Source organism: Salvelinus namaycush, chromosome 32 (assembly GCF_016432855.1).
Source record: "Salvelinus namaycush isolate Seneca chromosome 32, SaNama_1.0, whole genome shotgun sequence".
Classification (NCBI taxonomy): Eukaryota; Metazoa; Chordata; class Actinopteri; order Salmoniformes; family Salmonidae; genus Salvelinus; species Salvelinus namaycush.
In genome coordinates this window covers 1,880,102-2,024,280 of record NC_052338.1, presented here as the reverse complement: position 1 = coordinate 2,024,280, position 144,179 = coordinate 1,880,102, and the positions used below count along the sequence as shown (strand labels likewise).

General features: G+C 42.7%; 3 protein-coding genes and 2 long non-coding RNA genes across 6 annotated transcripts; 3 read left to right on the top strand and 2 right to left on the bottom strand.

Moving 5' to 3' along the window:
• Positions 1-52,846: 52,846 nt before the first annotated feature.
• LOC120026860 lies at positions 52,847-58,641 on the bottom strand. The gene is made up of 4 exons (XR_005473242.1): positions 58,558-58,641; positions 53,689-53,885; positions 53,523-53,592; positions 52,847-53,027 (listed from the first exon to the last, which is right to left on the bottom strand). It is a non-coding gene; the product is annotated as an uncharacterized LOC120026860 (long non-coding RNA).
• Positions 58,642-66,802: 8,161 nt separating this feature from the next.
• Positions 66,803-88,339, bottom strand: LOC120027138 (cyclin-dependent kinases regulatory subunit 1). The gene is made up of 4 exons (XM_038971991.1): positions 88,163-88,339; positions 86,149-86,216; positions 85,863-85,990; positions 66,803-67,639 (listed from the first exon to the last, which is right to left on the bottom strand). Exons 2-4 carry the CDS (start codon positions 86,205-86,207, stop codon positions 67,596-67,598), a joined length of 231 nt encoding a protein of 76 aa, XP_038827919.1. The 5' UTR covers positions 86,208-86,216; positions 88,163-88,339; the 3' UTR covers positions 66,803-67,595.
• A 14,268-nt stretch (positions 88,340-102,607) lies between these two features.
• LOC120026766 (pre-B-cell leukemia transcription factor-interacting protein 1-like) lies at positions 102,608-135,644 on the top strand. Of its 2 annotated transcripts, none has more exons than XM_038971485.1 (10): positions 102,608-102,730; positions 105,165-105,273; positions 121,146-121,227; positions 121,380-121,453; positions 121,641-122,250; positions 122,978-123,187; positions 130,757-130,794; positions 131,735-131,827; positions 133,141-133,321; positions 134,514-135,644. In XM_038971485.1, exons 2-10 carry the CDS (start codon positions 105,202-105,204, stop codon positions 135,626-135,628), a joined length of 2,475 nt encoding a protein of 824 aa, XP_038827413.1. In that variant the 5' UTR covers positions 102,608-102,730; positions 105,165-105,201; the 3' UTR covers positions 135,629-135,644. The 2 variants fall into 2 exon arrangements, with proteins under 2 accessions (XP_038827413.1, XP_038827412.1); XM_038971484.1 differs by having other exon boundaries at positions 121,380-121,462.
• On the top strand, positions 110,585-115,356 carry LOC120026767. Its single transcript, XR_005473230.1, has 4 exons — positions 110,585-111,726; positions 111,934-112,056; positions 112,240-112,302; positions 112,530-115,356. It is a non-coding gene; the product is annotated as an uncharacterized LOC120026767 (long non-coding RNA).
• A 5,238-nt stretch (positions 135,645-140,882) lies between the features above and the next one.
• LOC120026920 (protein S100-A11-like) lies at positions 140,883-141,695 on the top strand. Its single transcript, XM_038971671.1, has 2 exons — positions 140,883-141,011; positions 141,567-141,695. Exons 1-2 carry the CDS (start codon positions 140,883-140,885, stop codon positions 141,693-141,695), a joined length of 258 nt encoding a protein of 85 aa, XP_038827599.1.
• Positions 141,696-144,179: the final 2,484 nt, after the last annotated feature.

Here is a 144,179-nt window from a genome sequence, read left to right as displayed (position 1 = left end):
CGCATTAACATCTGCTAACCAATAAAATTTGATTTGATTTGATATCAAAGTCTGCACTGAAATCTAACAGTACAGCTCCCACAATCTTCTTATTATCAATTTCTTTCAACCAATCATCAGTCATTTGTGTCAGTGCAGTACATGTTGAGTGCCCTTCTCTATAAGCATGCTGAAAGTCTGTTGTTAATTTGTTTACAGAGAAATAGCATTGTATTTGGTCAAACACAATTTCAAAGGCCACTTTACCACTCTTGGGTAGCGGAATTACTTTGGCTTCCCTCCAGGCCTGAGGACAAAGACTTTCCTCTAGGCTCAGATCACAAATATGACAGAAAGGAGTGGCTATAGAGTCATCTACCATCCTCAGTAGCTTTCCATCTAAGTTGTCAATGCCAGGTTTGTCATTATTGATCGTTAACAATAATTTTTCCACCTCTCCCACACTAACTTTACAAAATTCAAACTTGCACTGCTTTTTTTTCATTATTTGTTTTTTTATGCATGAATATAATTGCTCACTGTTTGTCGTGGGCATTTCCTGCCTAAGTTTGCCCACTATGCCAATGAAATAATCATTAAAATAATTGGCAACATCAAATGGTTTTGTGATGAATAAGCCATCTGATTCTACGAAAGATGGGGTTGAATTTGTCTTTCTGCCCATAATCACATACCCACATAATTCTTTATATCATTGATCTTGGCTTCATAATACAGTTTCTTCTTTTTGTTGATTTTAGTCACATAATTTCTCAATTTGCATTAAGTCAGCCAGTCAGATGTGCAGCCAGACTTATTAGCCACTCCTTTTGCCCAATCTCTTTCAACCATACAGTTTTTCAATTCTCTCATCAATCCATGGAGCCTTAACAGTTATAACAGTCAGTTTCTTAACAGGTGCATGTTCATCAATAATTGGAAGAAGCAATTTCATAAATTCATCAAGTGCAGCATCTGGATGCTCCTCATTAATCACACCAGACCAACAAATATTTTTAACATCATCCACATAAGAGTCACAGCTAAATCTTTTGGATGATCTCTTATACACTATTTTAGGCCCAGCTGTTGGAACGTTGGCTTTCCTGGATATAGCCACTGTATTGTGATCACTACATCCAATGGGTACGGACACAGCTTTAGAACAAAGTTCTACAGCATTAGTAAAAATGTGATCGATACATAAGGATGATCTTGTTCCTGTAGGGTTTGTAAACACTCTCGTAGGTTGATTAATAACCTGAACCAGATTAACTACCTAGCTAGTAATTTGGCTAAAATAAGCTAATGAACAGATTTCCAGTCCCAAAGAGAGAACTATGACAACACAAAAACTAAATTACAACAAAATATCAAATGTTATATCACTTGAGAATAATGAAGCAAGTCCTAGTCTAATTTCTATGCTTCTCTCAGATACAGAGACCTGTGAAAGCTGCTAAACCCTGTCTGTGGATGAAGGTCGCAAAGAAAGTCTTTGTATGTCGCTAATGGGTATATCGCTAATGGGTTATACAGTTTATTCGGAAAGTATTCAGACCCCTTGACTTTTTCCACATTTTGTTACGTTACAGCCTTATTCTAAAATTGATTGATTGATTCAGGTTCCTCATCAGTCTACACACAATACCCCACAATGGCAAAGCAAAAACAGGTTTTTAGAATTTTTTAAAAAATGTATAAAATAAAAAAACAGAAATATAATTTATATAAGTATTCAGACCCTTTACTAAATTCTTTGTTGAAACACCATTGGCAGCAATTACAGGCTTGAGTCTTAGGTATGACACTACAAGCTTGGCACCACTGTATTTGGGGAGTTAGTCCCATTCTTCTCTGCAGATCCTCTGAAGCTCTGTCAGGTTGGCTGGGAGTGTCGCTGCACAGCTATTTTCAGGTCTCTCCAGAGATGTTCGATTGGGTTCAAGTCTAGGCTCTGGCTGGGCCATTAAAGGACATTCAGAGACTTGTCCCGAAGCCACTGCTGCGTTGTCTTGGCTGTGTGCTTATGGTCTTGGACCTGTTGGAAGGTGAACCTTTGCCCCAATATGAGGTCCTGTTCTCTCTGGAGCAGGTTTTCTTCAAGAATCTCTCTGTACTTTACTCCTTTCTTCTTTCCCTCGATCCTGACTGATCTCCCAGTCCCTGCCACTGAAAAACTTCCCCACAGCATGATGCTGTCACCACCATGCTTCACAGTAGGGATGGTGCCAGGCTTCTCCAGATGTGATGCTTGGCATTCAGGCAAAATATTTAGGTGTCATCAGACCAGAGAATCTTGTTTCTCATGGTCTAAGAGTGCTTTAGGTAACTTTTGGCAAACTCCAAGCGGGCTGTCATGTGCCTTTTACTAAGGAGTGGCTTCCGTCTGACCACTGTACCGTAAAGGCCTGATTGGTGGAGTGCTGCAGAGATGGTTGTCCTTCTAGAATGTTCTCCCATCTCCACAGAGGAACTCTGGAGCTCTGTCAGAGTGACCATCGGGTTCTTGCTCACATCCCTGACCAAGGCCGTTCTCCCTTGATTTCTCAGTTTGGCCGGGAGGCCAGCTCTAGGAAGAGTCTTGGTGGTTCCAAACTTCTTCCATTTAAGAATGATGGAGGCCACTGTGTTCCGGGGGACCTTCAATGCTGCATAAATGTTTTGGTACCCTTCCCCAGATCTGTGCCTTGACACAATGCTGTCTCGGAGCTCTACGGACAATTCCTTCGACCTCATGGCTTGGTTTTTGCTCTGACATGCACTGTCAACTGTGGGACCTTATATAGACAGGTTTGTGCCTTTCCAAATCAAGTCCAATCAATTGAATTTATCACAGGTGGACTCCAATCAACCCAAGAAGACTCGGGCTGTAATCGCTGCCAAAGGTCTTTCAACAAAGTACTGAGTAAAGGGTCTGAATACTTATGTAAATAAGGCATTTATGTTTTTTATTTGTAATAAATTAGCGAAAATATTTTTTACAACTGTTTTTGCTTTCTTATTATGGGGTATTGTGTGTAGATTGATGGCGATTTTTTTCATTTAATCCTTTTTAGAATAAGGCTGTAACATAACAAAATGTGGAAAAATTCAAGGGGTCTGAATACTTTCCAAATGCACTGTATATGCTACTGGTTTACTGTTGGAATTGGTTGTAGGACTACAAAAATAATGTTAAAAGTAACAATGCATAGACCTAGAACATGCATAACAAACCTTCCTCATAGAGATCTAGCTAATGGGTGTGCAGGTTTCTGTTCCAGCCCTGACATTCTGCTTATTATTTGTATTAGACACTATTCATTTAACTATTCAATCATTCAATTTTTTGGAGTAAAATTTAATGTCTAAACCCACTAACCATTTACATAGGCATTCTTTGTATTATATGAAATAAAGTCTTGATTCTTTGATTGAGTATAGTGTATTTTTTGGTCATTGAACATTCCCTGTTTGTCTGTTTTATTTGGTTGTCACTCACTCTCATTTTGTCTGATGATATTGCACAGTTTTTGAGCTGCAGTTGACATCCTTGATCATTGGTGTTGGTGTAACAATCCCTGTATGGCTGACTTAGGATGCAACCCCTGGCACAAGCACTTCAAACCACAAAGTAGCATGCATTATCATTCCAAAACCATGATCTTGGTTGGGCTAGGTACTTTAGGTCTCAGGGCGGGTGACATCCCCACACGATGGCTACAAGGGCTTTCTCACTTTGTCTTTCCTTGATTACTTGCATCCTATCTCCTCACCTGTATTGTATTGCAACTGTATTGTAGGAGAAGATACAAGGTCCTTCCCCTCTGACCTTCTTTTCCAATTGGTTTTTAGAAGGAGACGAGGAGAGTAATTGAGAAAGAGATAAGCACTCACCTGTCAACTAGCTCACACGTGCCACACACTCACTGACCTCCTCCACATGAACCTCAACACACTCACCCCTCTGTTACACTCACTGACCATCTTCCTTCTCCTCATCAGTCTCAGCAGCCAGCAGAGCAGACTGTGTGGACTGAGTCAATCTAGCAGAATTAATTTTGTGGTTATTTAAATCTGCTACATTGACTCAGATCACAGTTGGTGGCTGAGTTATACTGTCAGTGGCATGGAAGGAGGTGAAAGGGGTGTGACTGTAGCTGAGGTGAGCTGCAGATGAGTTCTAGTAGCCACTGTGATGTGATGTCATGCCCCCTGAGACTTAAAGTGGTGTTTCCTCCTGTCTATCATGAATGTATCTATATTTTAATACTGTAAGCATCTTGGTTGCTGGAGGAGATCCTGCAATTTTGCACCTTTTGCTTCATTTTGCTACACTCACTGTCCTCCTTCTCCAGTGGTGGCATGCTAGCTACAAGTGTAATTTGATTAGGGTTTGCGTCCTGGCCCGGCCAGCCATACAGGTATGGAACTCATACATTGCATTGCTACTTTGCAGCCCAGGGTATTTTTCTCTTGCCTCCACTATCCGTGCTCTACCCTTTTGGTTACTGTGGATGTGAGATTATTTATGGCATGCATGCCCATTGCAGACATGATGGGATTAGTCTTGGCCTCGTGGGTATGTCCAATACACTTGTACATGTGGCTTGTCATTTCTGTGCTGAAACAGGATTCGCAAATCCTCACACATAGTTTACATTTTGCTGAGATGTTTTCTCCATTTGAAATGATACTATTAGAAACAGGAAAAGCACTCACACATCTGAGAACTTGTGTGTGTTAATCATTTGCTAATAACTTGAAAGAGAAGAAAACGCTGGTTTGATACTGGCAAGATCAGTGTGTTGGTTTTCTTTTTCATTTGACAATTAATGAGGCTAACCATGTTGAAGGATACAAGATTTGACTTCTACAGCTACTGGACATGCCATCATGAAATAGATTAGTGCAAGCCCTACCCTTGTAATGAAGGTAGGCCTTAAGGATGACATGCTCAGGAGAGAGAAATTAGCAAATATCTGTCACGCCCTGGCCATAGCGAGGTTTTTATTCTCCATTTTGGTTAGGCCAGGGTGTGACTAGGGTGGGCATTCTAGTTTTTTTATTTCTATGTTTTCTATTTCTTTGTTTTTGGCCGAGTGTGGTTCCCAATCAAAGGCAGCTGTCTATCGTTGTCTCTGATTGGGAATCATACTTAGGCAGTCCTTTTTCTCTCCTTCAGTGTGGGATCTTGTCTTTGTTTTGAGTGCATGTAGTTTGCACGACGAAGCTGGTCGGTCGTTGTATTGTTTATTGTTTTTTGGTGTACATTTAAATTAAAGAAGAATGTACGCCTACCACGCTGCACCTTGGTCTCATTCCGACGACAAACGTTACAATATCACTATCAAGAGGGTGTGCAGAAAGAAATATTTAAAGTCAATTTGTTTTAATTTTAAAATGCATATGTTTGCCTCGTGTAATGTCTCATCCTAATGTAATTAATATGCAGTTCAACATTATCACCACAAGGTGTCAGCGCTAGCATTTGTTTTACTACATGTAAAAAAACACTCGCTTGGTCTCGTAACGTGAGGTCAATAATACATGCCTTGCACAAAGTAGCGGGTTCATTAAAACAACACTATGTTTCCTCATTGAAAGTAAGTGGGCAATAAACCTGGATAAAATATAGTTGCGTTTTGGAGGAAGCAGACGAAGAGTTAGCAGAGACAGATCAGCGAGGGGGGGAGAGAGAGGTTGATAGTAGGGTAACTACTGCTGCTAGCTAACTTTGATGTTAACAATGTGGCCGTCAAACATTGGACTCGTATGCTAGCTACATTTAGTTTAGTTATATTGTTGGCTGTCGTGAGAGAAAGTAATCTAGCTGGCTAACAAGGTAAGTTGATCTTTCTCCACCTTCACATTACGCTAGCCCAGATGTTTGGAGCTCCAACTGTTTAGCAAAATAAAATAACATGCCTGTTTTGCATGCTATTTTGGCATTAATACGTGTCACATATCAGTTTGCAAAGAATGTAAAAAAAATTCTAGAAATCATTGAGTTGATAAAGCCGCATACAAACATAGTCTCTTTTTTGCTTTCTTGAGTAAGTCAGCTCCATGGGTTCTGGTTGGGATATGTACGCACGGTCACTGTGGGGATGACGTCTTCGATGCACTTATTGATGAAGCCGGTGACTGAAGTGGTATACTCCTCAATGCCATCGGATAAATCCTGGAACATATTCCAGTCTGTGCTAGCAGACTGTACCGTAGCATCGCTGTCATCTGACCACTTCTGTGTTGAGCGAGTCACTGGTACTTCCTGCTTAAGTTTTTTGCTTAAAAGCAAGAATCAGGAGGATAGAATTATGGTCAGATTTGCCAAATGGAGGGCGAGGGAGAGCTTTGTACGTATCTCTGTGTGTGGAGTAAAGGTGGTCTAGAGTTTTTTTCCCTCTGGTTGCACATGTGACATGCTGGTAGAAATGAGGTAAAACGGATTTAAGTTTTCTACTAGGAGTTTCGCTTTTGGATGAGCATTTGTTGTTTGCTTATACAGCTTTATGTAGGCCTTAACAGTTTGTGGGCACCGTTTGTCACCGTTATAGTGCAATTCAGTTATTGTTTAGTGTTGGGGAGTTTGCCCCACCAAGATAAAAAATGTTGTCTAGTGGTTTTGTTTAGTGGATCTGGTAGCAACAAGTCAATGTGTGTGTATATAACTAGTTTGTACATTTTCTGTGTTGGATCAATAAATACTTAGCTTTTTGTGCTAGCTAGCCAACCAACTAGCTAATTAACAATTATGGAGCGCTGTAGCACCAGATGTTTACTGGGGAACCTCTTGGTTGCGGGTGCATATAGAATGTGTTATTGTCTTGACAGTTGAAACGGTCTATATCGGGAACACTAGTAAAGGCCCAGTGCACTACTTTTGTGAACATTTATATATTTATTTTTTAAACACTTTTTTCAGGGGGTTCGGCAGTACCCCTACTTCCCATGGCTATGCCCTTTGACTAGCTTTCTCCAAATCCACTGATGTCTTAAAATGATTTACTGTCCTGATAAATCTTCTTACCAAACTAAACACTTCAGACTACCTGTAGTCACATAAACCATGTAGGCTTTCCCCTCATACCTCACCTGATACGAAATATCAAAAGTTTTTGTTGGTGAGTATAAAAACATGAAAACCTGACTTCTACAAGCGGTAACATGCTTCAGGTCGTCATCAGGGATGAACAGTGGCACATTGGATATAGTCGGAGAGAACAAAGGCGTAATCTGCTAAAATACATAATTTAGAGTTACACCTGTCTCAACCAGCCAGTTGACAAGGCGCTCCTCTTTCCGAAACACTACCACTGCTTTATTCATTTGCGAAGCCGTTGAAATATTTGGCCAACCTGTTTTCCCACAGCAAGGAGAACATCCTCCACTGTCATCTGAGCCCATAGCGGAGAGATAAGGTTGGCTTCTCCATGTGAGACACTATCCCCACTCCCACCAAACAAATGTCACCAAAGCAACTAACTCACCCGACAATGTAGGCTATACCACTAAAATAAATCATGTAACCTAGAATCATGCAGGAGAAAAATAAATATAGAAATAAGCAAAAAAAGGGACAGCAAACCCTCTCAGAGAGAGAGAGAGAGAGAGAGAGAGAGAGAGAGCGCGCCCTGGCTGTCAGCTCTTCCTTTCCAGCACCAGTGTGGTTGTGGATATCTGTAGTAGCTACATAATTACAGCCTTATCTGAGCCTTTCTCAGGCCCTCAGCCACTGACAGCATATGAAAAGGCAACAATTAAGCAATTATCTTTAAAGATAGGAGCCTAATTCAGTCATTTGAGCTCGAAGGAAACCAAGGGGACTCCGCCCGCCACCGTACCTGACAGCTAATTGAGAGAGGGCTAAAAGCATTAAGGCAAGAGATAAAGCAGAAGAAGGGTTGTAGTCATGTAATGGAAAAGGCTACTGATGAAAGTTTTACAATTTTACTTCAATATTACACTTTCGACAGCGAAGATTGCACAGACAGCATTCCTACACTCGTGTACCTACTCGTACATGCATTTATGCATGTAAACACTCAAATCATTCACCTTTCTTACATTTAGCAGTCATCTTTGTTACATCTGCACCACGCCCTCTACTGCTCATCATGTGTCTCCCTAACCTGCCGCCACTCTCCCAGTGCTCTCTCCCTCTTTCTCTCTGTGTGTGTGTGTGTGTGTGATTGTGTGGGCGGAGACATGTGTGCTGGAGGCAGAGTAGATCGCCACCAGTGACAATCTATTCCATAATCAATACCTCTACAAATACTCAGCCCTGCCACTTCCACGCTGCCAGATCGTAACCTCTGCTCAGTCAGTCTGCGTTTCTAGCCACTTGTTCCTGCATAGATCTTGGTTTCGTGTTGTGTCTGTCTTCCCTTGCCCGATGCTGTTTTCCTCTACGCTACAGTTCTGTTCGCTCTCACTCTGGTCCCTGCCTCCAGTCCCACATCTCATCAGTCCTGCTACCCTGTTCTGGACCCCCCACTCTACTGCTTCCTTGGATTCCTCTCCAGACCTGCTTGCCCCAACTCCCCTTGCCTCAGCATATGGCTCCCTGCAACCTGCCCGAGCTTTCCCTGGCCTGCACATCTTCCCCCTGTTTTTCAATAAATACCTCGGTTACCTTATCCCAGTCTCCTCGTCTGAGTCTGCTCTTGGGTTCACCTGCTCCGCTCCGCGTAACTATCTTATCCAGAGCGACTTCTTGCTCCTTCCCCGTTTTTCCTAGTTCTTGTTTCTTTCACAAACCACTGGTTATTAGTCTTTTTTGCCTAATGTTTTAACCCATAGCCCCTCGCTTCTCTCCACATTTCGCTCTCCAACAGAAGCTCGGCGGGAAGCCATTCTCTCTCCCTCTCTTTCACCTCTCCCTTGCTGCGAGAAGCCATTATGGACATTTTGACTCTCTCTCTAATTGATCCTCCCTCCCCCATCTCCCCACCTGCTGTGAATTCACTGTAATGGACTCTCCACATCCTCCCCCACCACCCCTTCATGTGCTTTGCGGTTTTATATGATGAAAAATATATACAGTGGGGCAAAAAAGTATTTAGTCAGCCACCAATTGTGCAAGTTCTCCCACTTAAAAAGATGAGAGAGGCCTGTAATTTTCATCAATTTTCATCACTTCAACTATGACAGACAAAATGAGAAAAGAAAATCCAGAAAATCACATTGTAGGATTTTTTATGAATTTATTTGCAAATTATGGTGGAAAATAAGTATTTGGTCACCTACAAACAAGCAAGATTTCTGGCTCTCACAGACCTGTAACTTCTTCTTTAACTTCTTTGGGGTACCCCCCCTTCTTCTCAATTTCCGCCTAAAGACATACCCTAATCTAACTGCCTGTAGCTCAGGCCCAGAATCAAGTATATGCATATTCTTGGTATCATTTGAAAGGAAACACTCTGAATTTTGTGGAAATGTGAATTGAATGAAGGAGAATATAACACAATAGATCTGGTAGAAGAAAATACAAGGAAATAAACATACGTTTTTTGTTTTTTATTGTTGCTGCATCATCTTTCAAAATGCCAAGAACAGCCAAACATACAGATAGGATGCTGTGGATGAATTGAATGAAGAACATAAGATGGCAACAATAGCTGAGCAACGTTTTAGACAGATAACTTCAAAAATGAGCGAGCTACATGATATTGAGCATGAAGTCACCCAGGTGTCCCACACAAATGTACCCAAATGTACCCAAGTGGCCAAATTGGTACAGTGATACATTTTGAAGGAAAGAACTATATACAAAATACATAAATGCTATTCTAACACACCCCAAAAAAATAAATATATATAAATGATTTTTTTTTGTTGAAAAATAATAAACAAACAAATAACAAGGGTAACTATTTACACATTTTCTATTTACAATATTGTGAAGACCATCAGTCCTCTACACAATATTGTGCTGCTCATGCCATGCCCCATAGCAGTCTCTTTCTGCTGTAAAGCAGAGGGTTACTGAACAGGTGGTGCAGGTGATGGGGCATTTCCTGTGACAAAGCGCACAACGACGTCTCCCTACTGTGCCCTTTTTGCCCTGAGGCACATTCATGCCTGCAGAGATGAATCTGGGCAGGTGAACACCACTGGTTGAAGGAGCAGAAGGTGCTGCAGTGGACTTGCTGTAGCTAGCAAGCTCCTGGATGAGCAGCTCCCGGAAGGCTAGCTGTGAGATGGGGGGCTGTCCACAGCTCTTGGCCATTTCCTTCTGGAGGATGAAGGAATTCACCACAGCAATGTCAATGAAATAGATAGAAAAATGTTTTGTACCATTTCATGGTCTTGTGAAGAACATTGTAGTATCCTATCAGCGCATCTGACAGGTCCACACCTCCCATGCTCTTGTTGTAGTCCTTGATGGCTGCAGGAATGGGGACATTTTTTGTGGTCCATGACCCAGAACCATCTTTTACACGTCTTATGACATGATCTCCACTGAAGGACTTGTGGATACTGGAGCACATGACCACCTCTCTGGTATCCATCCACTTCACAAACAGCAGGCCATCTTCACGGATCCATCGCATGGTACCCCGCTCAGCCCACTTAGGCATGTCGTTCACCTTGGTCTTTGGAAATCCCACTCTGTTGGTCCGAATGGTGCCACAAGCCCACACATCCAGCTTCCTCAGGTCTGCAAACAGGGTAGGGCTTGTGTAGAAGTTGTCCACAAAAAGTTTGTAGCCCTTCCCCAGCAGTTGAAAATCCAATAACTGTTACGAATCCCGCCGAGGATGGTGCCTCTTCCCGTTCGGGCGGCGCTCGGCGGTCGTCGTCTCCGGCCTACTTGTCACGATCGTCTTTGGGTGAGAGATTGGACCAAGGCGCAGCGTGTGGAAAGTACATCTTCTTTTATTCAGAAGAGGGAAAAAAACACGAAACGAACACTATACAACTAAACAAACAAAATAACAAACTGACGACCGTGAAGCTATAATAACAAAATGGTGCTGACACTGACCATTACATACTGACATAGACAATTACCCACAAAAAGCTAAAGCCTATGGTTGCCTTAAATATGGCTCCCAATCAGAGACAACAATAACCAGCTGTCTCTAATTGAGACCCAATTCAGGCAACCATAGACTTTCCTAGACACCTACACTGAACACTAAACCATCTCCTCTACTAAACCCCCTAAACCATACAACACCCTAGACAATACAAAAAACACAAACTTCCCCATGTCACACCCTGACCTAACTAAAATAATAATGAAAACAAAGATAACTAAGGCCAGGGTGTGACACTACTAGCTGCCACCGATCCCCTTTTCTGTTTTCATTTAGGTTTGTCTAATTGGTTACACCTGTTTTGTGTTTAGGGTAGGGTGTTATTTAAACCCAGTTGGCCCGCCGACTTTTGTGCGGGCTTATTATTCTGTTTGTTGTGGTGGTGTTTTTGTATAGTGGATTCTGTCCTAATTTATGTTGGACAGTATTTTTTTGACGCGCCCTTTGTTGTGTGGCGTAGCCGTCTCATAGATTATTTCTGGTTGAAATAATAAATTTCCACTTGCTCAGAATTACCCTGCTCTCTGCACCTGACTCCTTCATTTCACCATCGGAATTGTGACAATAACTCCATAACTGAATCATAACTCAGTCCATTACCTGTAGCAAAACTGTTTTTTCCCTCATAAACAAAAAAATTGCAAGTAAAGGCACACACAGAGTCAGCCAAAACAAACAGCTTGTAACCCCATTTGGTTGGTTTGTTACGCATGTATTGTTTGAGGCTGATTCTGGCCTTTGAGGCTACCATTCTCTCATCGATGGACAGGTTCTGGGCGGGCTGAAAATAAGTCTTGCAGGCATCAACGATGCTGGGGAAGAGAGGTTTTATTTTACAGAGCCTATCAAACCTTGGTGTGCCTCTCTTCTTGTCATTCTCCCCATCAACTTCTGGGTCACTGATGTGAAGCGCCCGTGAGATAGTCAGAAACCTTTTAGAAGACATGACAGTCATGGGGAAAGGCAGTTGATAGAGAGCTGATGTTTTCCAGGAGTCCCTTAGAGTTTTCAACTTCACCAGCCCCATGTAAATGACCATTGAAAAGTAGCAGAAAAGGTCTGACATGGAAATGGTCTTCCATGCCTCTTTCTTACCTGCCTGCTTCTTTGCCCCATACTTATTGGTGTTCGCCACCAGGGAATCAACAACTGACGAGGTGAAAAACAGTTGAAAAAGTTGAAGGGGGCTGTACTTTGCAGTCATGTCTAATTGAGGTCCTGGCTGCCTTTTGGGTCTAAAAACTGGTGGATTTGGTTCCACATCGTCTTCTAACACAGAGTGCCAACGACCCTCTGGCCCTCTGTCTGCAGGTTTCTCTCTTCCCCACCTCCTCTTCTTTGTCACTGACTTCACTACTCTAGATGGCCGGGTAGGTGTGGAGCCGGAGACAGCGGGGGTCCGGCTGGATGAACCAGCTTCAGAGGGAGATGGACACCTAGACATTGGTGGCTCATAATCAGAATCACTGGCACTGTGAAAGATTTTAAAAAATCAGTAACAATACTTTCACGTATGAGCCCTGTATCAACACGTAAAATAAACAGATATATATAGAGTACAGGGAACATAATCACTATGGTGAAGTGCTGTTCCATTCCATGTTTATGTAAAATAAATTTAAAAAATATATCACACACACACAGTATTGCCAATGTGTACTTTACACATTTCATTACAGATTATATTTTTATACATTGCAAATAAAATAAGAAAATCCCCCAAAAAATTCTCAAATTAATAATATTTCATATTAATTTCAAACAATGACATTAGCATCCTTGCCATGCAGAAACATGTATTCCGCCTGGGAGTCAAAACTAGCTTCACTAAAAGATTCATCTTCCTGAAGAAACTGTCTCGCTGTCTCTTTCAATTTCCTCTATAATTTGGGTTAAATCTGTATACCTAGACTTTGTTTTAGATTTTCCTGATTTATTCGCCATAATTTAAATATATAAACTTGTTGAAAATGCTATCGAATATTTACTGCTATGCGTAACACTCGTGGCTCTGTCAAGTAGGATTTGCAATGGCGAATGAACCTCTTTTACGCCAGAGTTTACGACAAAGGCAGGTCTTTGAAAGTATAAACATTACATATTGCAGTTTACCTCAGTTCATTGGCTATCTTCCAAGCTAGATTTCAAGATGATCAGTGGTCATTGGGCCAAAATACAGTCAATCAACGATAGACCGGTCCTACCATTGGTGTGTAATGAGGTAATTGATTGGTGTCTTCAAATCGGTTTGCTTCGGTCAATACGTCCCGGGAAAAGAACCATCATGTATGGTTGTGTTAGTAACAACCAGAGGATTGCAATGAAACCAACCATGACTGGATAAACGTTTGTTTAGTGCGTGTAATTACCATGAACGCTTCGTCCAAAGTTGAATGAGACAGAAATCACGACGCAGCCGGTTTACAAATGTTTCGTGTTAGGCTATAAAAATTGATTTTATCAAACAAAACGAACATTCACTGTGTAGTTAGAACACTTGGAATTGCCACCAGAGGAAAATCTTCAATGGTAAGCGATTTATTTTATTGTTATTTCTGACTTTCGTGACGCTAATGCTTGGTTGGAAAATGCTAGTAATACTTGTGTGTGTGGGGCGCCGTCCTCAGAAAATCGCATGTTTGCTTTAGCAGTAAACCTTTTTGAAATCTGACACAGCGGCTGGATTAACAAGACGTTCATCTTTTAAATGATGTAAGATACATGTATTTACAAGAATGTTTAATACAACGAATGGTGTATTTAAAATGTTAGCTCTCTGCAGTTTCACCGGATGTTGGCCTGGTGGGACGTTAAAGTCTCACCTACCCTAGAGAAGTTAAGAGGCTCCTCTGTCTTCCACTCGTTACCTGTATTAATGGCACCTGTTTGAACTTGTTATCAGTATAAAAGACACCTGTCCACAACCTCAAACAGTCACACTCCAAACTCCACTATGGCCAAGACCAAAGAGCTGTCAAAGGACACCAGAAACAAAATTGTAGACCTGCACCAGGCTGGGAAGACTGAATCTGCAATAGGTAAGCAGCTTGGTTTGAAGAAATCAACTGTGGGAGCAATTATTAGGAAATGGAAGACATACAAGACCACTGATAATCTCCCTCGATCTGGGGCTCCACGCAAGATCTCACCCCGTGGGGTCAAAATGATCACAAGAACGGTGAGCAAAAATCCCAGAACCACACCCCCCGTGTGAATGACCTGCAGAGAGCTGGGACCAAAGTAACAAAGCCTACCATCAGTAACACACTACGCCGCCAGGGACTCAAATCCTGCAGTGCCAGACGTGTCCCTCTGCTTAAGCCAGTACATGTCCAGGCCCGTCTGAAGTTTGCTAGAGAGCATTTGGATGATCCAGAAGATGATTGGGAGAATGTCATATGGTCAGATGAAACCAAAATAGAACTTTTTGGTAAAAACTCAACTCGTCGTGTTTGGAGGACAAAGAATGCTGAGTTGCATCCAAAGAACACCATACCTACTGTGAAGCATGGGGGTGGAAACATCATGCTTTGGGGCTGTTCTTCTGCAAAGGGACCAGGATGACTGATCCGTGTAAAGGAAAGAATGAATGGGGCCATGTATCGTGAGATTTTGAGTGAAAACCTCCTTCCATCAGCAAGGGCATTGAAGATGAAACGTGGCTGGGTCTTTCAGCATGACAATAATCCCAAACACACCGCCCGGGCAACGAAGGAGTGGCTTCGTAAGAAGCATTTCAAGGTCCTGGAGTGGCCTAGCCAGTCTCCAGATCTCAACCCCATAGAAAATCTTTGGAGGGAGTTGAAAGTCCGTGTTGCCCAGCAACAGCCCCAAAACATCACTGCTCTAGAGGAGATCTGCATGGAGGAATGGGCCAAAATACCAGCAACAGTGTGTGAAAACCTTGTGAAGACTTACAGAAAACGTTTGACCTCTGTCATTGCCAACAAAGGGTATATAACAAAGTATTGAGATAAACTTTTGTTATTGACCAAATACTTATTTTCCACCATCATTTGCAAATAAATAAATTAAAAATCCTCCAATGTGATTTTCTGGATTTTTATTTCTCATTTTGTCTGTCATAGTTGAAGTGTACCTATGATGAAAATTACAGGCCTCTCTCATCTTTTTAAGTGGGAGAACTTGCACAATTGGTGGCTGACTAAATACTTTTTTGCCCCACTGTATTTGTCAATGTATCCACCTTTTATACCCGTCCCCCCATCCGGAATACCACAACCCTATTCCTGTTTCACTCATTTGTCGCAGAAACTGCGATGGTTTGTATATTTTTTTAGCCAATCTTTCATCCTTGGCTCTCTTTCTTACGTGTCCCTTTGTGAACTCCCTTTAAGACCAGTTCTCTCTATGGTGCAGTCCATTTTGTTATCCACGGTCGATTATATGGTCGTCTGTAAGTCTATGTTGTAACCTGTAAGTGAAGTATATGGCACAGTCAGGAGGTATGCAAGAGCACACATGTTGAAACAATTGCTCTGCTCTTGAACCAGACAGCCTTTTAGTCCTATTAGGCCTATTTACTGTTTTCTATTCTCCCCATCAAGTGCTGAGATGCTGTCAGTACATGAATAAAGACAATGACAGCAAGACACATTGATCATTTGACTCACTATCCTATTATTCTGTGATTACAATAAGTTAATTGGAAAAAATAATAATAATAATTTTTTTATTTGATCTTTATTTAACCAGGTAGGCCAGTTGAGAACAATTCCTAATTTACAACTGCGACCTGGCCACGATAAAGCGAAGCAGTGTGATAAATACAACAACACAGAGTTACACATGGGATAAACAAACATACAGTTGATAACACAATAGAAAAATATGTATACAGTGTGCGCAAATGAAGTAAGGAGGTAAGGCAATAAATAGGCCAATAGTAGCGAAGTAATTACAATTTAGCAATTTACACTGGAGTGATATGTGCAGATGAGGATGTGAAAGTAGAAATACTGGTGTGCAAAAGAGCAGAAAAACAAAAACAAATATGGGGATGAGGTACGTAGTTGATTGGATGGGCTATTTACAGATGGGCTGTGTACTGCTGCAGCGATCGATAAGCTGCTCTGACAGCTGACGCTTAAAGTTAGTGAGGGAGATATGTCTCCAACTTCAGTGATTTTTGCAATTCGTTCCAGTCATTGGCAGCAGAGAACTGGAAGGAAAGGCGGCCAAAGGAACTGTTGGCTTTGGGGATGACCAGTGAAATATACCTGCTGGAGCACGTGCTACGGGTGGGTGTTGCTATGGTGACCAGTGAGCTGATATAAGGCGGGGCTTTACCTAGCAAAGACTTATAGATGACCTGGAGCCAGTGGGTTTGGCGATGAATATGTAGTGAGGACCAGCCAACGAGAGCATACAGGTCGCAGTGGTGGGTAGTATATGGGGCTTTGGTGACAAAATGGATGGCACTGTGATAGACTGCATCTAATTTGCTGAGTTGGAGGCTATTTTGTAAATGACATCGCCGAAGTCAAGGATCGGTAGGATAGTCAGTTTTACGAGGGTATGTTTGGCAGCATGAGTGAAGGAGAATTTGTTGCAAAATAGGAAGCTGATTCTAGATTTAATTTTGGAATGGAGATGCTTAATGTGAGTCTGGAAGGAGAGTTTACAGTCTAGCCAGACACCTAGCTATTTGTAGTTGTCCACATATTCTAAGTCAGAACCGTCCAGAGTAGTGATGCTAGTCGGGCGGGCGGGTGCGGCCAGCGATCGGTTGAAGAGCATGCATTTAGTTTTACTAGCATTTAAAATCAGTTGGAGGCCACGGAAGGAGAGTTGTATGGCATTGAAGCTCGTTTGGAGGTTTGTTAACACAGTGTCCAAAGAAGGGCCAGATGTATACAGAATGGTGTCGTCTGCTTAGAGGTGGATCAGAGAATCCAGTTGGATCCAGTTGCTGTGGGGGGTGCAGAGCTGTTGGTTGGGGTAGCCAGGTGGAAAGCATGCCCAGCTGGAGAGAAATGCTTATTGAAATTCTCGATATTCATGGATTCATCAGTGGTGACAGTGTTTCCTAGCCTCAGTGCAGTGGGTAGCTGCGAGGAGGTACACTTATTCTCCATGGACTTTACAGTGTCCCAAAACTTTTTGAAATTATTGCTGCAGGATGCAAATTTCTGTTTGAAAAAGCTTGCCTTAGTTTCCTAACAGACTGTGTGTATTGGTTCATGACTTCCCTGAAAAGTAGCATATCACTGGAGACTTTTCGATGCTAGTGCAGTACGCCACAGGGTGTTTTTGTGCTGGTCAAGGGCAGTCTAGTCTGGAGTGAACCAAGGGCTATATCTGTTCTTAGTTCTACATTTTTTGAAAGGGGTATGCTTATTTAAGATGGTGAGGAAAGCACTTTTAAAGAACAACCAGGCATCCTCTACTGACGGAATGAGGTCAATTGTAACGGAATTCATCCGAAGAGGAGGAGCAGGGATTCGACCAAAATGCAGCGTTGTCATAGGACATAATGAATTTATTTAAACAAGACAAAAACGAACTATACTTGAATAACTAACAAAATAACAAACGACGTAGACAGACCTGGACATGCGAACTTACATACAACGAAGAACTCACGAACAGGAAAATGACTACACAAAAGAACGAACGTACAAACAAACCGAAACAGTCCCGTGTGGCGCGACAAACACAGACACAGGAGACAACCACCCACAACAAACAATGTGAAAACACCTACCTTAATATGGCTCTCAATCAGAGGAAATGAAAACCACCTGCCTCTAATTGAGAACCATATCAGGTCACCCTTTAACAAACATAGAAACACATAACATAGACTACCCACCCAAACTCACGCCCTGACCATCAAACACATACAAAATAACAGAAAACCGGTCAGGAACGTGACATCAATATCCTTCCAGGATACCCAAGCCAGGTCGATTAGAAAGGCCTGCTCGCAGAAGTGTTTTAGGGAGCGTTTGACAGTGATGAGGGGTGGTTGTTTGACCGTGGACCCATAATGGACGCAGGCAATGAGGCAGTGATCACTGAGATCCTGGTTGAAAACAGCAGAGGTGTATTTAGAGGGCAAGTTGGTCAGTATAATATCTATGAGGGTGCCCATGTTTACGGATTTGGGGTTGTACCTGGTAGGTTCCTTGATAATTTGTGTGAGATTGAGGGCATCTAGCTTAGATTGTAGGACTGCCTGGGTGTAAAGCATATCCCAATTTAGGTCACCTAGCAGTACGAACTTTGATAGATGGGGGGCAATCAATTCACATAAGGTGTCCAGGGCACAGCTGGGAGCTGAGGGGGGTCTATAACAAGCAGCAACAATGAAGGACTTATTTCTGGAGAGATGGATATTTAAAAGTAGAAGCTCGAACTGTTTGGGCATAGACCTGGATAGTATGACAGAACTCTGCAGGCTATCTCTACAGTAGATTGCAATTCCGCCCCATTTAGCACTTCTGTCTTGACGGAAAATGTTGTAATTGGGGATGGAAATGTCAGATTTTTTGTGGCCTTCCTAAGGCAGGATTCAGACATGGCTAGAACATCAGGGTTGGCGGAGTGTGCTAAAGCAGTGAGTAAAACAAACTTGGGGAGGAGGCTTCTGATGTTAACATGCATGAACCCAAGGCTTTTACGGTTGTAGAAGTCAACAAATGAGAGGGCCTGGGGACACACAGGGCCTGGGTTAACCTCTACATCACCAGAGGAACAGAGGAGGAGTAGGATACGTGTACGGCTAAAGGCTATAAGAACTGGTCGTCTGGTGCTTTGGGAACAGAGAATAAAAGGAGCAGATTTCTGGGCGTGGTAGGATAGATTCAGGGCATAGTTTACAGACAAGGGTATGGTAGGGTGCGAGTACAGTAGGGGTAAACCTAGACGATGAGAGAGGTTGCATCTCTGGAGGCGCCAGTTAAGCTAGGTGCGGTCTCCGCATGTGTGGGGGGTGGGACAAGGGGGCTATCTGAGGCATGTTGAGAAGGACTAGGGGCTCCGTAGTAAAATAAAACAATGAGAGCTGCCCTAAACAACAGTATACAAGGCATATTGACATTACAGAGAGGCATAAAGCAATCACAGGGGTTGATTGGGAGAGCTAAGACAACAACGGGTGAGACAACAATGGGTAAACAGCTAAGACAACAACAACAGGTAAATGGCGATGAATGGACAGAGCGGGTCAGTTAGCTACACACAGGGCCTGAGTTCAAGGCTGGGGCCGACAGATAAACAAAATAAAGTACCGTGGTAGTCCAATCAAAGCTACGATAGATATGATGTGATTTGACGTGATTTTATCTGTGGTCAATGACCTTGAGCGTTCTTGTATGGGCACTTCTATTGTAAATCTATGGCAGCTTGAATTTTCGAGCACTAGATTTTGCGGTGATGTACTGTCTCCATGAGTGACAAAACACTGACACAATCATGGCGCAATTAGAGAACATTACCAACGCTCCGTATTTTCTGCTGGCGGCCCCACCACCATAGCAATTCTGAAACACCTGCATTATGGAGCTGCCTTACTCAAGAAAACAAAAAAGAGACCATGTTTGTATGTGGGGGTTTTTTAACGTTGTTTGCAAACTGATATGTGACAGGTATTAATGCCAAAATAACATGCAAAACAGGCTTCTTTTTTTTTAGCTAAACATGTGGGGCTCAAATGCCCTGAGTCGCCACTGCAAAATATGTAAGTGCCTTTTAGAAAAGAGTATGGTAGTAATTTTTAAGCCTTGATAAAATTGAGACATGGATTGTGTGTGTGTGCCATTCTGTGATTGAAGTGCCTTTGAACAGGTTATGGTAGTAGGTACCAGGCGCACCAGTTTGAGTGTGTCAAGAACTGCAATGCTGCTGGGCTTTTCACGCTCAACAGTTTTCTGTGTGTATCAAGAATGGACCAGCACCCAAAGGACATCCAACCAACTTTACTCAACAGTGGGAAGCATTGGAGTCAACATAGGCCAGCATCCATGCTTTCGACCCCCCCACCCCGATGAATTGAGGCTGTTCTGAGAGCAAAAGGGGTACAACTCAATATTAGGAATGTTTTGATGACACTCTAATTCATAACAATAAAAAACTGGTAGTTAAATATAATAACAAGATGCAATCATTTGCATTAGGGAGAAGAGCAAAAATCTATGCCTATTTATTTTATCTTTGGATTCTAAAATAATTAGAAATGTTCTATTATTTATTTCATTTCCATGATCATTGCAAAATTACATTCCTAAACGTTTCTGACTGTGATGGTTTCATACTCGCGGGCCTATAAAACAAGTTAGAATAGGCTACCATTCGTCCCATCTCTCATTTAATTGGACCCATTTCACAGTAGTAAATAGATAAGCTATTTCAAGTATTTTGCTCAATGCGATTCGATCCGAAGCGCAGTTTAATGGTAGAACAGAAGGTTCACCTTTTCCATTGACGTTTGTAGGCTGTCTGACTACTGTAATGTCAAATTTCTTGAGTAGACAATATTTAATTTCAAAACATAATTCAAAATAAATATACCATAACCATTGCAGAATAAATTCCTTACCTTTTCTGGCCATGAAGAGTTCATATTCAGGAAGCAGCAACACAACAAATTACCATGCGCATCTCTCATTACATTGGGCTTATGAGATAGTCTATTATAATACATTTTTGCTCTATCAATCCGAAAGGGAGTGCGGTTTATAATACAGCCTACTGTAGAATTCGACAGGTGAACAGACAGTTAATCTTCAAATCAATCACATTTGTATTGGTCACAAGGTGTAGACTTTACCGTGAAATTGTGGACTTACGAGTCCATTCCCAACAATGCAGAGTTAAAAAGTAAGAAATATATTTGCTAAATTAAAAAGGAAATAGTAACACAATAAAATAACAATAACTAGGCTCTATACAAGGAGTACCAGTTCCGAGTCAATGTGCAGGGGTATGAGGTAGTTGAGGTAATTGAGGTAATATGTACATGTAGGTATGGGTAAAAGTGACTAGGCAATCAGGATATATAATTAACAGAGTAGCTGCAGAATCTGTGAAGAGTGTGAAAGTTTGGCTGTGTGTGTGTGTGTGTGTTTTGTCAATATGCATGTGTGTGTATAACCATGCCTTGAGCCCCAGATTCAAAGTGTCTGATTATTTTTGTTTGCCTCATATAGTGGACACATTTAAAGATTGTCCCAGCTATTGGATATATCCCAGAATTCCACTGTTCTCAGCAAGACCGTGAGGTTCAACGTCCTCAAGGTCACATTGGCCGCCGGAGCCGCTGGAGCCAAGAGTGTGTATGTAGTCTAGTGAGGGTGCATAGAGCCAGTGCAAGAGTCTGTGCAAAAAATAAATAAATACAATAAAAATATATAATAAAGGGAGTCAATGTAAACAGTCCGGGTAGCCATTTGATGAACTGTTCAGCAGTCTGGCTTAGGGGTAGAAGCTGTTCAGGAGCCTTTTCGTCCCAGACTTAGCGCTCCGGTACCTCTTGCCGTGCGATAGCAGAGAGAATAGTCTATAACTTGGGTGGCTGGGGTCTCCCAGCTAGCATTGAGGAATCGGCCAAGAGCGGCCCTCTTCCGGGGGGGCGGAACTGATTGCATCAGCCCGGAATCGGGTGTTGGACTCGGACTGGAATCAAAATGAATGACTGCCCAGAATCGGCCCAAGTACATCTGGGCCGTTTCCATCTACCGGAATTCAGCCAGAAGCGGCCCGATGCAATTTTAAATAAATGTATACAAAATTACCCAATTTAGTCATTTTAAATATTACTATTTTATACATACAAATTATACCCAACCACAAAAAAAAACATTTTGTGTCTGAGGAAACACCATACACCTGATGACCGTGTCAGCGTGCATACGCCTGGCTCGCCACAGGAGTCGCTACAGCGCGATGGGACAAGGACATCCCAGCCAGCCAAACCCTCCCTCCCCTAACTCGGACGACGCTGGGCCAATTGTGCGTTGCCTCATGAGTCTCTCACACCAGCATCTGTAGCAATGCAGTTTGCACTGCGACGCAGTGTCTTAGACCGCTACGCCACTCAGGAGGATCCATCCACAAAGGTTTTAATGCTTATCAATTGCCTTGCACAAAGTATGAAAATACTAAAATACTACGCAGGACTCTTAAAGAATTTCATTTAAATGTTAATTGTATTTTTTGATCACAGAAACAATGTGAAAATATGGAAAAACAGATAATGTAATGTTAATTATATAAAGCTGCTGCCAGAGAGTAGCCCCAATCAGCCTGAGCCCCAAGTAATACATTTGGGCCAGATAACTCATATCGGAATCGGCCCGAGCTCAATCCCCGCATCCTAGCCATAAGTAATACTGCCGAAGGCGGCTCAGCTGAGTACCCCGACTCTCAGCCGGAATCGTCCCAGATCCGCTGTGCTAGCTAGGCTTTGACAATTTTTTATATTTTGCATTGATATGTGTAGGCTACCACTGCAAGTAGGTTTACTGCAGTTGACATTTTTTTCCGATTAGACAATGTTTCAGAATTCGCGGGCAGTGCAGCATTTTTCGATTTGGGAAAAAGTCAATCCAAACCATTATTAAATGTAAACGATCTGTTTACAGGTCCAAAACTATTTGCAATTGTTTTTTGTGTTTCAGAAACGGTTAGATACAACAAATGTCACAGAAAACATTCTGCCACCTCCAAAGATCTTTGATCAAGTTCACCATTTCTATTTCCTTTAAATACTGTCTTGGCCTAATTCCAATACTTTCAAAGAAAGCAAAGAAGGGCATAATTGTCCCCATAAAGGTGAATGATGGGCGTTTTTCAGGTGGAGTTATAATGCTCGCTCACGTGCACACAGTTTTACAACAGGTCTGATTTATAATGGGAAACGTGTATGTATGGCTTGCGCCAAGTTGAATGAATCTCTATATTTTTGTGCATACGCAGTCTTTTCAGAAATGGGGCACACAGATATTTAGTGCAAAATTTACACAACAGTTATGAGGCCCCTGGTCTCATGAAGAAATGACGAGTCCTCATTGTTCGAGACCGAGTCAAGACCGAGACACTCAATAGTGGTCTCTAGACCAGACTCGAAATATAATACAGTACATCATTGCCTTGTGGTGGAGGTCTACAGAGCATGTTGACAAGCTTGATACATTTTTTAGCTGTTAGCCTTGGTATAGAGAGCAATAGTAATGGCATCTTTTTGTAGGCCCTAACTCCACCATGGTTCGTTGGGCAAAGCCTATGGGGAAATGAATGGAGTTTTTGTAGGGTTTTTCGATAATCGCAGAAAATAAAGTTTAGGACATCTTATACATTTTGTTCTATGAGATGATCTTCATCAGCTAATGTCACTATTTGTGAATTTGTAAGCATTTATTTAATAATAAAAAACATAAAGGTCATGTTAACTGACTGATATTATCTCATAGAACAAAATGTATAAGATCTCCCAAGCCTGTGCTAACCTCAGACCTTATTTTTGGCATTTATCCCAAAACCCTATTATTTCTAATTTTTTCCCCATAGGAATGGCTGAACGAATCAGAGGTAACTCATTTCCAGTTTTTAGGACTACAAGTTGGTGAGCTCTACTGGTGTCACAACTTCCGTCGAAGTCGGTCCCTCTCCTTGTTTGGGCGGCGTTCGGCGGTCGACGTCACCGGCCTTCTAGCCATCGCCGGTCCACTTTTCATTTTCCATTTGTTTTGTCTTTGTTTTACACACCTGGTTTCAATACCCCAATTACATGTTCATTATTTAACCCTCTGTTTTCCCCATGGTTTTTTGTGCGTGATTGTTTTATGTATGTTCGGTCCGTTATTGTGGGCTCGGTATTACGACATGTTATTGGAACATTTGAGTAAAGTTACTTGTGTTACTCATCTCTGCTGTCCTGCGCCTGACTCCTTTGCACCAGCTACACCCAGACCATTACAACTGGACTATGTCATTAGCTGAAACAGACCAGTAGGAATAAACGGAGAATAAACATTATGTGGTCAGTAAGGGCAGGAAGTTCTAAAAGTAATATGTCCTTGTTCATTTGCTAAGGAGGAGGATGAAATCAGCAGGTTTTATTTCCGCTATATTCATTTATAATATACTGACTTGCTTGCATACAGTTATTTTTTAAATTCTGATTCCATAATATATATTGGGTTCACCCAAGTAAATGCTGACAGGCATTAATAATGGATATTTATTCATTATTCATTTGATCATTTATCGAGGGGAGTTGGTTGTTCTTCTGAATATGGAGCCTGGCAATGAAATGTGTATTTACTCAAATAGATTATTCTCATTAACGACTACACTTCTTTGAGAAAAATACATAGAAATGAACGTCCCTTGACATTCAAATAGAGGCAACCCATTTGCTTGGTAATCTTCAGCCTCTTTGCAACACCAGCCTTCTTTCTCTACAGTGTAACCTCGCCCCTGTTTCCTCCCTCTGCTTTCTCCGTCTCCAAAACTAGTCTTTTAGACAACACCCCATTTTAGACTGCACCACGCTGTGCGAGTGAAACCCAGACACAAACATCCACACCTCTACAGCACTCCCCATCTTTCTGTCTGACCTTCTTTCTCTCGCTCTCTCACACACACTCTCTCTCTTACTCTGCCTTTTTTTGCATTTTCCTCCACTTATACATACACCCCCCCCCCTCTCTCTTTGTGCCGCAACTCTTATTGCTTATGTAAATCTTTCCAATATTCCTCTTCTTAGTCTTAGATGGAACATACAATATCTCTACAATTTATATTGGTGTACTCTTCCTTATACCTCCACATTTTATATTTATTTTTGCTCCATATGTCATTTACATATACTCTGTGGAATCTGATAATACCTCTGGTCATAGGCAGCTGGATGTATTGCTCGATATATTGAAAGTCCCAATGTTGAAAAAGTCCCAAATAGTATCATGGAAAACAGACTGTTTCATGAATAATCTGCATCTAACCCAACATATATTTACAATTCATAATTTACAATTAACTGTGCCAAATGAAAATTGTGATAATGTTATTTCACTGCACCTGTTAGGCTGCGTTTACACAGGCAGCCAGAGTTACAGATTTGGATATTAGTGATAATATTATTTTACTGTACCTGTTAGGCTGCGTTTACACAGGCAGCCCAATTCTAATCTTTTGCCCAATTATTGGCAAAATATCTCATCTGATTGGTCAAAAGACCAATTAATGGCAAAAGATCAGAATCGGTCTGCCTGTGTACATGCAGCCTAGAAATACAGATCTGTAATTATAACACAGAGGCCTAGACCAGTTCAATTCACAGATACAGTATCCCTGTGTGGCTGCAGATGGTTTTTCTACAATGGGATTCAAACTGTCAATCCTTACGACCACCCACACTCAGCATCTCAGCAGGGGCTCAAAATAGCTGACCATCACCATCACCACCCAGGGGGTTGCAGCCTTCCAAAACTGTTTCCTCCATTTATAGAAATCTCCCTCAATGTGATATCTAAAATGTTTTATTTTCCCATTATTCATGTTTTCCAAAAGTGGTGTATCTTAACCTATGGTGTAACTGCTGTCCTGTCCACAGTAAACTGTTAACTATGTCAGTGCCGAAGAGCTCCAGATGTTGTGACTTAGGTATCTTAACAGATGCTATCCTTAATACTTAGTTTGTGCTTAATGTGCATTTAACTATCTGTGCTATAGATAGCTTGGTTGTTTAGCAACAAAACAGACGCATGCGCAACTATGGGGCAAAACAGACGGGGTTGGCTTAGACTATTGACAACTATATTTAATCCCCAAATGTTTATTGAAAACATTAATATATTTGCACAATGAGCACTTGTCTCTCAAATACATCATTACAGTTGTTGGTTAGCTGGCTAGTGAATTTTGTCCATATTAGAAATTAGCATATATATGACATCAGTTAAAACACCTAAAAACAAGACATGGTTGTAATGTAGTCAGTGTGTAGCTGGTGTAGAGGAATCAAGGGCAGGACAGCAGATATGAGTAAATAAACGTTATTTTACTCAAAATAGACAAATACAATACAAAATAAGCAAGCCCACATAAACGGACCGTATTACATAAAAACAATCACTCACAAACAAACATGGGGGAACAGAGGGTTAAATAATGAACAAGTAATTGGGGAATTGAAACCAGGTGTGTAAGACAAAGACAAAACAAATGGAAAATGAAAAGTGTATATCGGCGATGGCTAGAAGGCCCGGTGACGTCGACCGCCGAACGCCGCCCGAACAAGGAGAGGGACCGACTTCGGCGGAAGTTGTGACAATGGCATCAATAAGAAGATACAACGAGCCACCTACGATTCCCCACATGGCAGCTTCTTGTCTTGTTGCTAGCTATCTGACTGTTCAGAATCATAACAACGCATGTCTTCCGGCCAGCATCATTTTTCGTGACATCAGCCAACCCGTCCATGGTGGCAGGTGTATTGAGAAATGACCAGTGAGCTGCAGTCCTCAATAAAACACTGTGCCCGGAATTAACCCCATCTTTGTTCTAGCTTGGGGATATCCTGCTTTTTCAATCATGAAGATCAAACATTGTGTCACTGTTACTATATGGAGCTCACTGTCAGTGCAGCTTGAACCCTATTGGTGCATATGGTTTCTTAGTATTCGGAGAATGGTACAGTTGAAGACAGAAACATGACAGAGAATCACAAATGTTCAGTGACTCATTTATTTACTGTTGAATGTAGCATAGCACATTACTTGTACATCTATAGGATGAGATTTACCCATTGATACCAGTTGCTATTTAAAAGATCAGAGACGTCAAACACAACATTTTCATCCTCTCATTTAAAGCCTGTTTACTGCACATTCAATTGTCCAATGCTACCCTCTAGAGGCTAGCTGTGTAAGAACATGCATATGATCAGACTTACTAAAGAGGAGATATTGGATTTATGGATCAAATAAGTTGTCTATATCATGGCACAAAGTATGTGGTGTACTGCCCTTCAACAATATTACTACAATGAAATGAAGGGGTATCCGAGCAAATAATGTTTGATAACTTATTACCATACTATTACAACTTCATTCTGTGTTATGTAAAGCACTACCTATGTTTTTTTAATACATCCTGATGACCAGATCAACCATGCCTTTCGGGCATGCACCATTCACCAACCTGTCCATCAAACATCGGTCTTAGCAGCACTGTTAAATTCACTACAATCTTGCAGACTTTTGAAATGATCAAGAAGTGAGTTCCATAGATGGACTCAACAGGTACCATTCGTGGCCCCTCATTAACATCTACCTTTACATTGCAAATATGTTACCGGATCGCAGTGTATTCAGAGCCAGTCCATGCAGACATTTAGACATTTGTTTCACGTTAAGGAAAAAAACACAAGGGATCAAAACCAAACATAGTACAGTATGCTTTGGAATATCGCAGAGGATGGATAAGGCCAATATGTAAAAAAAAATATCCCAACTTTGAATAACAATTTTTTTCAAATACAGTTCTGGCCAAATATATTGGCACCCTCAGAGTTTTTTCTTGAACCATTCCATGCTTCTTGATGTGTGCTTGGGGTCGTTGTCCTGCTGGAAGAACCACAACCTGCGAAGGAGACACAGTTTTGTACACTGGACTTAACAGTACCAAAAGCATCAAAGCAACCCCTTTGAACTCTTCAATTGGTCATCGGTAAACATAGCACATGATTTGTATTGCCAAAGTGTCCTAATTTTGTTTCATCAGTCCAGAGGTTTACCGAAGACAAAAGGAAGCATTCAAAGAAAAGGACACTCTCCCGCTGATACAGGAGGCCAAATAGGCATTTATTTATACGTGCAGTTGCTAGTGATAACTTTAATTAGCGAAATACATGAATGAAAAGTACACAATAATAGCAAGAAACAAAGGTTTGCCACTTAAAACAATTGTCTGTTTTCTGTTCTTTTACAGCCGGTCAACTCTGAAAAGGCATAAAAATCATTATAATAATTTATATAAATGAAATGATGTCTTTAAATTAATATTGCTAATAAACAGTTTACATTTTAGCCTGGATAATTTGTCATTACAAAGGCAAGACATCAGCTCCGTCACAATATACTGTACCTGACATCCTTCCTCCAAAGGGCCTTTCTTGTCACACCCTGATATGTTTAACCTGTCCTTGTGCTTGTCTCCACCCCCCTCCAGGTGTCGCCCATCTTCTCCATTATCCCCTGTGTATTTATACCTGTGTTTTCTGTCTGTCTGTGCCAGTTCGTCTTGTTTGCTAAGTCAACCAGCGTTTTGCTCCAAGCTCCTGTTTTTCTCGTCCTCCTGGTTCTGACCCTTGCCTGTCCTGACTCTGAGCCCGCCTGCCTGACCATTCTGCCTGCCCTTGACATCGAGCCTGCCTACTGCCCTGTACCGTTTTGGACTCTGACCTGGTTATGAACTCTTACCTGTCCCCGACCGGTCTTTTGCCTCCCGTTGGACTACAATAAATATCAGAGCTCAAACAATCTGTCTCCCGTGTCTGCATCTGGGTCTCGCCTTGTATCGTTATATTTCTATGGATTTCATTGTAGTAGGCTTCAGGCATGGATCATCAAGGCATTTTGGAACTTGTGAGTTAAGCTCTGCTACACAGCAAAACATTCAGCACCACATATTTATCTAGTTTTCATTTCAACATTTTGTAACGGTTTTCTTCTGTGGACGAAGGAGAGGACCAAAGCACAGCGTAGCCAATGTTCATCATGTTTAATGAAGACCACAAACTTGAACACTACAAAATACATAAACAACAAAACGTGAAAACCGAATCAGTCCTATCTGGTGCAGAGACACAGAGACAGAAAACAACCACCCACAATGGGGGACAATGACTAACACCTGCCTCTGATTGAGAACCATATCAGGCCAAACAAAGAAACAGAAAAACTACACACACAACATAGAATGCCCACTCAGCTCACGTCCTGACCAACACTAAAACAAAGAAAACACAAAATAACTATGGTCAGAACGTGACACATTTTATAACTTGGCTTTACTCAAGTTGCTATCATTCGCCAGGTTTGTTCTATAGAAGTCCTGAATCCTCTTCCAAAGCTCGACCTCTGCTGCTGCGTGGGCCCTGGGCTTACCTCCCCACACAACAGGCTTTCCGGTAAAACAATGGATACTGGACAGGCAGAAGGGCACATAGGATGTCTCCAAGTAGTGTCTTGCCCCAGGGTAAAATACTGACTTGTAGTTATCCTTCCCATGACGCTTGAGTTGTTTGTTCCATTGCCTGATCTGAAAATAACAACTGTGCCAGTTTTGGTCACCCTCTGCAGCAACAAAGAGAAACCTTCCATTGGCTCTCTCAATTGGGATAAGTGTTGCGTGATTCTCCTCTGCCATGGGGTCATTCATACCATATTTCACATTTAAGGCCCCGGACTTGGTAGCAAAGATTCTTTTGGTAACAAACATAAGGAGAAGTATGACTGTGTCTTTGCGCAAAAGATCCTGGGTGATTGTATAGGTGGCCCCTGGGGTATCCACAGGGCACTTTGAGCATCTTAATAAGGCTATAAATTACCCCAAAAATTGCTCAAAAATACCTGTCAAGACCCAGTGTGCCTATTGTCAAAACACGTGGAATAGGCACACTGGGCCTTTAAGAAAGTCAAAACAGAGGAGGAATGGCTACACAGAGTAGGAGTGGCTACAAGTGTATATTAAGTAGCCATGTTCTTCCCAAAAAACAATAATAAATGATCAATTTTTACTACAACAGGATAGTTTTAGGCTCTCAAGCTCTACTTTATTTATCAACCAAGAAAACAGAAAACAAATCCTTAATTTAACTATTTACATATTAAACATAACTATTAAACATACACTGCTCAAAAAAATAAAGGGAACACTTAAACAACACAATGTAACTCCAAGTCAATCACACTTCTGTGAAATCAAACTGTCCACTTAGGAAGCAACACTGATTGACAATAAATTTCACATGCTGTTGTGCAAATGGAATAGACAAAAGGTGGAAATTATAGGCAATTAGCAAGACACCCCCAATAAAGGAGTGATTCTGCAGGTGGTGACCACAGACCACTTCTCAGTTCCTATGCTTCCTGGCTGATGTTTTGGTCACTTTTGAATGCTGGCGGTGCTCTCACTCTAGTGGTAGCATGAGACGGAGTCTACAACCCACACAAGTGGCTCAGGTAGTGCAGCTCATCCAGGATGGCACATCAATGCGAGCTGTGGCAAGAAGGTTTGCTGTGTCTGTCAGCGTAGTGTCCAGAGCATGGAGGCGCTACCAGGAGACAGGCCAGTACATCAGGAGACGTGGAGGAGGCCGTAGGAGGGCAACAACCCAGCAGCAGGACCGCTACCTCCGCCTTTGTGCAAGGAGGAGCACTACCAGAGCCCTGCAAAATGACCTCCACCAGGCCACAAATGTGCATGTGTCTTGCACAACAGCATGTGAAATTTATTGTCAATCAGTGTTGCTTCCTAAGTGGACAGTTTGATTTCACAGAAGTGTGATTGACTTGGAGTTACATTGTGTTGTTTAAGTGTTCCCTTTATTTTTTTGAGCAGTGTATTACACACCGTTTGACACAACTAACTTAACATTTTTCTTAGATATTACAGAACTATTTACGACGACCCTCCAACTCCTTCCTTCGCCTCCATGCTGTGGTCCTTGGCACCCGAGGCCCAGGCCCTCTCTTCTCCTCCAACCACTCGACAGCAGTTTTACCTCCCCCTGCTGCCTCACAGAAGTGCTCTCCCCTGTACTGGCTGTGGCCAAATTCTTTTCTTTTTGGCTTGCCACATATCTTGCAGGGGAAAGCAACAGGAAACCTCCTCTTCGTCACAGGTCCATCACCAGCCTGTGCAATTCTCCTCCTCAAATCTGTAGACCTGGTCAAGGGGAGGCCTTTTGTGAGGGTGGAAGCGGCAGCAACTCTAGCAATAGGGGGTTTGCTTGTTGGTGGGCGCCGCTTATCTTTCCTCCTGACCCCCTTGTTGATTCTAGATGGAGCTGGCTTCAGCTTCTTGTCTACAGAGGAAACACAGGTAGTCGCTTATTATAACACATTACACAAAGGGAAATTGCTATAGTCAAACACACAAATGTGAATTTAAGAGAACTCACCTTTGGGGGGGGGGGTGTCTGTTCAGAACTGGGGGCCAACGTGGACGGCTGAATTTCAAGTTTGGGGGAGGAGAGGAGGGACCTTTCTTGTCTACAGAAGGACAAAAGGGCATTAGTGTCTTAATGAACACACCACACAATATATTGCTATATTTAAACATGATTGTTATTTGAACGAACGCATTCATTTTTGGGGTCATTTATTGTTTTTCTTTTCATTAACTGAAGTTGTATTGATTTGTTATTGTTTGGATTGTTTACGATGAACAAAATATATGGAATAAAAAATATATTTAGATTTAAAAAATAAATAAAGAACTCACCTTTGGGGAACCGCCTGTTCAGAACTGGAGGCCACCACGGACGGCAAAATTTCAGGTTCGGAGGTGGGTCCTTGTAGTTCCCAGCACGCCGCTGGGCTCTCTCCTCTCTTTCCCTCGGCTGCCTTTTTATTCTTTTCAACTCCTGGTGGGCCTTTTGTGCTTTCCTCCTCCTCTTCCTCCGATCCATTTTCAAAAGATGTTGTTGGAAAGCACGCATTCTTGTCCCAGGCAAAGTGTTGAGCTGCCTTATCCAGCCCATGTAGCTGTGAGAATTAGAATTAGCAGATACACTGAAAAGGGTGGATAAATAATCATGTTAAAACAAGTTACCTTCTTTGTTTACGGTCTGTAGAGTTATGGACTGCATCGATAATATTCCCAAAGCCTGGCCTATTGAAAACTGTATCCATCTTGACTAATAGATCTGGGCAAACTGAGACTCTCCCAAAATTCAACAAGTAAAGGTGTGCAGCAACCAATCAGAGATTAGTGAGCGTCACAAGGGGCACTGGGGGATGGGCGGGTGTGACTCCCTGCTGTTACCTGTAGTATCTGCTGGTCATCTCAAATCTCTGAGTAGAACTTGACTGTATTATTGTTTTTTTGTGTGTTACAACTCTGTAAACAGTGTGTTTATTGACTAAGAAAATGACAGATTTACTTGTCTTTATATTTGTTGAACTTTAAAGAGAGTGTATGACAATAAATCAAAATGAATTTCAAGGGAGAAAAAGTGCTTGCATTCAATTATTATTTATTTAACAGGGAATGTCACATGTGAAAAAAACGAGCATAATGTCACCTACAACAAATATACAAGTTAAGATGATTTTAAAATGAGCTAAATTTACAAGAGATTAACAATGAATGTCTTAAAAAATAAATAAACAACAAAGAACATCTACAAAAACTACTTAACAATTGACACACCAGTCAGTCAGTCAGAGTTTACTGGCCTTTGCTAGCACCATGCTGGGCCCTCATGAGTGCCAGCCACTCCTCCACAGTTTGGCCACCAGAGGAAGCGGCACAGAATCTCACAGAATCATACATACTGTGTCCAAACTCTGCAGTTTTCGGCTTGCCACATTTCGAGCACTTATAGCCTTCGTATGGCTTGTGCGCTCTGACTTTAATGCCAGACTCCAGCTTCTTCTTCCTTCTCCATTCAGTGGTCCTGGAGACCTTGGGTCCACCAGCAGGAGGGGGAAGAGGAGTGGAGGTCGAGGGCAGGTCTTGGGAGACTGGCGTTATAGGGAGGGAGGTGGTAGGCAGACTGGGTGGCGGTAGAGGTGGCAGTGGCTGACAAGTGGCTGCTCTGCCACGCTGTGTAGCCTGCCCCGTTCTGTCCTCTGGCAGCTGGTAGGTGCTGCTGGTTGATGGGGCTGGCAGCAGTGAAGTGCTCCAGACTGCAGCGTGGAAGGGGCCTGACTCCTCCCTCTCTGCAGTCATGCTGTCCCGGGACTGGTGCAGGGCCACTCTCTCCATAGAGGATATCCGTTTGTTGTACCTGTGGAAAAATGTGAAATATGTTTACTTTTATCAGGAACACTGTCAACCAGTGAACTACACATAAAATATACCAAAATAAATTTTATAAACTTACCACTGTGTCAAGGTCAGCTTGTTGACCTCGAATAGTTGCAGCCTTGTGTGGGTATTGAGGTTTGGGCTGCCCAGCACCATGGTCCTGATTCTCCTGTAGTCCCCCAGGATAGCAGCCCACCTGTTGACCCGGTTACCAAGAACCGTCTTGCCAGCAGGGTGTTTGTGGCACAGCTCCACAAAAATGGCCTCCACTGTCCTGCTGGTGTTGGGCCACTGAGCAGGTCCAGAGCCTTGGCCAAGCAGGGAGCTGAAGGTAGATTAAGTTAACCAAAGGAAACATCACGTTAATGAGAAATACACTCATGTCTATGTGTGTAGTGAGTTTAGAACAATGTGCAGTACGTACCGCTTCATACTCTCTTCCCCCTTCACGGTCGAGTTCTTGGAATTTTTAAAGCGCCCCTGCAGGACTCGGTCCCGGAACCTCTCGGGGTAGGAGACTGCCGCCTTGTCTCTCTCCGGAAGGTTTCCCCAGAGAGCCATGATCTCCTCTATTTGCCTATTAGAGATCCATGGCCCCTCCAGCAGCCTCAGCAGACTCTTGGCCAGGAGGACCACGTCCTGGTATCCACTAACCCCATCAGGTCCTATGTACTCTTGGAAATTAGAAGAGTTGTGGGGAAGGGTTGGATTAATAGTCAGATTAATAGTTATGAATGGAAAGAAACTTGAGCGTGAGCTGTTTGGGATGTGGATAGGCACTTACGTCATCCTCCGGGTCCTGACTGGCAGCTGGTGCAGTGTCCACCTCCTCCATAGTGTCATCAGGGGGTGTGACGACAGGTACCTGGGATGGGTTGGGTTGGGTTGAGTGGGCGGTGGAGCGGCCTTCCTGAGTGGAGGGACTAGTAAGAGATGGTCATCGAGGTCGGGCAAGGACATGGTGGGGTCATCCTCCTCCTCAAGGTCTCTCAGGTCATCCTCCTCTACCTCTCCTCCCTCAAGTAGGTCAGGTGTCCCGTCTGGGACATCCGGGTCCTTACCAAGGTTGGACTCCAACCTCTGGTCACCATGGGTCTGGGAGAAGAGATATTCGACCCCAATGAGTTCCCCTTAAACAGAGAGACAAAAAAAAGAGTTGTAAATAAACAGAAATGCACATGATTTAGTGTGTGTGTATAATTGTATAATTTAGAAATACATACCAGTGTACTTTGCAGGCCTTGTGTGATCTTTCACAAGGCTGCAGCCCAGGAGCTTCTGGCTCAGCTCATTGATGGCGTGCTGGGCTACACCATCATAGCAGTGCAGGGTCTGCTTCTGTCCCCCCCCCCTCCGCTGCAGCTTCGGCACGGTCCTCATTCCACCCAACCAACCCTTCAAGGAGGTAGGCCTGTGTGCCGAGCACTTGTTCCTATAAATGACGACGACAAGAAATAATAACTCCTCACATGCACACAGTTGTTAACACACAACATGACGTAACAACATGATCCAGTTTTACATTTAACATACCAGGAATGAAGCGGTTGAGGTGGAAAGACTCCAGGGAGGTGGACCCACGGGCGCAGCGCAACACAGGCAGGAAGACCCCTCCCTTGGTCACGTCCTTGCCCTTGTTGGTGTAGATGCTTACACCAGGGGGGTCCTGAATACAGACCAGGTGTCGTCTCTGGGTCTGCCAGATGGCCTGCATTCGGTCATGGTCCAGGAGCCGGACGCCCAGGGTGTCTGTGGCATCGATGAAGGTCCCCAGGAGTTCCCCGATGAGACCCTCGGTCTCCTCCGCCCCGCGCGTGCGGCGACGACAGTGCCGAGCCATCTCCTTCAGGCTGATCCTCTTCATGACCTGTGCGTCGCTGAGCCCCGTGATGTGGCTCCCCTTGAGCTCACCTCGCTTGGCCTCACGCAGGCGCTCCACATCCTCTGCACACCACACCAACATGCAGGAGGAGAGCCGCCGCAAAAAGAGAGCATACAGAGGATGGCTCTCTGTTGTCACTCCCCGAGCAAAGCGACGGATGAGGTGCCACACATCCAGCCGGACGATGAGTTCATCCCACTGGCTGAACATGGCTGCCGTCTTCCCCTTTCCCATCAGGGCGCAGCAGTCCCGGTCGACGTATAGCAGCTTGGGAGGTGCCACTCCAGCACTACTGTAGCGCTGCTGGAGGCCAGCTGCCATGTCGAGCAGGCCCTCTCCTTCGCTGTCAGTGAGGACCGTAATGAGCACCTGGCCGTACTCATTGCCCACATTTGTGGCCCACGCTGCTGTCCCGTGTGCTGCCCCAGCTAGTTTCTTGGTCACCTGAGGGGAGTCAAACACAGACAAACAAGACAGACAAACACACAGTCATGTCAGTGAGTGGACACAAAGTTTCACAATACATTTATTAAGTCATAAAATAAGTCATAATAAATTATTATTCATTTGATTGTCTCTAACTAACTAGTATTATTTCTGTTCAAAACATCTTAAATCACCTTCTTGGTAGAATCCATCTTCAGGATGGACCCAAAGATGGAGGTGACTCTGGCCTTGAAGTCCTCCAGCTGGAACAGAACGTCGTAGCCGTGGACAGTCAGCAGCCACTGGGCTGAGGGCACATCCAAAAAGGGAGGAGGAGGTGTTACCCTCAGTGGTGCGGCACCTGGGACTACAAAGTGGTCACAGACGGACAGGTAGTACAGGGTCCGACTCATCCAGGTCAGGCTGTGCTGCTCCCTCAGCTGGTTGTACAGCCTGGTCGCACTGTTCCCCAGTGTCCTCTCTCTCATCAGCCTAACCACCTTCGGGTCACAGGACAGCCTAATACACAGAGACAATTGGGGGGGAAAAGGAGGAGAAGAGAGTGAGGAGTGTGTGGAGGGGGATTCTAGAAACACTTTGATAAGGGAAGGAGGAGCTTGGGAAAGGGTGACTGAAACACTTTGCTTTGTTTGGGCAGTTCCTGATAAGAGATCAAAGGTCAGACATTCAGATCAAAGAGCTCATTAACATTTCAATGGGGCTTTGAAAAATCAAAACCTCAGTGTTGACAAGAACTTACTGACCGCCTCTTTTTCTCACTTTGGTGATTTTTTTCAGTTTTTCCTCAAAGTGAACAAGAGCTTTGATTTTCAGAGGTGTGAATTACTAACCTGTAAGTCAAGATGGCTGGGAAAATGGAGCGATGACTTGCGTCCAGCTGGTCCAAGATATCCAGCGACCATCCTGCTAGCTTCTTCTTACAGAGCCGGCACTCCAGGTACTCTGTCCCCATATAATACCAGCCGTCCATGTCAAGCACCCTCCGGACTGTCTTGTACACCCCACAGCCTGTGAGCTTTTGACGCTTGCACCGTGGCTGGGTGCACACAAACTTAAAGGCCCACATGCGGTAGGGCATCCAGAGGTAGAATGGCCGGAGGAAGTAGGCGGAGGGAGAAGCTGGAGGCTGATGGCTGATGTTAGGAGGCAGAGGAGGGAAGTACCACAGCTCAAGCTGGCTTTTCGGGACACATTTGAGCTGCTTGTCCCTGATGAAAATGGCCCGACTGACCCACTCTTGCTGCTCCTTTGGGAGGGTCTGCTTCCATCCCTCAGGGAGAAGCACCTGCAACAGAGCAGAAAATCAATAAATTGTTTCCCCATCCCCACACAACCAAAAGTTAAATGAAATAGCCAAGTCATAGTTGAGGTGAGACGTTTACCTGCGCGTCAGCAGCAGGCTGTAGTGGTCCAGCTGTTGGCTGGGAGGCTGACTGGAGCTGAGGGGCAGTGGGAGCGAGCACAGCAGGGGGTGCGGTGGGAGTGGGAGCAGTGGGAACTGCTACAGGAGCACAGGAGTTAGTCTCACAAAATATTTCAGAGAAATGAGTGAAATAATTCAATTAGAATAGAGCTTCAGCTTCAAATCATGTTAACAGCCTGTTGACAGCCAATGCACTTTGGTTTAGTTTTGATCAGTGTTATCAGTGGTAGAGGTTAGGAATCTAGGTTAAACACAATCTACATTTAAAAGCTACAAACGACAGATGTATAGTGGGTAGACATCTACAAGCAAAGAATAGGCCAAGCAAAGTGATGCAGACTGAAATACAGGTTGGAATGGTGACAAGACAAGCTACAGTAAACAATTCATTCCACAAAAAGATGAGGAAGGATTTTTCTATGGCAAGCAAAATGGATGCAAAAATGAGAAATTCTACAGTGATTTCTAAGCCCAGCTAGGAGGTGTTTTAACAATTTTACCACTTTAAAGTGTATCCTGTTAATGCTAACAACAACAGATAGTTATTTGGGGAAAGGTCATTTCATATGTATATTCTTCTCAACAGAAATAAACAATAAAGTGCTATAACATAGAGTACCTTGGTCAAAACCCATGCAGATAGACAGCAACTCCTGATCCGATGGCTCGGCAGCTAAGAAACACAGACAAACATAATGACACAGTTATATTGTCAATTGCTACACTGTTTGATTTACTGTTTGATTGACTTAGATGACTACAGAATATATATTTACATGGATTAGGAGGCTCTACAGCTGTTGCTGTGTCCCTGCGCTGGACATAGACCTTGAAGTGGCCCATTGAGGTCCCCGGCTTTACTTGGTATGTCCTAAACCAGGCCATGTAGCTGTATTGAGATAAAGGAAATAAACAAGTCCCAAACAGGCCCGAAAAGAGGCTTAAAGACATTTTTACAATGTAAGGTCAATATACCTCTTCCTTTCCTTGTCTTTGGCCTCATAAAGGTCTTTGTATGTAAGGGACTTGTGGTTCCCAAAGCCAACGAGGCGAGAGTCCTCCTGGTCAGGTTGGGGGGGCAAGGTCACCAACACCAACCAGGTGGTACATATAGAACTCCAAGAATCCTCCTCTATTTGACAGTATAATGATCTTCCTCTCCTTGATAGTATATCCCCCTCCAGTCTTTCATTGATTACTTCAGCCAGTATCCCTGGACTATCCTTGGAAGGTATACTGAAGTGGATAAGGCAAGGCCAGACAGCCATCTTAACACACATTGTGTGTAAGGTGTTTGGTTTCAGAGATCACAAAAGCCCCGTAGGTTCTACTCCTGTCACGTTCGTCGTGTACATAATGAGCGGACCAAGGCGCAGCGTGAGTAGAGTTCCACATATTTATTAAAGTGAACCTTCAAAAAACAACAAAGAATAAACGAACGTGAAGTTCGTAGCGCAGATAGCACTAAACCAAACAAAACAATATCCCACAAACGCAGGTGGGAAAAGAACCACACTAAGTATGATCCCCAATTAGAGGCAATGATCATCAGCTGCCTCCAATTGGGAACCATACTCACACCAACATAGAAATTCATGACTAGAACACCTCCTAGTCACGCTCTGACCTATTGCACCATAGAGAACCCCAAGGGCTCTCTATGGTCAGGGCGTGACAACTCCAATGTAGCTGCCACCTAGAGATGAAGCTCTTGCTAGAATCTTCCCACTGCAGTCGGCCTCATAGGTAGCTGGGGACCTGAATACAATGCCTTTGTCATCTGTTACTTTATCTCTCAGATCCACCTGCTGACTTGCGGTTGTGGACAATTGCACAATTGAGTGACCAGCAATGTTCAAAGATGACTTATACACATACGGAAGTGGTCTGAAACTAAAGATTATCTTCTTACCAACAGAGTGTTTGTGGTCTTTACAGTGTTATTATATGGCTATAATGATCTTCCTAAAAACGTGACCGAGATCCATCTGGTGTATTCGGAGGAGGCGATTCAAATTCTTGAAAAAGCAGCCGTAGGTAAGCAGTAAATAATCCTGATTTTATTTCCATATTACCTTTTTGGTATTACTTTGTTACAAAATAAAGTGGTAACAACATGGTAATAAGGTGGAAACTAGTTGTAATTGCTTAGTTTATCAGTCATAAAATTGATGAGTAATTACTTCAATATTACTTCAAATCACTCTACTACCAGAATGTCTCAAAGTTGGTGCTTTACTTGTTTTTTCTTCTTAGGTTTGCAGCTCTGGATTAGGTTTGCTATCACTGTCCAAAAGTGGGGATCTTGCACTTTCCATTGCTCCTACGGTATGCTGCTATGGAATGGGTCTGTCAATGGTTGCAATGCCAATGCCGTGATTCTTCTTCAATGCTTCGCAAAGATGGTTGGAATGTTGAAGTTACTAATTACATTTTGGATAGTGTATCAATACACCCAGTCACTACAAAAATACAGGAGTCCTTCCTAACTCAGTTGCCGGAGAGGAAGGAAAGCGCTGGTGACTTTAAAACAGTTACAGAGTTGAATGGCTGTGATATGAGAAAACTGAGGATGGATCAATAACATTGTAGTTGCTCCACAATACTAACCTATTTGACAGAGTGAAAAGAAGGAAATCCAATATAACACAATGAGTATCACTCTCCATATTTTCAAACATAGTGGTGGCTGCATCATGTTATGGGTTTGCTTGCAATTGTTAATGACTAGGGAGTTTTTCAGGATAAAAAAGAAAACGGAATGGCGCTATGCACAGGAAAAATCCTAGAGGAAAACCTGGTTCAGTCTGCTTTCCACCAGACACTGGGAGATGAATTTACCTTTCAGCAGGACCATAACCTAAAACACAAGGCCAAATCTACACTAGAGTTCCTTACCAAGACAGTGAATGTTCCTGAGTCGCGGAGTTACAGGTGACTTTATTCTACTTGAAAGATCTATGGCAAGACTTGAAAATGGCTGTCTACCAATGATCAACAACCAACTTGACAGAGCTTGAAGAATTACAAAAATAATAATGTGCCAAAATTGTACAATCCAGGTGTGCAAAACTCTTAAGAGACTTACCCAGAAAGACTCACAGATGTAATCTACAAAGTATTGACTCAGGGGTTTGAATACTTATGTAAATGAGATATTTCTGTATTTAATTTTCAATACATTTGCAAAATGTTCTAAAAACATGTCTTCAGGAAAACCAGAACTAATGCATCATCTTTTGCTGAGCCAGATTGACAGCACTCGGACCCAATGAGAATGGAGGGGCACCAAGGATGTCCAATCATATTTCAGGTGCATCCGAACAGGGCCGGACTAATGCATTTGGGACAACACCGGGGAACCTATCTCCAGGGAAACCCAACCCCAAAAAACATTTTGCCGGAAAAGTTCCTGCAGCTCAACACATTTTACCTTGGGGTAGAGAGAAAAATGTTCTGTTTTATAGCTCATCTCAGTTTTAAAGCTAATTTCTGCAATTCTACGGATTGATATTGATTTTAACCCTTTAGACCCCAATATAATTCCAGAATGCTGCTATAGGTTACTGAGAATTTTCAAGACAAAGCCAATTCTCACATTTCAAACAAACAGACATAGCTCAAAAACAAAGAACAAATGACAATTACATGTTCGCTTACTTTTAAAGACCACCACCTCTTCTTTAATATGACACCACATTCATGTCAATAGGAATAACACTAATTTGCCTCCCAAAAATAATTTAACACTCAAACTAGAGTATTTAAATTGTATATTATAAATATTGAAACAATTATCCAAAATGTGACCAGAGGACAATATTCAGAAAGTATTTCAAAACCCACACAAAGTAGGTTTTTTGATTGACAACGATTCTGACTTCTAACAATGCTGACAACTATTCAGAGATATTCAAAATGTAGATAATCTCTCTCAATGAGATTTAGTACAAACCAGGCCTGAAACAAAATGTAGAAATAGTAGCCTACTTTGACAACAATTCAGTGAATGCAGACAAATAGAGAGAAGATACAAAACACATGTTTAGTATACAATTTCCCCAAAAGATTTGTAGGACAAATTCATATTTCACACTGTCACTTTAGTGTTTGCATTTAGCCTACAACATGTTGTGGAACTTCTGGAAGCACTGCCCCACCCTGCAAAGTGCCACAGAACACGTAGAGCACCCAAAGGAGGTTTCTACACATCTCCCACTCATTGCCCTGCGTTCACTCCGGATGCACACCACACACCCTCTCTTGCGCCCTTCAAACTTCACCAGGGAGTGGACCTATGTTCAAATGATGGAGTAACAACACCGTAGCCAAGTGAATGTACAAGCTGCATTTTGAATGCCTTCAGGGACCAGCGCCTGCGATTTCTGGGAAAGGGCCTTTGCAGGGTCCCCGCACTGGTCTACTGATGCAGCCCTCAGAGTACCATAAATAGGTAGCAATATGCCATGCAGCCGCTTTGAGCAGTTACTATGTAGGTACATGCACTTTTCGGAACCAAATGCAACAAATGAGACAGACAAATTGCACAAAGTAAGCTGTGTGGTACAATTGTGAATGGTGAGAATTGGAGCAGAAGCACTCCATGAAAACATAGGCTCCCCCTCTCTGGTGTGCTCTCCTTCTCCATGTTCCTCTTCCTCTCTATGTTCCTCTCACTCCACTCACTTCTCCCTCCTCGTCCTCGCTCCCTCCACACCTCTATCCCTCCTGTCATCTCTAAGTCCTCTTTCTCCCTGCCTTCTGCTTCGGAGCCATGACTCTCCACATCACTTCCCTCGCTTCCACTGACCTAGAGGAACATAAAGAGAAAGAGTGAGAGGAACAATTAGGATACAATTGTGGTCAGGATCATAATCTCTCTCTCTTCAACTCACACACTCTCTCTCTCCCTTCCTCTCTTTATTTTTCTCAGCCATACACACTAATAATCATCATCTCTTAGGCAGTGGAGGAGGGGAAGGACCATCCTCTATAGATAAAACTATACTAAATATATTCATGTCACCAAATAATAGATTAAAACACACCATTTTGCAATGAAGGTCTACAGTAGCCTCAGCAGCACTTTGTAGGGTAGCACCGTGGTGTAGCTGGATGACAGCTAGCTTCTGTCCTCCTCTGGGTACACTGACCTCAATACAAAACCTAGGAGGCTCATGGCACTCACCCCCTTCCATAGACTTACAGTGGTTCCTCCTTTAAAAGTTGAATCATACTGCGGCACACCCTGCGTGCCCATGCAGCATTCTGTGGCATGTCATTTAATTCTCAGCCATTTCTTCTGTTACTGCACATTATTGCTAGTTTGACCACCAGAGGGCATCTTTGAGAAGCATTTAATAGTATTCCGTATTGGCATTACCAGAGAATTTAGAACCTTTTTTGTAATAACATAGTATATGGGATTGATTTTAAGAAATTTAGCTGATTCATATTATGGTGTTTCCATTCAGAGAAAAATTGTCAGTTTGTAAATTCAGACAGTTTTGCTCCAGTTTCATAATATGACCATATTTCCCAGCTGCTTGCCATCGTTTTGAAGTAATCGCGAAAAAACAGGCCTCATTTTAGTGCATTTTTCACCCTGCCAGCTCCTATTAGTTCTATTGACCACCGTGGCACCAACTCGACTTCCGAACGTTCTATTCCCAGCTTATTGTTCAACGCCTGCTTCGCTATTGTAGGCAATGAGACCTGCTCACGTTGTTTTATAGTTAAAATGTAAACAACAAAATGTAAACATCAAAAATAATATTGGAACTCTGCGGTCTTCCCATTGTTTCCTATGGGGGAAATATTGGCATGTCTGTCTATTGCGCCAAATATCTCGCAATGTGTATATTTAGATTTTTTTCAAGCCGGGTGTAACCGGTGTAAATTGGCTAGCTAGTTAGCAGGGTGCGCACTAATAGCGTTTCAATCGGTGACTCGCTCTGAGACCTTGAAGTAGTTGTCCCCCTTGCCCTGCAAAGACCGTGGCTTTTGTGGAGCGATGGGTAACGATGCTTCGAGGGTGGCTGTTGTCTATGTGTGCAGAGGGTCCATGGTTCGAACCCAGGTATGGGCGAGGAGAGGGACGGAAGCAAAACTATTACACGGGCACCATTTTAAAATCAGGAGAATCTTCTCTTTGTAATTATGTAAGTCTGGGCAGCGAGCTCGTTTGTCATTGATCGCTAGACCAGAAATAGTCAGAAGTTTGAATTTTTTCCCCTACGTTTTCATTACGCAGACATAAGCACAGTTGACACCATCGAGGTGCGGATGTTTACTTTCTACACAAGTTGTTTTTTTCCCAGTTTCGTCCGACGAACAGATTGTAGTGGTAAAATAAAAAGGGGTAAATTTTTTAATGGAATTCTAAGCATCACTCCAGTCAAAACAGGCTCTGCGAACGTTCGATTCCATTCATTTGCTATGGGCTCGCGCTAGTGTTCCAGTTTAGCCAACGTTCTTAAGCCGTTTTTCAGCCTTGGGTGAATTTTGACTCGTTCTATTGTCCAGCCTATAGATAGCCAGAGCGAATTTGCGAAAGCACCCGAATATCCATTGAGAAAGCACAACGACTATACCATTTAGCTAAGCTAAGAATGACGAGAATAATCAAGTCAATAAACGTTGGGTAGTTAAGATAGCCTATATACTGGCAAGTTTGATGTATAACTACGAACGTTAGGTAGCTGCTGTAATGATATGCTATGTGGTTCGTAAGGACAGCGTAGCTAACAAATTGTCAGCCAACATAACGTGTAAGGTAACTTATTTGAAAAGTCATTACTTTATTACATTGAGTAGCAAGCTAACCCTTGGTCGTTTGGGCAAATCTGGTCTGTGATAGGGGGGGGTTCGGTCATATCTCAGTTATTGTTTTCATATCTATAAAAAATAACCTGTTTTCTTTACTTTCAGAGAGCAAGCTGACCAAGAGGAACAGGCCATGAAAGCTTAATTTCTGGCAAAAGTGTCCATAACCAGAGGTAATTAAACTGCTCTGTGTTATTTTTCTCCATCTCTGCCTGTCTTGTTGTACATGGAACCTTTCTCACATGCATTAATTTAAAAATCCTTAAGATGTCAGCTGCTAATTTTCAGATTTACACCACATAAACACAGCTATTTTCACTGGACTATCTGTTTCTGCCATGTCATTATTTCCCCGGGGGTTAGCCTTGATATAACCAATTGATGAGACACATAGCCCTCTATATTTAAGTGTTTCAGGTACACCGATAAGTGTCTGCGTCACATACAGTATCTTCTATTGACATTATCTTCTATTGTTTGTCCTCATGAGTCTGTTTTTCAGCATAAAGTACTCTGTAGCCACTTAGTGTGGACACCAGGTGAGACCACACACAAGAACAGTCTCTCTTCTTCACTTCATCTCTCTCCCCCTTCTCCCTAAATCCTCGAGGTTATATCAGCTGTTTTGGTGAACCCCTCCCGCATCTGAACTGGCTGACACAGAGGGCACAGCATGATCATAGGTGAGAGGTCACTTGGTCGGGTCAACAGGAAGTATTATTAAAGAGATGTTTTACATTGAAATACAGATAGAGATGTAGTAGTCCCGGAGTTAATGAGCGAAGGTCAGTTTTGCATTTCACCTCCAGATTTAAGATGACTGACCTTGTTAGAATAAAAAAGCCAAGGCTTAATCATGCTCTCTCGTCTGCAGGTATGTTTTGATGTGAGAGAGGAAGCCGGTCCCGTCATCGCCACCTCTCCCGCTCTTAAGATAACCTTCGGGCCAACTGGGGGCCCGAGGCTGGTTAGGAGACACCACAATTGTGATGAACTGAGAGAATATTAGGGTAGCAGTGCAATTCATGAATCATATGCTGTCTGCCGCTGTTCTTACCTCTTTCCTTTTCTGTCTTCTACACCTCTCTCCCAAACCTCGTCTTTCTTCCTCGTTTTATAATGCACACCATATGTGCATTGAAGTACAGATTGAACTTGTATTTATAATATTACAATTATCATAATTATAATGCATTTATAACACCTGAAAAATGAACTTCTTTCAATAAATCGTTTCACATTATCCACTGGTTGAAATGAAGTATCTCATTGAAATACACTGCTCAAAAAAATAAAGGGAACACTAAAATAACACATCCTAGATCTGAATGAATGAAATATTCTTATTAAATACTTTTTTCTTTACATAGTTGAATGTGCTGACAACAAAATCACACAAAAATTATCAATGGAAATCAAATTTATCAACCCATGGAGGTCTGGATTTGGAGTCACACTCAAAATTAAAGTGGAAAACCACACTACAGGCTGATCCAACTTTGATGTAATGTCCTTAAAACAAGTCAAAATGAGGCTCAGTAGTGTGTGTGGCCTCCACGTGCCTGTATGACCTCCCTACAACGCCTGGGCATGCTCCTGATGAGGTGGCGGATGGTCTCCTGAGGGATCTCCTCCCAGACCTGGACTAAAGCATCCGCCAACTCCTGGACAGTCTGTGGTGCAAAGTGGCGTTGGTGGATGGAGCGAGACATGATGTCCCAGATGTGCTCAATTGGATTCAGGTCTGGGGAACGGGCGGGCCAGTCCATAGCATCAATGCCTTCCTCTTGCAGGAACTGCTGACACACTCCAGCCACATGAGGTCTAGCATTGTCTTGCATTAGGAGGAACCCAGGGTCAACCGCACCAGCATATGGTCTCACAAGGGGTCTGAGGATCTCATCTCGGTACCTAATGGCAGTCAGGCTACCTCTGGCGAGCACATGGAGGGCTGTGCGGCCCCCCAAAGAAATGCCACCCCACACCATGACTGACCCACCGCCAAACCGGTCATGCTGGAGGATGTTGCAGGCAGCAGAACGTTCTCCACGGCGTCTCCAGACTCTGTCACGTCTGCCACATGTGCTCATGTGCTCAGTGTGAACCTGCTTTCATCTGTGAAGAGCACAGGGCGCCAGTGGCGAATTTGCCAATCTTGGTGTTCTCTGGCAAATGCCAAACGTCCTGCACGGTGTTGGGCTGTAAGCACAACCCCCACCTGTAGACGTCGGGCCCTCATACCACCCTCATGGAGTCTGTTTCTGACCGTTTGAGCAGACACATGCACATTTGTGGCCTGCTGGAGGTCATTTTGCAGGGCTCTGGCAGTGCTCCACCTGCTCCTCCTTGCACAAAGGCGGAGGTAGCGGTCCTGCTGCTGGGTTGTTGCCCTCCTACGGCCTACTCCACGTCTCCTGATGTACTGGCCTGTCTCCTGGTAGCGCCTCCATGCTCTGGACACTACGCTGACAGACACAGCAAACCTTCTTGCCACAGCTCGCATTGATGTGCCATCCTGGATGAGCTGCACTACCTGAGCCACTTGTGTGGGTTGTAGACTCCGTCTCATGCTACCACTAGAGTGAAAGCACCGCCAGCATTCAAAAGTGACCAAAACATCAGCCAGGAAGCATAGGAACTGAGAAGTGGTCTGTGGTAGAACCACTCCTGCAGAACCACTCCTTTATTGGGGGTGTCTGGCTAATTGCCTATAATTTCCAATTGCACAACAGCATGTGACATTTATTGTCAATCAGTGTTGCTTCCTAAGTGGACAGTTTGATTTCACAGAAGTGTGATTGACTTGGAGTTACATTGTGTTGTTTAAGTGTTCCCTTTATTTTTTTGAGCAGTGTACTATCCTGTGTCCTCAGATTAATGCAGATGAAGGGAGTTAGATATGCATAGTTTCTATTTCTGTATATATGAATTACAAATCAATCATGTTTCTAGTCTATTGCATAGTTACAATGTGTAATCATTGATGTCCCAGGAGCAGGAGTGGTAAACACTGTTGAAGCGTATAATTGTAATACATACAGTTGAAGTCGGAAGTTTACATACACCTTAGCCAAATACAATTAAACTCAGTTTTTCACAATTCCTGATATTCAATCCTAGTAAAAATTCCCTGTCTTAGGTCAGTTAGGATCACCACTTTATTTTAAGAATGTGAAATGTCAGAATAATAGTAGAGAGGATGATATATTTCAGCTTTTATTTCTTTAATCACATTCCCAGTGGGTCAGAAGTTTACATACACGCAATTAGTATTTGGTGGCATTGCCTTTAAATTGTTTAACTTGGGTCAAACATTTCAGGTAGCCTTCCTATTTCTGATGCAGATCGCACTGCAAGTCCTGCCTCTCCCATCTCCTCATTGGTTTATAGAAGTAGGTACCCACGTGCCATCTCCTCATTGGATATACCCACGTGGGTGATTGAAAGACGAACTGTTTTACACACACACACACACACACATATATAATACAGTATCATCGTGTGGTATCACAGGAAGACTGTCTTGCACTGCTGGTATCAACTGCTAAAACCAAACCAACATATTCTGTTGGCTTTCGGTTATGGCTTTCACTACACAGCAGCAAAAGTTGGTTGGGCTTGACGTGCCGGGGAAGCTTGTACACGACCCAAAGCCTGTCTGGCCTCCCATGGTATGAGACTGTAATCCATCACCAGTAAGACAAAAGGCTAGGGGAGAGGACTAACAAATCAACTCAGAAGCCAGAAATGGTGGACGGTTGAGCATGGAGCTAGCAACCCCATCCCGTAGAAACTTCCTGCTACAGAAACAACAAATGACAATCCTACAACTGGATGCGAAGACCTCCCAGAGTCCCAGACTTGTATGACTGCCATCAGTGAAAGCCTACGGAAAACTGGAGATGTGAAGATGGGAGCACTGAACACCAAAAAAAATGAACTGCATGTTCGCTTATGGAATGTTCGAACAATGTTTGAGTCCGGAAAGCTGGCATAGGCTACCAATGAAATGAGGAGATACAAGCTACAGATCCTGGGAGTGAGTGAAGCCAGCTGGGGGTCACACCTTGATCTGTTTCACCTGTCTTTGTGCTTGTCTCCACCCCCCCAGGTGTCGCCCATTTGCCCCATTATCCCCTGTGTATTTATATGTTCTCTGTTTGTCTGTTGCCAGTTCGTTTTGTCTCATCAAGCCTACCAGCGTTTTCCCCGTACTCCTGTTTTCCCGGTTTTGACCATTCTGCTTGCCCTGACCCTGAGCCTGCCTGCCGTTCTGTACCTTGTGACACTGCCCTGGATTACTGACCTCTGCCTTACCTGAACCTGAGCCTGTCTGTCGTTCGTACCTTTCGGACTCTGCTCTGAAATACTGACCTCTGCCTGCCCTTGACTTGTCATTTGCCTGCCCCCTGTTTTTGTAATAATCTTTTGTTACTTCGAACTGTCTGCATCTGGGTCTTATCCTGAGGTCTGATAGGTGGACAAGCTCTGGTTCCACCTGAAATAGCACTGGAGAAACAGTACTACACTCTGGACGGGAGGATGGACAACATCTTGAAGGTGTTGCCATCATCCTACAGAAAGGGGTATAGAAAACTCTAACGGAATGGAAACCTATCAGCAGCAGAATGATAAAAGCCAGACTCAATGGACAACATACCAAACTAACAATAATCCAATGTTATGCTACCACAAACAATGCCAAAGATGAAGAGAACAACCTGTTCTATAACACCCTCCAATCTGAAGTAGAGACACCTGCTCCTTATCATCAGAGACCTGAATGCAAAGGTTGGCATCGACAACACCAACTACGAGAGAACAATGGAGAAACACGGCTGTGGAAAGATGAATGACAACGGTGAGAGACTGGCAACATTCTGCGTCACAAATAACCTGGTGATTAGTGGCAGCCTGTTTCCCCACAAGAATATCCACAAGCTGACATGGTACTTTCCTAATGGAAGAGACAAGAACCAGATTGACCACCTGATGATCAACGGCAAGTGGAGAAGCTCACTGTGGGATGTCAAGGTGCGAAGGGGGGCAGATGTTGCCAGTGACCACCATCTTGTGACGGAAAAGTTCAAGACCACCGACAAAAGGAACAACAAGATTTGATGTTGGCATGCTGAGGGACCAAACAGTCAAGAAACCCTTCAGAAGAAGATGAGGAAGCGACTGAGGGAAATTAGACCGGAAGTCGGAGAAAGTGGTTAAAGCAGCAAGAAAATATGCCACAGAAGAAGGCAACACAAGGAATGCATCACCCCAGAATCATCAGAAATGATCGAGGAAAGACGGGACCTAAAAAAGAAAAACAGATGCCAAATCACAAATGCTAAAACAGAAATTGGAGGAGCAGTACAGAAAAATCAACACACAAGTCAAAAGGCTAGTAAGAAGAGACAAAAGTTCCTACCTGGAGGAGCTGGCAAGTGCACCTGAAAAAGTAGTAGCAAGGAACAGCATACAAAATCACTAACCTAATCTGTGGCAGAAAATTCAAGTAAAATACTCAAATCAAAGATAAGCAAGGCAATCTCCTGACTACAGACAATGAACAGGAAGCCATATGGACAGAACGTGTCATAGAGGTTCTCAACAGAGAACCCCCTGTGGATCCAATTAACACACCTGAAGCCATCTAGACATAAAACACCGACCCAGCAACCAAAGAAGAATTAATTACTACCATCAAGTCACTAATGAATGGGAAAGCTCCAGGTCCTGATAACCTCAATGCAGAATTGTTAAAAGTCGAACCCGTATTGGCTGAAAATATCCTTCCACTCTCTACTGACATCTGGATGAAGGGAAAGATACCTTCAGACTGGACCATACAGGTACATAAGGGCACACTATCAGATTGCAACAACTGAATGGACATCACACTTCTATCCGTTCCCAGGAACACCTTTTGCAAGATTATTGTACAATGGATGTCTTCAGCTGTAGACAAAGGGCTTAGGAATGAACAAGCTGGTTTTGTGGGAGGAAGGAGCTGTACAGACCAGATATTCACCCTCACGAACATAATTGAGTGGCAAAGTAAACTCTACATCAACTTTATTGACTTCCAGAAGGTTTTTGAAGCATTCACCGCGGAAGCCTATGGAGGATCTGAAGAATTGATGGAATCCCCACCCATGTTGTTGGCACCCATTGTTGGCATCATACAGTTCTATAGCAACTTTTCATGCATTGTGGGAACGAGCATCATGAGCTTTGCTGTGAAGTCTGGAGTTCGTCAATGTTGTGTGATGTCAACCTTACTCTTCAACCTGGCAATAGACTGGGTCATGCGACAAACAGAAGATCAGGCAAGAGGAAAACAATGGACCGTATATTCTACTCTAGAAGAACTTGACTTTGCAGATGACCTGGCTCTTTTATCACTCACACACACACACACACACACACACACACACACACACACACACACACACACACACACACACACACACACACACACACACACACACACACACACACACACACACACACACACACACACACACACATCTAGAAGACAAAGGAGTCCAGTCCTTTGGCCAGCAAGTCAGCCTGGTTATCAACTGCAGCAAGACAACGGTCATGCCCATCAACATAGCAAAAGCAGTCAAAATCAAGGAACAGGACCTGGAGTTAACCTACAGTTTTACTTACCTTGTGTAACGTCTGCTCCTAACTCACACCCTCAAACACGTAGATCCCCTGAACGCAGCTCACTTTCCAGCTCAATCTCCAGATCCCAATCACCTGTTCACACACCTGTAAGTCATTATCACACACTATTTAGTTCAGTTCTTTGCATCACTGTGAGGTATTGTTGGTTTTGTGACACACAACTTTTAGAGCTCTGTTTTCCCCCGTGATTTACTCCTCCCGTGTATGATAGTTTTGCCTGCCTCACTAACGACGCCTTTTGCCTATTCCCTGCCTGTACTTTAGCCTATCGGATTTCCTGTTATCTACCTATTGCCTGATCTCCCGGTCTACGTTACTAGCCTTCTCCCTGCCTGTACTGTTGCCCTTTTGGACCCCCTGTGTATGACCTTCTGCCCGTCCCTGGACCCAGCCACCTGCCTCCTCCTGTGGTCCTTAGCAATAAACACCTGCTGTGCCCTGCGCTTGAAACCAGCTCTGTCTCAACCTCGCTTCATTACACCTTGGGAGCACCATATGCCATGATGGAGGCACCAGGAGACATCTGCACCAGAATCAATAATGATAGAGCAATCTTTACGAAGTTCAACAAAGTCTGGAAATCCAGACAATATAGCACAAATAGAAAACTCTATATATACCTTTATGGTTCAGAATGATTGGAAATGACAAGCAGACCTGAAAAAAATGATCTACCTTCCAAACAACTTGTCTCTGGAGAATCTTCTGGAAAACGCAATATCAAACACCAATCTCCTTTGACAAATGAAGCGGGATGGATGCCACACTCAAGAGACGCCGCTGGATTGGACACGTCCTGAGACAAAGTACGGACTCTATCCCAAGAATAGTTGCCCATTGGACTCCAGAGGGCAGATGTAAGAGGGGGTGGCCCAAGACAACGTGACGGAGAACAATAGAGATCGAACTTCAACAACATCAGCAGAGCTGAGGCACGGTGGAGAAGATGGCCAGAGACGGGAAGAGTAGTTGCTGCATGTGCAATAGCTAATGGGAATCCTAATAAACTAAATCATGATGCTATACAGCACTTTCAAGCGATCAATCAAATATCATGACACACAAACACACATATACAGTATCATCATAAAGCTATATAGCACTTGCATTCAATCAATCAATTATTAATCAAAATGATTTTATAAAGCCCTTACATGCTGACCAGACCGATCGGGTGCGCCTACGATACAATACAATATACATAGACACACACATTGTTTCTTCAGCATCTTCAATTGGCCTGTCTTTCTTTCCCACCCCCTTCTCTGTCAGCAGCTCCCTTCAGAAATGTTGCCACCGCCTCTTGGAGGTTCCCCTGTTGCCTCTTTTGTAGAGGGTTTCTTTCTTATCGCTCCTGAAACCACAGAACAATTCTCATCAATATCTGTTCTTTATGAACGAACAAGGTCAGGAACTATTTAAACACGTTTCAGATTCAAAACGGTCGCCAGGTTTAATCAAAAAAAGAAAATCTTCTGACGAAGAGGCATGGGAACAGGGTCTTGATGATTCTGTTGCAAATTGAGCACAATACACAAAATGTAGAATTTCAGTTAAAGTAAGTTGCGCCCACATCTCAACTGGGGAAAAGTCCCCAGATACAGTGACTTGGCTAGATATTCCCAAAGGGAAACCACTTTCGCAAGGGCAAAGGGAAGCGCCCTTTGCAACAACGTTTCCCACAAACTGCAACTGGCCGCATTACCAGTGCTAAAATAGCAATTTGGAAGTTAGCTAATGCTGGAGGAATGAAGCACATGCAATCTTAATCAATCAACTGACGTGTTTCACAAGTGAACACATGGAGTGAACAAGACAAGTTTGTTCATGGCTAGCTAGCGGTGAACTTTCCCAGTTGGACAACGTTTTGATTGCAAGGATTCGCTTTCGACTACTTGATAACAAAGGTAACAAACGCTTTCCATTAACGTTACATTTTGTGTCACATTTCTCCGGTATTTCTATATCCTGCTTGTACATTAAAAAAAAAATCTAACAAATGGTTTGTGTTGATAATTGTTGCATGAAAGCAATAATTATAGTGAAACACACCCGTGGTAACTTGCTGACAGAAGATGTGTGTTTTAATTTAATTTTTAAAGATTAACATTTTTATTTATTTTATTTAACCTTTATTTAACCAGGAAAAGCCCATTGAGACCCAGAATCTCTTTTTCAAGGGAGACCTGGCCAAGAAGGCAGCAACAATCAATACATTACAGAATTAAAACATACAACAATACAACATGATCAAGCCTAAAAAAGCATTTACACTCCTCCGTAACAAAGTCTCCCATCAATATTTTAAATTAATTCAGTGGCACTAACATATCTAGATGAAGCATGGATTGTAGACTATTCCATGCCTCTGGTGCACAAGAAAAGAAGGCAGTCTTGCCTAATACTGTGAATGTCCTGGGGACTTTAAGTAGCAATCACCTAGTAACTGCTGGTGGTGAAGGAGACCAGACTACAGAGGGAATTTACACAAAAGGGCTTTGTAGATGAACACATACAAATGTATCTTTTCTGCGCATATAAAGTGAGGTCCAACCTACCATTTGGTACAAGGTGCAATGGTGGGTGAGTGACTTGGCATTTGTAATAAAGCACAAGGATGCATGATAAACAGAGTTCAGAGATAAACAGAGTCTCCCTTTACACCTCAGATAATATGATGGGCAAGATCAGGTACCTTCATGCTGTTGAGCAGCTGGACCCTGTGACGAAGAGGACTGAGGACCTGTTCAGATCAAAGTTAAGCATAGTTATTTGTCCTATACATCGGAGTTCACAGCCAAACTATTTCAGCATTCCTTCAAAAAACACATTATAACATAATTAGTTCTGAAGCATAATGTTATGTAATATACCTCAATACATTCAGTACATAATAGGCATTTGCCCCCAGCAGAGTCACAAAGATGGTCTAGAAGACACTGTTGCAAATTGTGCAAATTAAATGCAGGTTGTGAAAATTAGACTAATACTTTGTATGAACAATTCATTGCCAAGAAATGAAATCTTGCATCAACTTTTTTTGTGTGTGGAATCAACCCTTTTTTGGGTGAATTTGGGGGTCTTTGGCGGTGGTGGGGGCTGGTTATGAGCCGCGTTAGACTCCTCAGAGTCGGTCTGATCAAATTTAGGATTTCGCCTGAGAAAGACAGCAAACATTGCGTTTTCAGAGCAGTAGTGTAGTGTTTAGATTACTTTTATTTCAAACACTAAATCTTACTTTCTCTTTCTTTGGTGAGACATTGGCTCTGTTTCCAGGCTTGAGCAGTCATGGGCTTTCTCATATGAATCTGAAAACATCACGAAACAGGAGCTTATCAGTTCATCTGTAAATGTCTGCAAATGAGACATTTAGTATCTTAATATTCAGTAATTAAAGTACTCACTCCTTGTCTTCAGTAATTTAATTGAATACACCTCCCATGTATCAATGTCTGGCCGTTCCTGCGACATCACTGCCTTCCTTAACCTCTCTTGGCTCTTGTATGGAGGCCAATAACATTTGTCCTTGGTGCACCAGGTTTTTGAGATGACAGCTAAACTGTCATCTTCATTCGGGAAATTAACCACATCAAACATGGTACTGTGAACAAAAAAGCAAATAAGGGCACTCAATTACAGTTGAAGTCGGAAGTTTACATACACCTTAGACAAATACATTTAAACTCAGTTTTTCACAATTCCTGACATTTAATCATAGTAAAAATTCCCTGTCAGTTAGGATCACCACCTTATTTTAAGAATGTGAAATGTCAGAATAATAGTAGAGAGAATGATTTATTTCAGCTTTTCTTTCTTTCATCGCATTCCCAGTGGGTCAGAAGTTTACATACACTCAATTAGTATTTGGTAGCATTGCCTTTAAATTGTTTAACTTCCTGACTGATGTCTTGAGATGTTGCTTCAATATATCCACATAATTTTCCTGCCTCATGATGCCATCTATTTTGTGAAGTGCACCAGTCCCTCCTGCAGCAAAGCACCCCGACAACATGATGCTGCCAACCCCGTGCTTGACGGTTGGGATGGTGTTCTTCGGCTTGCAAGCCTCACCCTTTTTCCTCCAAACATAACGATGGTCATTATGGCCAAACAGTTCTATTTTTGTTTCATCAGACCAGAGGACATTTCTCCAAAAAGTACAATCTTTGTCCCCATGTGCAGTTGCAAACCGTAGTCTGGCTTTTTTATGGTGGTTTTGGAGCAGTGGCTTCTTCCTTGCTGTCAATATAGGACTCGTTTTACTGTGGATATAGATACTTTTGTACCTGTTTCCTCCAGCATCTTCACAAGGTCCTTTGCTGTTGTTTTGGGATTGATTTGCACTTTTCGCACCAAACTACGTTCATCTCTAGGAGACAGAACACGTCTCCTTCCTGAGCGATATGACGGCTGCGTGGTCCCATGGTGTTTATACTTGCGTACTACCGTTTGTACAGATGAACGTGGTACGTTCAGACGTTTGGAAATTGCTCCCAAGGATGAACCAGACTTGTGGAGGGCTACAATTTTTTTCTGAGGTCTTGGCTGATTTCTTTTGATTTTCCCATGATGTCAAGCAAAGAGGCACTGAGTTTGAAGGTAGGCCTTGAAATACATCCACAGGTACACCTCCAATTGACTCAAATGATGTCAATTAGCCTGTCAGAAGTTTCTAAAGCCATGACATCATTTTCTGGAATTCTCCAAGCTGTTTAAAGGCACAGTCAACTTAGTGTATGTAAACTTCTGAGCCACATGAATTGTGATACAGTGAATTATAAGTGAAATAATCTGTCTGTAAACAATTGTTGGAAAAATTACTTGTGTCATGCACAAAGTAGATGTCCTAACCAACTTGCCAAAACTATAGTCTGTTAACAAGAAATTTGTGGAGTGGTTGAAAAACGAGTTTTAATGACTCCAACCTAAGTGTATGTAAACTTCTGACATCAACTGTAGATTAGTTTACTCAAACATTTCACAATAGTAACATATAATTGTAGGAGTTTAAGAAAATCCCTTCAAGTAAATAATAACGTTTCCGTAATGTCTTTTACTGATAATTTACCTTGAAAAGAGATGACGGAAAATATTTAAAAAAATGTGTGCTTTGCATCCTACAAATGGAGTAATGGCATCCCAGCAAAGCCCTCTTTGCACGGGAGCAGAACAAACTTCCGTAGCACATTTGTGGCTCGAGTGAAAAGAAGTTCGTCCTTCAATGCAGAGAGATGGAAAATATCAAGCAGCGATGATGGCAGGGGATATGCGAAAAGGTCTGTCTTGTTCCTAAATGTTTTGTACACAATCAAAATATCTCAATGTTCCTCTACCAGAAGGTTTTTGCATTAGGACAACCTCCTTGTTCCTCAACTGGACATAGTTATTTCCAGTGGACATCTGTACGGAGAAGTGAGTGAATTGCATTTTTTAAATACTGCTCTTTCACTGTTAGACCATTTGGGACTGGGCCATTGTCATGCTGCTATGGTAGTGTTTTCTCTGCATCTGACTGTGTTGCTCTCATGGCCTCTCTTTCTGACAGCCTCCGTATAACCTGCTCTAAAGGCTTGCTTGGTTTTCTTATCATTCTTCTTAACTGGCCAAGAAAATTCCTGAAGGGGAAGCAAGAGATATTGTCAAGAACACCAAATGCGTGTGCTTCATGACTGAGACGGGTTAGGCAATACATGTTATATGTTATGTTTTCCTTCCCATACAGGCAGCTGCAGTGGTCCACAAACAAAACCAGGTTTCCAGCATAGTCTGCGTGGTCTGCACACAAGGACACACTTAGGAAGATGGTCAAGGCAACTGCAAGCAACATTAGATTTTCATACATCACCCTTGGAATATTCCCTTTTAAACAATGTTCAAGAGAAATGTACAGAACTCAGTTGCCTTCCAACGGTCAGACTCATTCAGTGATCTGGGGTTTCTGTTGATTTCTGATGGAATGTGAGGTCTTAGGTCAGTCAGCTGTGAAGATACATTTCTGCCAACAGTTGGACCTAAACGTGTTTTCAGTGGGCCTTTCTGCCATAGAGTTATCAGTTTCCATGTAACTCCCAAACATACCAGGTGCATGTAGTCAAGAGGAAACGGTGTCACCAAACCAATTGACAATGATCCTAAAGGTGTTGTCCCACTGTAATGAAAGTCATCAGTCAAATCATCAAACGTGTCGTGGTTAGACCTCAGAGGGGCTGTTGTTTCTGGGAAGGTCATACGATTCAGGTAGTAGACTCCCTTTTTGACTGCAATTGTCACAGCCATAGTAGCCATTGTGACCTTTTGCATTTCTGACAAAGGCCCTTGCTGGTGCGTCACAAATAATGGCAGAGATTTGGACTTTAAGATTTCTGACTCCAAAAAAAACTTCAGTTTCTAGCTGCTGCATTTCCTCAACAAAGTCATGCAAGAAATCAAGACTGGTTGGTTTCTTCTCCCCAAAGAACATCCCAATGACAAATGGTGACTTGTTTGTCTGGACCACGATTTTGTACATTTCTACTAGTCCTAAAATAGGCCAGAGTTGAGCATTTGAGCTCTTGTATAGAGGAAGGCCATCAATATTGATTTGGAGGGACACTGACTCAGACAACCTTGTATGAACAGATGTTGTAAGGTGGGACAGCACATCATGTTCAATGCCAGCGTGGAAATAAGTTCCCCCAGAGACTTCTTTAGTTTCCACCACTGGTTTTGTTTTCAACAAAGTCCGTGAATCTTTTGGTAGGCCTAATTCGGGTATTTTCGTGGATAGAATCTTGAGTAGTTCAGTGAATGACGAATGTGGAATTTGTTTCCTAAGAGCCCAATCCGAAAGTAACTTTCTGAAATCATCCTCCTCGTCTGTACTTTCATCAATGCTCTCCTCTGTGCTCTCAGTGAATCTCTGGTTAACCCCACCCTCACTACCACTTAGTGTGCAAACATCAGCTGGCTCAACTCTACTATTTGACTCCTGCGTTGGAAGAGCCACTTGCACAAAATTGCTTATGCCATAACAACCATGCCTCTCTTCCCTTTCCACAGATCCTGACTTTAGTTTTTGCAAATCTTGTGCAACTCCCCTCTGAATTTTTCTATGTTTACTGGACATTTTACCTGGAAACCTTGATTGTTATGGCTAGCTAGCTAGCTTTATGGGTGTTGTGACATGAGTATAAAATTGTAATTTGTGTTGTTTAATGTTTTAGGGACTCCTGAGAAAACCAGCACACCAGGCTGTCATTTGTGTCATTGCGTGTCAAAAAAGATACACGTCAAATAATACTGTTTGACGCCTCAAATAAGCTTGTTGACCAATCAGGACCCGAATATGACTGCACGTCACATAATAATTTAACACGTTCATACATTTTTTACGTAGGTATTACACATTGATTACACTCTCACTCATATGTCACAATGATTCACCGATACGTAAAAAAGCTAGTTAGCTGATGGATGCAAACAATGTTCTTCCCCAAAAACATAGTAAAACGACAAATCTGTTTCAGTAGCTATAGTTAGCTAGCTAACTATTTAGCTAAGTGTCATCATCTAAAATATCCCTAATTGACTTTGATTGGGCAAAAACTGTAAACAAGTTGTTTACAGTTTTTGACCAATCACAAAGCAAATAAAATGTTAACACCTCACAGATCACCCAAATGCAAGCCTACTGCCTAGCCGTAGCGCGAACAGGGTTACCAGAAATGGTTTAAACTATTTTAGTGGGGTTTGTGGGGGGGTTCATTTCAATTGTGGAGAGTTTTCAAGTGCATGGGGTTCTTGTATACACTGTAACAAGCACATGCAGATTTGTAATATGCTGAAAAGTGGCCAAACTAAATTGATATTTTCCGGGCAATGGGCGCAGCCATCTTTGACTTTGTTTATTTGCATCTTATGCCACGTTCAAAACAGCTGGGAACTCAGAAAAATACAAGGTAAAATCAGTGATCTTCAGGTCGGAGAAATGGAGCTCTAGAAAGTAGCCCAAAGTTGGAATTCCAAGTCGGACGACCGTTCAAATACATTTTTCCCAGTTAGAGCTCATTTTTTTCCCAAGTTCCCAGTTGTTTTGAAATCACTGAAGTCGGAGATTTCCGAGTTCCCAGTTGTTTTGAATGTGGCATTGTAGTGAATGGCATTCTGAGACTGGAGAGTTTTCACTTGTCAAACATAAACAAACATGGCTGTCATCATAAAGAATTTAGCTGCTATTAGCTTAGCTGACACGCATATATTTTCTAAACAACATTACAATAGTCCCTTGTGCTCACCAGAGATGTGGTACATTGTAAACAAGTCTAGCTGTTAGGTCGCTAACTTATGTCCAGGCTGTATCACAACCGGCTGTGATTGGGAGTCCCATTGGGTGGCGCACAATTGGCCCAGCGTCGTCTGGGTTTGGCCGGTGTAGGCCGTCATTGTAAATTTGAATTTGTTCTTAACTGACATGCCTAGTTAAATAAAGGCTAAATAAAATAAATAAAAATTTTGTTTTTTTTCAGCGCAACCTGTTATTTAGACTGGTTTATGGAATGAGTTTAGCTGTGGATGTGTTCCGTGTGATGCTTGGATGATGAAGTTTGCATTTATCTTTTACAATAAACGGCAAAGTTGAGGAATAAAGTTTAAGAGGTACAAAAGTCAGACAACGTTGTTTAGACGCGTTTGTTGCGTCATATGTTCGGTTGCAAATATGTGATTGTACATTTTAATGGTGGTCGGACCCACCTATGTGAAGCTATCCACAATAAGGAATAGCCACAATAGTGGAATTTGCGGTTTGCCTTCAAAATAAAGCTCTCTATGAAAGTTATGCAAATGAATACAAATAGCGGAATCATGGAACAGTTCATGCTAAATAAGGTTGGAATGTTATATAAAATTAACAAAAGACAATAATTTGTTAATTTGACAATCTGTTGAAATCACACTGGGTGTATTAGACTTTAGAATTGCTTTGGGGGCATACTTATTTCACTGTACAGCCTTACCTATGGATTGTGGATCAAGTCTACTCAGTGACACCCAGAGAACATTAGCGGTGTAGTTCATATTGCGGGATTCTGAAACCACTGTGAATTGAGCCACATTTATTGTACCAGTAAACCTACAATGTGTATTGAACACTATTCCAGAGGAAAAACAATACATGTTTTGGAGTCTGATAACTCTGAGGAGGACTTAGGGGAAAAAAGCACTTGGGTACTGAGTAGACTGATACTCCATTTCATTGATCCCCATTCCTAAGGTAAGGCTGTACAGTGCAATATGAATGTCAATACACATAATAGGCTGAATGGGGAGGTGATTTCCCACAGTCAGTCCCGCAATAAGAGCTACAACGCAAAACATTTTGTAAACTCTACACAGTTGTGTTCTGTGGGTGTTACTGAGTAGACCGATACCACATTTCATTGCTCCGCATTCCAACAATCCAACCTTGTTTAACATTATCTAGTCTAAATATGGCATGATTCCACCAATTGTAACCTTCTGCATCACTTTCAAAGATGGACTTTATTTTGAAGGCAAACGGCAAATTCCACTATTGTGGCAAGTCCTTATTGTGGCTAGCTTCACAACACATAACCCTCTCCGGTCAAGCCATACTAGCCAGATGAAGCTAGGTGGCAGCTTATTACGTTCGTTTTGGGCAACAGGGTAAAGTATCTGGCTAGCTAGTTATTTCAATAGGAGAACAACAAGTGGCTACCTAGCTAATACTTACTAACATGGATTCCTAAATAGAAGAAGAAAGAATAAAAGAATAAAAGAATATTGAAAATTAATCCAGAGTCTACTGTTCATTGTTTTTAGGCTGGTTGCATTGGTGCTAGCTAGGTACCAAGCTAAAGCTAGCTAGTTACCCCAGAAGTTTGCAAACATTTTTGTTCCTGATCTAATATAATTGTGTTATTTGACATGTGAAATTAGAAGCTTATTTGACGCGTCAAATAGTGTTATTTGACGTGTCTTTTTTGACACGCAAAGACCCAAACGGCGTTCCATAGAAGACAGCCTGGCTTGCTTTGGAATGCTGTTTGGGTCTTTGCATGTCAAAAAATATACACGTCAAATAAGCTTCTAATTTGAAGAGTTAACGGGAATATATGCGTCATAGCTCATATTGCGGGACTTTGACTGTGGGAAATCACCTCTTTGCATCACTGTCAATTACATACCTTAATTTTGAAGGCTAACCGCAAATTAGGGTTATTTTACATGACACCCAGCTATATACTAGTAACTAGCTAGCTAACTATAGCTACTGAAACAGATTACGTTTTTATCACACCCTGATCTGTTTCACCTGTCCTCGTTATTGTCTCCACCCCCCTTCAGGTGTCGCTTTCCCCCCCCCAGTGTATTTATCCCTGTGTTTCCTCTGTGCCAGTTCGTCTTGTATGTCCAAGCCTACCAGCGGTTTTTCCCTGTTTCCTGCTTTGCCTTTTCTCCTTTTCTAGTCCTCTGGGTTTTGACCATTGCCTGTTCTGGACTCTGTGCCCACCTGCCTGACCATTCTGTACCTCCTGGACTGATCTGGTTATGATCGTTGCCTGTCCACAACCATTATCTTGCCTATTCCCTTTGGATTTATTAAACATCTTAAACTCCAACCACCTGCCTCCTGTGTCTGCATTTGGGTCTCGCCTAGTGTTATGGTTATAGTTATAGTTTTTGGGGAGAACATTGTTTGCATCCATCAGCTAGCTAGCTTTTTTATGACCAGCACCGTCCAGAGCTTGGGGAAGGGCAGGTACGCAAGACAACTTTACCAGCATCATAGCATACGTATCGATGAATCGTTGTGACATGAAATACAAATGATAGTGTAATCAATGTGTAATAACTACGTAAAATGAATGAACGCGTGACATTATGTGACGTGCAGTCATATTCAGGTCCTGATTGGTCAACAAGCTCATTAGACACATCAAATAGTGTTATTTGACATATCTTTTTTGACACGTTAAAGGCCCAAATGGCGTTCCAAATCATACAGCACACTCACAAGCGAGCCACTCTGGGAATGGAACGCTACGACGCATACAGTTCCGTAAACTCTTCAGTTGTGTTCTCTGGGTGTCACCGAGTAGACTGATACCCCATTTCATTGCTCCACATTCCAACAATGTTTAACATTATCAAGTCTAAATATGGCATATAACTGCCATCGATAAAAGACAATACTGTTCCGCCGTATTCATCCACCTGGCCAAGGCTTTCGACTCTGTCAATCACCGTATTCTTATCGGCAGACTCAACAGCCTTAGTTTCTCAAATGACTGCCTTGCGTGGTTCACCAACTACTTCTCAGATAGAGTTCAGTGTGTCAAATCGGAGGGCCTGTTGTCCGGACCTCTGTCAGTCTCTATGGGGGTGCCACAGGGTTCAATTCTCAGGCCGACTCTTTTCTCTGTATACATCAATGATGTCGCTCTTGCGGCTGGTGATTCTCTGATCCACCTCTACGCAGACACCATTCTGTACACTTCTGGCCCTTCTTTGGACACTGTGTTAACTAACCTCCAGACGAGCTTCAATACCATACAACTCTCCTTCCGTGGCCTCCAACTGTTCTTAAATGCAAGTAAAACTAAATGCATGCTCTTCAACCGATCGCTGCCCGCACCTGCCAGCCCGTCTAACATCACTACTCTGGACGGTTCTGACTTAGAATATGTGGACAACTACAAATACCTAGGTGTCTGGTTAGACTGTAAACTCTCCTTCCAGACTCACATTAAGCATCTCCAATCCAAAATTAAATCTAGAATTGGCTTCCTATTTCGCAACAAAAAATCCTTCACTCATGCTGCCAAACATACCCTTGTAAAACTGACTATCCTACCCATCCTTGACTTCGGCGATGTCATTTACAAAATAGCCTCCAACACTCTACTCAGGAAATTGGATGCAGTCTATCACAGTGCCATCTGTTTTTTCACCAAAGCCCCATATACTACCCACCATTGCGACCTGTATGCTCTCGTTGGCTGGCCCTTGCTTCATATTCGTCGCCAAACCCACTGGCTCCAGGTCATCTATAAGTCTTTGCTAGGTAAAGCCCTGCCTTATCTCAGCTCACTGGTCACCATAGCAGCACCCACCCATAGCACACGCTCTAGCAGCTATTTTTCACTGGTCACCCCCAAAGCCAATTCCTCATTCGGCCACCTTTCCATCCAGTTCTCTGCTGCCAATGACTGGAACGAACTGCAAAAAATCTCTGAAGCTGGAGACTCATATCTCCCTCACTAGCTTTAAGCACCAGCTGTCAGAGCAGCTCATAGATCACTGCACCTGTACATAGCCCACCTATAATTAGCACATCCAACTACCTCATCCCCATACTGCTATCTATTTTGCTCCTTTGCACCCCAGGATCTCTACTTGTACACTCATCTTCTGCACATATATCACTCCAGTGTTTAATTGCTATATTGTAATTATTTTGCCACTATGGCCTATTTATTGCCTTATCTCCGTTATCCTACTTCATTTGCACACATTGTATTTATACTTTTTCTCTTGTATTATTGACTGTATGTTTGTTTATTCCATGTGTAACTGTGTTGTTTGTGTTGCACTGCTTTGCTTTATCTTGGCCAGGTCACAGTTGTAAATGAGAACTTGTTCTCAACTAGCCTACCTGGTTAAATAAAGGTTAAATAAAAAAAAATAAAAAAAATCTAATTGGCATTCACATAACTCATAGATTTTCCACGTGGATGGGGATATTGGAAATGTAATCAAAGTTTACTGGAGGACAACTTATTTTTAACTAAGACAAAATAATTTATAACTGAATTTTTCCATCATAATATAGGATCAACAAATCCCCTTATTGTTTGGGCGACCTTTAAATGTACCTTCAGGGGTCATTCAATTCAATATTCATCAATAATAAAAAAGCAGCCTCTGGCTAAAGAGACAAGACTAACAAGGGAAATCCATGAACTAATAGTACAGGTAGATAGCAATAAAAATGATACTACAGATACAAAATAAGTTAGAGGAAAAACAAAAAGAACTTGAGGAACTTATTCAAGAACGATCTAATGTAATCTATTACAAAAATAAAGCAAACTGAATGGAATATGGAGAAAAATGCACAGAATTCTTCCTGAATCTCCAACACAGGAACGCTAACAAAAATAATTTGCACAAACTCGTTACTGAAGACGGAGTCATCTATGATTCTCCGAATGATATTTTAAAAGAGGAATCTAATTATTTTAGGCAGATGTTCTCTTTTCCCTCTCATCCTTTCCCACTGAATGAAGATTATGGTATGGAATTCTTTCCAAATAATATAAAAAATGGAAAATGAACAAATGTACAGAAAGATCAGTGCGAAGGCCAAATTAGAGTGGAAGCACATTTTAAGGCTATTAAATCCTTTGTCTGGAAAAACTCCAGGGCTTGATGGCAAGTATTTTTTGATATACTAAAAGCTCCATTGTTAGATTGTTTTAACTACTGCTAAAGAAATGGTAGTATGTCAGGTACTCAGCAGGAAGGTCTGATTTCTCTATTATTAAAACAAGACTCATATTTGCCATCTAAAGACCCAGTGTATCTAAAAAACTGGAGGCCCCTTACACTTCAATGTTGTGATGCAAAAAACCTAGCAAAATGCATAACTCTCAGAATTAAAAGGGTTTTACCAGGTATTGTTCATCCTGATCAGACAGGTTTTTTACATGGACGATACATTGGAGATAATATGACAACTACTAGAAATAATAGAACATCTTGAAACATAAGAAGCCAGGAACGGTATTTACACCATTCATTTTGAAAAGGCATTTGATAAAGTAAGCCTGGATTTTATTTATAAATGCCTGGATTTTTTCAATTTCGGTAAATCTCTTAAAAAATGGGTAAAAATAATGTATAGCAACCCCAGGTGTAAAATAGTAAATAACGGCTACTGCTCAGAGTTTTGAATTGTCAAGAGGAGTTAAACAAGTGTGTCCGCTGTCACCATATCTATGTCCGTGTCCGCTGTCACCATGCTTCACTGTACAGATAGTGCCACGTTTCCTCCAGACGTGACACTTGGCATTCGGCATTCACGCCAAAGACTTCAATCTTGGTTTCATCAGACCAGAGAATCTTGATTCTTATGGTCTGAGAGTCATTAGGTGGCTTTTGGCAAACTCCAAGCGGGATGTCATGTGCCTTTTACTGAGGAGTGGCTTCTGTCTGGCCACTATCATAAAGGCCTGATTGGTGGAGTGCTTCAGAGATGGTTGTCCTTCTGGAAGGTTCTCACATCTCCACAGAGGAACACTAGAGCTCGGTTCAGAGTGACCATCGGGTTCTTGCTCACCTCCCTGACCAAGGCCCTTCTTCTCCGATTGCTCAGTTTGGCCGGACGGCCAGCTCCAGGAAGAGACTTAGTGGTTCCAAACCTATTCCATTTAAGAATGATGGAGGCCACTGTGTTCTTAGGGACCATCAATGCTGCAGACATTTTTTGGTACACTTCCCCAGATCTGTGCCTTGACACAATCCTGTCTCGGAGGTCTACGGACAATTCCTTCGACCTCATGGCTAGGTTTTTGCTCTGACATGCACTATCAATGATGGGATCTCATATAGACAGTTATGTGCCTTTCCAAATCATGTGCAATCAATTTAATTTACCACAGATGGACTCCAATCATAGTTATAGAAACATCAAAAGGAGCTCAATTTTGTGTCTCATAGAAAAGCGTCTGAATAGTTATGTAAATAAAGTATTAAAAATTTCAATTTTTTATAAATTAGCAAAGATTTCTAAGAAACTGTTTTGGCTTTGACATTATGGGGTGTTGGGTGTAGCTTGATTAAATAAAAATCTCAGCAATTCTAGAAGGCTGTAACGTAACAAAATGTAGAAAAAGTCAAAGGGTCTGAACACTTTCCGAAAGGGCACTGCACATACTGTACACAGTAACAGCCAAAAGTTTACACACCTCTTAAGGGTTTTTATTTTCTAAAAAAACTATTTGACTAATAGTGAAGAAATCAATACTATGAAATAACACATAAGGATGTAGTAATCAAAAAGTGTTAAACAAATCAAAATATGAGATTCTTCAAAGTAGCCATCATTTGCCTTGACAGCTTTGCACACTCTTGGCATTCTCTCAACCAGCTTCATGAGGTAGTCACCTGGAATGCATTTCAATTAACTGGTGTTCCTTGTTAAAAGTTAATTTGTGGAATGTATTTCCTTAATGTGTTTGAGCCAATCAGTTGTGTTGTGACAAGGTAGGGGTGGTATACAGAAGATAGCCCTATTTGATAGAAGACCATGTCCATATTATGGCAAGACAGCTAAAATAAGCAAACAGAAAATGACAATCCATCATTACTTTAAGACATGAAGGGAAGTCAATTCGGAACTTTTGAAAGTTTCTTCAAGTGCAGTCGCAAGAACCATAAAGCACTATGATGAAACTGACTCAAGAGGACCACCACAGGAAAGGAAGACCCAGAGTTACCTCTGTGCAGAGGATAAATCCCTTAGTTACCAACCTCAGAAATTGCAGCCCAAATAAATGCTTCACGAAGTTCAAGAAATAGACATCTCAAAATCTACTGTTCAGAGGAGACTGCGTGAATCAGGCCTTCATAGCTGCAAAGAAACAACTACTAAAAGGACACCAATAGGAAGAAGAGACTTGCTTGGGCTAAGAAACACAAGCAATGGACATTAGACCAGTGGAAATCTGTCCTTTGGTCTGATGAGTCCAAATTGGAGATTTTTGGTTCCAAACGCAGTGTCTTTGTGAGAGAGTAGGTGAACGGATGATCTCCGCATGTGTGGTTCCCACCGTGTAGCATGGAGGTGGTGGGATGGTGCTTTGCTGGTGACACTGTCAGTGATTTCTTTAGAATTCAAGGCACACCTAACCAGCATGGCTACCACACCATTCTGCAGTGATACGCCATCCCATCTGGTTTGCGCTTAGTGGTACTATAATTTGTTTTTCAACAGGACAATGACTCAGCACACCTCCAAGCTGTGTAAGGGCTATTTGAACAAAAAGGTGTGATGAGTGCTGCATCAGATGACCTGGCCTCCACAATCACTCAACCTCAACCCAATTGAGATGGTTTGGGATGAGTTGGACTGCAGAGTGGGGGAAAAGCAGCCAACAAGTGCTCAGCATATGTGGTAACTCCAAGACTGTTGGAAAAGCAGGTTGTGAAGCTGGTTGAGAGAATGCCAAGAGTGTGCAAAGCTGTCCATGCAAAGGGTGGCTACTTTGAATATAAAATATATTTTGATTTGTTTAACACTTTGAGCACTACATGACTCCATAGTTGTCTTCACTATTATTCTACAATGTATAAAATAGTTCAAATAAATAAAGACCCTTGAATGAGTAGGTGTCCAAACTTTTGACATGTGAATTTGTAGATGATAGACAGATTTCTTTTAACACCACTATAAGCCAAACGGCAAATGTTAAGGTTTAAAAGTGCAGAACTAAATCACAATCTGTGAGAAGAATGTCAAATTAAAACATTTATTTCTGTGTAAAAGAATTCATAAAAACTGAGCAGCTGATTTGTACAATCATAGACATGGCAACGAAGATATTGGGTCCCATTTGGACAGCTCTAAAAATGCAGACAGTCTACAGTATAACTGCAGCAGGTCACGATTTATAAAATTTCAAAAATTATAAAAAAAAACTTTTTTTCCTTTTAACAATATCCAGAGGGCTATCATTTGTACAATGTAAGAGTGCATACACTTGATGCAAGCTGCGGTAATCAAAATAAGTTTGAATCAAGTGCCATAACAGGTATATGATCCGTAATTTCGGTAACATCCCTGCACATTTGTGCTGCCAAAATGCCACCTCCTGCATTTTAACATTTACCATCTTACTATCTGCCTTAAAATTAGATATGTTAGTCAACTCACAGCAGGTATTGTGGGTTAAAGTTTAGAATAATGAAAATGTGTTGCTAAAACCTCAGATTTTCCTTTTCTTCCCAGACGCACACATTGACAACATTATCAGGCTAGTACATATAGAGAAAAATATGAACATTGACAACATTATCAGGCTAGTACATATAGAGAAAAATATGAAAGGGTTCCAAGCAGGTCCAGAGGAAATGTGAAAGGCTTTACAGTGAGTGAAGCAGTGGGTTGGAGGTCGACTCTGGCTCCACTGTATACCATGCAGTATTTACAAAATAGTCTATATCCATCCAACCGAGTTGTGTTCAACCATCTCCAGCCACCCTCTTATCTTCTTCCCTATGGGTTCTCTCTCGCCCTTTGTCCGAGAGATCAGGCTGCAGGCAGTGGACGACGGAACAGCAAGATGTGGGGCTCTGGAGGGAAAGAGAAAAACAGAGGAAGAGTGAGTGATTGTGAAGTTTAGAAAGTGAATGGAAACAAAAATGGCAGGTTGTATCCAATATATCTGTCCTTCCTACCAAAGTATGCACTAGTTTACTTCCCTTCAGTGATTTGAAAGAAAACTCATTCTAACCCATACCTACAGTGCCTTGCAAAAGTAAGCAAGGGGCACCACCAAGCAAACAGCACCATGAAGACCAAGGAGCTCTCCAAACAGGTCAGGGACAAAGTTGTGGAGAAGTACAGATATGGGCTGGGATATTTATTAAAAAAAATAAAAAATAAAAATTAAATTAAAAAAATTTGAAAAGCCCACAGAGCACCATTAACTCCATTATTAAAAAATGGAAAGAATATGGCACAACAAAACCTGCCAAGAGAGGGCCACCCACCAAAACTTACAGACCAGGCAAGGAGGGTATTAATCAGAGAGTCAAAGAGACCAAAGATAACCCTGAAGGAGCTGCAAAGCTCCACAGCGGAGATTGGAGTATCTGTCCATAGGACCACTTTAAGCCGTACACAGAGCTGGGCTTTACTGAAAAGTGGCCAGAAAAGAGCGATTGCTTAAAGAAAAAAATAACCAAAGCAAACACATTTGGTGCTCGCCAAAAGGCATGTGGGAGACTCCCCAAACATATGGAAGAGGGTACTCTGGTCAGATGAAACTAAAATTGAGCTTTGGCCATTAAGGAAAATGCTGTCTGGCACAAACCCAACATCTCTCATCACCCCGAGAACACCATCCCCATGGTGGTGGCAGCATCATGCTGTGGGGATGTTTTTCATAGGCAGGGACTGGGAAACTGGTAAGAATTGAAGGAATGATGGGTGGTGCTAAATACAGGGAAATTCTTGAGGGAAACCAGAGTCTTCCAGAGATTTGAGACTGGCACGGAGGTTCACCTTCCAAAAAAAAAAAAAAACACGCGTGGTTTAAGGGGAAACATTTAAATGTCTTAGTCAATGGCCTACTCAAAGCCCAGACCTCAATCCAATTGAGAATCTGTGGTATGACTTAAAGATTGCTGTACACCAGCGGAACCCATCCAACTTGAAGGAGCTGGAGTAGTTTTGCCATGAAGAATGGGCAAAAATCCCAGTGGCTAGATGTGCCAAGCTTATAGAGACATACCCCCAGGAGACTTGCAGCTGTAATTGCTGCAAAAGGTGGCTCTACAAAATATTGACTTTTGGGGGTGAATAGGTATGCACACGCAAGTTCTTTTTTTGGGTCTTATTTCTTGTATTAAAATACATTTTTAAAAAATCTTCAAAAAGTGGTAGGCATGTGTAAATCAAATGTTACAACCCCCCCCCCCCAAAAAAATATATTTTAAATCCAGGATGTAAGGCAACAAAACAGGAAAAATGCCAAGGGGGTGAATAATTTCACCTCCAATGCTTTCAGATTTGTGGGAAGTAGTGAACAAAAGGAGATATTATTGGGACTCACCCTAAGTCATATTGTGGACACCTGATAATTATTTCATGTGTTCTAGTAGTCTCACGAGGCCATCCTTGATCCTTCCAAATATCACGTTGACTCGATTATTGGAAATCTGGAGAACTTTAGTATTGGATTTGAATGGGAGCACTGGCTGTTAGTGCTTACATTTGTTTGGCCTCAGAGTGGAATTTAAGTTTCCCTCAAGAGAGGCATTAACTTATGTATCCTTGTTTTGTCTGTGCCTCTTTTCCTAAAGTTGTACAGAAGGTTAAGTAGCCTGTGTTTACAAACACCACCAACGCAAAATGTTATTGGTTGGCAACAATGCTCTACTCAAAATTACAACCAACTAATTGCAGCATTTCCCAAAAAATGGAAGAGGCAAGTGGAAGAAAGTAAGGAACTTGCATTAAACACCTGCATTAAACACCAAAATTGGCTAAAGAAAATAGAAACCCAATGGGATGAGAGGACGACGATATAGAAAGTTGGATACCGCCCTACTTTTTTTATTTATCATTATTACCAGAATGTTAACCAAATTTGCACAAGTAATAGCAAATTTCCATGGAGGACGCTATCAAAATTTGCTTAGGAGCGCAAACGAAAATAAAACGAATTGCAATGATAGGCAATCCAGCTCATATATAGGTAGGAGCTACAGAATGTAAATGTCCAAACTCACCAAAAATGACAATCAAATGTGAATGAGACATTGTGCAAATTAAAAGTTGACAGGCTTGTCTGAAGGAAAAACAGTAATGCCTCTGGAGCCGCATGTGTACAAGCTGTCTTTTTGAAATCTGGAGTTGCTAGGGCAATGGGTCTGCCTGCTCAGAAAAGTGGAGCAGACGGGTCTTGAATGGAGAGAGAGAAAAAAAAAATGTTGCTTCATTATATCCACAATTTTCCTGCCTCATGATGCCATCGATTTTGTGAAGTGCACCAGTCCCTCCTGCAGCAAAGCACCCCCACAACATGATGCTGCCACCCCCATGCTTCACGGTTGGGATGGAGTTCTTCGGCTTGCAAGCCCCCCCCTTTTTCCTACAAACATAACGATGGTCATTATGGCCAAACAGTTCCATTTTTGTTTCATCAGACCAAAGGACATTTCTCCAAAAAGTACGCTATTTGTCCCCATGTGCAGTTGCAAACTGTAGTCTAGCTCTTTTATGGCAGTTTTGGAGCAGTGTCTCCTTCCTTGCTGAGCAGCCTTTCAGGTTGTGTCGATATAGGACTCGTTTTACTGTGGATATAGATACTTTGTACCCGTTTCCTCCAGCATCTTCACAAGGTCCTTTGCTGTTGTTCTGGGATTTATTTGCACTTCTCGCACCAAAGTACATTCACCTCTAGGAAACAGAACGCGTCTCCTTCCTGAGCAGTATGACGGCGGCGTGGTGTATATACTTGTGTACTATTGTTTGTACAGATGAACGTGGTACCTTCAAGCATTTGGAAATTGCTCCCAAGGATGAACCAGACCTGTAGACGTCCACAATTTTTTCCCCCTGAGCTCTTGGCTGATTTCTTTTGATTTTCCCATGATGTCAAGCAAAGAGGCACTGAGTTTGACGGTAGGCCTTGAAATACATCCACAGGTACACCTCCAATTGACATCAATTAGCCTATCAGAAGCTTCTAAAGCCATGACAATTTTCTTGAATTTCCCAAGCTGTTTAAAGGCACAGTCAACTTAGTGTATGTAAACTTCTGACCCACTGGAAGTGTGATAGTGAATTATAAGTGAAGTAATGTCTGTAAACAATTGTTGGAAATATTACTTGTGTCATGCACAAAGTAGATGTCCTAACCGACTTGCCAAAACTATAGTTTGTTCACAAGAAATTTGAGGAGTGGTTGAAAAATGAGTTAATGACTCCAACCTAAGTGTATGTAAACTTCCGACTTCAACTGTATATATCATTGAAGAGTGTAACTGTCTTTAGGACAACTGTTTTTTAGTAAAGATGTGTTAACGTAATATGTAATTGTTGTACTGTATGTGTGTATGTTATAGTTTGGTTTAATAATGTGTTAGTGTATTTAAGTTGTTTGGTCTAAAACATTGTTCCCCTTGCTGCTATTGGACCAGGTCTCTCTTGGAAAAGAGAAGTTATCGCAGTGAGAAAAACCTGTATAAAAAGGTTTACAAAAAAAGTTTAAAAAAAGAAATAGCAGAGGCAGTTGTACAGGTAACTCATCCAAAAGGGATTTGACTTCTCAAACACGGCAGCAAGTGAACACTATAGGATGCCCCATCTCCTTATTAATTCAGCCACTTAAGGGGGAAAAATGATAATTGCATAATTAATGTCTTGCTGAGTTTTGTAAACATATCTTAAAGGCTTCTTGTAATTTCTGCCCGGCATCAGACTAATTTTGTGCTTCAGTTGCACTTTACACAGATGAGAAATCACAAATGGCCAATTTTATCAGCAGAAAGCACTCCGACTGATGTGTAGCTACTTTTCTCCAGTACATTTCTCAGTTAAAATGCAAGATTAATGTAGCCAACTTTGCTTAAAGTTAATTCTATGTAAAACAGAAATGAAGCCATTTTCTGCAGAATGTGTTGCATTAATGTTCTGTGAAGAAACATGGTAGTTGCACGCCCCTGATCACTCAATTTAACCTTAAAAAAAAAAAAGATCTGACTTTCGATATAAAAACGCAACCCGCCAATACACAGCTGGATTCACCTGCTCCTGCTGTACTATTTACAAACAGACGTGACAGGCTCAACTTCGGTTAGCTTTGTAATGTAAAATAATGTGACGGGTGAAAAGATCAACACGATCTGCTTTGTCTCCCAATATATTGCACAATTTGACAGCAGGTATTTACTTAAAAAGTAGCTACAACTATAAAATTGTATTAAACTTCAAATAAATAGTTTCAACGGTATTGAAAAACATACCGTGGCTATATCCAAATATACTGCCCAATCAGGACTTATTTCTTTGTGTGAACGGTCTCTCTAATGATGCACATAAGGCAAGCTCAAATAAGTTAGTGACACCCAATGCAGCCAACCATATGTTCAATAGATGCCCTGTCTTAGCCAACTAATATCTGTGTTTTAACATCATGGCTGAAATGCTTGAACAACGTCTTGTTTTCAGGTGACAGACAAGAACAGATTTGTATTTGGAGACAAAACAGTAGGAGTCAGACCTCATGATTTGCTGATGGCAAGAGACCAGTATCAAAGATAGCAAGTAGCCTATAATACAAAAGGTCAATCCGATGGAGGCTGAGCACCATCTTGTGTTACAAACAGGGATCTTTGAGCTCAACATGAATGTACTGTATTCTAGGGTTGGGCGATGTCAACCTTTGTCCTAACATGATTATGTACCTATAAAAACATTGTGATATACGATGCCATCACCACTTTTGTCCAACACCCAATATTTTATATAAATATCAAAAAAACTTTTTTAAAAACGCAGTTGGGCTATATCGTGAAATCGAAAAGCAATTGGAAGACGAAAGATAATGTTGAAAGCCTGGGCAGAGGCTAACCGCAAGAATTTGCAAATCTTCTGTGTCAGGGGCATAGGCACTGTGGAGCAAGGACCACCCAATCAAATTAAGCAAACAAAAATAAAACGTTTATGACCTTTACTTGTCAGTGTTTCATAAAGTACATTGTCTTTTTACCTAAACATGCAAACACAAATCAGATAGAATTCATACAGGGATGCAAACTGGTGAGGGTCCAAAAAGGTGACTTATTTTCTTGCACTGAAACATGCAAAGAAAATCCCTGCTAGGGGGAAATGCAGGTTAACTAATTAAACAACAAAGAATATCTACATGATCAGTCTGTGTAAAATAAGTGGTTCATGTGAACCTAACTCAGCTAAAAAAAATTAAGAAAGCAATCCAATGTTATTTGTTGCCTAGACTTTACTGAAAATGACACTCAAGTCTTGAGAAAAACACATATTGCAGTTAGCCATGACAACCTTTATAATAGAACGCTTGTGACCACACACACAATATATAAATATTGCACTTGGGGAAAAAACATCTTAAAGTAGAAGTAGAATGAAACAGGCATTCTATTTTTGCTCTATTATAGTGGCCACAAGGCTACATGTTCAAAAATAACATTAACACGAGTAAAAAAATATATAATCCTCACACACACACACGTTACTGTCAAATTCAACACAACAAAAATATCTTTGGGCTACACTGCACATTATTACATTGTACACTTTCTGCCTGTGGACATCTGCAGCAGAGCATAATACCCTTTGTTGGCATAATTGATCTCTTTCAGGCAGATAGTACACCTGGCATACTCCTTTTTATCCACTGTATTGAAAAAGTGAGAAAGAGGGAAAGTGTGTGGTGTTTCTTTCACCTCTATAGTGGCATCCAGCTTAAGCCAGGCCCAGCTCCAGCTACACTTGATCCCTGAATCCACTTGTTTGACAAGCAACACCTCATTTTCACCTAATTCTGAAAATTAACCACATACTGAACAGATGGTGGTTAGTTCGTAAGCTAGTTTCACACAGATTGCCAGGGTCCAGTAAGCAACTAACGTTAACATGTTATAACTTGAGGAACGGCAAGGAGTCGTATACCAGTTAATAATAGTGAATTGGTTAGGTTACTAATGTTAGCTCATTTGCTGTTGTAACGTTAGCTGTCTGATTTTATTAGCAAGCTAATTTTCACACCATAACTTCTCAAATAATTGAGTTTGTTGGCTAATGTTGTTCAACATTTCTCTGGCTAACTAACGGAGAATTCGATCCAGCTAGCAAGATACTTAACTATGCTAATACTTGTTCCACCACACTTTCTCCCTCACCTCAAACTTTCCAAATGCCAGTTTTTCGGTTACAGCTCATGAAGTACGCTTCATCACCTACTCACTAACGTCTCCATGGTTAGGCTTCTCACCTAACGTTACCTCTTCGTTATCGCTTCCTTTCCAGAGCGCGTGCTGATACTGTAACTAGTAAGTTGGTTGACTCTTCGTTCTTAAGTCGTGTGCTGCGCTGCATGCTGTTATGTTAACGATTGGCTGAGCCTTGGACACAGCCAGTATTACTCCAAACGCACATCACTCGTTCGCTTACAGCCAGTAGTGATCCAGAAATAAAAAGCATTTTCCATTGATCTACACATCCCACCCCACAATTAAAACATAAAAATGAAATAGCTTGGTTGGATAAGTGTCCACCCCCCTTGTAATTGCAATCCTAAATTAGCTTAGATGTAAAGAATCACCTTCAAAATCACAATGTTAATTGGCCTCCACCTATGTTAAATTTGAGTGATTCACATTTTCAGGATAAATTCAGCAGTTCCTGTAGGTTCCCTCTGCTGGGTAGTGACTTGCAAAGCAAACATGAGCACCAAGGAGCTTTCAAAAGAACTCTGGGACAAAGGCATTGAATATCCCTTGGAGCACAGTCAAGACTATTATTAAGAAGCGTAAGGTATATGGCACCACCAAGACCCTGCCTAGATCATGCAAACCCTCCAAAACTGGATGACCGAGGAAGTAAGAGACTGAGCAGAGTGGCTACCAAGAGTCCAATGGCAACTTGGAAAGAGTTATAGGTTTTTATGGCCAAGGCTGGTCAAAGTGTGACCATATAACAAGCACTCCACAAATCTGGCATGTACGGCAAGGGTGGCAAGAAGGAAGCCACACCCACACTACTCAAGAAAGCCCACCTTGAATCCCGTTTGAAGTACGCAACAAAATTGTGGCAAAAGGTTGTGAAACTTTTTGGCCTAAATGAGAAGCGCTACATTTGGCACAAACCCAATACATTACCTCTACAGTGGAACATGGTGGTGGCAGTATGTTATGGGGATGTTTCTTCTGAAACGGAAGTTCACCTTTCAGCATGAAACCGACCCAAAGCACCCAGTAAAAAGGTACAGTGGAATGGCTATGGAATAAAAAAGTAAATGTACTTGAGTTTCCCCAGTCAGCACCCAGACCTAAATCCAATCCAAAATGTTTGGCAAGACTTGAAGATTGCTGTCATTTCCCAAGGAACTTGACAGAACTTGAACAGTTTTGTAGAGAAGAATGGTCAAATATTGCCAAAACTAGGTGTGCAAAGTTTGTTGAGAGTTTGTAGCGTCCAAACTATTATGACCGCTCTATGGAAAGGGGACACTCACGAACACGATGTTCTCCGTTTTGCACTACAGTCCCCACAAGTGTCAGAAGTCAGTACAATCGATGTGCCAACCTCTGTTTGGTAGCGTCCGAACCATTTAAACAAAATAATGGGACCCCACTGTGGAAAGGGGATATTCTTACGAAAACCATGGCGTTCTCCGTAACACATTTCAGCAGCCTGTAGTGCCACTTCCGGAGAGGATTAGGCCTAATACAAACAGTGCGTAATGACTGCTGCAGTACTTCAACAACTACAGTGGCAAGAAAAGTGTGTGAACCCTTTGGAATTACCTGGATATCTTCATAAATTGGTCATCAAACTTGATCTGATCATCTAAGTCACAATAATAGACAAACAATGTGCTTAAACTAATAACACACAAATGATTGTATTTCTATATTGAATACATCATTTAAACATTCACAGTGTAGGTTGGGAAAAGTATGTGACCCCCTAGCCTAATGACTTCTCCAAAAGTGAATTGGAGTCAGGAGTCAGCTAACCTTGAGTCCAATCAATGAGACAAGATTTGAGATGTTTAAATTTAAAAAAAATATATTAGGGCAAGGCAGCTCGAACCAACAAAGGTTTGCTATTCACAAAAAGCATTGCCCGATGTGAACCATGCCTCGAACAAAAGAGATCTCAGAAGACCTACGATTAAGAATTGTTGACTTGCATAAAGCTGGAAAGGGTTACAAAAGTATCTCTAAAAGCCTTGATGTTCATCAGTCCACGGTAAGACAAATTGTCTCCAAATGGAGAAAGTTCAGCACTGTTGCTACTCTCCCTAGGAGTGTCCGTCCAGCAAAGATGACTGCAAGAGCACAGCGCAGAATGCTCAATGAGGTTAAGAAGAATCCTAGAGTGTCAGCTAAAGACTTACAGAAATCTCTGGAACATGCTAACATATCTGTTGACGAGTCTACGATACATAAAACAAAACAAGAATGGTGTTCACCCAAGGACACCACGGAAGAAGCCACTGCTGTCAACAACAAAAAATTCTGCACGTCTGAAGTTTGAAAAAGTGCACCTGGATGTTCCACAGCAGCTGGCAAAATATTATGTGGACAGATGAAACTACAGTCGAGTTGCTTGTAAGTAACACACAATACTATGTGTGGAGAAAAAAAAGGCACAGCACACCAACATCAAAACCTCATCCCAACTGTAAAGTATGGTGGAGGGAGGAACATGGTTTGGGGCTGCTTTGCTGCCTCAGGGCCTAGACAGCTTGCTATCATCAGAAAAATGTATTCCCATATTCCCAAAAATGAATTCCCAAATTGATCAAGACATTTTGCAGGAGAATGTTAGGCTGTCCGTCCACCAATTAAAGGTCAACAGAAGTTGGGTGATGCAACAGGACATCAACCCAAAACACAGAAGTAAATCAACAGAATGGCTTCAACAGAAGAAAATATGCCTTCTGGAGTGGCCCAGTCAGTGTCCTGACCTCAACCCGATTGAGATGCTGTGGCATGACCTCAAGAGAGCAGTTCACACCAGACATCCCAAGAATATTGCTGTACTGAAACAGTTTTGTAAAGAGGAATGGTCCAAAAATCCTCCTGACCACTGTGCAAGTCTGATCTACAACTACAGAAAACCTTTGGTTGAGGTTATTGCTGCCAAACGAGGGTCAACCAGTTATTAAATTCAAGGGTTCACATACTTTCCACCCTGCACTATGAATGTTTACACAGTGTGTTCAATAAAGACATGAAAACGTATAATTGTTTTGGTGTAATTAGTTTAAGCCGACTGTGTCTATTGTTGTGACCTAGATGAAGATCAGATCAAATTTTCTGACCAATTTATACAGAAATCCAGATATTTTCAAAGGGTTCACATACTTTTTCTTGCCACTGTAGGTAGGCACATCATAGTGGATTACATAAAATTGCTACTTATTGCTAAAACGAAGGCCGGTGCTCTCTGGTGTGTAGTTATGTAAAATAAAAATACCATAAGGCAAAGAAGGTATATCAGATTATCTTTGTGGTTTACTACCTTCTTTGACACCTAGCTCCACCAACACCTTTTGGTCAACAAAACATTACTGTACCCCCTATCACATGATTTTACCCGTGGCGATTAATAAAGTACTACTATATACACTCTTAAATTCATTTTACCATTAAACCTGTTCTTATTAGTTCTTAGTAGTTAGTTATTTACCCCCTTTTGAATACCCTACTACACAATTTACCCTACGCTAAGCCCTTGGTTACTGTTGCAACCTTGGACATTTTCCCCGGAAGCAGAATTCCCCTTCTAACCACTGGTGAAATCGCCTACCAATGATCTCAAACCGTTTTCAAATACACAGTGAAAGTAAGACAGACTACCCTTGCGTATCAGGAGACTCTGGTATGTTGCGGTGGAGAGTCATTACAATTGCTTCATGGGAACCTGGTGAAATGAAGGTTGTAGTGGGGCTAGGCACTGGATGGCTCTGAATGAATGCAATGTCAAATAAATCAAATCGCATGTCAACATGCAGCCAAAGTTACTAACCACTTTGAGCTAAGAAGTGCTCTGAAATTGTATCCTGATGTCGGCAGCAGATTAGTTGACTTCATAACACCTTAGCTACCATACGTTTAGGAAAAAAATACGTTAAATTAACTGGCTAGCAAGCTAAAGTTAGCAACGTTGGGTGGTCAATAAGACAGAGCTAGCAAGCAAACAATGCAACAAATGTATAATTTCAGACTCGAAAAATAAAACATCAGTAGGCTCTGCATTTCAGGAATCACAGTAGCAAGTACCCACCGTGCACTGTTCAATTAATTATCCATTAATATCAATTGGTTTTTAGATGAACTCTCCGTTTTTGTAATGACGCAATGGCTTTGATGTGAGCTTGTCCAGGATATTGGACTTCATGACAGTTGCTATCCATTTAAGAGCTGCGATTTGTTGTCCAAAAATTCTGGGGCAGGGCTTAGCGAAGGGTCAATAGCATCTGCTATTTTCAACCAATGTTTTTTTAGGGGGTGGATCAGCTTTAATATTGAGGATAAATTGTAGCTTCCATCAATGTAATTGTCTGCATTTCCAATCCCGCATTTATTTGATTAAAAATATATAATAATATATTTGAGTAAAAATATAAATATATTGGAGTAAAAATATAAATATATTTGAGTATAAATATATAACATATTTGAGTATAAATAAATATATATATTACACACACACAGTGGGGAGAACAAGTATTTGATAACCTGCAAAATCGGCAGTGTTTCCTACTTATAAAGGTCTGTAATTTTTATCATAGGTACACTTCAACTGTGAGACGGAATCTAAGACAAAAATCCAGAAAATCACATTGTATGATTTAAGTAATTAATTTGCATTTTAATTAATTCCAAGACTCGGCATGTGGAAAAGAGGCATTCGCTGACTTTCAGTCAGTCAGACTCAGGAGGCGTGCACACCACCCACGGCTTACGAGTATGTTACTCGCTGATGTTCAGTCTCTGGATAATAAAGTTGACGAGCTCAGGGCAAGGATTTCCTTCCAGGGAGACATCAGGGATTCTAACATACTCTGTTTCACAGAAACATGGCTCTCTCGAGATATACTGTCTTGGTCCGTTCAGCCAGTTGGGTTCTCAGTTCATCGTGCAGAAAGGAATAAATATCTCTCCGGGAAGAATAAGGGTGGGGGTGCATGTGTCATGATTAACTACTCATGGTGTGATTGTGATAACTTACAGGAATTCAAGTCCTTTTGTTCACCAGACCTACAATACCTCACAATCAAATGCCGAACCTTACTACCTCCCAAGAACTCTCTTCGGTTATAGTCACAGCCGTGTATATCCCCCCTCAAGCCTATACCACAACGGCTCTCAAGGAACTTCACTGGACATTATTCAGACTGGAAACCACATATCCTGAGGCCGCATTTATTGTAGCTGGAGATTTTAACAAAGCAAATTTGAGGAAAACGTTACCGAAGTTAACACATTGACTGTAGTGCTCGCGCTGCTAAAAACACACGACCACTGATACTCCATCTTCCAGGATGCCTACAAGGCCCTCCCCCACCCTCCCTTCGGCAAATCAGATCACGACTCAATTTCTCTCCTCCCTTCCTATAGGCAGAAACTCAAACAGGATGCACCCGTGCTAAGGACTATTCAATGCTGGTCTGACCAATCGGAATCCGCGCTTCAAGATTGTTTTGATCACGCGGACTGGGATGTGTTACGGGTAGCCTCCGAGAACAACAGACAAATATACTGATACGGTGACTGAGTTTCAGGAAGTGTATAGGAGATGTTGTACCCAATGACTATTAAACCCCCCCTAACCAGAAACTGTGGATATATGGCAGCATTCGCCCAAAACTGAAAGCGCAAACCATCGCATTGAACCATGGCAAGGTGACTGGGAATATGGCCGACTACAAAACAGTGTAGTTATTCCCTCCGTAAGGCAATCAAACAGGCACAACGTCAGTACAGAGTCAAAGTGGAGTTGCAATTCAACGGCTCAGACAGGAGGCGTATGCAGCAAGGTCAACAGACCATCAAGGACTACAAAGGGAAAACCAGCCACATCGGACACTGACGTCTTGCTTCCGGCCAAGCTAAACACCTTCACCCGCTTTGAGGATAGCACAGTGCCACTGAAGCGGCCCGCTAGAAAAGACTGTGGGCGCTAGTTCTCCGTGGCCGACTTAAGACATGTACGCGTGTTAACCATCGCAAGGATGCCGGCCCAGACGGCAGCATCCTCAGAGCATGTGCAGACCAGCTGGCTGGTGTGTTAAGACATATTCAATCTCTCCCTATCCCAGTCTGCTGTCCCCACATGCTTCAAGATGTCCACCATTGTTCCTGTACCCAAGAAAGCAAAGGTAACTGAACTAAATGACTATCGCCCTGTAGCATTCACTTCTGTCATGAAGTGCTTTGAGAGACTCGTCAAGGATCATATCACTTCTACATTACACCCTAGATCCACTTCAATTTTCTTACTGCCCCAAAAGAACCACAGACAAAGCCGTCGCACTGCACATTGTAGAAACATCTCAAGGATGATCAATGGAAACAGGATGCACCTGAGCTCAATTTCGAGTCTCATAGCAGTGTCTGAATACTTGAGTAAATAAGGTACTTCTTTATCTTTTTATAAATTTGCCAAAAGTTAACAAAAAAAACTTACCTTTGTCATTATTGGGTATTGTGTAAATTGATGGAATTTTTTCATTTAAATGTAATACATTTTAGAATAAGACTAACATTACAATGTGGAAAATTGGAAGGCGTGAATATTTTCCAAATGCACTACCGTTCAAAAGTTTGAGTTTGGGGTCATATAGAAATGTCCTTGTTTTTGAAAGCAAAGCACATTTTTTGTCCATTAAAATAACATCAAATTGATCAGAAATACAGTGTGGACATTGTTAATGTCTATTGTAGCTGGAATTGGCAGATTTTTTATGGAATATCTACGTAGGCGTACAGAGGCCCATTATCAGCAACCATCACTCCTGTGTTCTAATGGCATATTGTGTTAGCCTTCTAAAATGATAAACTTGGATTAGCTAACTGATCATTAGAAAACCCTTTTGCAATTATGTTAGCACAGCTGAAAACTGTTGTTCTGAATAAAGAAGCAATAAAACTGGCCTTCTTTAAGACTAGTTGAGTATATGGAGCGTCAGCATTTGTGGGTTAAATTACAGGCTCAAAATTGCCAGAAACAAAGACATTTCTTCTGAATCTCGTCAGGTCTATTCTTGTTTTGAGAAATTAAGGCTATTCCATGCGAGAAATTGCCGAGAAACTGCAGATGTCGTACAACAGTGTACTACTCCCTTCACAGAACAGCGCAACCTGGCTCTAACAAGAATAGAAAGAGGAGTGGGAGGCCCCGGTGCACAACTGAGCAAGAGCACAAGTAAATTAGTGTCTAGTTTGAGAAAGACACCTCACGAGTCCTCAACTGGCAGCTTCATTAAATAGTATCCACATAATTACCACAATTACCTCAACACCGGTGCCCCTGCACATTGTACCAGTTACTCCTGTATATAGCCCCGCTATTGTTATTTACTGCTGCTCTTTAAAATAGTTTATCCATCTATTTTTTTTAAAAGTTATTCTCTTAAAAATGCATTATTGATTAAGGGCTTGTAAGTAAGCATTTCACTGTAAGGTCTACACCGGTGGTTTTCGGCGCATGTGACAAATAAAATTAGATTTTCCTCGAAGGCCAGCATCCCGGAGTCACCTCTTCACTGTTGATGTTGAGACTGGTGTTTTGTGGGTACTATTTAATGAAGCTGCCAGTTGATGAACTGTGAGGCATCCATTTCTCAAACCAGACAATCGAATGTACTTGTCCTCTTGCTCAGTTGTGCACCGCTTTGGGACAGCACAGCGTTGTACGAGATCTGCAGTTTCTCACATGGAATAGCCTTCATTTCTCAAAACAAGAATAGAATGTCGAGTTTCATTTGAAAGTATTTTGTTTCTGGCCATTTTGAGTCTGTAAATCAAACCCACAAATGCTGACGTTCCAGATACTCAACTAGTCTGAAGAAGGCCAGTTTTATTGAGTCTTTAAATCAAAACAGTTTTCAGCCGTGCTAACAATTGCAAAAGGGTTTGCTAATGATCAATTAACCTTCTAAAATGATAAACTTGGATTAGCTAACAATGTGACATTGGAACACAGATGTGATGGTTGCTGATAATGGGCCTCTGTATGCCTATGCAGATATTCCTTTTTTTTAATAAGTTTTTTTTAAAGCCGTTTCCAGCTACAATAGTCATTTACAAGTCTACACTGTATTTCTGATCAATTTAATGTTATTTTAAATGGACAAAAAAAATATTTAAAAGTGCTTTTCTTTCAAAAACAAGGACATTTCTAACTGAACCCAAACTTCTGAATGTTAGTGTGTGTGTGGTGTATAAATAAAAGTTTTAACTATTAGCTTAATGCACATGCATTCGACATCGAGATAAACATTTAGCGCTGCTTTGGTGGAATTAGGTCTGTCTGACCTACAATCCGCTCTTCCGTTCCGTAGGCTATATAACAATTGTTGAAATAGGCTATAGCAAATAGGAATAGGCAAATGACTCAGAATGTCAGTTTTACACTGCTTGGCACCAGTCAAGTTATATATAGGCTAAACCATCGTCAGTCACATCAATGTCGTCACCGTCGACGATGGCTGTCCTAACCCTAACCCATCGTAATATCGCCCAACTTTAATCTATTCATTAGTGCAAGTCGTAGCAAACCATAGCAAAACATTTTGCAACGAAAAACAATGTATTATTGGACAAATGCAGGTAGGTCCATTTCAGCTCATTTACTTCCAAGTGAATACACCCAATGTTACATGATGGTTTGTAAAGCAAAGTCAGAGAATTAATTTGGCAACATGAGCTTTAAACATCTAAGGAACAGCACAACCTAATCACCATTATTGACCCAAACTCAAGACCTGGGTACAAAATGAATCCCCCAGGTCAGAGATAGTTCCGAGTACAGTAAGCTACAGTGTTTGTATAACTCAACATTATGCTGCTGTATTTACCATGTCACCCTGCCTACTGTACTGATATAAACCCCCCATGGCTATGCACCATAAGCACAACTGTAAAGTACAGTTCAGTGTTGTATTCCTCCATAGCCTATATGTTGCTGTATTCATCAGCACTTCACTCTTTCTACCATACTGAGCGTCAACACTAATACCGGGCTCAACATTAACTTTTTTAGCCACTTACAGGTCTGAGTATTCACTTGACAGAAAGCTAAAGTCACTCTCCCCGTCACCATTTTTTCCTATCCCCTCGTATTAGGCCTAGGCTACTATATTCATTTTAGGTAGGTTACACATTTCTAGAATATGGAAATAGGCCTTGGCCAACTACGCATCATTTAATTCTTCACTTTTCCTCAGCTGTTGCCTAAATTGTTACTCTTCATTCGATTTTTCCATCTTGGTATTGTTTGCTCAATTTCACTTTTTGTGACCTATAATATTTGTCATTAAAAATACATCTGTGAATAGCATAGAACCTGACTTCCAAAATTATTCCCAACTTTAGGACATTAAAACATAGAATAGTTTGGAAAATACTGTTCATAATTTGTCTTAATGCTAATGTTATTTTAGTTATGGAGCTGTTGTCTTATGCCTTGCTCAACTGTAAGGTTTGTAAAAATGTCAATTTTTTTTGGTCCCTCTCTTTAGGCCTCCCATGTTTGAGATGTCCTAGAACTCTGTTAGATGTATTTGTTCATGAAATAGTGCAGCAGGAGAACTCTACCATGCATTGAACTGAAAAAGTAGCTTAAGAGGCCAAGTTCTATATCAAATGCAGAGAAAATAGAAAATGTGGGCTTCTATAAACAAGACACCGAAGTGTCCAATATAAAAAATATACTGCGGCTATTGGCTCAGATCTGAAAAACCAAGAGAAAAATAATTTGCCTGGATATTTTGCGCTGTTTTGGTGTGACTCTTAGCTCTGTCTACATTGTTCTCTTGCTTTGTGTAAATAACATTTATTGAAATAGGCTACAGTAATATACGCTTTTTAAAAATCAGAACTTCAACCATGCACTGCCCCGCCTGATCCAATTATGATTGGAGTAATTGTCTGAATGTGATTTTTTTGTCCATTCCGACAACTGAAATCTACAGTACATTCGGAAAGTATTCAGATCCCTTCACTTACACTTTGCTATTTTACAGCCTTATTATAAAATTGATTATATTAAATCTACACACAACCAATAATAAAAATCAAAAACATTTTTGCTCATTTATTAAAAATAAAAACATTAGTACCTTATTTACATAAGTATTCAGACCCTTTGCGATGAGACTCAAAATTGAGCTAAGGTGCATCCTGTTTCCACTGATCATCCTTGAGATGTTACAACTTGATTGGAGTCCATATGTGGTAAATTCAATTAATTGGACATGATTTGGAAAGGCACAACATACACACCTGTCTATATAAGGTCCCACAGTTGACAGTGCATGTCAGAGCAAAAACCAAGCCATGAGGTCGAAGCAATAGTCCATAGAGCTCCAAAACAGGATTGTGTCGAGGCAAAGATCTGGGGAAGGGTACCCCCAAAAAATCTTCAGCATAGAAGGTCCCTAAGAACACAGTGGCCTCCTTTATTTAACCAGGCAAGTCAGTTAAGAACAAATTCTTATTTACAATGACGGCCTACCAAAAGGCAAAAGGTCTCCTGCGGGGACGGGGATTAAAAATATGACAAAACGCATCATGACAAGAGACAACACTACATAAGAGACCTAAGACAACATAGCAAGGCAGCAACACAACATGGTAGCAGCACAAAACATGGTACAAACATTATTGGCCAGAGACAACAAAGTTCAAGAAGGTAGAGACAACAATACATCACACAAAACAGTGGTTTTGTGTGGTTGTTGCAGCTCATTCTTCTTAAAATGGAAGAAGTCTGGAACCACCAAGACACTTCCTAGAGCTAGACCAAACTGAGCAATCAGGGGAGAAGGGCCTTGGTCAGCAAGGTGACCGAGAAGCCCCAGAGTTAATTTGTGGAGATGGGAGAATCTCTGCAGCACTCCACCAATCAGGCCTTTATGGTAGAGTGGCCAGACAAGCCACTCCCCAGTAAAAAGGCACACAACAGCCAGCTTGGAGAGCTCCAAAAGGCACCTAAAGGACTCCGACCATGAGAAACAAGATTCTCTGGTCTGATGAAACCAAGATTCACATTTTTGGCCTGAATGCCAAGCATCACGTCTGGAGAAAACCTGGCACTGCTCATCACCTGGCCAATACCATCCCTACGGTGAAGCATGGTGGTGGCAGCATCATGCTGTGGGGATGTTTTTTAGCGGCAGGGACTGGGGGACTAGTCAGGATCGAGGGAGAAATGAACGGAGCAAAGTACAGAGAGATCCTTGAAGAAAACCTGCTCCAGATTGATCAGGATCTAAGACTAGGGCGAATGTTCAACATCCAACGACCCTGAGCACACAGCCAAGACAATGCAGGTGTGACTTCAGGACAAGTATCTGAATGTCCTTGAGTGGCCCAGCCAGAGCCCGAACTTGAACCCGATCGAACATCTCTCTAGAGTTCCTTCAAAATAGCTGTGCAGCGACGCTCTCCATCCAACTTGACAGAACTTGACGGGATCAGCATAGAATGGGTGAAAATCTCCAAATACAGGCATGTCAAGCTTGAAGCGTCATAAGAGGCTGTAATCGCTGCTAAAGGTGCTTCAACAGAAGTACCGAATAAAGGGTCTGAAAATGTACGTACGCGATTTTTTTTATTTTTATGAATTTGCAAAAATGTCTAAAACTTTTTTATTTTTCATTATGGGATATTGAGTATATTGAGAGGGGGGAAAAACTAGTGAATCCTTTTTTGGAAAGGCTGGAACGTTACAATGTAAAGGTGAAGGGGTCTGAATACACTATGTTCTGGGTGCCCAACTTCTTTATTTTTGCCTAGGACAAGCCTTAATGACTAGCCCTGTAAAATCTGTCAGTGACTGTCAGTGTACCTGGTTGATGGATCATGTAGTGTATCCAGCCTTGACTCTGCTGGACGCCCAGGTTCCTCCACTCAGTCTCAGACATCAGATGGGTCTTGGGCACACGCTTGGCAATGTCCTTGGGCAGCATCACGTGCCTACAGACAGTGGAGAAATGGAATGGTACTTTACGTTGTGTCACGTTGTGTCAACATCACAGGGCTGGGAAGGAAGATAGCTGCAGGCAAGACGTGTCAATACTAGCTATATAGCTAGATCAAAACCGTTTGGGAAGAAAGAAGTACCGTCAACTTACCTATACTCGAATTTCTCATCATCGTATTTGTCAGAGTAATATATCTGCTTCTGAGACATGATGCCAACCTGAAAAAGACAAAAGCAATCAGTTTAGTTAATCAAGTCCAAGGAAGATGAGTGAAGGAATGGATTAGTGGCGAACAAAAATGGGAAAAAAGAATAATGTGCTCGTGGAATCTAGTAAATCCATGCCTAGTTCCAACTTTTGTGGTTGGAGTGAAGGTTTTGGACCGATGGAGTTACCTGGGAGATCCGTTTGACATCTTGATGAAAAGCACTGAGGATAACAAGTGGGCTTATTTATTTTTTGTGCGTCTAAGGAGCATGCTTTGAACAAGATTTCAGATTGGAAGGTCGTGTGGATCTGTGAAGGGCGCCTATCAAGGGGGTTCTCTGGAGTGGCGCTAAAAGTGAGTGCAAAGGATGTAACTGAAAAAGTAGCTGCAGTTGTGGTATGGTGGCTGGAGAGAAAGCCCACTCATTCCTTATTTTGGTCTTTAAAGAAGTCTCACAGGTATTTTTGGGTTGTGAGATATCCTGTACAAGACATCGTGCCCAAATCCACGTAGTGTGACAAATGAAAAATATTTGGACGTGTCAATTGTATGTATAGGGGAGGATTGTCGTATGGCAGTTGAAGCGAAATGCTGCAATTGTGGTGTCGGACATGCGCCCTAATTCCTAAAGTGCCCTGTTACGTGAAAGCGAGAGGTGGCAAGAGTAAGCGCTGCTCAGCGTGTCTCCTATCCAGAAGCAGTCAGAAGAGGAACGTTGAAGAAACCATGTTAGTTAGAGACCAGGATCCTGGCATGTTAAAAAGGTGGACTTTGTATTGTTTATTGCATTGGTTATAAACTGCACAGTGCAAACAAAATAGTAAATCCGAGAAAATAGACATTGTTGCGACTGCAGTTGAAAGGTTAGGGACTCGGGGATTTTACATTAGAGGCATTACAAGGAACTATGACCGAAGGAGTGGGATGGGTTTATTTATGCATTTCTTTGTTTTGTTACCATGTTTTTTCGTTCACTACCCATGCAATAGGTGGCGGCAATACACCTAGTCGGTTAGTCTGCCAACAAACCACATTGAAGTAAACGCTAAGAGAAGGCAATAGAAATAAGACATAATTACAGGTTTGTCAGATCAATGCCCCTGCAGAGCGCATCATAAACTAAGGTAGCATTATTTGGCTAAGGCGACAAGCTGTGGCTACTAGCTAACAAACACATCTAGGTCAGCTATGTATCACTACATCATACTATGTTGGACACATTACATTTTTAACAAAGCTTAAAAAAAAAAAAAAAAGTAGTTCAATGCATCCGCGGTGGAGCCCAGTTTCAAAATATGACCATATCCCAGCTGCATGCCGTAGTTTTGAAGTAATCATGAAAAAACAGGCCTTATTTTTGGGCATTTTTCACCCTGCCAGGGTGATGTGAGCCTGGACAGTGTATCTCGTCATCAAACCGTAGACCAGAAATAGTCAGAAGTTGCCATTATTTTCCTACTTCCTCGTTATGCAGACATAAGCACACCTGGCACCATTGAGATGCGGATGTTTACTTTCTACACGAGTTGTTATTTTTCGTCTAAAGAGCAGATTGTGGTAAAATAAAAAGCGATACATTTTTTTGATGCCATTTACGCTAAATGGAATTCTAAACTTCACTCCAGTCAAAACAGGCTCTGCGAACGTTCGACTCCATTAATTTGCTATGGGCTCGCGCTAGTGTTCCAGCTTAGCCAACGTTCTTAAAGACGTTTTTGAGCATTGGGTGAATTTTGACACGTTTTATTGTCCAGCCTAATTATACATAACTAGCTACTCATGTCAACCGTTGACTGTTCTAGCTAACATAGTTCTAACAAAATGCCATCCAACGACTGTTGAAACTAGCTAAATTAGCTGGCTAACTACTCTAGTTAACAATAAAAATGCATTAGCTAACTACTATAGCAGGCTTAGCTAGCTACTAGCTTTGACAACATGTAAAGCACAAATCACCTTTATCCACGTGGCTTGTTCCAAATGATTGTACTGGTGATTTCCTAACAAGAATCTAGATATATCACAAAATAACTGTTGATTGTAGAATATTGTCCTGCTTCTGATGTGGTCGATTGACCTTTTTCAAGTTTGCTGCGAGTTTCCCTCTCTAATGTTAGCTACTGATCCGGCCTTTCACCATTCAAAAAGCCACCGCTGCTTTTCATTGGTCAATCCTCTCACAGAAATGATCATGTGATTTACCTCGGCCCTGTTATTGGTTAGAATCTCTCTATATATAGATATATAGATAGAAAGATATATATATATATATATATATATAAATGAGGAGGTTCGATTAATCCAACAATATTAGATCAACGAGATACGAATCCCATTGGCCAATGAATGGAGGAATGTATAACGCCCCACCCAGCAGACTGTCGACAAATCATCATGCTGCTTCATAAGGTTGTAGTGATGGGCATTCCGGTTCTTTTCCGTGAGCCGGCTCGTTCGGCTCAGCTCACCAAAAAGAGCCGGATCTTTTGGCTCCCAAACGGCTCTTTAAAAAAATATATGTTTTGTATTTTTTCAAGTCAAGCACTTCAGAGGGCAGTGCGTACGGCCCAGTACATCACTGGGGCAAAGCTGCCTGCCACCCAGGACCTCTACACCAGGCGGTGTCAGAGGAAGGCCCTAAAAATTGTCAAAGACCCCAGCCACCCCAGTCATAGACTGTTCTCTACTACCGCATGGTAAGCGGTACCGTAATGCCAAGTCTAGGACAAAAAGGCTTCTCAACAGTTTTTACCTCCAAGCCATAAGACTCCTGAACAGGTAACCAAATGGTTACCTGGACTATTTGCATTGTGTGCCCCCCCCCCCCCCCCCCCCCCACCCCTCTTTTACGCTGCTGCTACTCTCTGTTTATCTTATATGCATAGTCACTTTAACTATACATTCATGTACATACTACCTAAATTGGCCCGGCCAACCAGTGCTCCCGCACATTGGCTAACCGGGCTATCTGCATTGTGTCCCACCACCCGCCAACCTCTATTTTTACGCTTCTGCTTCTCTGTTCATCATATATGCATAGTCACTTTAACGATACCTACATGTACATACTACCTCAATAAGCCTGACTAACAGGTGTCTGTATATAGCCTTGCTTCTCTTTTTTCAAATGTCTTTTTACTCTTGTTTTATTTCTTTACTTACCTACACACACACACACACATACCTTTTTTCCCCGCACCATTGGTTAGAGCCTGTAAGTAACCATTTCACTGTAAGGTCTACACCTGTTGTATTCGGCGCACGTGACAAATAAACTTTGATTTGATTTGATTTGATTAAGCCCGTCAGTGGTGACTCGATGAAAGATTTTTGTACTTTATGCCGTCGGGAATTCTCAATTGGCCATGGAAGGGAGAATGACCTCACTCAGCATGCATCCACAGAAATGCACAAGAAGGCCACGCTAGCTAAAGGTGCTAGCAATATCGGTGCATTCTTCGAGACGTCTACTGCGGGAAATGACAAAATCACAGCAAGTGAAGCCTCGCATGTGTACCATACGGTTAAACACGGACTCGGCTACAACAGCACCGACTGTCTTTTTAAGCTCAAGCTCAACGGTGCTTTGTTTCATGACTCAAATGTTGTGACGAAGGTGCACTTGGGAAGAACGAAAGCGGAGATGATTACAATGAATGTTTTAGGACCGAAGACTGTGTGGGATATTTTGGATGATCTGTCCCCGACCAAAGGCGAGCCCGTGTATTTCTCAGTTGCCAGTAATGCCTCAAACAAGGGAAATAGAAACATGTTTCCAGTGTGTGTGAGATATGTCTCACACACACATATGTCACTATGATATCTCTGTGTCTGATGGAGTGCAGTGCAAGTTACTTGACTTTTATGAAGACAGTGATGAAACTGCAAATGGCATACATCAAGCTCTGATGAACTGTCTGGAAAAGCATGAAATGGATATTAGACACATCACAGCCCTATGCAGCAGATAATGCCAATGTCAACTTTGTAAAACACCTATCCGTTTACCAGTTATTGAGCAGTGCCAACAATCGCATTCTGAAAGCGAATTGCCCAGCTCACATAGCTCATAATGCCTGCAAGCACGCTTGCGATCAGCTGTCAGTGGATATTGAGACAATTGTTTTAATGATCTAAAGCCACTTCTCAGTATCTGCTTCCCGAAGACAGGAACTGCGTGCATTTTTTGCCTTTGTTGACATTGAGTGGCATGAAATTCTGCGATATGTTTGCACACAATGGCTCTCTCATCATCCAGCTGTCGATCGTCTCCTGCAAAGCTGGCCAGCTCTTACTTCATACTTCAGGTCCAAAAGAGTATTGGAAGAGTATTTTTGAGTATGAAGAAAAAAAAGAAGCTGCTAAGATTTATCTGTGCTTTTTCCACAACGTGGGGTGTTTTTAACCAACTCGTAAAAAAGCTGGAGGAAACAACACTCTGCATCACAGATGTTTTACGAGGAAGTCCAAAAGTTCAAACTGAAGATGCTTCAGCAGAAACAGGACAGCTTTTTTGGATACCAGACCAAGCAGCTGATGGACAAACAATTGTCAGCACAAAGGTCCAAGCAGCAACAGGACTTTGTGAAGTTCCATGACACTGTCATTACATACATTGACAAGTGGTTTGATTTCTCACCAGAAAATGTAATGGTGAAACTAAAACCGATCGGCCTCTATGAGGAGCTCTCCTTCACTGACCTGGAGCAGGTGGTGGTTGCCCTCAAAATGACAGAGACAGTCAGTATGGACCAACTCTATGAAGAGTTTTGTGCTAGCCGGGAGGACATACAGAGCCAGACAGGATACCACAAAATCCACCAGTGAGAAGTGGGTGGCAGTTTTCCAAAACCTAGGGAAAGCCAACTTGATCAACAAGCACAGAGCTGATCAAAAATTTACTTCAAATATCTGTGAACTGTGATTTGTCATGTATGTGATTTGTCATGTATGTGATTTGTCATGTAAGGACTTCTCTCTGGCTATGCAAAAGGACAAAGGACTGCTTGAATCAGTCGAGCAGCAAAAAATATCCATGGAAAAAGTAGACTTGGTGAGTGACTCATGCCCCTCTTTTGCATTTGAAATTGTTTTTTTTTGCTGTAGTGGTCCAAAGTTATTTCTTTGATCATTTGAGGTTTATTCACATAAGTTTACATAACGATAGTTTTAGTAAAGCTATAGACTAAATGGAATATAAAAATGTTTTGCCTTTCCAATTGAATGAGAATATTCACACAACACCATGCCCACACCGCCGTTCTTTAACAAACCATCTCCCTTTTTTCCACCATTTTTATACGACTCCAACTCACCCTAATCTTCCCTTTTTCTCTTAGACCTCTTCTCCCTCTCTTTTTCCCTCCATTCCTCCTCCGTTTTCCAAGTATACGTCTCCTTATGATAATATTGCACTACTCCTGACAACCATCTTGTTCTTGCTTTCTCTAGGGACTCCATTTCCACGACTAGTGACAGAATTGCATTGTGTCGACTTGAGCTGCAACAGATTTCCACAACGATTTTCCACGTTGCTACCAACGTTACTATATTGTCAAAAAGAAGGAAAAAAAATGTTGTTCACCAAAAATATTGTTCTCACACATTAGTATTATTTATCACTGTAAATTAAAGGAATGAGTGGTTTTGGGTGGATTTTTCCTTTAACATGACTGAAGTCAGAGATTAAGAGGCCCAACTCGGAGGGAAATCAGTCTCTTTCCAGCAGGTGGTGTACTTTCGTTGTGGTCAACAATAAAAATGTATGGGTTATTTGCTACATGAGGTTTATTTGATCGAGTAGAAGTTTCTTAATGCTTAAGTTGTTACGAGTGTACTGATATAAGTAGGACACGTGAAGTCCTGGCAACTTTGAGAAAAAACACTTTACGTCGGAGTTGTCTCCAGATGGGTATGCATTTTCATGACATAAGGCTAGTACCATGGCATCTCTCTCCATTGTTGACGTCAACAACCCTCATTGAATATTCAAAAAGTGATTACAATAATGAGATGTATCCACAGATCCAATGAAAGGATAGGAGGGAGCTAGACAGCCCGCCTTGCGGCTTCGTGGAAAACGACTCCCATTAGGTCGGAGAGACATGTATCTTGTCAGTATATCCATATTTGCTGAAGAATACTCAAAGCTCCAACTCCATTTCATTATTATACACACAAACAGCCATCTTGGTCAGGGAGAAATCCAGAACCAGTCTAATTGGAATGAATGGCAGTAGATGCATAGGTGATGCTTTTACTTATGCAGGAAATTAAAAGTAAGGCATGTGACGTTTCAGAAATGTTGTAGGCCTAATGGAATTATAGTCAATGTAAAATATTGTCATATAATTATAAATACAGTTTATACAGGTTTTATACACATTTTCTGTCTAAATAGCCTCTAAAATATATGTAAACAGTCCATAAATGTCTCAGATTTAGTTTTCTTGGAAAGGTGTGAGTGCTACTATATTTATAGACATGATATTATTCAACCTTTATTGAACTAGGCAAGTCAGTTAAGAACATATTCTTATTCACAATGACGGCCTACCCTGGCCAAACCCTCCCTTAACCTGGACAACGCTGGGCCAATTGTGCGCCGCCCTATGGGACTCCCGATCCCGGCCGGTTGTGATACAGCCCGGGATCGAACCAAGGTCTGTAGTGACTCCTTTAGCACTGAGATGTAGTGACTTACACAGTTGCGCTCAAATCAGTGACCGGCTCAAATCAGTAGCCTACTAGTTGCATTTACAACTTGTTCTATTATCAATTGATTTGAGCCAGTCACTGTATGGCTGTGGATTGACTGCATTGTTTGAATGGAATGTTTGCATTGGCAGTTCATTTGAAAAATGTATGGTATCATACCTCTAAAACTGGCTGGCTAGCTAGCTAACACACATAGAGTGCAGATAAATTCTCCACATTCATTGTTTTACACTATCTTATCACACCACTGGCAAACCATGGTTGACCAAATCCCTGATCAACATGGCTGACCTTTCGACCGTCATAAGGTTCATGTAATTCTAGTATTCTAATTCCTAATTCACTGTAAATCAGGTCTAACAGTTTGTGCACATGTGCAGGACGTCAAATCAAAGGCACTCCTTCTGTCACGACTTCCACCGAAGGTGGCTCCCTTTCCTGTTCGGGCGGCGCTCGGTGGTCGTCGTCACCGGTCTACTAGCTGCCACCAATTCCCTTTTCCTTTTCTGTTGGTTATGTCTTATTGGTTTCACCTGTTTCTTGTTTGGGGTTTGGTTTAGGGCTATTTAAGCCTGTTATGCCCACCTGCTTTTGTGCGGGCTTGTTTCTCTGTTCTGTTTTTTGGATGGTATTGTTTGTATTTTTCCGGACTGTTTGTGTCTTGTTTTGGGCTGGTCATTTATTCGCCTGTTGTTTTGGCATGACCTTTTCTCACCGGAATAAATTAAACCTCTGCTCTCTGCGCCTGACTCCGCACCCACCACTCCTAGTTACGTAACAGAAGCCCGCACCAAGTATGGAGTCAGCAGGAGCAGCTGCAACCCCTCTCCCATCTATGGAGGAGCGTGTTCTCCATCACACGGCCATCCTCCATAGAATCGGGTCAGCGATGGACCAGATGATGGAGAGAATGGACCGATGGAAGAGGAGTGGTCTCCCTACCACGCCTCCAGCGCCTCCTTTGACTACTCAATCGACTCCTCCGGCGGCGTTCGGATCCAGCGCTCTTCGTCTCACGCCCTCAATGGAGTATGATGGAGTGGCGGCTGGGTGCAAGGGATTCTTGCTCCAGCTCGATCTATACCTGGCTACCGTTCGCCCGACTCCCTCTGGTGACGAGAGCGTGAGCGTCCTCGTCTCCTGCCTGACGGGCAGAGCCCTGGAGTGGGCCAACGCGGTTTGGAACAGCCCAGACTTCGCAAGGGACCACTACCCAGAGTTCACGGCTGTTCCACCTTAGGCAGGAGACGAGGAGCGCGCAAGACTTCGCGCTGGAGTTTCGGACCTTGGCCGCTGGAGCGGGGTGGAATGACAGGGCCCTGATGGACCACTACCGGTGTAGCCTCCGGGAGGACGTCCGCAGGGAGCTAGCTTGTCAGGACGCCACCCTCTCCCTCGACGAGCTCACAGACATGTCGATCAGACTGGACAACCTGCTAGCTGCCCGCGGGCGTTCAGAACGGGCCCTGTTAGTTCCACCTCCCGGCCCTCCCGCTCCAATACCTATGGAGTTAGGGGGGGCCGCATCGAGGGGAACCGGAGGAGGAGGCTCCTCCTGCACCAGCTGTGGTCGGAGAGGACACACTGCCGACCGGTGCTGGAGGAGCTCGTCTGGGAGTCAATAGGGCAGGCAGAGCCCTTCTCGGTCACCCCAGGTGAGTCAGCACCAAACTCACCCAGAGCTCCCTGTTGGTCACCTGTTTTTATTAATCTCTTTCCCTGAGTTTTCTCCCTCTCTCCAGCATAAGGCGCTAGTCAATTCAGGCGCAGCTGGGAACTTTATGGATCGCAGACTCGCTCGTAGGTTAGGGATTCCGCTGGTGCCGATAGATCCACCCTTCCCCGTGCACTCCTTAGATAGCCGACCGTTAGAGTCAGGGCTGGTCAGGGAGGCCACGGTTCCACTTGACATGGTAACGCAGGGGGATCATGGGGAGCGGATTAGTCTCTTCCTTATTGATTCACCGGCGTTTCCAGTGTTGCTGGGGATTCCCTGGCTGGCTAGTCACAATCCTAGGATTTCTTGGAAACAGGGGGCTCTCCAGGAGTGTTCAGGTAGGTGTATAGGAGTTTCCATTGGTGCCACGACGGTGGAGAGTCCAGACCAGCTTCCCACTGTGCGCATTCCCTCAGAATATGCCGATTTGGCTATCGCCTTCTGTAGGAAGAGGGCGACCAAATTACCACCTCATCGACGAGGGGATTGCACGATAAACCTCCAGGTAAACGCAACACTTCCCAGGAGTCACGTGTACCCATTGTCACAGGAGGAGACAGTGGCTATGGAGACATATGTCACTGAATCTCTGGGGCAGGGTTACATTCGGCCCTCCACGTCACCCGTCTCCTCGAGTTTCTTTTTTGTGAAAAAAAAGGAGGGAGGTATGCATCCGTGCATTGATTAAAGAGGTCTAAATGCCATCACAGTGGGGTTTAGTTACCCGCTACCTCTCATCGCTACGGCGGTAGAATCATTTCACAGAGCGCGTTTTCTCACTAAACTGGACCTCAGGAGCGCGTATAATCTGGTGCGTATCCGGGAGGGAGATGAGTGGAAAACCGCGTTTAGTACCACATCTGGCCATTATGAATACCTCGTCATGCCGTATGGGTTAAAGAATGCTTTCAATCTTTTGTAGACAAGATTCTCAGGGACCTGCACGGGCAGGGTGTGGTGGTGTATATCGATGATATCCTGATCTATTCCGCCAGACGCGCCGCGCATGTGTCTCTGATGCGCAAGGTACTTGGGCGACGGCTGGAGCATGACCTGTACGTCAAGGCGGAGAAATGTGTGTTCTCCAAATAAGCCGTTTCCTTCCTGGGTTATCGCATTTACACCTCGGAGGTGGTGATGGAGTGTGACCGCGTCAAGGCCGTGCGTACTTGGCCGACTCCGACCAAGGTAAAGGAGGTGCAGCAGTTTTTAGGGTTTGCCAATTACTACCGGAGGTTTATCCGGGGTTTTGGCCAGGTGGCAGCTCCCATTTACCTCACTGCTGAAGAGGGGGCCGGCGCGTTTACGGTGGTCAGCAGAGGCGGACAGAGCTTTGAATCGTCTGAAGGCGCTGTTTACCGACGCTCCCGTGTTGGCCCATCCGGACCCCTCTTTGGCGTTCATAGTGGAGGTGGACGCGTCCGAGGCTGGGGTCGGAGCCGTGCTATCACAGTGCTCGGGCACGCCACCGAAGCTCTGCCCCTGCGCTTTCTTTTCGAAGAAGCTCGTCCGGCGGAGCGAAACTATGATGTGGGGGACCGGGAGTTGTTAGCTGTGGTAAAAGCTCTGAAGGTGTGGAGACATTGGCTTGAGGGGGCTAAGCACCCTCTCCTCATCTGGACTCACCACCGTAATCTGGAGTATATCCGGGCAGCAAGGAGACTGAATCCTCGTCAGGCAAGGTGGGCCATGTTTTTCACCAGATTTAGGTTCACTATCTCCTATAGACCAGGTTCCCTTAACACGAAGGCCGACGCGCTGTCCCGTCTCTATGACACCAAGGATCGGTCCATCGATCCTACTCCCATCCTTCCAGCTTCATGTCTGGTGGCACCGGTGGTATGGGAGGTGGACGCAGACATCGAGCGGGCGTTACGGTTGGAACATGCACCTCCACAGTGTCCAGCGGGTCTTCAGTACGTGCCGCTTGGTGTTGGTGATCAATTGATTCGGTGGGCTCATACGCTACCCTCTTCGGGTCATCCGGGTGTTGAGAGGACAGTGCTGGTGAGGGGAAAGTACTGGTGGCCCACCTTAGCTAAGGACGTGAGGTTTTATGTCTCCTCCTGTTCGGTGTGCGCTCAGAGTAAGGCTCCTAGACACCTGCCTAGAGGGAAGTTACAGCCCCTCCCCGTTCCACAACGGCCGTGGTCCCATCTGTCGGTGGATTTTCTCACCGATCTTCCCCCGTCTTAGGGGAACACTACGATCCTGGTTGTGGATCGTTTTCTAAGTCATGCAGTCTCCTCCCGTTGCCCGGTCTCCCTGCAGCCCTACAGACTGCGGAGGCCCTGTTTACCCACGTCTTCCGGCACTACGGGGTGCCTGAGGACATCGTTTCTGATCGGGGTCCCCAGTTCACGTCCCGAGTTTGGAGGATGTTTATGGAGCGTCTGGGGGTCTTGGTCAGCCTGACCTCGGGTTATCACCCCGAGAGTAATGGGCAGGTGTAGAGAGTGAACCAGGATGTGGGTAGGTTTCTGCGGTCGTATTGCCAGGACCGGCCAGGAGAATGGGCGAGGTGGCTCAGAACTCACTCCTCCACGAACATGTCGCCTTTTCAGTGCGTGTTGGGCTACCAGCCGGTCCTGGCACCGTGGCATCAGAGCCAGACCGAAGCTCCTGCGGTGGAGTGGGTGCAGTGCTCACAGGAGACCTGGAGGGCCGTCCAGGAATCACTCAAACAAGCTGGTGGGCGGCAGAAGAGAAGCGCTGACCGCCACCGCAGTGAGGCCCCCGTGTTCGCACCGGGGGATAGGGTCTGGCTCTCGACCCGAAACCTGCCCCTCCGCCTGCCCTGCCGGAAGCTGGGGCCGCAGTGTGTGGGGCCATTTAAAGTCCTGAGGAGGATAAACGAGGTGTGTTGTAGGTTACAGCTCCCTTCTTAATATCGTATTAACCCCTCGTTTCATGTGTCTCTCCTCAGGCCGGTGGTAGCTGGTCCTGTGCAGGAAGGTGAGGTGCTGGAGGTCCCTCTGCCCCCTCTGGACATCGAGGGGTCCCCGGCGTACACAGTACGTTCTATTCTGGACTCTAGACACCGGGTGAGGAGCCTACAGTACCTCGTGGGCTGGGAGGGGTACGGTCCGGAGTAGAGGTGCTGGGTACCGGTGGGGGACAGGAGCCGCGGCTGCAGGAGCCGCGCGTCGGGGAGGGGGGTACTGTCACGACTTTCACCGAAGGTGGCTCCCTTTCCTGTTCGGGCGGCACTCGGCGGTCGTCATCACCGGTCTACTAGCTGCCACCGATTCCCTTTTCCTTTTCTGTTGGTTATGTCTTATTGGTTTCACCTGTTTCTCGTTTGGGGTTTGGTTTAGGGCTATTTAAGCCTGTTATGCCCGCCTGCTTTTGTGCAGGCTTGTTTCTCTGTTCTGTTTTGTGGATTGTATTGTTTGTATTTTTCCAGACTGTTTGTGTCCTGTTTTGGGCTGGTCATTTATTCGCCTGTTGTTTTGGCATGACCTTTTCTCACCGGAATAAATACGGTTTTCCTTAAACCTCTGCTCTCTGCGCCTGACTCCGCACCCACCACTCCTAGTTACGTAACACCTTCGATATAAAGTTGTTTTGTTGAAAATGAAAATGTGTCAGTTTGTCATTTACATGAGGTTGGAGTAATTAAGACATTTGCTCAAATCTGGGTTGCCTTTTTTTAGATTCTTTGAAAATTAACAACTAAGGAAGAACTTCACTTCTCTCATTGACTTCTCAAACTCCAGAAGCAGACACTCCTGACACTCCTGTGACCAACCCAGCTGTCACATTCGTTGAATGGAGGAGACCAAGGCGCAGCGTGATGTGAATACATTCTTCTATTTATTAACGAAGAAACACTAAAACAAACTATACAAAACGAACGTGACGCTATATATAAACAAGTGCAGACACAGGCAACTGACCATAGACAATAACCCACAAACTAAACTGGAAAATGGCAACCTAAATAGGATCCCCAATCAGAGACAACGATCAACAGCTGCCTCTGATTTGGAACCAATCTAGGCCACCATAGACCTACATATGCCTAGACTAACTACACACACCTAGACATACATAAACCCTATACAATACCAAAACCCCATAGATATATAAAACCCCTAGACAAGACAAAAACACACATGCCACCCTCGTCACACCCTGACCTAACCAAAATAATAAAGAAAACAAAGAAAACTAAGGTCAGGGCGTGACACCAGCAGTCTCTTCTCGGACCAGGAAATAACCTGGTTATGCAAACTCAACTAGGGGAGACCTAAAACAATAGGGTGCGTGGGGTTGTCTATAATCAAGGAGGTGATCTGTTTTGAATGAGTGTCCTGGGTCAACAAAGAAATAGGAACAGTAATGCGATGTACGAGCCCTGTCCCTATTGGACGATTATCCAGGGCTCGAACCGTGCTTCTACACCTGCATTGCTTGCTGTTTGGGGTTTTAGGCTGGGTTTCTGTACAGCACTTTGTGACATCAGCTGATATAAGAAGGGCTTTATAAATAAATTTGATTGATTGATTCTCAGGGAATTTAACGGGAAAACACTAGTTGATTTGACAGACAAGGAGAGGAGACCTTGCCTCCTACCTGGGTTAGCGCAGGAGAATTCCCTGGCTTGTCACCTTCTCGCCTCCTATGGGGATAGAGAACAAGTTAGGGAGAAGTGACCCCTTTCCCCACAGTAGAAGCAGAGGCCAAGATTCCTCCTTCTCCTATGCTCTGCCTCGGGCATACGTGCCGAGTCCGCATCCGTCGGCTCTGGCCACGGAGCAGGTGTAGCCATGGACTCTGGATTCCTTGCAGGTTTCCTTCGGGACCGCAGGAGGTTGTCCAACCGGATCGCCATGCTGATGAGCTGGTCAAGTGACAAGATGTCATCACGGCAGGCTAACTGCAGCTGTTCCTCCTCCCGCAGTCCGCTGCAGGAAAACGGTGACGAGAGCCAACTCGTTCCAAGCCACGATGGTCTGGAACTCCAGGGAGAACTCCAAGGCGGTCCTAGCTCCCTGGTTTAGTCGGAGTAGACACTCACCCTCTACTTGTCCCTCCACAGGATGATCAAACACAGAGCGGAAGAGGAGGGTGAAGCGCTCGTAGGACTCGACCTCGGTTCCACCCATCTCCCAGACCGCGGCACCCCAGTCCAGAGCCCATCCAGTCAGTGCCGAGATGACGGTGGCAACCCTGTCTCTTCCGGAAACAGCCTCAGCGTAGCGAGCGAGGTACAGGTTGCATTGTAGAAGGAACCCCTTGTATCTTGCTGGCACGCCGTCGAAGTGCTCCGGGAGGGACAGGGGTATTCCGCGGACCGGCTCCGATGGAACGCAGGTAGGTCGTGGTGTGGGAGTTGGTACCGGAATCGGTGCTGGAGACTGGAGGGACTGCACATTCCGCTCCAATGCGCAGGATAGTTGCCAGCACACTGTCCATGGTGACCCAGAGTCTGGAGAGACAGTCCTCGTGGTGCTGTACTGTCCCTACAATGGTCGCAAGCTCGTCCTCCCTGCTGTCGATTATTCTGTCACGCTGTTATAAAGGATTTGGAGACAGGCAAAGGAATACATCACCTGGGTTTTTAATACACCCAAAACAAACACGTATACAAAACACTGGTTATGTACCCAAACAAAAGAGCGAGGGTAAACCTCGTAGAACGACACGGGAGGAGACCCGTAATACACAATGCCCAAAACACGCAGCACAGGCTGAGACACCGCATAGGTACCGCATAGGTACGACCAATGGACATGGAAACAATAATCGACAGCCCAATGGGGAAACGAAGGGCACATTTATACAAACACAATCAGTGAGGAATTGGAACCAGGTGTGCGTAATGACACAGTTCAGTGCAGCCTAGAAGGCCGGTGACGTCGACCTCCGGAACTGGTGAACAGAACGAGCAGCAGTAAGGGGGGATCTGTGACAAATACACTGAATTAAAGATCACATTTTTAAATGAGATGAAAACTTGGTGGAAAAACAAAAAGGTCCTGGGAATGGATAGACAGACACCAAGGTAAAGGACAACAAGGACAGGGAAGGGAGCTGGTTCAAAAGGTGAGAGAGACTACAGAAGGCCAGGGCATGGAACAAGGTGAGAAACGGGTGTAAGATAGGCAATAGATGGAAGACTGCCTGAAGAAAAGAATATTGAAAGATAAAAGATTAAGCTAAGAATTCTGATGAACAGAAATGCAGTAGGGGAAAGATTTATGCTTGTGTCACAATGTTAAGCAATTTTTTGTATTTTAGTTGCTTAATTTGATCCACATCATTATAGTCCTATAGATTTTCCAATTATTACTTCTATGTGGTATAGGAAGAATAGTGTAGTTCCATACTGAGGAAGAGGCGAAGAGAGAAGTTTTACTCCCCCCAAACTCCACAAACAGCCCACGAAGTGAGGAATTTTGATATGGAGGTCAGTAGCTAGGTTTCCATCCAATTGGCAACAGATTTTCATGTGAATCTAATGAAATCTGCATAAAGAAAATATGCACATTTTCCCACAAGTGGTGTGTTTCCACCAAACTGACTTGTTGCTGATAAAAATCAGTGCATGGTGACGTAGTACACACAAAATGTACTTTTCCGCTTAAATAAAACTTTTAGTATTGCATGCACATTTACTAAATGAAGAAAACCTATGTTATGCATGTATGTAATTGTCTTTTAAAAAAGTATTTGAACACTAAAGTCATGCATCTGTTACTTTCTGAAGGAGCACTAATGGTATCATTTTATACATATATTTATAAGATAGTCGAATGGACCGCTCTAAGTCCTCAAAGATGGAAATCAGGCGGGAGGAGGCGAGATCTGCTGTGACCATTCTAGCCAATGAGAGGACACGTACACCATTTAACAGCAGGCCACAGAGAAAGATAGGACTCATCGGTGGCAGGTAGCCTAGTGGTTAGAGCATTAGACTAGTAACTGAAAGGTTGCAAAATCGAATCCCCGAGCTGACAAGGTAAAATTCTGTCTTTCTGCCCCTGAACAAGGCAGTGTTCCTAGGACGTCATTGAAAACAATAATTTGTTCTTAACTGACTTGCCTAGTTAAATAAAGGTAAAATATAAATAAAATCGAGATAGATATAGGCTCCATTACAGTCTGTGATAGCATGGGCAGTGCCATTGAGGTTATCTCCATTTTAAAGTGGTCAATTATCTTCTTTTTCATTGGCTGATTGCTCCCAATTTACAGGAATCCCCAACCAGTTGACTACTTTAAAATGGTAGAATCCTTCAATGGCAATGTCCATGTTAAATCAGGTTATAGCCATGATGAGTCCTGTATCTCTATGAAAATATTCTCCCTTTTATTCATAATCTCATTATGTAGACTAGCCTACGCAAAGCCTTCCCGCACTGTATCTGCCAGCTGTTGGCTAGAGCACACGTGCCAAGACGAGTAGGCACATTTACTATTTAACGCAACAGTTTTCGTGACAAAACTATCGGTAGAGTTAAAAATGTGATGGAAACACATTGAACTTTAGATTTTTATTCGGTATATGAACTTAAGGAGGTCAAATGTGGTTTGGGATGAGATTTCATTGTTACAATAAATTACAATAGGCCTACAGGTGTCCAACACAGACAGAGACAAAACGGTACAGTTTATTTTAGAATCTGACGAAAGTAGGGGGCAATAATGAAACAGATAGACAATCTCATGCAACAGGGTTGAAGTGGGATAGCCAGGCTGGAAGTCCCGACAAATATAGCTCACTGCAAACACGTCAATGTAAGGCTGGTTGAAGTTGCCTCCCCTCCCGTATATAATGTGCGCATGCAAGCATTTTATCATCCGCGAAGGAAGGGTCTGTATCCATTACCTACCACTTTCACCTGCGCGCGTCAATCAAGCAGTTTTCCTGACACAACACTTCACCCTGGTTGGCTGTTCTGTTTGAGGGAGGTGACGCAAACGGCCATATTGACATCCCATTGGAAAAGACAGTGTGAAGCATTGGAGTGACGCAGTTTGGAATTCCCACATTTTCCGATGTTCACGACAGGAAAGCTGTCTGTAAAATAATACCAGGACTAATCGAGCTAAAACAGTGGAATTGAAGTGAAGTACGCGGGGTAAGAACAAGTCTAATATTACTTTGGGGAAATTATTTTGTGTGGTCAACGCTATTGGGAGCGGAAGAGAGAGAGGTTAACTGTGGGAGTGATTGCATTCTGCCTTTGTTTACCATGGTAAGCTGATCAAAATATGCTGCATGTGTCTACAAACATTTATTTCCTTTGAGTTTGGTGTCATGACTTCTACTCTTATTTCACCTCTCGCTGGAGTAAACGGGGACAATTCATACAACTGAAATGTAAGCCTCTGGCTAAAAAGAGAACATGTCGTCCTGGTTTTGTCGAAGACTAATCCAAAGCTCAATTTTGTTTCGCTACCAAGCTAACAACTAGCCTCCAGCCTAAGTTCCAACTGGATCTGACTTTTTGCTCATATCTGAACGGCACAGATACGATAGATGCAATTTAGGCTACAGCGTGAGGCCCTAATCAAGCAAGAATTAGTTTAGTTTATTAGGAGCCTCATTAGTTACTGCACATGCAGCAGCTACTCTACCTGGGGTCCGCATAAAAAGTACAAATATTTATGTTAATCTTTTAAACTAGGCAAGTCAGTTAACACATTCTTATTTAGAATGACAGCCAAGGGACAGTGGGTTAACTGCCTTGTTCAGGGGCAGAACAACAGATTTTTACCTTGTCAGCTCAGGGATTCGATCTAGCAACCTTTCGGTTACTGGCCCAACGCTCTAAACCACTAGGCTACCTGCCGCACCATGAAAGCACAGAACAGTAATAGACAAGATATGACATTAAATAAAATACAGTTGAAGTCGGGAAGTTTACATACACCATAGCCAAATACATTTAAACTCAGTTTTTCACATTTCCTGACATTTAATCCTAGTAAAAATTCCTTGTCCTTAGGTCAATTAGGATCACCACTATTTTAAGAATGTGAAATGTCAGAATAATAGTAGAGAATGATTTCAGCTTGTAGGCCTCTCCAGGTCTTACACCCACTGTGAAATTTGGTGGAGGATCAGTGATGATCTGGGGGTGCCTCAGCAAGGCTGGAATCTTTGAAGGACGCATGAATCAAGCCACGTACAAGGTTGTCCTGGAAGAACTTGCTTCCTTCTACTCTGACAATGTTCCCCAACTCTGAGGATTGGTTTTTCCAGCAGGACAATGCTCCATGCCACACATCCAGGTCAATCAAAGTGTAGATGGAGGATCAAGACCCTGTCATGGCCAGGCCAATCTCCAGACCTGAACCCCTTGAAAACCTCTGGAATGTGATCAAGAGGAAGATGGATGGTCACAAGCCATCAAACAAAGCCGAGCTGCTTGAATTTTTGCGCCAGGAGTGGCATAAAGTCACCCAACATCAATGTGAAAGACTGGTGGAGAGCATGCCAAGACGCATGAAAGCTGTGATTGAAAATCAGGGTTATTCCACCAAATATTGATTTCTGAACTCTTCCTAAGTTAAAACATTTGTATTGTGTTTAAAAATGAATATGAACTTATTTTCTTTGCATTATTCGAGGTCTGACAACACTGCATCTTTTGTTATTTTGACCAATTGTCATTTTCTGCAAATAAATGTCTATTTTTATTTGGGAGAAGTGTTGCCAGTAGTTTATAGAATAAAACAAAAATGTTAATTTTAACCAAGCGCATACATATAGATAGTAAAACCAGAGAAACTGATGTGTGTGTGTGTATGACAGCAAAAATACTGTTTACACACTTCATATGTACATTTTTAAATACAGTACAGTTTAAATTGGATCATTAGAAATAGGAGAGGCGCTGTGATACGATATGTTTTTAAAGTTAAACTTGATTTTTGCCTGAGTAACCTCTTGTGGCTCTACACATAACTAAGCGACACATTAAATGTATTTTTGGTGTGGGTACCGTAAAGAAACCCATAGTGGCGTGTCTGAAGTATATGCGAATAGATTATACAAGTGAGAATACAAAAAAGGATCAGTCTGTTTTTAAAATGGCCACTCCCTCTATCGCGATTCACTAACTATGTTTGCCAATGTTATCAATGTCTCTACATTTTTGCAATTTCTTACTTTTTGTAGGGAGTATAGGCATTTGTGTAGGTTACAGATTACAATTATTGCAGCTGGCGTTTTAAGGTAGGCTATGCAGTCTATTTCTCAGATGGTTTTCTTAATTTCAAGTTCTTCACTATAGCCCAACAATTGACATTTTGGTGTAATTGAATTTCTGATATGTTGGTTTGAAAAATGACTTTTCCAAAGCCGTGGTAATATGCTGTCGTGATATTTCTTCTCTACGGAGATACTTTATTAGGCCTATATGAATAGTTTGTTCAATTGCATAATGAGAACACGGTGCAAGTATATATGTAGAAACTGCAGACATTTTAAAACCACATAATGAGTTATTATTGGGTGATTCATAATGACATTTGTTACATGAATCAGTGAATCTCTGTCCTCTGCAGATAAGTTGTAGTTGCTGTGCTGAGCATCAAGGGGGCAATGTCTGACAGCAGCACAGGCAGCAGCCGCAGTGGATCCTCGACCAACAGTTGGACCATGCTGTCTCCAGAGGTAAGATATACACCAGGGTTTCCCAACTGGTGGCCCCAACTTGTTTTTATTTAATTTAACTTTATTATTTACAAAAATAAATACAAATAAAATACTTTTTGTTTCATAGTAGGACATAAGATTGTAATAACACCAGGAAATTGGGGGGGGGGGGAATTAATTTAAGAAATCTGTTCCCAAGTATTCCCATGAATAATAGTGACACATGATTGTATACAAATGTAAGCAAGGTTTGAAATGATTGTTTTATGCAAACATTATACTGTATCTGTTTGGCCTTCTTGTAGTCAATTTGCAGTCTACAAATTATTTGTAATTGTGTTCCGGCCCCCTGACCATCCACCCAAGAACAAATCGGCCCGTGGCTGAATCTAGTTGATGATCCCTGATATACACCCTGTACCAACCTATGGTGTGCCAGTCAGACCTGGGTTTCAAATACTTAAATCTATTAATTACTTTGCCTGTTTGAGCTTGCCTTGTTTAATAAATCGATACTAAAGTCCCAAAACTGCAAACCCCGCTTATGACACTCCATGCCAGGTCTAGCTAAAATTTATAGCCCAATGACCACTCAAACCTGCCCAAAAGGCCTGAAAACTAGGCAATTTTTTTACACTGCAAGAGAGGAGGTGCAGCATTTATCCAATAAACCCTTTTTCCATAGCATTATCGAGCCAATTAGGAAAGAATATCAACGAAACTTGTAACGACTTCAGACCCAATTTTTGGTTTATAATTTGAAATAAAATCCCTTTTCTGCATGTGCATTTTGAAAGTATTCAGACCCCTTCACTTTTTCACATTTTGTTACGTTACAGCCTTATTCTAAAATTGACTTAAATCTGGGGGGGTTTCTTCTCAATCTACATACATTACCCAATTATGACAAAGCAAAAACAGGTTTAGATTTTTTTTTACAAATGTATTAAAAATAACACTGAAATATCACAATCACATAAGTATATAGACACTTTACTCAGTACTTTGTTGAAGCATCTTTGGCAGAGATTTCAGCCCCGAGTCTTCTTGGGTATGATGCTACAAGCTTGGCACACCTGTATTTGGGGAGTTTCTCCCATTCTTCTCTGCAGATCCTATCAAGCTCTGTCAGGTTGGATGGGGAGCGTTGTTGCACAGCTATTTTCAGACTTCGCTCAGGTTGGGCCACTCCAGGACATTCAGAGACGTGAGTGTCCCTAAGACACTCCTACATTGTCTTGGCTGTGTGCTTAGGGTTGTTGGCCTGTTGGAAGGTGAACCTTTGCCCCCAGTCTGTCCTGAGCAGGTTTTCATCAAGGATCTCTCTGTAATTTCCTCTGTTCATCTTTTCCTTGATCCTGACTAGTCTCTCAGTCCCTGCCGCTGAAAAACATCCCCACAGCATGATACTGCCACAACGCTTCACCGTAGGGATGGTGCCAGGTTTCCTCCAGATGTGGTGCTTGGCATTCAGGCCAAAGAGTTCAATCTTGGTTTCATCAGACCAGAGAATCTCTTGTTTCTTATGGTCTGAGTCTTTAGGTGCCTTTTGGCAAACTCCAAGCGGGCTGTCATGTGCCTTTTTACTGAGGAGTGGCTTCCGTCTGGCCACTCTACCATAAAGGCCTGATTGGTAGAGTGCTACAGAGATGGTTGTCCTTCTGGAAGGTTCTCCCATCTCCACAGAGGAGCGCTTTGTGTGACCATCGGGTTCTTGGTCACCTCCCTGACCAAGGCCCTTCTCCCCTGATTTTACAGTTTGGCCGGGAGGCCAGCTCTAGGTAGTCTGGTGGTTCCAAACCTCTTCCATTTTAAGAATGATGGAGGTCACTGTGTTCTTAGGGACCTTCAATGCTGCAGAAATGTTTTGTTACCCTTCCCCAGATCTGTGCCTCAACAAAACCCTGTCTCGGAGCTCTACGGACAATTCCTTCGACCTCATGGCTTGGTTTTTGCTCTGACATGCACCGTCAACTGTGGGACCTTATATAAACAGGTGTGTGCCTTTCCAAATCATGTCCAATCAATTGAATTTACCACAGGTGAACTCCAATCAAGTTGTAGAAACATCTAAAAATATGATCAATGTAAACAAGATGCTCAATTGAGTCTCATAGCAAAGGGTCTGAACACATATGTAAATAAGGTATCTGTTTTTTATTTTTAATACATTTCTAAACTTGTTTTTGCTTTGTCATTATGGGGTATTGTGTGTAGATTGTTGAGAAAAAAATATATTGAATCCATTTTAGAATAAGGCTGTAACATAACAAAATGTGGAAAAAGTCAAGGGGTCTGAATACTTACCGAATGCACTGTATATATAAATCCGACAGGAGAGTTTGAGTGAAAGTTGGACAGAGGATCTCAATCTCTGCGCAATAAATATTTGGAAGAACTTAAACGGATGTTAGTGTATTTTCTGGCAATTGTGCCAGATGTTAAGACTACACTGCAACAAGTCAGCTTGTTGCAGTGTAGACAAGAAAAACGAGCAGTAAAATAACATTTAACACTTAAGTCATTTAGCAGACGCTCTTATCCAGAGCGACTTACAAGTACATACATTCATACTTTTTTTGTACTGGTCCCCCCGTGGGAATCGAACCCACAACCCTGGCGTTGCAAGCGCCATGCTCTACCAACTGAGCCACACGGGACCGGGGGGGAAATATTACTTAAAATAAGCAAAATGATTTGCCAACAGAACAGGAAAATTTCACTTGCCATGATTTTTAAAACAAGTAAAAAATATATATTCTCAAAGAACGCACAGATATCTTAAAACTAGTGCGGCCAGTCCTAAAGACAAGATATAAGAATTATTTTCTCAATATGTAGGAAAATGTGCTTAAATTTAGCATCCAATGCTATTGCAATCGTCTTGAAATAAGGCTATAAACCTTGTAATTTACAGAAAAATTGCATATTGTGCTTAAAATAAGTAACCCTGACTAAGATAAATGTACTTGTACTACTAGAAATGAGATTGGCTTGCTTAAAGAAAGAATGAATCTCATATCTTTTCACTTTATTGAGGACTCAGTATATCCAGAGGCTGATATGGGCAGAACAAAAGATGCAAAAACAACACATTTTTGCCATTGGTGGTCAAGGTGAAAATGTAAGACATATGGCAAGATAACAAACGTAACCGTGCTTTAAACCTTCTTATAATAAAAAACAAACGCCCCGCCTATTTATTAAAGGTTATCGGTTCTCGGATCGGCCGATACAAAGTTCTGTTATCGGGACCGGAAATGAAAAAATTGTATCGTGCAACCCTAGTCAGTAATGAACTTTTTCCACTCGGCCATAGCCTTTTTTATATGACGAATTTATGTCCTGGTTGTGGATGGTGTCCGAGAGGACTTCTGTCTGCAGCACAGAGAGGAGTGTCGCAATGCACTTGGGATATGTGAGGTAAAGGTGTAATAACACGCCATGAGATACGTCACGCTGGCATAGATGTCCTCTTTTGGGAAGGTCACCACAGACATGGTTCCAATGGCCAGTATGCAGTTGGTTTCGCAGACAATCACGACAGGGCTGAAGAGTGGTCTCGCCTGAAGAAAGGTGTTGGGGTCTTCTGCAGACTGACACACACACACACAAAGAGAAACAAAAATGACCTAAAACAATTCACACTCTTTGTATGTTATGGTCAAGTAATATGAAAATTCTAATACATGCACACATTTCTTACCTCAAGGATGTGAAGCATAGCCTCACTTGCATGTCCTAACTTCTTTGGAGCCACAGGTGATGGGAACATGTCTGGTAAAGCCTTCATCATGGCGATTGAGTGCTTCACTGTTAAACTAAAAGTCTAATTTGATTTACTGCAGCCAGTTATTGAAACAAACATTAATACTTTCATGGGAACATTAATAGTTTCAAGTTCCCTCGATCGAGGATCCGCCGGAGTTCATCCATAACCTGACACACACAGACAGACCGAGACAGAGTCTTACACTATCTAGCTGGAGGCGTAGGAAGCATTAGCCTGGTTACTACCAGTCTGAATTCTCGCGAGCTCACTGTTTTACATTTGCCCGAAGTAGTTTACCTCCGTCCCTGCTATGGCTTCTCAAGCTGCTCAGTTCCCACACCGTATCTCATTTGAGATTTGGTCTGATGTTAACCAGGCTAAGAAAGCATAGGCCTACTTAAAATGAATACATTTGCTTACATGATCCAGTTCTCTGAAGCAGGGATACGCTTGAAGTATCATGGTAGGTCTGTCCTGCTCCTTGGTAGCATCAAAGTCGATGAAGGCCCGTCTTGCTTGGAATTCAAGGTCCAGGAGCTGGGAAACATCCTTCTGGTTGGGTCTGGCCTTGGTTTTGTACATCTCCTGTAGAGTTTTATGTCTCGCCTGGTTCTGTAGGCTCTCAGTAGTTTCTCATGCCAGAACACATAATAAATAATTTGGCTGCCAGGTATCCAATAGGTCCCAGAGGAGGTGCCTGGTCTACACAGGTCTGATTCTTGACCCTGTATAAGACATACATTTATTTAATGGTAATTATAAAGGCAAAGAACACCACACTAACAACAACCTAACAGCAAACAGCAAAACGACTACATCTTTAGATACATGTATTGTAATGGCCAGGAAATGCTTCTTTGTTTTACAGGAAACACTGCCTGCATGGTTAGATTAAATGTCTCCCAAATGTCAAAATCTAGCATTTACTCATGGTGAAAATGAGACAGTCTCCAAATGGTTCTCCTTCTGAAGAAGTGCTCTGGCCCGGGAGAGAGATCACGTAAATGCTCAGAGAGGCAGGGCAGCATGTATATTAGCAGCTGAAAAACACATTTAACCGCATGGTAAATAGTTAAGTAATTAGCAACTAATGCATAGTTTAAAGATGCAAAGTGTCAGGTTGATATAGGTTATGAGACATTAGCATACTGTCTTCCCTTTTCCATTAATGCAGGAATGATTTACCAAGCTAGCTACTGTTAGCTAACAAAATTAGACTACCAGTATATCATTAACGTTGACGTTAATTACTTTAAACCAAAAGATAGTGCAAGCTAATGAAAATAACTTTAACGCTAAATTGTCGCCCATATTGAAAATCTTAGTTACATTAATCTTTGCTTGCCTCGCTAAGATTGTAGACAATGACTGACACGTCGATAATTTAGCTTCGCCGTCTTTGGCGCCCTTTCTATTTATTTTCTATTGTCAACAGAAAGGGCGCCAAAGACGGCGACGCTAAATAATCGACGGTGTCAGTCATTAGGGCACATTTACACCTTAACACTATTTCTGGCAATAAAGCACTATCAATCTAACCAAAGTTGAAGTGTTTTCAAAAAATGTCCGTTCGTTCAGTTAACTTCTAACAGTCAACGTTACCTAGTTAAAATTAGCACGCTAACTTGGTTTGCCAACTTTCCAATTCAAATTAACGTTAGCTTGCTAAGGAGAAAGGTAGACGGTATAAACATATTGACATTACCTTTTAACACTGCGGTTGATATTTGATCCATGCCCGGATATGTGTAATCCATTCCATCTTCATTCATGGTGTTAGATGACTCAAAGATTTGGACCGTCTTTGACTTTTTATTTATAGGCCTCCCTTATGTAGTTAGATAATGTGACCGAGTGCTGAATATCAGCATGGCTGTGATTCGGTCGTAGGTACGAGGCCATAGGCCGAGTGCTGAAGATAATAATCAGTGTAACAGCACGACCTCGAGTGTGATGTTGCTTTTATACAACAGTTCTACAAGCGCCATTTATTAGTTAACAGTAATAAGCACTAAAAGATTGATTTGTTTATTTGGCTCTGCTAACACACACAGTTCCACAACTGGGCTGGACTGTTGCCAAGCACCACAAACATTTTCCTGCACACTAGCTTGCTACTTTGTGTAGGTCTACACGTTACCGTCCTCTCCTGATGACCATTCATAATTTAACTCAAATGTTAGTGGAAATATGTTCATCTTTGCGGTGCGAAGTTTGTTAACAATCTAAGATGGATAACAATCGTTAATGTAATTAACGGTTACTAGAACACCAGTAAAGCGGAGTGATACATGTATAGTTAAAAGTCCGTGCTGTTACACTCTACTCCAATCAAATTACTTGGTCGTATTATAAATACTTGTGAACATCATTTTCAGTTATTTACGCTCTTTTCATCGAAAGCAGTGGGACCGTTTTACATGCGTTTGCTTTTAGTAACGTTCAAGATGCTTTGGCGTTGCGTGATCTTCTGCGTTTTTATAACTTTTTCATTGAAACTGTTATTGAGCCATATCAATAGATTGCACAGTCGCAGCCCTGATTTCTGGTCGCTCTGTGGTATTGACGGAGGCACCGAGGAATATAGAGTGTACAATTCCTTCTATCATCATGTAAAGAGAAGACACCTTCAACACCTACTTGAAGGCACCCGACCAGGTGAACAGCCATCGGAGGAAAGCCAAGTACCACCGGAACAAGTAAGTAGCTAGCTAGGATTTTTTTCCTTTTTGGATTAATAGTTTTTTTTTTTAAATGAACTATTCGATCATTTTAGCTATAATGGCTAAAGCTGGGTTAATGTGAAAATAATCAATGATAAATGGGAACAAAACACTTAAAGCTCTATTGGTGAAACTAAATACAATTTCAAATAATAATCTGTTTCTTTGATATGTGGTACACAGGACAACATTCATCCCGATCAGCTTCTAGCTAACTCTAGCATCACTGATCAGCAACTCCATACACCTGACTTGGATGAAGGGCAAAGGGGCATTGACCAACATGGCGCTGTCACAGTGCAACAAGTAAGTTACTCGGTTGGTGGCAATCTACTGAAATTGACCATATTTTTTGAAGTACTTGGCTATACTAATAGCATTCATAGTCTTCACAATCACTTCTGTCACAAACATTATACTTGTCATGAACTAGTAATGTCCAGCCTGCACAGGTCAGGATAGACCATTCAATGTCAACTTGTTTTTTAGGATCTGACAAAACATGCCACTGCTTTTGTGATAAATGCCAGAGCGAAGCATCGTCTCTCACAGGTAAGATGTTTTTTCTGAACAGAGCACAGCATTTGGTTAGTTACATTATGCAGAGAATTCTGTAGTTGTTCAGTGATGGTTGAGTTCATTCTCAATGCTAGGTTGTCCACCTTACTATTGTTGATCCCTTATGTTAATGCATATGTCATAAGCAAAATCTGTATATCATAAGTATACATGGTGTGTTCCAACCTCCATGAGCTTTCTCTCTCTCCTCTCTCACTCAGAAAGGCGTGAATGACATTGTTGCTGGGGTACAGCAGTATCCATGATCACTATTGGACAACCTCAGGAAGCAGATGGAGGGAGTGCTAAAGAAGCATTCAGGAAGCACATTAGGTCAGCTTGAAAAAGATGCAATGGATATATTTGACAATTTCTTTGACCCCTTTGCTGACGTTGCAGCAACATTTAGACAGGACAGTGTTTTTAAGAAGCAGTTCAGCTGTTTGGACGCAGAAGAAATTCCAATTGCTCGAACCAGATGCAGGATGAAATGTAGAGGCTCAAAATACTTTTTCATCAAAGACAAATTATTTCATTATGTACCATTAGTCAAAAGTCTAGAACAGTTCTTATCACACCCAAGGATTGTGTCTGGTTGAAAAGGGACCCCAGATGTGCAGGGAAAGTCTTTTTCATGACATTGTTGGTGCTCTTCTAAAATCACATGCCTTTGCAATCCCTTTTTTTCAGAGAAACCAGATGGTTCTGTACATCAGTAGGATCCTTTGCCTCAAAAAACAAGTTAATGGTGTACTACACCCTAGGAAATATAAATCCAAAATACAGGTCAAAAGTGGCTGATATCAGGCTACTTGCCATGGCTAGATCAGCAGACCTCCGTCAATCTGGTGTGGATGTAATATTGAATAGAATCAAGGAAGACATGGATGCATTGTACAGTGGGGTTAAAATGCAAACTTAACGGCGAGAGAACGATTTATGGTGCCATGGCCTCTCTGGAAACACCCTGGCACAACATGAACTATCAGGGTTCAAAGAGGCTTTGCCTACAGTAAGTGCAGACAATGAGTGTTCTGTTAAGGACATGCAGTCACACTTCAATGAGGATGCATATTCTAAAAGGACATTGGAGAAGCATGTCAGACAGTGTGATGAAATAGAAAAGGCAAAGACGGACTTGCTTCGCAACAGCCTAAGAACAACCTATGGGATCAATAGAAGGAGCAAGTTAGTTGAATTCTCAGCCTTTGATATTATACAACAAACTCCGCAAGACATTATGCATGGAATTCTGGAGGGCATAGCCCCATTGGAAATCAAATGTGTTTTGAATCATCTTCTTGTGTCAGGACAGATTGATCTGGACTCAAGTGATTTCTGCTATTCTTGGTTTCCCTTATTCCCCTCTAGATGTTAGAGATCGGCCATCCCCAATTTCTGTTAGTACATTAACGTCAAGTGGTGGTAAACTAAAACGGTCATCTGGGCAAATGCTTCCTGCTAAGGATATTGCCATTTGTTTTGGAGAGTTTGGAAGCCAGCGTTCGAGGGCCCCTTGACTCTCCGGATGATACGGACTGGAGACCTGATGGGAAAATGCAGTGTCTTTAACACATCTGAGAACAGTTTTGACAAAGTTGGTTCCCTGATCAGTTTGGATTGCTTTAGGGAGTCTAAACGTAGAGAAGAACTTCACTAGTGCCTTCACCACAGTCTTAGCCGTTATAGTACTGAGGGAGATAGCCTCTGGGTATCGAGTAGCACTGCACATTGTTAGTAAGTACTGGTTACCTGACCTGGCTTTCGGCAACGGACCTACAAAATCGATTATCACTCGTTCAAACAGTTCCCCCACCACAGGAATCGGGCAGAGTGGCGCACGAGGAACTGTTTGATTCGCTTTCCCAGTGAGTTGACATGTTTTACAAAATTAGACCACATCAGACTTCAAACCTGGCCAGAAAAAATGTTGATGGACTCTGTTATAAGTCTTCGTGATCCCCAAATGTCCGGACCACGTCTGGTCATGGGCGAGTGACAGCACCTGCTGTCGGAACAGTGTAGGAACAACCACTTGACACACTTCACTCCAGTCACTAACTGTTATGAGCTGCCCATTTACGCATCAAAAATACTGCTTCCATGAAGTCTGCGGTCTCCCTAGTTTTAGCCTCCTCAGTGGAAATAACCGAAGCAAAACACTTGAAGATTGTCTCCCTTTTGACATTCAATCACCACCTTGGGGGTGACGAACAGAATGTCATGTAATTGGTGCGCGATTTCACTTTCCCCTGCCTTAGTTTTTACGGGGGTAAAAACCGTCTGCATTGCAGAAGGAATACTCGGGGCATTGTCTTCTACCTCAACATTCTCAAAAATGGAACTAGACAAATCCACCACATCTCCCAGCTTGCGAGATTGTGCCCTCGTTAACACACGCAGGAAAAACATGGGGAAATGCTTGAACCAATTTATCATCTGTAGTTTTGATTTCTGGCTTGTCTACTACCTCTAACACAGGAGTGACGTTACCACCAGCGATATCGTTCCCTAGTAGCAATGTGACTCCTTTTACTGGCAGTGTAGACGCTACACCAACATGGAAACATTCTGATACCAAGTCTGACACTAAGTGGACCCAGTGTAATGGTACAGGTACGTTTTTTGTCTCTATACCCTGTAATATGACATGCGAGCCACAATACGTTTCAGGAGACCAGGGTAAAGCATCAGTAACGATTACGGACTGCGCCACCCCGGTGTCTCGTAAGATTTGTATGGGCTTTTGATCAGCTTGTTCTCCAGTTAAAATATGTCCCGGGTTCAAATCCCAGATGAGCCCCCATTATGTTACGCACGCCTCTTGGAGGAGGGAACGCAACACCCTGCTACACTTAACTCCCCGTGGAGTGAAAGAGGTATGGGGTTGCAGGTGCGGGTAAGGATGGCAGAGAACTTTACTGTTAACAGGGAATGTATTTCCTTCACACGGTAATTTGGGGAAAAGGGGCTGGACGGAACCAAAGCAAAGAAAGTAAATGTTAGTCCTCTCTCCTACCTTACCTGCCTACTCACTACTTACCTAACCTTAACGCCACCTGGCGCGCTAACCAAAATACAGGGGGTGGTCCGTCCAGGTCTTACCTAGTGTCCATAGACAGAGTACACACTACGGGTATATGTATGCCCACAGGCCTCTTGCCTAAACACGCCCAAGGTGCCTTCCCCTTCCCCCCTGGGAACAAATGAAATAATTACTAACTTTAAAGTGAACAATTTCAATAATCACAAACGCATACACATACCTCAGCAGGACCGGCTACATAATCCTTTACAGACAGAAACCGGGGAACATAACATATATACACATACACAATTGATAATTGAGCTAATAGAGATTGCACAGATAGTATTTGCACCTGTTCTTTCCATTGCGACTGTGTCTAGGTTGAAGTTACTCATTGAAAATCATTTGAAGCATTGGAAGGTGCTTTTTCCAGACTGCAATGTTACACCTAAACAGCATTATATGATACATTTGCCATCACAGATAAAGTCATTGGGTCCATTGGTGTATGGGTCCACATGTGTATGCAGTTTGAGTCTAAACATTGTTTCTTTCAACAATGCGCTTCCAAGCTCAATTGAAAAAAAATATTTTCAAGTCTTTGATCAATCAGAACCAAATATATGAAGCTGCCAAAATGTTGACAGTTCAATGCACCCAATTTTTTTCAAATGAAAGGGAGATGGGACCTGTATCAATGGTTGAAGGTCTACAATATTTATGTAGAACATTGAGGGACTTCCTAGGTTTCAATGACGTAAACCATGCTGTATCAGTCAAATGGCTTGTAAGAAATACATAACTCAGAAGTCCATGATCTTTGCAAAAGTTCTGAATGCCAGAATTTGGACTGGTCAAAAACATATTTCTTGTTGATTCGAGGCTTTATTGTTTGGAATATTAACCATTTCAAATGATATGCTTTGATAGAAACATCATGGCTTGTCAAGTTGAGGTCCCACACCTTGCACAGGCCACTGAGTTAGCGGAGGTCCCACACCTTGCACAGGCCACTGAGTTAGTGGAGGTCCCACACCTTGCACAGGCCACTGAGTTAGCGGAGGTCCCACACCTTGCACAGGCCACTGAGTTAGTGGAGGTCCCACACCTTGCACAGGCCACTGAGTTAGCGGAGGTCCCACACCTTGCACAGGCCACTGAGTTAGTGGAGGTCCCACACCTTGCACAGGCCACTGAGTTAGCGGAGGTCCCACACCTTGCACAGGCCACTGAGTTAGCGGAGGTCCCACACCTTGCACAGGCCACTGAGTTAGCGGAGGTCCCACACCTTGCACAGGCCACTGAGTTAGCGGAGGTCCCACACCTTGCACAGGCCACTGAGTTAGTGGAGGTCCCACACCTTGCACAGGCCACTGAGTTAGCGGAGGTCCCACACCTTGCACAGGCCACTGAGTTAGTGGAGGTCCCACACCTTGCACAGGCCACTGAGTTAGTGGAGGTCCCACACCTTGCACAGGCCACTGAGTTAGCGGAGGTCCCACACCTTGCACAGGCCACTGAGTTAGTGGAGGTCCCACACCTTGCACAGGCCACTGAGTTAGTGGAGGTCCCACACCTTGCACAGGCCACTGAGTTAGTGGAGGTCCCACACCTTGCACAGGCCACTGAGTTAGCGGAGGTCCCACACCTTGCACAGGCCACTGAGTTAGCGGAGGTCCCACACCTTGCACAGGCCACTGAGTTAGTGGAGGTCCCACACCTTGCACAGGCCACTGAGTTAGTGGAGGTCCCACACCTTGCACAGGCCACTGAGTTAGCGGAGGTCCCACACCTTGCACAGGCCACTGAGTTAGCGGAGGTCCCACACCTTGCACAGGCCACTGAGTTAGTGGAGGTCCCACACCTTGCACAGGCCACTGAGTTAGCGGAGGTCCCACACCTTGCACAGGCCACTGAGTTAGTGGAGGTCCCACACCTTGCACAGGCCACTGAGTTAGTGGAGGTCCCACACCTTGCACAGGCCACTGAGTTAGTGGAGGTCCCACACCTTGCACAGGCCACTGAGTTAGTGGAGGTCCCACACCTTGCACAGGCCACTGAGTTAGTGGAGGTCCCACACCTTGCACAGGCCACTGAGTTAGCGGAGGTCCCACACCTTGCACAGGCCACTGAGTTAGTGGAGGTCCCACACCTTGCACAGGCCACTGAGTTAGCGGAGGTCCCACACCTTGCACAGGCCACTGAGTTAGTGGAGGTCCCACACCTTGCACAGGCCACTGAGTTAGCGGAGGTCCCACACCTTGCACAGGCCACTGAGTTAGTGGAGGTCCCACACCTTGCACAGGCCACTGAGTTAGTGGAGGTCCCACACCTTGCACAGGCCACTGAGTTAGTGGAGGTCCCACACCTTGCACAGGCCACTGAGTTAGTGGAGGTCCCACACCTTGCACAGGCCACTGAGTTAGTGGAGGTCCCACACCTTGCACAGGCCACTGAGTTAGTGGAGGTCCCACACCTTGCACAGGCCACTGAGTTAGCGGAGGTCCCACACCTTGCACAGGCCACTGAGTTAGTGGAGGTCCCACACCTTGCACAGGCCACTGAGTTAGTGGAGGTCCCACACCTTGCACAGGCCACTGAGTTAGTGGAGGTCCCACACCTTGCACAGGCCACTGAGTTAGCGGAGGTCCCACACCTTGCACAGGCCACTGAGTTAGCGGAGGTCCCACACCTTGCACAGGCCACTGAGTTAGCGGAGGTCCCACACCTTGCACAGGCCACTGAGTTAGTGGAGGTCCCACACCTTGCACAGGCCACTGAGTTAGTGGAGGTCCCACACCTTGCACAGGCCACTGAGTTAGCGGAGGTCCCACACCTTGCACAGGCCACTGAGTTAGCGGAGGTCCCACACCTTGCACAGGCCACTGAGTTAGTGGAGGTCCCACACCTTGCACAGGCCACTGAGTTAGCGGAGGTCCCACACCTTGCACAGGCCACTGAGTTAGTGGAGGTCCCACACCTTGCACAGGCCACTGAGTTAGTGGAGGTCCCACACCTTGCACAGGCCACTGAGTTAGTGGAGGTCCCACACCTTGCACAGGCCACTGAGTTAGTGGAGGTCCCACACCTTGCACAGGCCACTGAGTTAGTGGAGGTCCCACACCTTGCACAGGCCACTGAGTTAGCGGAGGTCCCACACCTTGCACAGGCCACTGAGTTAGCGGAGGTCCCACACCTTGCACAGGCCACTGAGTTAGTGGAGGTCCCACACCTTGCACAGGCCACTGAGTTAGTGGAGGTCCCACACCTTGCACAGGCCACTGAGTTAGTGGAGGTCCCACACCTTGCACAGGCCACTGAGTTAGCGGAGGTCCCACACCTTGCACAGGCCACTGAGTTAGCGGAGGTCCCACACCTTGCACAGGCCACTGAGTTAGCGGAGGTCCCACACCTTGCACAGGCCACTGAGTTAGTGGAGGTCCCACACCTTGCACAGGCCACTGAGTTAGTGGAGGTCCCACACCTTGCACAGGCCACTGAGTTAGCGGAGGTCCCACACCTTGCACAGGCCACTGAGTTAGTGGAGGTCCCACACCTTGCACAGGCCACTGAGTTAGTGGAGGTCCCACACCTTGCACAGGCCACTGAGTTAGTGGAGGTCCCACACCTTGCACAGGCCACTGAGTTAGTGGAGGTCCCACACCTTGCACAGGCCACTGAGTTAGTGGAGGTCCCACACCTTGCACAGGCCACTGAGTTAGTGGAGGTCCCACACCTTGCACAGGCCACTGAGTTAGCGGATGCTGAAAAGCTGGTTGATTTTACCTCATATTACACAATTAGCAACAAGAGCCAAACTTATGTACAAGTCAAATACCATCTTGGGGATGTAATAGAATTGTACAACAGTTCAAATGACTCATAGTGTGTTCCCCAGATATGAAAGTGTACTGTCTTTGTTCTGTACTGTATTTTGTCTACATGATTGCTGTGCTGTGTGTAAGATTGACAATAAAACAGTGAATTCCATGTGGTCATTATCTGTTCTTAATATGTGAAGCGATGAAAAGGATAAGATGCTTGAAATAAGAAATTCTGACTGACACAGCAGTTTTGTACTTTTGTACTGTTTTGTACAAACAGCTTTATAATTCTAGTTTAAAGCATTAAGTTACTCGGAACCAGTAATACAATCTCAGTAACAAGTTATATCTTATTAAAATAATTAAGGACAAAGAAAGCTTGAAACAAGTGAAATGCTCTAACATAACTGCCTGGTAAGAAGACATATCTTGTCAGACAAAAAACACGCATATATTGCCTTAATTTAAGGTATTTTATCTTACTTAGATTTCAATTTTTGCGGTGTATACAAACTGTTATAAATGGCTTGTTTGCAGACCCTACAGACCCCGATTAGGCCAATATATAAGCTGAATGATTTAGCAGCTTGCTTAGTTCAAATTGACAGATTTAATTTATTCAACATGAATAGCAAGGCGGTTTCGAGGTAAGTGCTTGTCGCCCAGTAACCTGCTGGTATAGGCTACTGAGGATGGTGTTGTAATTTTAATCAAATATAAATAATATGGCTAGGAACTGAATTTGCTTGTCAACAACAGCCAGTGTTTTATAATTTTTTTTGAACTGTAACCTGTAACGTCAATCTAATTGTTTTCTAACTGATCGGCAGATGCGATAGAGCTTTGACGACTTCCAATTTAATTAACTAAACATGGCCATTAATAATTGCCCATAAACAAAGGGCTACAACAACAATAAACTGAAGTTATAGACTATTCAAATCTGTTTGCCATGTCCAAGTAGGCTACACAAGTGGCACACATTGATTTGAGATGGCTCAGGTAATGGCATCATTTTGACATTTATTGGATCAAATGATAGGCTCCAGTAGCCCACAATGGCATATAAATGAATAGGCTACAGATGCAAATGTATCATTCTCCACATTTTAATGTCAGTTTCATTGAGGACTTTTTCCTCCCATAACAGAAGCACGCAAGGGAGTTTCATAACTTCCATTTCAAATGGCCAGCCCCTCGAGACCCTAGAACTGAGCATGGGTAAAACACTTCGCTTGACACGGCTTATAAGCAAAGTCGACATTGGAATGGAATTGAACCCACCTCCGAGCAAATGTATCTAATGCGCCCATAGTCGTTTTCCAGTGCTTTGTCGCTGTTATTTCTTGATGCGCATCAGTTCTAGGTTGTTAATGTTTTATGGAAAAAGGATTGGTAAAAAAAGAGGTCTCCGTAAGGACAATCTAAATGTCCTACAACTGGTAAGAAGTTGTCACGATTGCACGCGTTCTGCTCTGTCCTCACTCACGCGACTAGTGGACTCGGCTGCCTGTTGCAGCGCTCTCAACACACTCTCGGACATCCCTCCAAGCCCTCCCCATCAGGCCCACCCAGACACAGCAACAGCCTGCCTCACTGCCTTTAAAGATAAATGTCATAGCGGCTGCAGTGCAACTTAGAAGTAGCCCAAAAAAACCCCAACCAATACAATTTCACCCACGACATTGTTTTTCAAAGTAGCCCAATTTGTGGAAAACCGTGGCCATGGCAACCCTGCTCCAGGCATACTCAAGCAAATGCTCAAAGTATTTGAAATTGAGGTCTGGTGCTGACACCTTGCCAAATGTTATGACAAAAGAATAGGCTGATCACCTCAACACAGCATTTGATTCAATGCTGTGAGTTTTAAATTACATTTCCACTTTACCCACATATTCTGTATCAGTGGCAGTGTGAATGAATGAATGAATGGTGAGGTGAATAGACAAAGGTTGAGTTGACCATGAGAACCCTATGTCCCTCAGGAAGCTGCTGAGAGCGTGGGTCCAGTGGATGATGGGACTGAGAGTCTTTGTGATGTCCCTAGTCTGTCAGAGGAAGTCACAGGTACCTGATCTCAATCTTCCACTGATACTGTTTCTCTATGCATTCTGTGTGGATTATTCTCTTATTGTCCAAATATATGGGATGTTGCCTAATGAAGTTGTGTGGATGTTATTCATGTTATGTTATTAATGTTTTGTTGGATGCTGTTCCAGGGGCCACTGTGGAGTCTAAGCCAAGTGACCCGGAGACTCCAATACAAACAGTTCTGTCAGAGGAGGGCCAACAGGTCTGTACTGTGAGTCCCTGATGAACACATTTGCTTTCTGAGGGTATCGTTCTCACAGCATGATCTTTCATCATACAACGTTCAAAATGGTGTCTTGTGTTATATGGCATAGGATGTCTATGGTTATAACTCGTTATTACCAATTACTATAAAGGGTTTGTGCTTTTTATTCTCCTCTGATTCCCAGGTTTGCCAGGAAACGACTCCTGATATCTGCGAGGGCCCTGTCCCTTCCATCCCTACCCTGTTAAGCCCATCCCCGTCTAGCCATGCGCCCCTTGACCCTGACCTGGCGAGTCAGCCTGAACCCCCCATCATCCATGATATGGTAACCAGCTCCCCCACTGACAATGAGCAACTCGCAGCCATGCCCTTTGTCACTCATGTCGACCTGGTTGTGCCACTGAATGTTCCCTTCACAGAACCACCCCCAGAGGTTGAGCCTGAGTTAAGCCCTGTCCCTGAGAGCTCCAACCTTGTTACCCACACTGTTCCAGGCCCTGTACCTGAGAGTCTTGCCCTAGAAACTAGTGCCGAATCTGACATAAGCATTCACACAGACTCTGTCACCCCAACGGGCTCCCAATCTGACATTGTCACTGATATTGGCCCCCTCCCAGAGAGCTCTGAGGAGCCTCTAAGCCCTGCCCCAGAACCCCATGCTGCTCCAGAAAGCCCAGCCCCTGATGGTCCTCCTCCAGAGACCATTGGTTCAGAGGAGTCAGCAGAAGAGCCAGCAGTGGAAAAGGAGGAGACTGAATTGCCTGAAAAAGTGACTGATATACCAAAGGAAGACGGTATGGATTTATACACTAGGTTGGAAATCAGAAAACATTTTCTGAGATATGGCATACAATTAACACTAGAACATCATGGTTTTTCATCCTACAAGTACCTGATAAAGAATGTTGTCTGGTGTCCCCTTTAGTCTACGCATCAGATTCCCCTACTGGGTTGTAATCAAACTGAATAAATACCATTGTACAAAATAATAATTTGATTGAATGTAGTTATGTTTTAAGAATATTTAGTTTATATTGAATATTTGTATATTTTGAAGTACATAACATGCACGTACGAATATGTTCTGTATTATTCTACAAAGGTCTACTGCAACACGTTTTATTTGTACATTTGATGAGTAATAGAATCCTATCCAGTTAAAGAATTTGCCATAAACACCAATGGTTGATAAATAATGCAAAACAGACATGTGAAAGAAAATCAACATCAGAATCAGATGAAGACCCCACATTGTCATTGCCATAGTCGATTTCAGGCTCAGTATCCGAGCCTCCATCCGACTCCAGCTCATCCAAATTCAAAAAACACATGGGTGTTAACACTCAACGAACAGTTACAAAAACAAAATTTGCGTTAGAATTACACACAAGATATATCTACATTCAGAGCATTCTACCATCTAACACTTTTGTATAACATTTTCAATAGCTTTAGTGGATGATTTTGTTTAATTTAGCTTATCATCGATCTTTCTGTTCTTCTCGTCTGTCCCTCTGCTAGAATCTCCCAGTAGCTTTGACTTTGGAAGAGCTGACACGAGTTCTGAGGAAGGAGTTGCTCTGAGGAGGAGATATGTGGCACCAGAAATGGCATCGGAAGATGAAGAGGTGGAGTTCAAAATGGCAGAGAGGAAAGAGAAGGGCTTCTCTATGAACACATGCATTGTGTGTGGCCTTGTCCTGCTCTGTCTAGGGTCCCTCTTCCTCTCCGGTGAGTTCAACCTTAACCAGATTTTGCTAGTGTAATCTTTTTCCATTTCTTTTCTTATGGAATGGACATTTTTTAATACACACACAGACTGAACAATGCGTCAATTTCATTCTCATGATAAAATCTATGACCTAATGCATTCGGAAGTATTCAGACCCCTTGACTTTTTCCACACGTAAAAAAACAGATACCTTATTTACATAAATATTCAGACCCTTTGCTATGAGACTTGAAATCGAGCTCAGGTGCATCCTGTTTTCATTGATCATCCTTGAGATGTTTCTACAACTTGATTGGTGTCCATCTGTGGTCAATTCAATTGATTGGACATGATTTGGAAAGGCACGCACCTGTCTATATAAGGTCCCACAGTTGACAGTGCAAGTCAGAGCAAAAACCAAGGCATGAGGTCGAAGGAATTGTCTGTAGAGCTCCGAGACAGGATTGAGTCGAGTCATAGATCTGGGGAAGGGTACCAAACACTTTCTGCAGCATTGAAGGTCCCCAAGAACACAGTGGCCAACATCATTCTTAAATGGAAGAAGTTTGAAACCACCAAGACTCCTCCTAGAGCTGGCCGCCCGGCCAAACTGAGCAATGGGGGGAGAACGGCCTTGGTTAGAGATGTGACCAAGAACCCGAAGGTAACTCTGAAAGCGCTCCAGAGTTCCTCTATGGAGATGGGAGAACCTTCCAGAAAGATAATCATTTCTGCAGCACTTCACCATTCAGGCCTTTATAGTAGTGGCCAGACGGAAGCCATTCCTCAATAAAAGGCACATGGCAGCCGTCTTGGAGTTTGCCTAAGGACTGACCATGAGAAACAAGATTCTCTGGTCTGATGAAACCAAGATTGAACCCTTTGGCCTGAATGCCAAGCGTCACATCTGGAGGAAACCTGGCACCATCCCTTCGGTGAAGCATGGTGGTGGCAGGATCATGCTGTGGGTATGTTTTACAGCTGCAGGGACTGGGAGACTAGTCAGGATCGAGGGAAAGATGAACGGAGCAAAGTACAGAGAGATCCTTGATGAAAACCTGCTCCAGAGCGTTCAGGACCTCAGACTAGGGTGAAGGTTCACTTTCCAACAGGACAATGACCCTAACCACACAGCCAAGACAACGCAGGAGTGGCTTCGGGACAAGTCTGAATGTCCTTGAGTGGCCCAGCCAGAGCCCGGACTTGAACCCGATCGAACATCTCTGGAGAGACCTGAAAATAGCTGTGCAGCGATGCTCCCCATCCAACCTGACAGAGCTTGAGAGGATCTGCAAAGAAGAGTGGGAGAAACTCCCCAAATACAGGTGTGCCAAGCTTGTAGCGTCATACCCAAGAAGACTTGAGGCTGTTGTCACTGCCAACGGTGTGATAAACAAAGTACTGAGTAAAGGGTCTGAATAGTTATGTAAATGTAATTTAATTAAAATAAAATTGTTTTTATAAATTTGTCCCAAAAAATGACCCATTTTTTTTCTTTGTCATTATGGGGTATTGTGTGTAGATTGAGTGGGGGGGAAAAACAATTGAATCCATTTTAGAATAAGACTGTTACGTAACAAAATGTGGGAAAAGTCAATGGATCTGACTACTTTCCTAATGCACTGTAATGCCTAAAGTCTACAGCCCCCTTGGATTTCTTCACATTTTGTGTTACTAAGTTGGATTTAAAAAAAATTGTCAATGATCTACACAAAATACTCTGTCAAAGTGTATATCAAAAAACAAACCTAATATAAATCAAATTGTATTGGTCACATACACATATTTAGCAGATGTTATTGTGGGTGTAGCGAAATGCTTGTATTCCTAGTTCCAACAGTGCAGTAGTAACTAACAGTTCACAACAATACACACAGTAAAATAATGGAATTAAGAAATATTTAAATATTAGGATGAGCAATGTTGGAGTGGCATTGACCAAAATACAGTATATACATATGAAATGAGTAAAACCGTATGTAAACATTAATAAAGTGACTAGTGATTCCATGTCTATGTACATAGGGCAGCAGTCTCTAAGGAGCAGGGTTTAGTAACCGGTGGTAGCCAGCTAGTGATGGCCTTGAGATAGAAGCTTTGTCTCAGTCTCTCGGTTCCAGCTTTGATGCACCTGTACTGACCTTGCCTTCTGGATGACAGCGGGGGAACAGGCCGTGGCTTGGGTGGTTGATGTCCTTGATGATCTTTTTGGCCTTCCTGTGAAATCGGGGGCTGTAGGTGTCCTGGAGGGCAGGCAGTGTGCCCCCGGTGATGCTTTGGGCAGACCGCACCACCCTCTGTAGAGCCCTGCATTTGCGGGCGGTCCATTTGCCGTACTAGGTGGTGATACAGCCCGACAGGATGCTCTCAATTGTGCATTTGTAAAAGTTGGTGAGGGTCTTAGGAGCCAAGCCAAATTTCTTCAGCCTCCTGAGGTTGAAGAGGCGCTGTTGTGCCTTCACCACACTGTCTGTGTGGGTGGACCATTTCAGATTGTCAGTGATGTGTAAGCCGAGGAACTTGAAGCTTTTCAACTTCTCCACTGTGGTCCCGTTGATGTGGATTAGGGGCATGCTCCCTCTGCTATCTCCTCAAGTCCACGATCAGCTCCTTTTGTTGATGTTGAGGGAGAGGTTCATTTCCTGCCACCACTCTGCCAGGGCCCTCACCCACCTCCCTGTAGGCTGTTTAGTCATTGTTGGTAATCAGGCCTACTACTGTTGTGTTGTCTGTAAACTTGATGATTGAGTTGGAGGCGTGCGTGGCAACGCAGTCATGGGTGAACAGGGGGTACAGGAGGGGGCTGAGCACAGACCCTTGTGTGGCACCTGTGTTGAGGATCAGCGTAGTGGAGGTGTTGTTTCCTACCTTCATCACCTGGGGGCATCAGTCCAGGACCCAGTTGCAGAGGGCGGGGTTCAGATACAAGGCCCTGAGCGTAATGATGAGCTTGGAGAGTACTATGGTGTTGAAAGCTGAACTATAGTCAATGAAAAGCATTCTTATGTAGGTATTCCTCTTGTCCATATGTGATAGGTTAGTGTGCATTGCGATTTGCAGCGGCTGTGGACCTATTGGGGCAGTACGCAAATTGAAGTGGGTCTAGGGTGTCAGGTAAGGTGGAGGTGATATGATCCACCTTGACTAGTCTCTCAAAGCACTTCATGATGACAGAAGTGAGTGCTACAGGGCGATAGTCATTTAGTTCCGTTAACTTTGCTTTCTTGGGTAAAGGAACAATGATGGGCATCTTGAAGCATGTGGGGATGGCGGACTGGGATAGGGAGAGATTGAATGTCCGTAAACCCAGGTGGTCTTCAAAGTAAACACCCTTTGCCTTGATAGCTTTGCACACTCTTGGCATTCTCTCAACCAGCTTCACCTGGAATGCTTTTCCAACAGTCTTGGAGGAGTTAGCACATAGGCTGAAATTTTGGCTGCTTTTTCCACTCTGCGGTCCAACTCATCCCAAACCATCTCGATTGGATTGAGGTCGGGTGATTGTGGAGGCCAGGTCATCTGCAGCACTACATCACTCTCCTTCTTGGTCAAATAGCCCGTACACAGCCTGGAGGTGTGTTGGGACAAATGATAGTCCCACTAAGCGCAAACCAGATGGGAAGGCTTTTCGCTGCAGAATTCTGTGGTAGCCATGCTGGTTAAGTGTGCCTTGAATTCTAAATAAATCACAGACAGTGTCAGTGATGTTAAGATGTCTGTTGCTTGAACTCTGAAGCATTTATTTGAGCTGCAATTTTTGAGGCTGGTAATTCTAATGAACTTATCCTCTGCTGCAGAGGATATCTCAAGGTCTTCCCTTCCTGTGGCGGTCCTCGTGAGAGCCAGTTTCATCATAGCACTTGATGGTTTTTGCAACTGCACTTGAAAAATCTTCCAAAGTTCTTGACATTTTCCAGATTGACTGACCTTCATGTTTTAAAGTAATGATGGACTGTTTCTCTTTGCTTATTTGAGCTGTTTTTGCCATAATATGGACTTAGACCTATTTGGTAAAAGACCATCTTCTGTATACCACCCCTACCTTGTCACAACACAACTGATTGGCTCAAACACGTTAAGAAGGAAAGAAATTACACATTCACTTTTAACAAGGCACACCTGTTAATTGAAATGCATTCCAGGTGACTACCTCATGAAGCTGGTTGAAAGAATGCCAAGAGTGTGCAAAGCTGTCAAGGCATAGGGTGGCTACTTTGAAGACTCTTTTGGTGACTACATGATTCCATATGTGTTATTTAATAGTTTTGATGTCTTCACTATTCTACAATGTAGAACAATTGTAAAAATAAAGAATCCCTGGAATGAGTAGGTGTGTCAACTTTTGACTGGTACTGTATATATTTGATGTCTGATTTGTTATTGTTACCCATCTACCAATCACTGCCCTTCTTTATGAGGCTTTTGAAAATCTCCCTGGTCTTTTGTAGTTTAATCTGTGCTTGAAATTCAATACTTGCCTGAGGGACCTTTTTTTAAAGATGGACAGAGTAAGGGGTAGTCATTCAAAAATCATGAAAACCCCTATTTCACACAGAGAGATTCCATATAACGTACCGGTATGTGATTTGTTAAGCCAAATGTTACTTCTGAAGTAATTTAGGCGTGCCTAAACAAAGTGGATGAATACTTATGCAACGACTAAATCAAATCAAATTTTATTGGTCACACGCGTCGAATACAACAGATGTGGACTTTACAGTGAAATGCTTACTTCTGAGCCCATTCCCAAAAGTGCAGAGCTAAAAAGTATTTGCTAAATAAAAAAGGAAGTACTACCAAAATAAAAACAATAACGAGGCTATATACGAGGAGTACGAGTACCGAGTCAATGTAATTTCCTCACCATCTTAAATAAGCAAAAAATGTAGAACTAAGAACAGATATAGCCCTTGGTTCACTCCAGACCTGACTGCCTTCGACCAGCACAAAAATATCCTGTGGCGGACTGCACTAACATCGAATAGTTCCCGCGATATACAACTTTTCAAGGAAGTCGGGAACCAATACACGCAGTCAGTCAGGAAAGCAAAGGCTAGCTTTTTCAAACAGAAATTTGCGTCCTGTAGCTCTAACTCTAAAAACTTTTGGGACACTGTAAAGTCCATGGAGAATAAGAGCACCTCCTCCCAGCTGCCCACTGCACTAAGACTAGGTAACACTGTCACCACCGATAAATCCACGATAATTGAGAATTTCAATATGCATTTCTCTACGGCTGGCCATGCTATCCTCCTGGCTACCCCAACCCCGGCCAACAGCTCCGCACCCCCCGCAGCTACTTGCCCAAGCCTCCCCAGCTTCTCCTTCACCCAAATACAGATAGCAGATGTTCTGAAAGAGCTGCAAAACCTGGACCCGTACATATCAGCTGGGCTAGACAATCTGGACCCTCTCTTTCTAAAATTATCCGCTGCCATTGTTGCAACCCCTATTATCAGTCTGTTCAACCTCTCTTTCGTATCGTCCGAGATCCCTAAAGATTGGAAAGCTGCCGCGGTCATCCCCCTCTTCAAAGTGGGTGACACTCTAGACCCAAACTGTTATAGACCTATATCCACCCTGCCCTGCCTTTCTAAAGTCTTCAGAAGCCAAGTTAATAAACAGATCACTGACCATTTCGAATCCCACCGTACTTTCTCCGCTGTGTAATCCGGTTTTCGAGCTGGTCACGGGTGCAACTCAGCCACGCTCAAGGTACTAAACGATATCATAACCGCCATCGATAAAAGACAGTACTGTGCAGCCATCTTCATCGACCTGGCCAAGGCTTTCGACTCTGTCAATCACCGTATTCTTATCGGCAGACTCAACAGCCTTGGTTTCTCAAATGACTGCCTCGCCTGGTTCACCAACTACTTCTCAGACATAGTTCAGTGTGTCAAATCGGAGGGCCTGTTGTCCGGACCTCTGTCAGTCTCTATGCGGGTGCCACAGGGTTCAATTCTCGGCCCGACTCTTTTCTCTGTGTATATATCAACGATGTCGGCTCTTGCTGCGGGTGATTCCCTGATCCACCCCTACGCAGACGACACCATTCTGTATACATCTGGCCCTTCTTTGGACACTGTGTTAACTAACCTCCAAAACGAGCTTCAATGCCATACAACACTCCTTCCGTGGCCTCCAACTGCTCTTAAACGCTAGTAAAACCAAATGCATGCTTTTCAACCATTCGCTGCCCGCACCCGCCCACCCGACTAGCATCACTACTCTGGACGGTTCTGACTTAGGTATTTGTAGTTGTCCACATATTCTAGGTGTCTGGCTAGACTGTAAACTCTCCTTCCAGACTCATTTTGAACATCTCTTATCCAAAATTAAATCTAGAATCGGCTTCCTATTTCGCAATAAAGCCTCCTTCACTCACGCTGCCAAACATACCCTCTTAAAACTGACTATCCTACCGATCCTCGACTTCGGCGATGTCATTTACAAAATAGCCTCCAACACTCTGTAAACTGTGTGCAGTCTATCATAGTGCCATCCGTTTTGTCACCAAAGCCCCATATACCACCCACCACTGCGACCTGTATGCTCTCGTCGGCTGGCCCTCGCTACATATTCGTTGCCAGACCCACTGGCTCCAGGTCATCTATAAGTCTTTGATAGGTAAAGCCCTGCCTTATCTCAGCTCACTGGTCACCATAGCAACACCCGTAGCACGTGCTCCAGCAGGTATATCTCACTGGTCATCCCCAAAGCCAACACCTGCTTTGGCCTCCTTTCCTTCCAGTTCTCTGCTGCCAATGACTGGAACGAATTGCAAAAATCGCTGAAGTTGGAGACTTATATCTCCCTCACTAACTTTAAGCCTTAGCTATCTGAGCAGCTTACTGATCGCTGCAGCTGTACACAGCCCATCTGTAAATAGCCCATCCAACTATCTACCTCATCCCCATATTGTTTTTATTTACATTTTTGCTCTTTTGCACACCAGTATTTCTACTTGCACATCATCAGCAGCACATCTATCACTCCAGTGTTTAATTGCTAAATTGTAATTACTTTGCCAATACGGCCTATTTATTGCCTTACCTCCCTAATCTTACCTCATTTGCACACACTGTATATAGACTTTTCTATTGTGTTATTGACTGTACATTTGTTTATTCCATGTGTAACTCTGTGTTGTTGTTTTGTGTCACACTGTTTTGCTTTATCTTGGCCAGGTCGCAGTTGTAAATGAGAACTTGTTCTCAACTGGCCTACCTGGTTAAATAAATAAAAAATATATATAGCCTTGATATTTTGTTCTTTTTTTACTTTATTTAATAAATATTTTCTAAACTGCATTTGTTGGTTAAGGGCTTGTAAGTAAGCATTTCACATCAAGGTCTACACCTGTTTCATTCGGCGCATGTGACAAATAACATTTGATGTTTGGTCAGGCATGCAAATAGTCAGAGATTGTGCCAATGACCAAATAACTTCCCAACAATGTTATGCTCTGGTAGAGTAGTTAAAAATGGGCTTTGCCTTTTGGATGATCAAACATATGCAGGTGTGTTGATATACGTTACATAAGTTTGGAAAATGTGGTTTGATGTATTTTGTTTATTTTTTGACAGATGACTCGGATGAGCTGAGTGGGAAAGAACAAAACCAGGTCTGTTGCTCTATCCTACCTTCTCGTTCATCGTCACTTTCAACAATGTTGTATAGGGATGGAAGTTAAAGGAACTGGACAAACTTAGAGATAAGAATGTGTAATCGAATGATATAAAAGGGGCATGCCCCGGAATGCTGCTTAGAATGCCATTATCCCGGAGTCGCCTCTTCACTGTTGACATTGAGACTGGTGTTTTGCGGGTACTATTTAATGAAGCTGCCAGTTGAGGACTTGTGAGGCGTCTGTTTGTCAAACTAGACACTCGAATGTACTTGTCCTCTTGCTCATTTGTGCCCCGGGACCTTCCCACTCTTTCTATTCTGGTTAGAGACAGTTTGCGCTGTTCTGTGAAGGGAGTAGTATACAGCGTTGTACGAGATCTTCAGTTTCTTGGCAATTTCTCACATGGAGTAGCCTTCATTTCTCAGAACAAGAATAGACTGATGAGTTTCAGAAGAAAGTACTTTGTTTCTGGCCATTTTGAGCCTGTAATCGAACCCACAAATGCTGATGCTCCAGATACTCAACTAGCCTAAAGAAGGCCAGTTTTATTGCTTCTTTAATCAGGACAACAGTTTTCAGCTGTGCTAACATAATTGCAAAAGGGTTTTCTAATGATCAATTAGCCTTTTTAAAATGATTAACTTGGATTAGCTAACGCAGCGTGCCACTGGAACACAGGAGTGACGGTTGCTGATAATGGGCCTCTGTACGCCTATGTAGATATTCCATTTAAAATCAGCCGTTTCCAGCTACAATAGTCATTTACAACATCAACAATGTCTACACTGTATTTCTGATCAATGTGTTATTTTAATGGACAAAAAAATTGCCGCTTCATTTAAAAACAAGGACATTTCTAAGTGACCCTAAACTTTTGAACAGTAGTGTATATAATGCTGTGTTGATTGTCTGTGATTTGTATTCTGCTGGACAGGACTGGCTAAACGATCCTCAGGAGATGAAGGAGCTTTTGGATAAACTGGCACAAGAAAATCTGCAAATCTCCCAGTTAGAAACACAACTCCAGGTCAGCCCATGAACCATATAATTATTTCGGAATGGCTGTGGATCTGACTTTTTCAGGATCTCCAGTCTGCTGGACTAGAAGATCCGGAGCTTCCGACGCTTCTGCGCATATGTGGATCACGTTCTGCGCGTGTGTATATTCTCTACTTTACGGGGCGAGAACAGGCTACTCAGGTGAATGGTGCTCGTTTTAATAAAGTTGGATCAAAGCTGAATCAATGTCTGCAAGATCGCATAATGATGACAGTATTCCACATAACAGAATAAATCATTACTATTATATTTGGTTCTGTTTTGTAGAATACTTTGATCATTATGTGATCTTGCAGACATTGATTCAGTATTTAACGAGCACCATTCACCTGAGCAGCCTGTTCTCTGCTCGTAGAGAATATACACACGCGCAAATTTTATTGGTCACATACACATGGTTAGCAGATGTTAATGCGAATGTAGCGAAATGCTTGTCATGCGCAGAAGCTTAGGGAAGCTCCGGATCTTTGGACTAAAAGATCCTACCTTACTAAGAATAAAGCAACGTTTTCCCCTCTCTGTTACAGGCCCATAAAGAGGAACTTGACAAATTACAATTCAACCTATTTCAATCCCACTTCGTAATGCAACATTTTTCAAAAGTATAGGCTCTGTATCTAGTAATCATCTGCAGACGTCATTGCAACAGGGAGTTCTGTTTCGTCCTGCAGTGCAGAGGACCTGAGGTGTAACGCAACTGTAAATGTGTTAATGATTTGAAAACTGAGATGAGACCAGTTGAGAGCTGACAAATGACCATTCAAGATCATGAATGCAATACAGACTTCAGTCTTTTTATATTGGGAATCAACTCTTTAGTCAAGTGCCTCGGCGCCTGTAGGGCCCATGCAAAGACTTTGAGGCTCGATGACTAAGATGTGCTGTACCAACAGATTGTTTCCCTGATCTGGATGACTAGGTCAGTGGAAAAATAAGAAATGGCAGTGTTAGCTTTTATGATGGCTAATTCTCACTCGCCAAAGGGCAAATCCTGCCTCACCCTTGAATACTGTGACCATTATGTGATCTTGCAGACATTGATTCAGTTTTGATCTAACTTTATGAAACGAGCACCTTTCGCCTGAGTAGCCTGTTCTCTGCGCATAAAGTAGAGAATATACACATGCGCCGGAGCTTCGTAAAGCTCAGGATCTTTGGACATCCTGAAAAAGTCTGATCCACAGCCTAATTATTTTACATTAATATCATTTTAGAATCTTTATTTATTATTATGTCCTACCTTCCTAGAAATAAAGCAACATTTTCCCCTCTCTGTTACAGGCCCATAAAGAGGAACTTGACTCCGTCCTAAATGCAGGATCCGCAAAGGGTAATGAAAACGGAAAAGGAGATCTGGAGCAAGAAAATGATATGAAAGAAGAGCTGTCATCCCTGCCTGGCCTGAAGGAGGAGCTGGAAACGCTGAGGGCTAGAGTGACCGAACTGTCCCAAATCACAGAAGGTACAGTATTTTCATTTCACTGTGAACACATTGTTATTCATTAGTCTTTCTTCCGTTGATAATATCCATCATTTGTTTGATAATCTATAAATATGTCAGTATTTTGGTTAATTTGAATAACGCAGTTCATTCAGGAAGTGAACTGACATTCCAATGACTTCTAAATCAACTGAAAACTAGAAGCAATTTATTTCAAAAGTTGTAAAAATGTTTTATTCAAATCAATTCCTAAATTGACTGCCTTCAATTTTATTTTACCCCAACCCTGATCAAAGTGAACTGTATGGTTCAGCGGAGGTTTAATTACTGTTGTGAATCTCTTTTTTAACATGCATGTAACATAATTCTCTGGTATGGCAGCTGAATGCTGGAACTGTAACTAATGCACTTTTGTACATTGCGCTGTTCTGTACATTTGACCTTTATTTTAGCGCCCCCAAAAAATGTAATACTTCCAGGTCAACTGTAATATGAATACCATTGTAAAGCACAATTTATCCCCTTTCCGGGTGGGGAAGCGAAAGCTACTGCGTCATAGTGAAAGGGGGGAGATATGTCGTGTGGGGAACCGGCTTTTTCCACAAGATTTGTCCAACTTATCACCTCTAAAATGTAAATAAAACACTATATAAAGAGTTTATATAATGTCTCATTACATACCTATTTGAAGGTTTGTGTCATTTGAATAGGGTTTTTAGGGCGGCGCTAAATTTATCTTCACAATTAAACTGGGTGTCATGGTTTTTGAGTCATGACGGTTCGCAGTGTTAACGTGAAAAATTAACAATTGATTGAATTAACTATTGATGAATTCACGAGTAATTAACTTTACACTCACCATTGATCATTTCTTGTCTTTAATCTGTGAGAGAAGCGCTACACCTGGTGGAGAGAGGCTGTATGACACAGAATGAGTTGCATTATGCTGCTGTAAGTTACGTCGTGACACGTCACACTTTAACGTACAGCGTCAGAGGGGTCCGTTTTTTTCAACTTTTCTCCAATAGTATTGGTCCATTACCATGTCAATCAATGCTGAATCCAAACTTAGTTCACACCCCGGATTTTGATGCCAACATTCGCTATAGTCCCATTAGTTTTCATTGCAGCCTTGTTTGAATGCCCACATATGTAAGGAACGGAGTTAGCTACCGGTAACTCACTGATTTTTGTTCTGATATGTCTACCTCAGCCAACAAGGAAACACCCCCACCTCCCTCAAGCCCAACTCCACCCCCTACTGGCCAACCTGGGATTAGCAACCAGAGTAGCACCACAGCAGGGCCCGAAAGAAGGAGGGATCCGAGAGAGGGGGCCAGGGTGAAGGAAGAGCTTCAGAAGCAGAAGGTGCTTTTGGAGGAAAGCAGAAAGAGACTGGAGGGGATGAAGAAGGATGGTGGGTATAAGAAGGATGGTGGGTACCAGAAGACGGTGAGGGAGAGCCTGGCTGAGATCCAGAAGAGGCTCAGTGAGCAGGTGGAGAAGATGGGGAACAGGATTGAGGGCAAGAAGAAGCCAAGGGAGAGCGGGAACAAGAGGGACGGGAAGAAAGCCAAGGACAACAGCAAAGACCACTGGAAAAAGGAGAAGAAGGAGTGGAAGGGAGAGAAAGACTGGAAACACTGCAAAGACAACAAAGACAAGAATGAGGGTGGATGCAAAGAGAAAGACAAGAGGAAGGACAAGGACTGGAAGGCAAACAAACAAAACTCTCATAAAGAGGCCTGGAGGAAATCCCAGGATGAGTGGGAGAGAAAGAAGAATGAGCGCAGGGTGGACAGGGATAAAAGAAAGCAGGAGAGGCCCTGGCAGTCCAGGAAAGACTACAAGAAAGAGTCCAATCATCACCATCAACACGACTCCAACCATCAGCAGCAACATCACCACCACCACCAGACCCACCAGTATGACCACACCAGCTTCTGGAAGCACCAGGAGGAGAAACTTGGACGCAACGTTCGCCCCCTGGCGGGCTGTAGAGGTGTTGAGGACTGCGCTAGCCAGGAAGGGCTCTTTCCTGTGGAACTGTCTGAATTTGAGGAGTTATTAGACGGCTACCTGAGCAAGCTGGAGAGGGCTACGCCGGACAGCAAAGCCGAGATTCAGAAGTTGGTCGGCATGTTTTTTCAAGACGGTGTGTTCGTCCATGACAAAGTTCTCTTCAGTGACTTCGCTGAAGATGTGGCGGACATTTTAGAGGACATGGCAGACATTTTGGAGGTTGATGGGCAGGATGATGAAGCCCTGGAGGAGGCGATGGAGGAGTTTGAGCGAGAAGCTTTGTGGAAGTTTGCAGCCACTGCATAGATAGAAATAAACCAGACAAATGGAACACCAAGATACAGCAATGGTATTACATGGTGGTTAACAGCAGGTGTTGTTGCCTTTTGAAGGGCTTCCTGCATGAGAAGGAGTGATCTTGCGTCTCGTAAACATGTCCCTAGCTCTGCATCTAATTAGCTGAAGTCATTCTTGTCTGTTGGGAATCAGTTGTTACCTACCTATGTCATGTCTTCAATGTCAAGTCCTACATATTGACAGTTGTGTGGAGTTGATTTACCTATAGTGTTTGGCACTTATAAAATTGAATGTCACAATTCAAGATCAACAATTAGATACACAGCAATGTGAACTCTTTGCTCCCACAACTGATTCCTGATCAGTCTCTTCTCCGTTGTTATGGTTAGGATCAGATCTAGTTGAACCGGTTCTGTATCAGCTCTGTTAGCTTCTGTTGTATCAGCTCTGCAAACATACAGTGCTGTGTAGGCGCTTGGCCCTTAGTGCTTGGTTTCTGGTTTTCACTAATTGTCTTACCCTTTTGAGTATAACTGTCAGCGAAAGCAGAACATTCTTGAACAATTTCACGTTTTAATGTCACATGCACACGTACAGTGAAATGCCTTTCTTGCTAACTCAATACCCCACAATGCAATAATCAATAACAATGTATTACTAGAAAAAAACAATAATAGGAAATATGAAGTACACAATTAAGTAAGCATACTATATACAGGAAATATTTTAAAGTCAGATCCAATACCATATTTTACATGTGCAGGGATACTGGAGGGATGGAGGTAGACCTGTATAGTGGTAAGGGGACTAGACATCAGGATATAAGAAACAGATTAGCAGCAGCTTGTATGTGAGTGGGTGTGCGGGTGTGTAGAGTCAGTAGAAATGTATGTGTGAGTGAGCAAATTATGGAGTGAGTGTTTTGCGTGTGTGTGTAGGGCCCTGTGAATGTGCATAGAGACAGTGCAAATATTGAAATAAAAGGTCAATATAGATACAAGGTAAACTCAGATAGTCCGTGTAGCTATTTATCAGTTGTATTGCTTGGGGATAGAAGCTGTTCAATGAGCCTGCTGATGTCAGACTTAATGCACCGGTACTATTTATCAGTCGTATTGCTTGGGGATAGACGCTGTTCAATGAGCCTGCTGATGTCAGACTTAATGCACCGGTACTATCTGAACAGACAGGACGACGGCCCAGCGCTACTGCCTCAAATCTTTTTGACACAAGCAGTAGTTCTTACTTCTTATTAACGCTGAGACCATGTTTGTGCTGTCCTAATGTAGCAGGAATCGGTTCTAATATATTTCAGTGTACTATGTTGTGCTGAGTTAGCCGTAGACTTATACAGTAGATTGAGTGCAAAACCGTATTGGCAATTTGACATATCTGAACTATTGTTTTTGACACGTTTTTGATCATTTAGATTTTCAATGAGCACTGTTATCGGTTGCATTTTCCTTTTTAATAAAGTTATTTTGGTTACTGTGATGTAACCTGGAAAATACCCAATAACACGATTGTTGGATGTGTCTATATAAGAAAGGTTTAACTGGTGTTTTATCAAGCAATGCCATTTACATCGAGTTTATGCCAGATTTGAAAGTCAAACTAAGTACAAGGTTAGGATATTAGTACATATTAAAAGTCATGGTTGGTACTTTTACAAGAGAGTTGAATCTGTACACATTTCAGGATGACTGTTTCCCTTGTTTTTATTTTTCTCTGTTGTCACAATCACTATCAATTACATTAGGTGTGAAGTGTTTTGCTATCCTGATATTTAATTCAAGTTTTCATAGCTTATTTGTGTGTTTTAAAGACTAAGACTAATCCCTAATTTTGCTTTTCCTGGCCTCAACACATTTATGGGTTTAACTTAAAACCAACTCTAGCTGTTCAAATGTCATGTGTCTGTCCCAGACAGTATATATTGTGAAAAAAATTGCTTGAAAGTCTCTACCATTTTATTTCGTGAAGATTTTGTTTCTGCCAGCAATGTGCCTTTTTATAAATCCATTTTCACACTTGGTTTCAGTGTTTGACAGGCAACTAAATTGGTTTGATTCTGTAAGCTTAAGAATTCATGCTATTTGTAAACTTGATTGGCTATGGTCTGGTTATTTTATGGTATTTTATGAAGAGAGAAAATGTAGGTTACTCCATTTGGGAATTTAATTAAATATAGTAAGTCATCTTTGTTTTTGGTTGAATTTAAAACCTGTAAATGTAAATTAAGCTTTTTTACCAAAGAAGTCTAGCTGATGTGGATAAAGACTTAAAAAAGCAACTTGAGAGATTATAAACAAACTGCATAAACTGAGGAAATTAAGTTTAACTCCCCAAATGCACACAATAAAATGTTCAGAGTATATATTTTTTTGGTATTCATTCAGTGGAAGATATATATTGTTTTATCAAAATGTTATTTTACAATGGCCATATAATTTAGGAGTCAGGACATATCCCAGTTTAGCATTTAATTGATACATGTAAAGAAAGTCCTGAATCCTGTGACTTGTACAATTTTGAGTTAAGATGAATGAGTAGTCTCTGCAGCCATTTCTCCTTTATAGTGGGTTTGTGTTGGACTTTAAATAAAAAAAATATGAATCTTGAATGATAATATATGTTGTCATTTTTGTACGAATTATATATTTTTCTCTGTCTAAAGCCTTGTCCACACTGGTAGTTTGAAGTGACTCAAATTAATTTTGGGGGGGGTATTAAAATCTGTTAATTTTCTTGTAGTCTGAACAGCCAAAAAGCACATGGAATCTGATATTTCAAGCCACATTTCAAAACCACCTTCATAGGTGGTTTGAAGTCAGATACAAATCCGATACCTGGTCATGCGACTTGTGACTGAACGGTCAAATCTGATTTATTTGCAGTCAAGTGGTTTTTGGACTCATTTGGCATTTCTTGTTGCTTGCTAGCTACTCTGTTGAGTTTGACAAGAACATGGAGGTTGTAGCTAACTAGCTTGTTAATTGTTTACAAACAAAATGAGTGAATGTGCTTGAAAGTTGAACAGCTACTTAGCTATAGCTGACTGCTGTGACTAGCCAAAAATTACTCCTTCTGAAAGTTAGTGTTCTTACACTATGATTTTTGAACATTCAAAGCAACTGGGAAACGTATAAGGCAGGCATTGTTGTCACCTTAGCTTGCTACAGAACTTCTGAGGAATAGGAAGCACGAGCACCACCAATCACCCTGCACCACTGCACATACACCTGTCGTTATGGCTACGCTATGACAACAAGCGTAGCCATGTCAGCAAATGACTGCTGTCTGAACACATCTGATTTGGTCACTTGTAACTTGCTGTTTGGACAATCAGCATTAAGGCCTGTAGTGTGAACAAGGCTTAAGTGTGTGTCACTTAGGCTACTGGCAGAGGGGGAAGTGCAGAAATGAGGGGAATTAATATTTTGTTGTGTCCATATTACTAGACAAAAGTATTTATGACACAGATTAATCCCTTGTAAGTAATAATTAAACCTTGTAAGCACCTCTAAGAAGCATGCACACAAAGACATGTCCACACGCAGCACACACCATTGGCACTGTGACTGCTTCTGAATTGGCACACTACAATTCCTTTTATAGTCCACTACTTTTGACCAGGGCCATATGGGTAGTCAGTTGTGTAAAGCACTTATGTAAAAATATTTTGAAGGACTACTTAAGTAGGTTATCTTGGGGGGGAGGGATAACTTTTACTTCACTACATTCATTTTCCCTTACCCAAAAGTACTCATTACATTTTGAATTCTTAGCCTCTGATCTGGGGATTCACTAAACACACATGCTTAGTTTGTAAATTAAGGCTGAGCCTTGGATTGACGTCTGGTTTTCTTTAATATAAGGAATCTTCAATTATTTATACTTTTACTTTTGATACTTCTGTGTATTTTAGTAATTACATTTACTTTTGATATTTAAGTATATTTAAAACAAAATACTTTTAGACTTACTCAGGTAGTTTTTTACTGGGTGACTTTTACTTGAGTCATTTTCTAGTAAGGTATCTTTTTACTTTTACTCAAGTATGACAATTGGGTACTTTTTCCACCATTGTGGGTAGTAGTGGCCTATACAGGGAATAGGGTGCCGTTGGGGAGGTAACCTATGTGTGACTGAAGCGGTGAGTCTGTACCAGTCCTGATTAGATGAACTGATTAGTAAAGCTGTCAGTAATGATGAATGGTTCCTGTCCAACACTTTGAAACTGCCATACCTAACGTTCCACATCTCCCAAACACCTGATCAAGGAGAAGCTTTACTATTGGGCCTCCCCACTAGGCCTAGATACATAGTGAACAGGACTCCCATTTTAAAACCGGAGTAAACACCACCACACACCTTTTCTCAGAGATGCATACACACACACTCACACGCTCTCTCTCTCTCTTGCGTTCTCGCTCTCTCTCTCTGATATGCATACATTCGTGTGCAGACTTACACTCCTGGATCACTATCATTTGATGATGCAGCATTTTCTTCAAACCATTTTGTCATCATTGTAGGGTTTGAGAGATGTTATGTATGAATGCATCTATGCTGATTCAGGTTTGATTCAGGTTCCTGATTAAAATGAGCTGACAGAGATGTTATCCTAAGTCCACAACACTGCAAGGAAACCAACTGAAATAAATTGTCCTGTCAGCAATATTGCAGAAGTTATTTGCTGACTTTTGATCAAATGTTTATAACATCAAAACTACAGAATAATATTGAATTGGACTGTAGTAAACTCCCATCATATCAATATATTTGTTTATGTCCATTGGTATGTAAAAGTTGTATGTGCATTTGGGTCTGGGGTGATTGTGTGCCTTCCAGAAGGTGTGATGGAAAATTAGAAAGCTAGATAAGAATATCCTGATGGAAACTTGTTGCTTTTCCGCTGACGTCTGCGTCATCAAGGGGGGATGGAGACAATAAAAGAGGAGAAGAAAGATTGGAAAGACAAGACAAGGTTCTCCATACCTGCTGCAACCAGACCATACCTCATCAGGTGAGACAACATATGACTTGTTTTCCTTTAATACTGTTCTCTCTTTCTTCTCTCTGAATCTGATTTCACATGATTTTCTGTTTTTTTCATCATTTAGTTGCTGGCTTTATTTTAAAGTCTGCTTCAACAATGTATAAAAACATTGTAACAGCATTTATTGACAATTCATAAGCAGACCGGTTTCTTTCTCTTGTCATGTATTCGCAGTCAACTCCTTCATACAGACTCAATACAATGGAATCTGCCATCAATGTACTTGTCTCCCAGTTCAAGACCTTTGCTGGAAAGGATGGATCCTCAAACACCTTGAGCAAAGAGGAGTTCAGCAGCCTGGTGGCCTTTCAACTACCTACTTTTGTCAAGGTAAATCTTACTGAGTGCCAAATGGCACCCTATTTTCTATGTAGTACACTTCTTTAGACCGGAGCCTTATGGGCGCTGGCCAAAAGTAGTGCACTACATAGGGAATAGGGTACCATTTGGGACATAACCTTGGTCCTCTTCAGCACCCACTTCATACTTGGCATCCATTTCGCAATAAATTATCTAGAGCAGTGAGTGAGTGGCTGAATGACATGTGATATCAAGCATCATATACGTTAGTGATAGCAGGCCAAATCCTTTTCTGTACCACTTCTATTGCTCTCGGAATAGGATGCCATTTGGGACTCAAGTCACCGGTATTTGCTCTGGCATGCTCACCAGGTGTTATGGCATAAACCTCCTTCCATTTTATTCTGCAAAACAACACTTTGCAACCAACGTTTGTGGAACTCAGACTCAGTGCCATTTGTTCTATAGTACTGTACTATTATTTACCATTAGATGGCAGAGTAGCCTTAACCATGCAGCTCATTGTTAACCCAGTCTGGGCCTGAATGGGTCACTGTCCACTTTCTCCTCTCTGATTGCCTGCAGAACGCCAGCGATCCAGCCGTGATCGAACAGCTCATGGGCTCGTTGGACGAAAACAACGATGGGGAGCTGACATTTCTGGAGTTTTGGCAGCTGATTGGAAAACTTGCCAACAAGCAAGGGGGCTTTTAGCCAATAAAAAGACTTAATGGGAATCCGTTGGACTAAAGAGTGTGTAGCATTGTGCATTAGGCTACAGTCCAATGAAATGATCCTGTAGGTAGCTGTGTGGTAAACTTATGATCTGAATTGACATGCACAATTCTTTAGTTGATCATTTTCTAAAGCAGGTGACTTTGAATAAAAGGATCCATTGTCTTAACTCTCCTTCTGCATTCTGTCTTCTTTGGTTCACTGGCCTCAGTATATGACATCTATTACTCAGGTGGATGCCTAGAGGGGGGGAAATGGGCCTGTGTTAGAAATGCCGGGCTCAATCTCTGGTCCCAGTCTGGCTCTGTCCACCACCCTCTTGTGCATTCTCTCATTTAGTGTGGGTCTATTACGACCTTGATTTAATAGCATAATTGGATCGTAACCCTAGACTGCTCCCACAACTACACCAGGTACAGCAAAACTATTCCATACGGGTTTATAATGCCTATACAAAGCTGCCAAGTGTTACACAGTGATGTAAATGCAGTCTACATCCCTGCTGCTATTTACCATCTCTGTGTCTCCATTACCAGTATACGTTTTTCCTAGGTCAACAACAATACATTGGATACAGGAGAGCTGCTTGGTGTCTGTACAAATACTCCCTGTCCCTGTACTCTATTGTTTAATGAAGATGTTTGTTTAGTGAAAAGTCAAAAATAGTGCACTATATGGGGAATAGGGTGCCATTTGGGACACATTGACGGCTATTTTCTCTGGCATGCTCACCAGCTGTGTTATAGCATACACTTCCCTCCATTTTATTCTGCTAAGCGATGCTTCACAAGTTAGACATTTCCATTGCCATTTTGATACTGGGCAACTGTAGACTTTGTATCCTAATTAAACACAGCAAGGTGCCAGTGTGGGTGTGGCTGATGACAAATGACTGTGTCAACTCTGACAAACAATGACACACACTGATACAGCATGAAACTCCCTCAGGGCGGGTGTGTCTACATGCATTTGACTGGTGTGGTCCTGGAGTGGTCTGGATATGCTCCTGAGGCAGTTGCCACTCCCATGAGCCTGGGTGTATGAGGGGGGTAAAGATCACTACTGTCCAAACATACAGTAGCCTAATGGCTAAACTTGTGTTAATTTAATAAAATGCAGCTGGAAGTCAATTTTGGATATAAAGGGTTAAAAGCAACTCAACACTCTAACCTCAATGTCTCCTCTACACAGCATTCTATGAATTCGAAATATTGGCGTGGAACAATACAAATCACACATGACATAAACTAGCACCACATACCAAAGATAATAGAACAAAGAGGAATTAGGTTCCAAGGTTGTGATACACATTTCTACCCCTCATTAAAAAAAGTGTCTTATCTTTTCCACATTCCCCCTTTATTTCTCGCACTCTCCCAGGTACACGCCCTTTGCCTTGTCAGGAAAAAAAGTTTAAGAAAAAACTAAATCACGGAAGAGATTATGCAGCGCTAGTTTGGCAAGTTTCTTTTGTGGTCTCAAAGCAGCAGAGATAGACGGAAAACAAACACAAAGTTGGGCACATTTGATCTGTTCGCTTGTCCTGTAGGAAGTATATGGTGAGTTATATATTTTGTCCATACTTTATTGAAAAGTTTTTGCACTGTAAACTTGCTTAAATCATTACGCGTATGCCACGTTTTAGATTCACCCTTGCAGGAACTTTCTATACGCTTTCATCAAGGGACCGTGCCAACGAAGACGCTTTTGGAGACTCCAAGACTCGTTTTTTTACGTAGCAAGTAGCGGATAACGTTTGAATCCAAAGGGGAAAAAACGATTTAACTACATGTAAGTGCATTATTTATCATAAACGCATAGCTATTCTTGATCAGTCATAGCGTGTGCACACTCAACCAAAAAATACCTGAGATAAGTGTGCCTCTTTTGTAAACGGATCGATCAGCTGTTATCTAGCCTACCATGAGCCATATGAGCCTGTCTGGTTTGTACAACTGGCATAAAATGTATGGACTATCCTAAAGAACATATAACCTATGGGTAAACCTACACTGTAAAGGGGTTACCGTGATTTTGACAGTAGCTTACAGGCAGCTCGGTGGCAAGTACAATTCTGTTTTTCATATTACAGTACACCCCTATACATTTTATATTGATGTGGCATTATAACCAGATATGAGTTAATTGGTACAGCATTCTCACTCACTGGTGCAACAAATATAGCGTTTTACATGGCATGCCTCAAAATATGTTAATGAGATAGAAACAACAATATCATGCACCCACTAATGGTCAAAAGGTTTTTTTGCACTCCAAAAATATGGTACGGTAGTGTATTCTGTGGGGCGGAATTACAGTACCACAAGAAATACAGCAATTATTTCCCCCCCCCCACAACATTTTCGCACAATGCACCATAATTTACAATATGCTGCATTAAAATGTTTCAGAGTATTATACCTTTGATAATACAAAAAATTACTGTACCATTTACAGTTTTCC

What these genes read in the sequence shown, in the direction of transcription:
- LOC120027138 (XM_038971991.1), bottom strand. Translation starts at nt 86,207, where the DNA reads ATGTCTCAGAAGCAGATATATTACTCTGACAAATACGATGATGAGAAA. An exon ending in GATGAGAAATTCGAGTATAG is followed by an intron (nt 85,991 to 86,148) that starts GTAAGTTGACGG and finishes CACTGTCTGTAG; the next exon opens with GCACGTGATGCTGCCCAAGG. An exon ending in CTACATGATCCATCAACCAG is followed by an intron (nt 67,640 to 85,862) that starts GTACACTGACAG and finishes CTTTCCCTCCAG; the next exon opens with AGCCCCACATCTTGCTGTTC.
- LOC120026766 (XM_038971484.1), top strand. Translation starts at nt 105,202, where the DNA reads ATGTCTGACAGCAGCACAGGCAGCAGCCGCAGTGGATCCTCGACCAAC. An exon ending in TGATATACCAAAGGAAGACG is followed by an intron (nt 122,251 to 122,977) that starts GTATGGATTTAT and finishes TCCCTCTGCTAG; the next exon opens with AATCTCCCAGTAGCTTTGAC. An exon ending in GTGGGAAAGAACAAAACCAG is followed by an intron (nt 130,795 to 131,734) that starts GTCTGTTGCTCT and finishes TCTGCTGGACAG; the next exon opens with GACTGGCTAAACGATCCTCA.
- LOC120026920 (XM_038971671.1), top strand. Translation starts at nt 140,883, where the DNA reads ATGGAATCTGCCATCAATGTACTTGTCTCCCAGTTCAAGACCTTTGCT. An exon ending in AACTACCTACTTTTGTCAAG is followed by an intron (nt 141,012 to 141,566) that starts GTAAATCTTACT and finishes GATTGCCTGCAG; the next exon opens with AACGCCAGCGATCCAGCCGT.